The sequence below is a fragment of the Microtus pennsylvanicus genome, chromosome 2 (genome assembly GCF_037038515.1).
Source record: "Microtus pennsylvanicus isolate mMicPen1 chromosome 2, mMicPen1.hap1, whole genome shotgun sequence".
In the NCBI taxonomy this organism is placed as follows: domain Eukaryota; kingdom Metazoa; phylum Chordata; class Mammalia; order Rodentia; family Cricetidae; genus Microtus; species Microtus pennsylvanicus.
Genome location: NC_134580.1, coordinates 107011245 through 107136345, shown reverse-complemented (window position 1 = coordinate 107136345; position 125101 = coordinate 107011245). Strand labels below are relative to the sequence as shown.

The 125101-nt window shown below is 42.0% G+C and overlaps 3 protein-coding genes and 1 pseudogene across 3 annotated transcripts; 2 read left to right on the top strand and 2 right to left on the bottom strand.

The window, feature by feature from the left end:
- Window positions 1-7231: 7231 nt before the first annotated feature.
- LOC142845056 (uncharacterized) lies at window positions 7232-34214 on the top strand. Its single transcript, XM_075963819.1, has 7 exons — window positions 7232-7437; window positions 16479-16662; window positions 17718-20924; window positions 25905-26066; window positions 28196-28368; window positions 29592-29709; window positions 32816-34214. Exons 1-7 carry the CDS (start codon window positions 7232-7234, stop codon window positions 33002-33004), a joined length of 4239 nt encoding a protein of 1412 aa, XP_075819934.1. The 3' UTR covers window positions 33005-34214.
- A 7457-nt stretch (window positions 34215-41671) lies between these two features.
- Zc3h6 (zinc finger CCCH-type containing 6) lies at window positions 41672-99482 on the bottom strand. Its single transcript, XM_075962118.1, has 12 exons — window positions 99321-99482; window positions 80685-80865; window positions 78663-78785; window positions 68562-68826; window positions 66463-66599; window positions 56981-57097; window positions 56291-56402; window positions 52081-52190; window positions 50242-50495; window positions 48081-48583; window positions 44667-44906; window positions 41672-44202 (listed from the first exon to the last, which is right to left on the bottom strand). The coding sequence occupies exons 1-12, from the start codon at window positions 99350-99352 to the stop codon at window positions 42749-42751; spliced, it is 3528 nt and encodes a 1175-aa protein (XP_075818233.1). The 5' UTR covers window positions 99353-99482; the 3' UTR covers window positions 41672-42748.
- Window positions 99483-104187: 4705 nt separating this feature from the next.
- Window positions 104188-124747, top strand: Zc3h8 (zinc finger CCCH-type containing 8). The gene is made up of 9 exons (XM_075962117.1): window positions 104188-104370; window positions 110436-110526; window positions 115055-115289; window positions 116987-117120; window positions 118828-118950; window positions 119321-119432; window positions 120462-120571; window positions 121465-121506; window positions 124048-124747. Exons 1-8 carry the CDS (start codon window positions 104294-104296, stop codon window positions 121495-121497), a joined length of 915 nt encoding a protein of 304 aa, XP_075818232.1. The 5' UTR covers window positions 104188-104293; the 3' UTR covers window positions 121498-121506; window positions 124048-124747.
- LOC142843955 (small ribosomal subunit protein uS8-like) lies at window positions 123080-123515 on the bottom strand (annotated as a pseudogene).
- Window positions 124748-125101: the final 354 nt, after the last annotated feature.

The following is a 125101-nucleotide window of genomic DNA, read 5'->3' as shown; positions in this document are numbered from 1 at the left end:
CACAAATGGAAAACTATCACAGTTAGATGGTGCACTTACATAATTGGCAGAAAATAACAGTTTTGTTAGAAAGTGGAATCTGTAGAGCGAAACTATCTTGTTGATGAAAATGAACACATTCACTCCCTGTTCGAGGTGAGCCATCTCCAGACCCATAGTTCAAGTCTGCAAACTTTATAATACACACACACAGCTTACATACTTACTGGCATAGGTAAATGTCTCTGTTGCTTCTTCCCTGAGCATAGGCTGTGGCGTATTTGTAATGTGTGAATTAGCTCCTTTTCTGTTGCTGTAGTAAAACAGCTTGGCCAAGGCAACTTATAGAAGGAAGAGCTTATCTTGGCTTCCAGTTTCCAAGGGATAAGAGTCCATCATGGTGGGAGGCATTGCAGCAATGAGCAGGCAAGGTGGAAGAAAGGGCCTGAGAGAGAGAGGTCGCATCTCCCTCTGCAAACAGGAAGCAGAGAGCAAACAGGAAGAGACCATAAGCACTAAAGCCCACCCCCATACTTCCTCCAGCAAGACTTCATCCCCTGAAGCCTCCACAGACTTCCTAAACAGCGTCACCCACTGAGGACCAAGTGTTCAAATGTGTGCATCTCATTCAAACCACTACAAATGTGGAGGGCAGAGGTCAGCATCAGGTGTTTTCAGACACTTGCCCCCTAATTTCCTCTTTTTGCGTCAGGGTCTTTCATTGAACCTGGAGCTCACTGATTCAGCTGCCAGTGAACACCAAGAATTCATCTAACTCCATCTTCCCAGTGCTGAGGATCTATTTTTATTTTTTAGATTTACTTTACATGTATGAGTGTATTGCGTGCATGTGTGTATGTGCACTACATGCATGCAGTGCCTGTGGAGGCCAGAAGAGGGCGTCGGATCCTCTAGAGCTGAAGTTACAAAGGTTGGGAGCCATCATTTGGGTGTTGGGGATTGAACTTAGATTATCTACAAGACCAACAAGTGCTCTTAACTACTGAGCTGTCTGTCCAGCTCCGATACCTGGCTTTTATGAGTGTTGGGGATTTTAACTCGAGTCCCTATGCTGTGAAAGCAAGCACCTTTACTAACTGGAGTTACAGTTGGCTGTGAGCTACCACGTGGGAGCTGGACTGAACTTACTTAGGTCTTCTACAAGAGCAACAGGCATTCTTAACTGCTGAGCCACCTCCCTACCTCCCCACCTCCCCCACCCCACCCCTCATCTCTCAAGACAAGATGGAGGCCAAGTATGGTAGAGCATGCTTGTAATTCTAGCACTGTGCCTAAGGATAGCCTGGAACCCATAGTGAGACAGACAGAGAAAGAGACAGAGAGAGATTTAAAAATCATGAAATTGCTTTGTGAGATGATTACAGGACACGCACATTTCAGTGTATTCTCTCTCCAATTTAAGCGTCTGCTTCTTTTTAGTTCTCAAGAAACAGCAGTCTGAAGCCTGTTCACCAACCAAACTTAAATGAAAACCCACCTATGAAGGACTAGAAATAAGAAGCCTTATAAAACTGGTCAGCAATTCACTCTCTGGCTTTCAAGAATCAGGAGCATGATTTCTTTTCGATTCCACACAATGCAACTGTTTAGAGCTGTTGTTGAGCCCTATTGTGACTGGACTGGTACAGATAGCTGTCTATTCAGGCTCTCATGCAGTTCTTATCTCTGAAACAGAGCATTGGCCCTGCCACAGTGTCATGCATAAGTTATGTTGCTGCTTCTTGATACTCACTATGACGTCAGGGGTGGAGTCAGTTAACGGAGGCTGGGAGAACCTGTAGTTTGGAGCTGTGTGCAAACCTAGGTGGGCTCCTGTGGCTGATTAAACTATCCATTTCTCAAGGGAGTGTGAAACTGTGTCTCATTTGTGTGGAGAGTCTTCCCACTAAGGTAAGGGAAAGTTCATATTTTCTAGCCCCTTGTTGTTGATGACTGTGTTCACGATGGCCTGACAAAGATGCGTTCTAGGAACTTTTCAGTTTAGATGCAATCATGACCCCGCGTTTCTTGGCAAATCCTTTGTTTTCTGGGCTAGTTTGTTTTACAGTACATTTTGGTGTACTAAAGTGTTTCACTAATAGAGTTCATGGTGAAAATGTAATGTGTTTACCCACCACTTTAAAAATGAGAACACCACAGTTTCTAAAGTGAAAAAATTGAAAGCATAGTTCTAGATACAACAACCTCTCCTTGGGTCATTGAGAAGGTATATCAAGATCCTGCATGTCCTGTCTCCATGTCTGTGAGTGGTCCATATTGTCCCCTGTAGCTGTCCCAAAAGCAAGGTTCCCAGAGGAACAGGACACACAGACATGCCTGTCAATCCACCCTAACAAAACCAAAATGGTTTAAAACAAGCAAAGGTATGTAAAAGGCTTTGCCTGAATCTTAAGAGTTTAAGCATTGTCCTCAGCTATTGGTCTCAGTCTTTAGACCCTTTGGCTACACTTTCAAACTGGCTTCGAGCACCTGTAGACACATAGCATTGCATTCGTGAGGATTGGGACCAGGAGCAAGCTGAATCGTCTGTCCTCCCTGAACCATCCTGTGTGGCCTATAGGCCCTCAACAGCTGTAGTTGGAAGACGTGCGATCATCTAAAGATTACCTTTCAGGAAAGGCCGGGGAGGGGGGAGGAAGGAAGTGGGAGAGTTGGTGAGGAAGGAGCCAGGCAGGATGTGGCACAGCCACACACACAGAAAGGTGTTGTTGTTCTTTTGCCGAACTACAGTTCCCAGCATTCTCCTGGATACGGACATTTCCCAGAAGCCTTTGTATTCCTCGTTAAAAAGTGAGGGTCCTACGACCCTCTCTCTCTCTCTTCTCCCCCTCTCTTCCCTTTTCCGTCTTCCTAGTGTATCGACACACCTTCACCTGCCTGTTGCCCCTCCCCCATTAAAGTGCACCCACATGGGACCGCTGCGTGTCTGTGTCTTTTCCTCGCGTAACCGCCTTTGCCTTCTACCTTGCAGCCAGGAATTAATTAACAACAGGTGTGCCATGGTCTGGACTGGATGATACAGCCATGCAGCACAAACTGCACTGTAGATGCCTCTCTCCCGGAGGCAAAGGGACTATCCATTTGTATTCTTTCTCCTGAAGTCACTGGCTATTCCCCAAAGAAAGTCACTCATTCATCAGATCCATTCTCTGGAAAGCGGGGATATGTGACTTCAGCAGTCGGTGTCATACAGCTAGGTCAAGAGCAACAGAAGGGGTCAGCGTAGTATCATGACAGCTTAGACTACGCTTCCGGAACCAGTCTACACTGGATGTGTGCTTTCTGTGGGACCCAGAGACACTGCGGCTTTTAAACTCATTGTTCTTTCCATTCTCCCATTGCTCACGTCCTCTCCAGCTTTACATCATATGCATGTTTACACTCATGTCTAAACCTGGACTCCAGCTATAAAAACAGGCAGCATTTGTTTGACAAAAAACTGTTGTGTAGTGTCTGGAGACAGAGAGTGGGGGGAGAGAGAGAGAGGAGGGGTGGGAGAGAGGAGAGAGAGAGAGAGAAAGAGAGAGGAGACAGAGAGGAGGGGTGGGAGAGAGGAGAGAGAGAGAGACAGAGAGACACACAGAGAGAGAGAGAGAGAGAGAGAGAGAGAGGAGAGAGAGAGAGAGAGAGAGAGAGGAGACAGAGAGAGAGAGAGAGAGAGAGAGAGAGAGAGAGAGAGAAAGGACAGAGAGAGAGGACAGAGAGAGAGAGAGAGAGAGAGAGAGAGAGAGAGAGAGAGAGAGAGAGAGAGAGGACAGAGAGAGAGAGAGGACAGAGAGAGGACAGAGAGAGAGAGAGAGAGAGAGAGAGAGAGAGAGAGAGAGAGAGAGAGAGAAAACGCTGGTGTGCATATGTGCATATGCTGTGGTGCATTGAAGAACAACTTTTTGGACATTTGTTCTCCCTCCTTGTACTGGGGCAAGGTCATTCTTGTTACTTCTGCTTCCCTGCCTGTTCCTGGCCTCCTGGTGATGCTCCTATCTCTGACTCTCATCCCCCTGGAGGGATGGGATTACAGATGCTCCAGTCTGCCAAATTTTCTGTGGGTACCAGAGCTGGAACACAGTGGTCAGGCTTGTGCAGCAAGAGTTTTTACCCACAGAACCATCTTGCTGGCTTTCCCATGCATATTTTTTGACACTTTTGTCAAAAGTTAGTGGCTGCAGCTCTGAGAGCTTTCGAAGTCTTTTATTCTGTGGCATTGGCCCTATGTGTCTGTTTTTGTGCTAGGGCCGTGCTGTTTTCATTACCATGGTTTTGGGGTACAGGCTGAGATCGGGTCTTATGATAACTCCAGCATTGCTCTTTCTGCTTAGAATTGTTTTTGCTATTTGGGGTCTTTGGTGTGTCCACGTTATCTTTCTGACTCCCTTTTTCTAGTTCTGTGAAGAATGTCATTAGGATTTTGATGGATATTGTATTGGTAGGATAGACATAACGCCACATTAATTCTTCCAGTCCACGAACATGGTGGTTTTTCTATCTTCTGGTGCTTCAATTTCTTTCACCCCAGCCCCTCTCTCTGGGTATGTACATGTTTTTTTCGGGTATGCAGATGTGCAGGTGGTAGCCAAAGGATAGCTAATGTAAACTACCTTCCTCAGTCATCCACCATCTTATTTTATTTTATTTTATTTTTAAGATTTCCGTATTTTCATTTTAGGTGTAAGAGTGTTTACCCTGCATGTGTGTAAGTGCACAGCATCGTGCGTGCTATCCGCAAAGGCTAGAAGAGGCCCTGGAACTGGAGTTCAAATGGTTGGAAGAACAGCCAGCATGCTAACCATTGGTCCACGTAGCAGCATTTCCTGTTGGCCTGCCACCAGAGTTAGCAACTTTTCCTCACCCCTACTGGGCCACACCTAGCCTAGCTCTGGAGTTAGCACCCAGCCCTAATCCATCCTTTGTGTTACAGATACCTTTTGTCACCCAACGTGAATCTTGTCTGAGAGTTTTCCAAGGATACAATGCTTATGTAAAACTTGGTTAGGGGGCAGCATCAGCACCTCCTGAATCAGGTATTTGCCCTTGGCATTGTATTTTTGGAAGCTTCTTTCAGGTTGTTTTGAGCTTATGGAAATCAACTGGCTAAAGTGTAAATACAGGAAAAAATAAAAATGCCCCGGGGGAAGGAAAAAATGCTTCAGTCCATGAAGGCCGGGGACCCCTGTGGCCACCAAAGGCTAAGTTGATTCTCCAGTGTCTCTGAGTCTTCATTTCACGGACCCACGTGAACCCACAGCCACATGGCAACACCTTCAACAAATCCATCTCTCCAGACTCTCTATCTTTTTCAGTCCAAACTGGATGACACAGGTTTCTTTTCATTGTTATTTTATTTTACCAGTACGGGTGTTTTGCCTGCATGTATGTCTATGTACCACATTCCTGCAGCGCACACAGAGGTTAGAACATGGATCATGACAGGTGTGAGGCTCCATATGTGTGCTGGGAACCAAACCCTGATCCTCTGGAAGAGCAGCCAGTGCTCCTAACCATCGCAGTATCTCTCCAGCCCCTGATACGGGTTTCTTTTTTTCTTTTTTTTTTTTTTTTGGTTTTTCAAGACACGGTTTCTCTGCGGCTTTGGAGCCTGTCCTGGAACTATCTCTTGTAGACCAGGCTGGTCTCGAACTCACAGAGATCCTCCTGCCTCTGCCTCCCTAGTGCTGGGATTAAAGGCGTGCACCACCACCACCCGGCACGATACGGGTTTCTTAATAGCCACCCTCTAAAATAGTAAATCAGAAGTGGGGGGAGGTGAATGTACACGGGATGTTTTCAGGAGGTGCAGTTGAAGCTTGTGGCCTTATCTACCAGTAGAAGGCAGAAGGAGACAGCTATCTGGGAATGGCACGAGCTTCTTAAATCTCAAAGCCCACCCACCCCCAATGACACATCTCCTCCAACAAGGCCACACCCTGTAATTCTTCCCAAACAGCTCCACCAAGTCTTCAAACATATGAACCTGTGGGTGTCATTCAAATCACCCCAGCAACATTCTTTTGTTTTCTTCACCTATATATTATCCTGAGATTATTTTAAGTTTTTTTTTTATCTCTGTGTGTGTGCTTGTGTACACGTGTCCACTTGTGCATACATGTGTGTGCACATATGTATGTGCCTGCTGCTAGGAGAAGAGTGTGTCAGGTCCCCTTGATCTAGAGTTAGAAATGATTGTGAGCTGCTTGCTGTGGTTTCTGGGAGCTGAATTTAGGCCCTCTGTAAGAGCAAGAAGTGCTTTGAACCATTGAGACATCGGCAACCCGCGTTGTCTTCTTTTAATCTTCCTTTGGGGGAATATTTTGAATGAGAGAATAAGATTGAACAAGTTATAGAATCTCTGTAGCAAGCTTTTTCTTTTGGACCACCGGCCAGCTCCCAGATCATGACACGGAGATTTTACTATTAGTTATGAATGCTCAGCCGTATCTTAGCTCTTATTTTAGCCTGGTTCTCTTAATCTGCATTTTGCCTCGGGGCTTTTTTACCTTTCTTTCTTTCTTTATGTCCTACTCCGTCTGCTGGGGGGATGGGATGCCTGACTGGTCCCAGGAATTTCCCTTGTTCTCTCCTCTCTTCTCTCCTATTTCTTAGAGGCTAAATTTCTCCTCCTATTTACTCTGCTGTCTGCCCTCCATTCCTGCCTATACCTCTCCTGCCTAGGTACTGACTGTTTTGTTTTTTATCAGACCATTCAGGTACCTTAGGCAGACAAGGTGAAACAAATGCAACACATCTTTTCATAATTAAACCAATGCAGCATAAACGAATGTAACATGCCTTTACATCACTCACAAATGCAGCATAAACGAATGTAACACATCTCTGTCCAATTCAAATAATATTCCACAAAAAAGCCCAGCACTGGATTGCCATTAACCATTTCTATTTTGTGGTTTGTGAATCTACTTTTCACTCTGTTGTCTTCTTCAGACTTATGTGTCCCCACCCCCTTCATATGTTTCTGCTGGACCACAACCTATTGTGTATGTGTAAGGGCTTTAGCATAAATCCTAAATATCCCTTTACTATTTTATAAATATTTCCCTTTATATATATGTGTGTGTGTGTGTGTGTGTGTGTGTGTGTGTGTGTGTGTTTGAGAGAGAGAGAGAGAGAGAGAGAGAGAGAGAGAGAGAGAGAGAGAACACTGAATAAAGAGAAATACTTCCAATGTCAACAAACATGAGCTGGTGGTGTCCTCATTTCTGTTCACAGACTCGGAAAGATGAACTCTTTCCTCTGGGATGACTTTGGGCCCAGGATACAGAACAGGGCCATGGAGCAGATCATCACACCCATGGCCATCCGGCTTTGTCAGCTGCTCATCTCAGTGGAGAGGAAAGAGGTACAGAGAGAAGCACTTGCCTCCTTGCAGAAGGTGGCAGAGGAATTGGCCAATGCAAGCGAGGCATTTGTGCATGCTGCCAGCAGGTAATATCTCCAGGGGACCTAAGGCCCTTGCCCTGACGGCCTGGCAGACAATGAAGCATATAAATAGAACCTGGTTCTAGTCTTCAATGCTTTGGGGGCTGGTGGATGTAGCTCAGTACCTAGCATACAAGAAGCTCTGCTTAAGGTGGATGTGGTGGCGTGCACCTGTAATCCCAGAACTCAGGAGGTGGAATGTGGAGGGCCAGAAGTTTAAAGTTTTCCTTGGCTACTGTCTTAGTCACTATTCTATAGCTGTGAAGAGATACCATGACCAAGATAACCCTTTTCTTAATTAATCTTTTTAAATTAACTTTTCTCATTTTACACACCAATCCCAATTTCCAATCCCTCCCTTCCTCCCGCTCTCTCACCTTCCCTGAACCCCACCCCTATCCACTCCTCAGAAGGGGTAAGTCCTCCCATGGGGAGTCAGCAAAGTCTGACACATCACTTTAAGGCAGGACCAAAGCTCTACCCCCTATATATAGGCTGAGTAAGGTATTGCTCCAAACAGAATGTGTTGACAGAGATTTCTGTTCTGTCAGGTCCTGCAGCCATTCAGTCCCAAAGAAACACACAGAGGTCTGCATTAATCATAAACTGGTTGGCCTAGTAGCTCAGGCTTCTTATTAACTCTTACATCCTACATTAACCCATAATTCTTGTCTTTGTCAGCCACGTGGCTTGGTACCTTTTATCAGAGAGGCATTCTCATCTTGCTTCCTCTGCTTCTGGGTCACGAATGCAGACTGTGACTTTCCTCTTCCCAGAATTCTCCTGTTCCTGTCACCCCACCTGTACTTCCTGCCTGGTTACTGGCCAATCAGTGTTTTATTAAAGCGATACAACTGACAAATCTTTACAGGGTACAAGATCATTGTCCCACAGCAAGAATGGAATCCAAAATGCCAGTTCAAGCACTAGGGATAAATCCTGGTCCCACTACCAGGGGCCCCACAGACTGCCCAAGCCACACAACCGTTACCCACATTCAGAGGGCATAGTTTGGTCCTAGCAGGTTCCCCCACTGTCAGTTTAGAGTCAGTGAGAGCCCACTAGCTCAAGTCAGCTGTTTCTGTGGGTTTCCCCATCATGGTCTTGACCCCTTTGCTCATATTATTGCTCCTCCCTCTCTTCAACTGGTCTTGGGAAGCTCAGGCCACTGCTTAGCTGTGGATGTCTGCATCTGCTTCCATCAGTTGCTGGATGAAGGTTCTATGATGACAATTAAGGTAGTCATCAATAGGGTCTTAGCTGGGGTCATCCTTGTGGATTCTTGTGAATTTCCTTGGTGTCATGTTTCCATAATGGCTCCCACAATCCATAACCAAGATAACTCTCATAAGAGAAATCATTTAATTGTGGGCATTCTTACAGTTTCAGAGGTTCGTCCATTATCATCATGACAGGGTATACAGCAGCATGCAGGCAGACATGGAGAAACAGCCGAGAGTTCTGCATCCTGATCCAGTTGGAGAGGGAGCCTGGGCTTGGAATGGGTTCTTTGAAACAAGTCCATTAACTCCTAATTCTTCCAAGCCTTTCAAATAGTACCACTCTCTAGTGACAGAGCTTTCAAATGCATGAGACTGTGGGGGCCATTAATGTGTATACAGTGTTCTGCCTGCAGGCCAGAAGAGGGCACCAGATTTCATTACAGATGGTTGTCAGCCACCATGTGGTTGGTGGGACTTGGACTCAGGACCTTTAGAAGGGCAGGCAGTGCTCTTAACAGCTGAGCCATCTCTCCAGCCTGTGAGGGGTCATTCTTATTCAAACCACCATAGCTACATAGTCGGTTTGAATCCAGACTGAGCTACATGAGACCCTGCTTCAAAAATAAAATAAAAAAATAAAATAAAATAAATGCTTTCTGAAAGAAGACGTGTGGAAAATAAATTAGTATAAGAATGGATATAGACTGTTTTAGTTTGCTTCTCTGTTGCTGTAACAAAACACTGGCCAACAGCAACTTGGAGGAGGAAAGGGTCCACTTGGCTTAACATCATCATCGAGGGAGAAACTCAAGGAAGGAACTTGGAGGCAGGAGCTACAGAAAAAGCCGCGGAGTGACACTGCTTGTTGGGATGCTCCTTTGACTGCTCAGCTACATTTCTGGACTAGCCCAGGCCCACCTGCCCACGAGCGGCACCGCCCACAGTAGGCTGGGCCCAACCGTGTCAATTATCAATAAAGAAAATGTCCCCATAGGCCTGTCTACAGGCCAATCTGATGAAGGCAATTCTTCAGCCCAGGTCCCTCTTCCCAGGTGTGCAAAGCTGATGACCAAGATTAGCCCTCATGGAGTTGGGGCAAGGCCTAAAGATCATGTGACTCTAGGAAGGTAAAAAGGGAAACTACAGCGAGAAATAATGCGAGATATTTGTTATAAATTATGTACAGGAGCTGAAGAGATGGCGGAGCACTTAAGAGTGCTTGCTGCTCAATCCTGAACCTAAGTTCAGGTCTCAGAACTCATGCAATAACATTCATACACATACCTAAAATAAATTATGTAGGAATTTAGTAACAGAGCAATTTTATACCAACTTAATACTTCTTTGTAGATTTTGAATTTCTGACAATGCATTTTTTAATCACAAAAGGTACAGTCAGTTTTGAGAGAGGCTAAATATTGTTTGTGTTCATTGCAGGATAAATGCCTTTGCTCCATTGTTTGTTCCTGGCAAGATAAATTATTTATACAGACAATTATCATCAGTGTTCATGACCGTGGGAAACGGTCCAGCCTTCTTTATCCTAGCAGAACTGTAGTAATAAACATTTGGACTTGAGTTTGGCTCCACCATCCCTGAGCAGTTCCCAGAGAAGGCCAAATGGAGGCCAGCAGCACACCCCACTAAGTGTTGTTGGGCTGGCAAGTTCCTGCCTTCCTTTGCTGGGCAGGCTCTCAGGGAGCCAGGACCTGCCTCATCAGCTGCTGTCCGTCAGCCAGCATATGCCAGCGAGAAGAGGCCGGCGCAGGGATGTTTCCTCTTGCTTAGAAACATATCTATGATGAACGTTTAGGAAATATGAATGAGAAAAAGAAAGAAAATAATACTGCCCACAAACCTGCAGCCTAGAGAGGCCACTCGGAGGATTCGAGTATATACTTACCTGATGGAGGAAGGTCATTGGTTAAATTAAAAGAAACTGCTTGGCTCTCCTTGGTTAGGAGATAGGTGGGAGGAGTAAACAGAACAGAACTCTGGGAGGAAGAGGAAGTGAGGTCAGACTCGACAGCTCTCCTCTCCGGAGCAGACACCTCAGCAGAGACGCCATGCTACCTGCTCCAGGGAAGACGCACGCTATGAAGCTCCAACCCAGGATGGACTTAGGCTAGAATCTTCCCGGTAAGACCGGTGCTACACAGATGATTAGAAATGGGCTAAATTAATATGTGAGAATTAGCCTAGAAGAGGCTAGATCGGAATGGGCCAAAGCAGTGTTTAAAAGAATACAGTTTCCGTGTAATTATTTCGGGTAAAGCTAGCCGTGCGGGCGGGGTGCTGGGGACGCAGCCCCGCCATCGCCCCTATTACTACACTTACCCCACATGCTTTCCTTCTCTTTCTAACTTTTCCCTCCCCATCACTCCACTTTCAGGTTTTGTTTTGTTTTTTTTTTTTGGTTTTTCGAGACAGGGTTTCTCTGTGGCTTTGGAACCTGTCCTGGAACTAGCTCTTGTAGACCAGGCTGGTCTCGAACTCACAGAGATCTGCCTGCCTCTGCCTCCCGAGTGCTGGGATTAAAGGCATGCGCCACCATCGCCCGGCCCACTTTCAGTTTTTTAAAACTCATATAAAACTATCTCTGTTAGGGCTGGAGAGATGACTCAGTAGTTAAAGGGGAGTTCTGCTCTTGCAGAGGACTGAGTTTGGTTTCCAGCACCCATGTCACATGGTTCACAATCACCCTTAACTCTAGTTCCAGTGAATCCAATACCTTAGTCTTTCATAGGAACCTGCACCCACTTACACATAAATACACACACACACATATGTATAATTTACATATTATTTAAAGACTTATTATGTATATAATAACGAGTGAAGAAAGTATGATACATATACATATATATACAAGGAAATATGATACACGTAGACAATAAAATTACATTTTATTCACCTATAAAGAAATTGTGACATTTTCATGACAATGGAAGGTACTAGCAATCATCATATGAAAAGAAATAAGACAAACTCAGAAAGATAAACACCATGTTTTCTTCACTTAGATCTAAAATTGTGTATGTGTTTGTGTGTGTGTGTGCTCGTGTGTGGGCATGCGTACACATGCCTGGAAGTTGTGGTACTAGAAAGGGAATCATGAGGGGGAGGAGGAGAAGAAAGAGGCAGTGGAATACATGTGACATGAAAACAGAATGGGGGAGCCTGTGGAGGAGAGAGGAGCACCAGGAAGGGCGGTGAGAGAGGGATGAGGTCATGACGTCAACGTGGGGGGCCTTGATGAAGCCCATTACCTTACACACTAGCTTAAGTTAATTTAAGAGGTTTTAAAAACCTGTGTGGGTGTTCCTATCCACATACATGGTATACATGTATGGACACACGCGTGTTTGTGCAGGTGCAAGGGCATAAAGCAGTCTAGACTGATAAGCCCCACTCATCCCGGGTCTGTGTGAACAGTACTCTGAGGTTGGATAGCACACAGTTTCATATGCATCCTGGTAGCTTCATACATGTTTCACTGTTTAAGGCCTTGCCAGGGGTGTAGTTGGGGTGAATCTGGGAGGAGTAATGAGCCAAACACATCACAGGCATGTATGAAGTTGTCAAAGAACTAATTAAATACTATTTTTTGAAAGAAGTTGCCAACATATGTCACATTGTGTTCAGCAGTACGCGAACCCAGTTCTCCCACACATTCCTCAGCCCCTGAAATAGTCAGAACTTTTTGTTTTTTTTTCGAGACAGGGTTTCTCTGTGCAGCCCTGGCTGTCCTGGAACTCACTCTGTAGACTAGGCTGGCCTTGAATTCACAGAGATCTGCCTGCCTCTATCTTCCTAGTACTGGGGATTAAAGGTGTGTGCCATTATTGTCCAGCTAATAATCACAATTTTTAATTTAGCTATTTTAGCAAATGTTTTTACTGTGATTTTAATTTTAATTCCCATGAAATAATGCCTTAAAATATTTTTATTCAAGCCTGGAGGTGGTGGTACATGCATTTAATCCCAGCACTTGGGAGGCAGAGGCAGGTGAATCTCTGTGAGGTCAAGGTCAGCCTGCTCTACAAAGTGAGTTCCAGGACAGCCAGGGCTCTGTTATGCACATAAACTGTCTCAAAAAGATAAAACAACAACAACAAACCCCCCCCAAAAAATAAAACAAAAAACAACAACAAGAGATTCAGAAGCACACATATAGGAGTGCACACCAATTCAAAGGACACAGAGAGAGCACTTAGCTATTTGTGTGCAAAAGTAAATATGGAACTGTATACGAAGATCAATTCAAAATCCATCAAATGTCTAACTATAGCCCTTAATCTTATAAATGATTCATAAAGAAACAGAGGGATCCGAGTCTTTGAGATCTTGGGTTAAGTACAGATTTCCAGATGTAAAACTGGAAGCTTGACTCATGAAAGGACCAAACAAGCTTCTCTTTGGAGGACTCTATTAAATAGGCAGAGAAGAGTAGCCAGAGACTGGAAATGCTTTTTAATGGAGGTGTGCTGACGGTTGTCTACAGCTCTGAAAGTGCATCAGAACTGACGGGAATCACAGAATCGTAGCTCCTTTCACGTTTAACATCATGGGTGATATAAAATAAATACACTTATACAAATGCACAGTTGCTGCTGCATGCAGTACGGTCCACTTTACAATGTATAATTATAATGTAAAATGTATAATTAGTTGTTTTATAGATGTATCCATAGATACAGACGTGGTTTTATTGTTTGTTACTATTATTTGTCTTTTCGACTACTGGATTGTTATAAACATTTTACGCTTCTTACACCTTTATGATCTCTACACATAATGCTATCACACAATCTTTGTGCTCAGGCAGTGTAAACAGAGATGCTTTTGATTCACCCAGGTACAATTGCCAGCACCCATTTTCTCATCAATAAGAAATAGGGGCTGGTGAGATGGCTCGAGGAAGCACTTTTTGTTAAGCATGACGTCATCGTTAGATTCCTGTTGCTGTGGTAAAAACAGACCTGGGAGGGGAGGGGTTATTTGTCTCGAGGATACAGCACTTCATCAGGGAGAGCCAAAGCAGGAGCAGAGGCAGGAACCGTGGGGGAAGGCTTCTTACGTGCTTGCTCTCCATACCTTGCCCAGCCTGCTTTCTTATACAAACCAGGACCACCCGCCCAGGAGTGGCACTGCCCGCCGTGAGCTGTGCCCTCCCACAACCAATATTAATCAAGACCAGGCCCCACAGGCTTGCGTACAGGCCCATCTGAGGGAGGCACTCTTACAATTCCGGTTCCCTCTTCCTAGTTGGTTTCAGCTTGTGTCAGTTGACATAAATCAGGCAGCACACCCAATGACCTGAGTTCAATCCCGGGGCCCCCGTGGAAGGAGACACAAGAGTCATGGCAGAGACACAGCATCATGTTGCTTTGACTAACAACAAGCCAGTCTTAGTGTTCTATGGCTGTGAAGAGACACCATGACCAAGGCAACTCTTATAAAGGGAAGCATTTAATTGGGGCCTGACTTAGAGTCCATTATTATTATGGCAGGGAGCACGGCAGCACCCAGGGAGCACGGCAGCACACAGGGAGCACGGCAGCACAGGGAGCACGGCAGCACAGGGAGCACGGCAGCACACAGAGAGCACGGCAGCACACAGGGAGCACGGCAGCACCCAGGGAGCACGGCAGCACCCAGGGAGCACGGCAGCACACAGGAAGCACGGCAGCACAGGGAGCACGGCAGCACACACAGGGAGCACGGCAACACCCAGGGAGCACGGCAGCACAGGGAGCACGGCAGCACAGGGAGCACGGCAGCACACAGGGAGCACGGCAGCACACAGGGAGCACGCCAGCACACAGGGAGCACGGCAGCACAGGGAGCACGGGAGCACAGGGAGCACGAGAGCACGGCAGCACACAGGGAGCACGGCAGCACACAGGGAGCATGACAGCACACAGGGAGCACGGCAGCACACAGGGAGCACGGCAGCACACAAGGAGCACGGCAGCACACAGAGAGCACGGCAGCACACAGGGAGCACGGCAGCACACAGGGAGCATGGTACTGGAGAAGCAGCGGAGAGTTTTGCATCCGGATCCTCAGGCAGCTGGCAGAGAAAGAGAAAACACGCTCAGCCTGGCATGGGCTTTAGAAACTTCAAAGCCCGCACTCCCAGTGACACTTTCTCCAACAAGGCCTCACCTACTCCAAGATGGCCACACCTCTTAATCTTTACCATGCCCTGGTGACTAAGCATTTCAATATATGAGCCTATGGCAATCAATCTCATTCAAACCACTGCAAAGCCTAAAAGAAGAAAACCAAAAAGATGGAAGCCTGGTGTGAAACATACACCTCGGGCTCTTGTCAACACGTGGCATTGAATATCAGTGGTCTGGCTCACATTTCTTAGTGGTGGTTTAGTCTTTGCCATATGCCCACGTAGCAATTAGAGCTACACTTCTTTTTATTGTAATAATTAATTAATTGATTGATTTTTTTCCCCCTTGAGACAGCATTTCTCTGTAGCTTTGGAACCTGTCCTGGAACTCATTCTACAGACCAGGCTGGCCTCAGACACCCAGAGATCCACCTGCCTCTGCCTCTGGAGTGCTGGGATCAAAGGCATGTGCCACCACCACCTGGCAAAATTGTTATTTTTCTATTGTGAAATGCTTGTCTCCTGTCTTGCCCAGGGTCAGTTAAACTGAAAACCACGCATTGTGCTTCCTTTTTTAAAGCAATGTCCATTTCACATGGCCACTTGGTAGCTCTGATTTCTGACGCCTAAGTACTTTAGTGTTCGTATTTCTGTGTATCGTATAACTGAATAATAGCAACTTGCAGATAGGTTCATCCCCAAAGGAAAGGGACTGGTGTATGACATAAAGTGTCAAAACTTGCATCCAAGCACTCTGCGGAAGCCACATTTGATCTTTGAGAAAAGTCTGGAATATGTTTTCTCCTTGACGATCACTAACTCTTGGGATGTTTAAAATGAAGAACGACCTCAAGTGTGGATGAGAATGTGTGAGAACTTGAACTCTCTCTTTGATGAGAAGAACACAGTATGTTGCAACTACTTTAGAAAGTATTCTCTAAAAGTTAAACATACAGCCGTTGTTATCTAAGAGAAACGGACTCCTGTGTCCGCACGAAGACCAAGGCATGCATAGCCACAGCAACCTTCTTTCTTTTTAGTTCTGTGTCCCCAGTACTGGGGATTGAACTCAGAACCTGGCACTCGAGGCAAATGCTGCATTACCCAGTTAGATCACCAGCCTTTTTATTGCAAGCTTCAAAACAAGTTTCCAATAAGTTGCCCAGGCTGGCCACAAACTCCCTATGTGGTCTGCGTTCACTGAGAGCTTGTGGTCCTCCTGCCTCTGCCTCCCAAATAGCTGGGCTTATAGATGTGCCCCACCGTGCCAAGCGTGGTAGCTTTATCTTATTTTAATAACTAAGATAGAGTGGCCTCAGGTTTCTTACCTGAAACTCTGGAGGACAGAAGATGATGGATCAGTTGTATACAGGCAGTTGAAAAGAAAAGTCTGAGACTCAGAATTCTCTACCCAGATTGCCTGTCATTAACCTGTTTAACCTTAACGCGTGAAGTTTGTTAAGGCTAAGATTGAGGTAACAACTCTAGTTCATAACTAAGACACCTGAAGAAAGGATGAAGAGAGGTTTTTTTGTTTTGTTTTTTAAACTCAACACGTGTCTTGGCTTGTAAGCACAGGCGTCAAGGTTCAGTTTAATGGCCATCTGGTGCTCTGTGCCTTCTGTGTATCCTCGTTTCCAGGGGACTCTTTGGGCTTAACGTGATAACATTCTAAGTGCAATGTGTCCACTCAGGCTAGCGGGAGACTCTGAGGATGAGAGGTTTAGGGAGGAAATGAAGCCAGTGGCGGAGTCTCTGATCCTCTCCGGGAGGAACATCCTGCTGGTAACCCAGAAGCTCCCGGTGCAGCCGGAGTGTCAGCGCCACTGGGAGGAGCTAGCGGCCACAGCTCAGCAGATCCTGGTGGACACTACCAAGGTGAGGCTCCCTCAGAGCTGGTCGGCAGCATGGTCATCGCTGGAGAGCACGCATACAGTTCTCACAGGAACTCCTGGCCGTCCCTTAATTTGAAACCTGCCCAAGTGCTTGCCAAGATCCTAGACAGAGTTCATTACCGATTTAATCAGGGCTAAAACTGAAGCTGTAACAGGAGCTGGTAAGAACTCCTCAGTTTCCAAACACACTCAGTTTTTCATCCTGACCCACATTCCTTTCTAAATACAACTTAAATTTATTTTGGAGAGTTTATGCATTTTTATTTTATGTCTGCGAGTGTTTGCCTGAATGTCTGTAAACCCATTGAGGAAGAGGCGGGCAGAGGAGGGCCTAGGAAATTCTAGTGTTGGAATTACAGTTGTGCGCCCCCTTGTGGATGCTAGGAATCAAAGCTAGGTCCTCTGGTAGAGCAGCCCGTACACTTAACTGCTGACCCATCTATCTCTCCGGCCCGTTTACAACTTTTACATTGGGATATTGCTCCTGGTTCAAATACAAATCTTCAAAATATTTTGTTGTTGTTCATTGAATAACATCTGTAGTGTGGTTTATTGGAGCGTATTGCAGTGGGGTAGGGGAGGATGAGAGGCAGAACCGGAGGGGTTTGGGCATCTGCTGGTGGTGAATGAAAGAGAGAGAAAGGCTTTTGGCTTGGGTACCAGCCCCAGGGATAGGGAGTGGATGGATGGAGCTGTCTGTGAGAGGCGAGTCAGGCTAGAAAAGCTGCCTCGGGGAAGCCCTCCAGCCCATCGTTCTCATTTGAATAATGATACGTCTTTGGACAGTCCAGGGTAAACCCCACGCCCCCTAACTATGGAGAGAAGGCAGCCAGTTCAGACCTCTGGTTTACAAAGAAATGCGTGCACACGCAAACCTCCAAGACTGGAGGGTGCATTCTCCAGTCCGGTCACCTAGACGGTGTCTGTGTTTGGTTATATTCAGGTTAAGTGGCAATGTAAGGTCTCCTAGGCTTAAGCTACATGGCCCCAAGAATGTTCAGTCATCTTCAAGTCTCTTTCCTGTGACCGCCCCAGCAGGTCTTGCTGCTTGAAGACGCAGCAATGGCGAGGAAGACGGTGCCAGCGGCTGGTTGGTGCTTGACCTGCCTGGAGGCTCTGGAGGCGGCGGAGGACTCCACCTCGCTGCGCGCCTCGCTGTCTGACCTGGTGACTGCGCTGCTGCGACTGGGAGGCCTGACCACGCGCTGGGCCCGGGACGAACGCCTGAGTCGAGTTCGCCACCGGCTAGGGTGCTGCATCCCAGCGCTGCTCGCAGCCGCCCGCGGCCACCTCCGGCACCCGCGCGAGCCGCAGCTGGTGGCTTCACGGCGCCGCATCTTTGCCCTGACCAGGCAGAGCCTCAGGGAGCTCCTGGCTGTACTGCAGCCCGGCATTGCAGGGCCTGGTGCGCGCTCTCAGAATGGCGCCCTGGCGCATCGTCTGCAGAAGCTGTGGCAGGTCCTGGAGGAGCCTGGGCCGAACCACCTGCGTGGTGAGCTGCTGGATGCGCCAATGGTCGCCGTGGTGTGGCACTGCCTGCACCTAGCCGCCTGCTCCACGCCAAGGGAGAGGATGCACCTAGTGTCCCATTGCCGCCAGCTGCTACAGCTCTGCCCTGGGCTGCACGGGTCTCCCCAGAACAGCCAAGGGACAGAATGCGAAGCTGTGCAGGCCGCGACTGAGGCGCTCTTTCGGGGAGTCCGCGCTGGATTACTGCACCAGATTCTGGACACGTTCACAGATACCCAAAGTCCTCTAGAGAGGCTGGTCCAGGCCGCCTTGGCGACTTCCACCATCAGGTACCAGTGCAATAGCGAAGCTTTGGCAGAGACTTTCCGACTTCTCCTTGATGCTTTTCACAACCAAGCCAAGCAAATGATCCGAGTGGCACACTTGGTTTGGGTCTGCTGCCCCCAACAGCAAACTGGCAGAGACGTGGAGGCTGCCGTGGCAGGTCTTTGGGGGCTTGTGGTCAAAGCTATGGAACTGTTTTCACAAAGTCCCCAAACGCAAGGCCTGGACTGGAGCCCTGACATCCTAGAGGCTCTGCTTGAGGCCTGGGCTAGGGAATCGGAACACCTCTTGGCATGCTTTGATGTCGTTCTCGATATTCCTGAATTCCTGAGTTTGTCCATCCAGGAAATGGCTAAACATTTGGACTTGTACACAAGGGCTCTGAGGAGCGGAGCACCCAGAGAATTTTCCAGACCTGTGGCGTTCTTACGCGGAAGAGCCACACACATAGTGCAGGTGATGAACAGGTATGTGGGTCAAGACCCAGATCCCATTTTTCGAAACGGGATGAGAGTCGTGGTTCAGCAGCTGGCGCAGTCTTCCTTGACGCTGGCTGCGGCCACTGAAGGCAGCACAGGTAGGGACAGCGCCCAGGACACGGGTGTCTTTTTAACCATGGCAAAACACCTCATCTATTCAGCTCAACAAGTCCACGAGGGGCTGGATGGGACCAACCACCCAGACATCCTCAGCCCGCTTCGATTCCAAGTCCAAAGGTTTGACCTTGCCAAGGGATGGCCTTATTTGACTCTCTCCAGTCGCCAGCTTCCTACAGCTCCCGCGCTGAAATACCAGCAGGTGCCTGGGTTAGGGGGAAATGACATAAACATCTCTTTCCTACCACTAGAACAACTTTCCTACACGGTGGTCCCTGACAGCTGCAAACAGGGGTGGGGCTCACCATTCCTTGCTGTCAGCAAAGTCATCACTACTGTGGAGAGCCAGGAGCACCGGGTAGTGACCTCACCACGCACCAATATGCCAGAGCCCAAGTCCACTGTGAATACAGCCCCAGAAATCCAGGCTGGGGAAGCACCCCTGGGACCAGAGAGGATGTCAAGACTATACAAATTCTCAAGAGTGGTGCCTTTGATTACTGACCTAGCCGGGGAGGAAGTCCGTAGCACAAACACTAGAAGTGACAGACTTCTGGAAGTGGCTCTTCAGCAATCCGGGAGGACCAGGGAAGCCAGGCAGGCTCTCCTAGCCAGGGCTGGTGACTGGTACCCTCTGTGTCGACAACTCTTTTGCGGTAGCCCAACCACTGAATTACCAGGGAGCACGGAAGTGTTTGTGGAACTTCAGCAGAATTTGGCCTCAATGGTTCAAGTAGCAGCCAAAAGTGGTCCTGTGAATTTGGACGAGAAGAGCCCTGGCCCAGTGGAGCACCCGGGAATGATTTTAGAGCTGCAAAGTAGATTGGAAAAAACAGAGGTCCATGCTAAACAGCTATTGGACCAAGTTCTGTCCTCTGATGGTCGCCAAGCCCCCAAGGCGAAGGATGAGAACGTTGACAATGAGTGCCTTCTATGGGCAGTGGCTGTGCAGGACCTGATGCAGTGTATGAGGAGGCTCAGCAGGAGACAGGGCCTGTTCCTACTGCCCCTGCAGGAAGCAGTGAAGAGCCAGCAAGGGTTGCAAGAAGGGTTAGAGCAGGCAGCGCATGTTTCCCAAAAGTTACAAGAGGCCGCTGAGCTGTCTCGTGTTCTGTGTGGTGATGAACAGGTAAAGGATGAGGTTTCCTTCCTGTGTCGAGAAGTTCATGTACTCACAGGTGCCTTGCTGGAGGTGGCACATGTCTTGGTCTCCTCCCCCAAGCCATGTCCCAGCCTCTCCACACGCTTTGAGTTTCTCTGCTTGGAACTCGGCCTTCGAGTCAAGGCCCTGACCAACCATCTGAGCAGCATTAACGCTGTCTATGAGCATATGTTCCAAGATGCTGTTGGCAAGGGCTCCCAGACAAGGATGCTGTCTATTATCCAAGCTGTGCAGGAAATCATAGCAGAAAGTCAAGAGTCTGGACCCTTCCAGGAAGACCTTCTTGTGTCTCTAGAGAACATTCTCATGCTCACTAAGGAGGTGGCCAAGAGGGTCCCTGAGCTCCAAGAACACCCGGAGGAGCAGGGATTGCATATGCTGGATTGGCTTAAGTGGGAATGGGCAGCCAAGGTCCACCATGCAGTGACACAGCTCCAGGCCTTGGAAGGTGGTCCCACTGAGGCCTGGAGACTCCTAGTCCAATGCCTGAAACCCGGGGAAGAGCCAGCAAATGCCCCAGAAGAGGTTCTGGTCCAGCTCCAGCTGCAATGTAAAGAATGGGCAGTAGAAACCTCTGCAGGGGGCAGTGTGGAGTTTCAGGATGCTGTTTCCAAAGGCATCACAGGAATCTCAATGAGGACCTGTGCTGATGAGCTAGCCACCACGGGAACCACCACAGCAGATGTGAGCATGGTAGGCTACTTGGCATCTTTCATCTACCTACACCTGGACCTGTTTTCTAGTAACCAAAGACCCTCACATATTCCAGAAACTCAATGCCCACAGAACATGTATAATTCGTACAGGGCAGGCAGTATGAGCAGCCTTTAAAAGCCTAGGCTTGGGGTTCAGCTACCCTAGCCCGCAGCTACCTCTGCCATGTCCTTACCAAAATCAGAGAGAAGTCTCAGCACCATTTAGACACCAGCATTCTAGTCCTCTAGAGGGCTGCTGAATGAGTCTCTGCAAAAATATTTCCCTTCCCTTAGCATCTAGTCTGTGTCCTAGGATGAGTGCCTTTCCATCAGCCTTTTGGAGTTTTTCCATGTTACTTTAACAAACTTTCCTATGGCTGCCAGTACTCAGGCTGCTTCATCCACTTTGACCTGTACAGATGTCGCCTCCCTGCTCCGAAGTGACAGGAACACAATTAGAATAATTGTAGTGGGGGGTGAAGGGGTTTATTAGAAAGATACTAGGTCTGTCAAATGCCTCCCCTACATATCTGCTTCTTTCTAGGGCAAGACAGGACACTTAGGCATTAAGGATCTTAAAGATTTATTTCTACTGACCATAACCAGAGTCAGTAGGCAACAGTACAGCTTAGCAGGACTCTAGTAGTTTCTATGCAGATACACTTCATCCAGTGTTTACCGCTCTAGAGGTGGGACCTGAGAGAGGAGAGCTCCTGCCATAGCCAGCCTTATTCAGAGCCTCAGGCAGTTTATACTCTGAGAGTTAAGAAAGGTCACGTGAGGAAAGTTCTCGTGAGTTTGGGCGATACACAATCACAAGGACAAGCCCCATGTGGTACAACCCATTTTTCCACAGAAGCAGATAAACAGCAATAGGCAATTGTCATGGATAATCTACAGTAAACTCATTCCTGTCTGCTACACCCGGGAGGAGCACGAAGCACATTCCAAAAACAACTCTGTGGTTTTGAGGAAGCTGAGGTCTCAAGACTCTTGTTTTCTTGGCGTTCTCTCACAAGCACTCAGAATCCCGCTGCATGACTCCATTCTTAAACTGTGACAATCTAGGATTTGATAGAGAAGTCGCCCCATCTATCCCCACCGTGACCTTATAAATCCAAATAGCCTTCAGACTCCTCTCCCCTTCCCTGGCTCTCTGTAGCCGTCAGCACACACTAAGGATGCCACCCACTTACCAACTTGACTCCGGTTTCTGTCAATGCGTCAGAAGTGTCACCCATAGCTGCAAGGCAGGGCGGCAGGGTAGGGAGATGGTGGGCAGCCAGCTTTCAGTCTCTGGGTCTGGAGTATCACACAATCCTCGGCCAACATTGAAAAGTTTGGAGTCCCATCTAGATTTGGATGCTGAAAGTCTCTGGTAGGTGTTAAAAAGGCCCTTTCCCAAGCTTCCTTACATATTAGTTCAGGTTTCTATTGTGATGGAGGAGGGTCATCTGTCTATGTGTTACTTTCATTGGTTGATAAAGAAACCGTCTTGGCCTTTGATAGGACAGAAAATTAGGTAGGTGGAGCAAACAGAACAGAATGCTGGGAGGAAGAAAGAGTGGGGCAGTCTCCATGACTCTCCTCTCCGAGACAGACGCAGGTTAAGAATCCTTCCCGGTAAGCCACCACCTCGTGGTGCTACACGGATTATTAGAAATGGGTTAAGCAAGATGTGAGAGTTAGCCAATAAGAGGCTGAAACTAATGGGCCAGACAGTGTTTAAAAGAATACAGTTTCCATGTAATTATTTCAGGTATAAAGCTAGGCATGCGGGAGCCGGGCGGGAATGCAACCCACGGCTCCTACTACACTATTGCTGTGATAAAACATCATGGTCAAGTCAGCTTGAAAAAGCAAGTGTTTAATTGACATAACGGTTTCAGAAGCTTAAGGTCGGTGATGGTGAACTGAAGATACGGTGGCAGGAGGCTTGGAGAGCTCATATCTCCATCCGCAAGTAGGAGGCAGAGTGCACCCTGGGAATGCTGGGAGGCTGTTGAAACCGCGAAAGGGACACACCTAGTGATACGCCTCCTCCAAGATGGCCACACCTCCTCACCCTTCCTCAAAAGTCCCACTAACTGGGACCAAATATTCAAACACATGAGCGTATGGGGGCATGCTCATTCACCCTGCCACACCACTTTTAGCTCCAGACCGCCACGTCCATTCTCCGTGGTCTTCAGTTGCTGCTGCTGAATTCCTGGTGAGTGAGTTCTTCATCACTTACTTCTTTTCAGCTACTCCTGCCTTCCCAGCTCCCAGCAGGCTGACAGGTGAGCCTCTCTAGAAAAGGCCTCTGCCCTCCACTCCCAGCACATAGGGACATCCTGATCTAAAGTCAGGCCATTGCTGAAGCAGACGACATCATTCATTTTCAGAAGGATGCTTTATATTGAAAAAGTCATACAGAAACCCCAGCAAAGACATGCGATTTATTAGTACTCACTAGCTGAGGATCCTAGCCCACTCCACAGGGCTACTACAGATCACCGCAGATGAGGTGACTTGTAAAGAAAAGAAACTGAATTGGCTCACAGTTCTGGAGTTTGCACCTGTCTGAGAAGAGACAACCAAGGATATCTTCAATGCTTAGTTATTGGGGTCACTTCCAGTGTAGGACAATTTGTCTTGATTCTGGGGTCAGAAAGAACACAGGAAAGATGCCACTAAAGATCTGATAGAAAAACCACATCTAAAAAAGTCAGGTCCAGCAGACTTTTCAGATGTTGGGGCTGCTGTTTCCTTAGGAGGAAGCCAAAATCAAGTTTTTAAGAAAAAAAAAAATAGTTATTCACTGTGAAGACCTTTGGAATAGGATGGGTTCAAGTTGAAACATCCAAGAATTCCTAAATCTCCTTTTTAGAAGATGAACATCTTTTATTTATTCTTTGACAGTTTTACACATGTGAACAATGTATCTTCCTCATCTCCATCCCCAACCATCACCTCCAATTTGACTCACAGGTCCCCTCTTCTACTCCCACTTAGTCTCCTCCCCACCCTCTTTTGGAATTGTCTCAGACCTATGGTCTCACTGTGTAGTCCTGGGTAGATTAGAACTCTATGTAGCCCAGATTAGCTTTGAACTCACAGAGATCTGCCTGTCTTGGCTCCCTGGTGCTGGGATTAAAGGTGTGCACCACTATGTCTGGGATCCCTATTTTTATTTATGTGTATGAGGGTTTTGTTTATCTGTATTTCTGTGTACCACATGCATGCAGGACCTAGGGCCAGAAGGGGGCATCAGATTCCCTGGAAGGAAATTACAGATGGTTCTGAACTAGCAAATGGGTGCTAAGATTTGAACCTGGGTCCCCTGGAAGAAAAGCCAATGCTCTTAACTGCTGAACCATCTCTCCAGCCCCTTCTCCTAACAAAACAAAAACCAGAGACTGGAGAGTTGGGCCAGTGGTTGAGACACTGGCTGCTCTTCCAGAGAACCTGGGTTCAATTCCCAGCACCCACGTGGCAGCTCACAACAGTCTGCAACTCTAGTTCCAGGAGATCTGACACTGTCATACAGAATATAGAAACAGGCAAAACACCAGTGTTTATTAAATAGATTTTAAAACAGGCAATCAAAAACCAAAACTGTAACCAAACAAACACACAAAACTGGATCCCATCAGTGCTGCCTGCTGAAATGCTAACTGTTCATGTTGGCTTGATTTTGTACAGGTAATCGTAGCTGTGGTGGCTCCATGAGCGCAGTGGCCGCGCTGTGTCCAGAAGACAGCCTTGACAGCTCCCCATCCTCCAGTTCTTATATTCTGCCCTTCCTCAGTGTTCCTAGGCCTCGGTGGGGTGTCAGTTCAGATGTCTCATATAGGGCTGAACACTCACCTGTCACTAATTCTCAGCATGTTGACTAGCTAATGAGTCTGTGATGGCAACTGCAGAGGGCGGCTTCTCTGGCTAAGGCTGAGAAAGCACTAATTCCTTCCTTCCTGGGCTGTCAGCAGCCTAACCCTAAGTTCTCCTCAGGAGGCTACATGCTTGTAAGCCTGAACACTCACAGGAAAGAAATACACTATGCCGCCTAGGTTGAGATTCAAGGATGCCGTGTTTCAGTCTCTGCAAATTCCAGGGAAACGGAGTACAGACTCACAGGGGATCATCATGTCTCTCCTTGCTGCTTCCCTACAGTACATTTGGAAGATTGCCCAGGGCTTTGAGAACTCGGAAAATCTACCTGATTCCCTTGTGCCTTCTTTAAAATGATTTAAAAAGCGATTGAGAGGATGGGGTGAGGGAGAGGGCTCACTTACCGCTCCTAGTGGTGTGAAAGAAAATGGTCCCCACAGGGAGTGGCACTATCAGGAGGTGTGGCTTTGTTGAAGTAGGTGTGGCCTTGGTGGGAGTGTGTCACTATGGAGGCAGGCTTTGAGGTCTCATACATGCTCAAGCCACGCCCAGTATCTCAGACCACATCCTGTTGCTTGCACAAGATGTAGAAATCTCAGCTCCCTCTCCAGCACCATGCCTGCCAGCGTACTGTAATATTCCCAGCCACCGTGCTCCCAACCATGATGACAAAGGACTGACCGAACCCCTGAAACTGTAAGCCATCACCTCAGTTAAACGTTTTCCTTTATAAGAGTTGCCGTGGTCATGGTGTCTCTTCACAGCAATAGAAACTCTAGCTAAGACGCCGCACAGCGTGAGGACTTAAACTTTATTCCCAGGTTAAAAACTTAGGTACACTAATGTGTTACACACTTGTAATCCCAGCACGGGGGGGGGGGGGATGGCAGAAGTGGGCAAATCCCTGGTCCAGTCCAATGGCAGAGTCTGTCTCAAAAAACAATGAAGACATCTCCTGAGGAACACTGGCCTCCACATGTGTACGAACACACACACACACACACACACACACACACACACACACACAGAAGCATCCTCACTACAGTTCAGTGGCCCGAATGTCAGGAACTGTGTTGTTCTAAACCCTCTGACCATCTTCTTTCAGCACCAGCGTGGCAACCCCTCTCTGCCTCCTGCTCAGATGGACCAGACTGTTGAAGAGAATGGCGGTGCAGACAGCGAGAACAGAATCACACAGATCACACACGAGATGGCCAAGGAGGTGCTCCTGATGGCTCAGAGCTTGAGGAAGAGAGGGCGAGTCCTGGTACTTGATCTTCAGCAGGTTATGGTAGTGGGTGATTGGGCGCCACGTGGGAAGTGGTGTCTTGGCATTCCTAGACAGGGCTGGAAGGAAGGGTCACACTGAAGATCCTGTCAGTACCCCGTCTCTGTAAAGTCCACCTCACTTCTCTCCTCCTCTCCTCTTTCTGGCTTGACTACTATGGTTTTCATCAATTATATCAGGAAAGATAATTTTGCCAAATCTTCAATGCAGTAAAATTAGTAAAAATCAAGGAGCCATTCATTCCCCAGAACAATGAGTCAAGAGTGTCATTTATGCCTTTTAAATTTTACTTTTTCTCTCTCTCTCTCTCTTTTTTTTTTTGGTTTTTCGAAACAAGGTTTCTCTGTAGTTTTGGAGCCTGTCCTGGAACTCACTCTGTAGACCAGGCTGGCCTCGAACTCACAGAGATCCACCTGCCTCTGCCTCCTGAGTGCTGGGATTAAAGATGTGCGCTACCACTGCCCAGGTTAAATTTTACTTTTAAGTGTCATTTCATTATTCCCCTATGTGTGCATGACTCACAGAGGGGCAGACGTGCCACGACATGCCTATGGAGGTCAGAGGACAACTTTGTGGCATCAATGCCTTCTGTTTTTGTGGGTTTCAAGCTCAGTGCACAAAGCGTTTGCAGCGAGTGCCCTTTCCCCAGAGCCACTTCAGGAGCCCGTTATTCACATCTTTTAAAGCTGACCTCTGGAACACTGTCTCAGTGCCTATGAGGCCTTTAACTCAGTGTCCCCAGTTCACCTCAGTCTTCCGAGTGCTGGGATTACAGGTCCACGTCTTAGCACACCTTGCTGCTTCCCCCTCCACGCCCCCACCCTGGCCGCCCCCGGATGACAGAGAGGACTGAGTTCCCTTGAATGCTAGCCCATTATGGCTGGCATCCCTGGAGGGGAAGGGCCTTTTCCCACTAGCTTCTAAAGGCTGACTTCCACCGTGAGCCTATTCCCACTCTCTGTAACCCTCTTGATTAAACTGAGGCAATGTTTGCTATCAACATGCCATAATGGGAAAAATAAATAAATAAATAAATAAATAAATAAATAAAAAGAAATGTGCTTACTTTGTGCATAGACCAAAAGGAAGACACAAAATGGCAGGTAAAAAACTTCCAGCGTGGGCCTACCAGGTACATATGGCTTCAAGGGACCTGACTTTCCTATCCTGGGGCAGGACAGAGGGTTCAGGAGAGAAGGGAAGGACACCCCCTGGCTATATTACTACAGGGACAAACCCAGAGCCTCCTTTACACCAAGACTCAGATCTTCCGTTGTTGGGTCCCTCCTCCCAGCTCCCCCAGCCAGTCAACTCTGGCTAAACCAGAGACACCCAAGGGCACCCAAACAGGTGTGGCTTTCCAGGATGTGTTTCCAAATCCAGTGTTCTGATTTAAATAGGATGCAGGTGTCTGCAGGGGTGTGTGGCTAAGAACCTAGGAACTTGCAAGCCCTGCATCCCTTGTGTTTACGGAGAGATGTACAATCCAAGGGCCATTTTAGGAGTGGGGTTTGCTTCTGGTAGGAAGTGGCTATGCAGAATTCACCCGAGTTCCCCAATCTCACATCCTGATCATAATGCCAATTTTTTTTTTAAATAACTGAAGTATTGTGCTCTTGAGTGAAACAAAAATAAGACAGAAAATATCTAATTAGGGCTGGGGTTATTTGGTGGATCTCATTTGGTAGGACACTTACCTAGCATGCACAAGGCCATGATTTAACCCCAAGCACCACATAAGCCAAGCGCAGTGGTACGTGCTGGTTATCCCAGCACCCTCAAGTCAGAAGTCCAAAGCCATCGTCAGCTATATCAGGAGTTCGAGGTCAGCCTGGGATATGTGAGCCTAGGAGTCTGGGTCCTGGTCTTCTGCTGCCCCCACACAGGAAGAAGATTGTTCCTCATTCAGTCAGGTTCTTTCTAACCCAAGAGAAAGCCCTTAAAATTGACTCAGGAGATGGTGGTTTAGGCTCAAACGCACTCATTTCCAGGGGCAGTAGTTGAGCTAAGAAAGCTGAGGGCAAGCGTTGTAATTTGTCCCTGATGTCTCGGGGAAAACCTATGAAGGCAGTGTTTACCTACCTCTCACATTTCCTTCTCTGATACAGACCAAAGATCAGCTCATTGCCTCAGCCAGAAAAATCTCAGCTTCCGGAAGAAACATCGCCAGACTCATTCACATCATTGCTAAGAACTGCATAGATCAGAGATGTTCCGGCGAGCTTCTGTGTATGGTGGAGCAGATTCAAACCATGAGCAGCCAGCTCAGCATCATCTCCAGGTAGGAAGCAGCTTGCGAGAGAATGGCTAAGTTTTGTGAGGCCCAGTGGGGACGGAGGGTGAATTATTTGTATATGTTTAATGACTTACCCTCCTAGAGTTTACACTGGTCCCTCCCCCATGCCGAACACAGGCCCTGACTCTATGGCTGAGTTCACAACACTTCAGGGGTAGTTAGTCTTTGACACAAGTGACTGACACCCTTTCTTTGTAACCACTGTACATTGAAGTTAAGAGCACTGACTGCTCTTCCAGATGTCCTGAGTTCAATTCCCAGCAACCGCAGGGTGGCTCACAGCCATCTGTAATGAGATTTGGTGCCCTCTTCTGGCCTGCAGGCATACATGCAGACAGAACACTGTATACATAATAAATACATCTTAAAAAAAAACAAAAAAACAAAAAACTTCCCTGTGTCAACCACAGGAAGCGCTAGGGGGAAACAGGCAAAGCATTCACTGGGTTCTCACGGGAAGGAATGGGCAAGGCCAAATGAGCAGGCTAAGCATGTGTAGGACTGATTATTTTGGATTTGGAAGCTGTGTTTGCAGGTAAGTCATTTGCTCTTTCTGGGAACTGGTGAGCCCTGGAAGAGGCAGTTCCTCCAACATCAGCCTGCATACAGCTCTGTGCAGGGTTTATTCTTGTTCATGTTTTGATGACAGCTGGCGTCTGTTCCGTTGCCTCTACTCAGTCATTTCCATGAACGACACACTCTTCTTTGTCATTATAGATGCTATATGACTCACATTTTCTTGGATTAAAGCAAAATTTTCACTTAAAAATGCTAAATTAAGCTCTTAGAGTGGTCTTCCCCGGGACTATGGAGACAACACCTGCATGAGGAGGACTTGAGTTTGATTCCCATCTAAAAACTGTGTGTGGTGGTGTGTAGGTCTAACCCCAGGGCTGAGGAGGTGAAGACAGGGGGTTCTCCAGGGCTTACTGCTATAGCCAAACCTGTTAGCTCCAGGCTCAGCGAGAGACGCTGTCTCAACAACAACAAAAATGGAGGGGGGGGGACGACAATTGAGGAAAACATTTTCATTGTTCTCTGTCATGCGTGTACACACACACACACACACACACACACACATCCTTTGCCTGAATATTCCTACCAAAGTGTCTCAACTTTCTGTATGGGGCTTCTTGACAATACTGGTATTTATTGGCAATCACCTCCTAACCTGGGTTAAAGACTTCTTTCTTTCCCAACACCCCCAGCGTAAAGGCCTCCCTGGCAAGAAGCAAGTCCTCTGAAGAGCTCCTGCTAGACAACGCACAGCGACTCCTCCAGGCAGTCTCCAAGGCTGTGAGGGCTGCAGAAGCAGCCTGTCTTCGGGTGAGTGCCACAGGGACCTAGCAAATGCCAGCAGTCACCAGGACGCCTTCTCTTAGCTATTCCACGCTGTTCCTTCGAAACCAGTGACTTCACTTCCTGTCGGTTTATTTGCATGTTTTCTGCTAGCCTGGCCTTAATTTCAACCCTTCTTTAGCCATGCTCAGCCTGCAGATGAGCCTACCTTAGCGTTCCACATACCTTTGCTATGTGTTCTTCTGTTTTAGGTTTCCCTTTGTTTCTTTAGTTAGTCCAATGAAGTTTTTGTTTTTGAGATAAGAGCATGGATAGCCCGCGCTGGCTTCAAACCCACTGTGTAGCCCAGCCTGACCTTTAAACTCAGGGTCTTTTTACCTCAGCCTCCTGAGTGCTGAGGTTGGCGGTGTTTACTACCAGGCCTAGATCTCTTTTTTTTTCTTTTGTAGGATTTATTATTTACCTGTGCATTTTTGCTCACATTTCAGTTAAAGTTGTGAAGATTTTTTTTTTTTTTTTTGGTTTTTCGAGACAGGGTTTCTCTGTAGCTTTGGAGCCTGTCCTGGAACTAGCTCTGTAGACCAGGCTGGCCTCGAACTCACAGAGATCCACCTGCCTCTGCCTCCCGAGTGCTGGGATTAAAGGCGTGCGCCACCACCGCCCAGCTAGTTGTGAAGATATTAATTGCAGGGATATTCACTTTCTTCTCTGATAACAGGCTCAGATCTGACTCTAGCTGATTTAGGGGCTTTGACTTTTGTTGTTTCTTGACAATGGATGGGGAGTGCTTTGTTTGCATGTCTTATAACTTTCCATTGGAAACTTGACATTACATGTAGATTTTTTTTTTTTTTTGGTTTTTCGAGACAGGGTTTCTCTGTGGTTTTGGAGCCTGTCCTGGAACTAGCTCTTGTAGACCAGGCTGGTCTCGAACTCACAGAGATCCTCCTGCCTCTGCCTCCCAAGTGCTGGGATTAAAGGCGTGCGCCACCACCGCCCGGCATTACATGTAGATTTTAAACGCTAATTTTTACACATATATTCATGTCCTCCAGGCATTGACCTGACTTGGGTTTTATTGTTGCAATCACTGAGGATTTCAGGCTTACCTTGTGTTTGGTTTACTGTCCTTTCCTCAATAACCGAAGACTTCCATTCAATAAAAAAGGACATATCAACAGTGGTTCACGCCTATGTGACAGGAGTTGCTCCCTTCACCAAAGCCTGCATCTCAGAGAGGGGTTCTTAGTCCCCTATCCCAACCCGAGCCTTTCTCAGGAGCATCAGGCAAGGTCTTAGACAGAAAATTCTGAGGACACATGGACCTTGCTTGTGGATGGGCGCTATACTCACACTAATCCAATTTGGACATTAGCAATTTGTTCATTTTATTTTTCAGTTCTGGAGGTCAAAGGCAGTGCCCTGAAGAGACTAGGCAGATGCTCTCCTACTGAGTTGCATTCATAGCCCTTAGAACTTTCCCCCAAGCCTTACATTCAATTACATGGCTGCCCTGTCTCCCCACAGGCTGAGTCTTGTGCAAACCAGTCCTATTCCCATCTCTCCTCAGAGATGTCTGTTTTTCAATACACCTAAGGCTGGAGAACCTCAAACTCAGTTCTCAAATAGATTCAAGAAAGCACAGTTTTGTGTAGTGACTGACTGTCTCATTGGGGGAAAAGCAACGCTTTCCTGGCTTCCTGCATCTTAAGCAACAGCTTTAGATGGATGCTATTGGTATGCCTAAGAGGGCACCTCCCCCAGTGTGATGTAAGACACTGGAGGTGGATGCAGGAGGATCGGAAGTTCAAAATTATCTTTAGGTACACAGCAAACTGGAGGTCAGCCTGAGCAACATGAGACCCCCATCTCAAAGCAAAACAAAACCCAAATCAAAAATAGATTAAGTAAATAAATAAGAGATTGCATAGGGCCTCTGTGTGAGGCCTACCTCTGCCCTCATCACTTCTTCCCAGGCCTGGTCGCTTCTCCTTGAGACCTGAACTTAAATCCTACCTCCTCTGAAGGGATGAAACACCTCAACTGTATGGAGGCCTTTTGACTCCTGATAGAGTTATGCCCCTAGGAACCCACCACAAATTGAAAATATGGTTAAGTCATAAATGCATTTCAGGCCGGACATTGTGACATACACCTATAATCCCAGCAGTTAGGAGGCTGAGGTAAGAAGATTGGAAGTTGGAGTCTAGACTGGGATTCATAGTGATGAAACCTTGTCTCAAAAAGGGAAAAGAAGGGGCAAAAAAAGCTAACAAACAAAAACATAGAAGACACATTAATAGTCTAACCAAATTCTTAAAAATTACTTAGTTCTTATTTTATGTATATAAATGTTTTGCCTGCATGTGTGTCTGAGTATCATATGTATGCAGTGTCCTCAGAGGCGGTTTTAGAGGCGGGGGGTGTCAGATCCTCCTGGAACTGGAGCTACAGATGACTGTGAGCCAGCATGTGGCTGCTGGGAATCAAACCCAGGTCTTCTAGAAGACCAGACAGTGTCCTTAACTGCTGAGCCTGGTCTCCAATCCCTAATAGTAATAGCTTAAGACATAATCATATTTCAAAGCTGTAAATTGGTAATCATAAGTCAGGGATCATCTGTAATGCAGACTAAGTCTTATCCAGTTTCTTGTTTCAGTTCTTTGTGTGCAAGACACAAGCAGAGAAAAATTTTGGATGGGGAGGGAAAAAGATATTTTAATATGTGTGGGTATTCTGGCCTGCATATATGTCTGTGTACACACGTGTGCTTGGTGCCCGAGAAGCCGGAAGAGAACACTGGGTCCCTTGGAAGAGGAGTTAGAGGTGATTGTGAGCTATCATATGGGTGCTGGGAATAAGACCCGGGTGCTCAGGAAGAGCAGCCAGTGTTCTTAACTGCTGAGAGGGAATGTAAGAGAGCTGGCGGTGATCTCAGAACATTTATTTCACTGGGATAAATCTAAAGCCCTTTGCTCTACGTTTCATCTCCTTCCAGGGTGGGTGGTCTCTTGCCCCCTTCACAATGATACTTGATGCTGTATAATGAGAGCTGTGACTCTAGAAGGAACCCCATAAGAGCAAGCTCCACCAGGGTCCCCAGTATTGAGCTTGACTTCTTCCACTCCTGCAGGGCTTGAGATGGCCTTCCTCAGATCCAGAGGAGCTGGAGGTGGCTGCCTTCTGCACACAGTGGAAGAGGAAGCTACTACAACACCGACTTCAAGAAGCCTCCGACAAAGACTGTGATGGGCTGGGCTTACGAAAAACAAGCACGAGGAACCTCCCAGCATTGGTGGCCCTGGTTCAAGACGCATTATAAAAGCTGAGGCATATTCTCCAAGTCAGCCTGTGTTGACCAGTACTGTGGTAACTTAGCACGCCTGTTGGGCGGAATCTGAGACATAGGTAAATGTGGCCAGGGCTTGTGCTTTACAGAGCTTCCCTGACAGCATTCCTGGTTAAGAACATGGGGCACTGATGGAAACTTAACAGGGAATGCTCCGGTCTGTATGTGATACAAACAGCGGGATTTAAAAAGAGCAGCACAGATAGAAAACGAATGTGAACGTACTTGGGAGACTCATGCCTTTTTGTTTCTTGTTTGTCCCATCTATTCTTTCACTCTGTTCTGCTCATTCTGTTTTTTAAACCACTTTATTAATTCACATATCATAGTATTCATACATCTAAATTATATTTTCAGTGGTTTTTAATGCTCACAGATTTATCAACAGTTTAGATAATCCCTTTAGTAGTCTTTTCTTTTGCCCAGCCTAGTAGCTGTTAATTACTTTCTGTATTTATTTTAATTAATGTTTTAAGTTTCATTTTACATTCCATCCCCCACCCACTCCTCCTCAGGGGTAAGGGCTCCCATGGGAAGTCAACAAAGTCTGCCTGGTGCTGGGTGTGGATCTCTGCATCTGGTTCCATCAGTTGCTGGACAAAAGCTCTATGATGACAGTTGGGGTATTCACCAGTCTGATTACAGGGGAAGGCCAGTTCAGGACCCCTCTCCACTATTGCTAGAAGTCTTAGCTGGGGTTGTCCTGTATGTTCCTGGGAGTCTCCCTAGCACCAGGTTTCTCCCTAACCCATATGTCTCTCTATATCAAGATCTCTCTTTCATTGCTCTCCAACTTCATCCCTCTCTCTCCTCAACTTTTTTTTTTTAAAGATTTTCCTAGACTGGACACTTTCTATAAATAGGATAATATAAGTGGTTCTTTGTGACTGGCTTACATTGCTTAGCATAGATTTTGAAAGTCCATTTATATTGGTACTTCATTTCTTCCTGCCATTTCCATTGTATGGGCATACCACACCTTACTTACCTGCTCACCAATGGCTGGACATTTGGGTTCTTTCCAATTTTAACTCTTCTGAGTAAAACTCGCATTGAGATTACTGGAATGGTGTTGTGGATAATACTTCTGCATTACTCTCTTTTTCTGTCAAATATATAATTATGTCACATCTCTCAGTTTCTATACAGTTCATCTGTGCACTGGTCCCCTCCCATTATTACGGCTAGTGATTCATTAATTTTATTAAACTTCTCAAACAACCATATTTTGGTCCTGTAGATTTTCTTGTATTTTTGTTTTTATTTCCTACACTCATAGCTGGTTAAGGCAGAAGAATAAAACTTGTTCCCTCATTGCAAGCGGAGAAGTCCTGTGGGGTGGCTTGATGTGTGGGCAAAGTGAGTGAAGGGCCGAGGCTAGGCAGGAGGAGGAAAGTCCTCAACCATCACACCCACCCGTAGATCCTACATCCCGGAAATGATCACCTGCTGCGATAGTGGCACCGATGTTCTGGGAGTGACCAACTATTTCCTAGTCAGGATTTGAGGGCTGTTCCACGGGATGGAATATGTGCCTGGCATTGCAAACCTGGTCAAAACTTTTATGTCTATGTGGGTCACAGGTCCTATAGTGAGCATACTACTGATGTTTTGCCAACTTGTAGCTAAGTTGCCTTGTGTTTGCACGCATAGACTAGTGCAGTTCTTAGCCGTGGTTAGAGAGGCCTATTTCAGTAATGGGCAATGGTCAAAGCAGGGACTCATAAATAGCTAAAGTATTGGAAATGAGTGTTGGTCCTAAGGGGAACATCCATGTCACCTTCTCTGAGGCCCAAGGAACATCAAACAAGATAGGATAGGACTATGGGAACCAAGCATGGGGAAAATATGGCCGGGCATTGAACACGTGTTCTGAATATGACACAGCAATTACACCAATTCAGCAAGCCAGCTGACCAGTGAACTCCAGGGATTCTCCTGCCTCGTTCTCCTTGGTGCTAGGATTATAGGTGTGTGCCATCGTGCCTTGTTTTTCATATGGGTGCTGTAGACCTGAACTCAAGTTCCCATTGCCTGTACAGCAAGTATTGGGCCAACTCTCTGGTCCCTCCATCATTCTTGAGCAAAGGAATTTGCATCTTGTAGCTGTGGCATGTGATACTCAGTTAAAGCCTGAATGACACTGTTCATACAGAAGAGGCACTAAGACTAGACTATGCTGGCTCTCAATGAAGCAGTTTCTGGTGATTAGATTGATTGCTCAACAATTAAATCTAGTAATCTTGTAAGTTCCCATAAGGCAATGAACACTTGATCAGTGAACAGACTAAGAGAGAAGCCAGAAACCATCTTACTGTCATGTTCCCTGACCATGAAGGGTTGCTGAGCATCTCCTGCTGCAATGAGATTCCATTTTGACCCCAATGAGTTCCTGCAGTTGATTTTCTAGCAACCTGTCAGATTCACATATTCTAAGCATAGTCAACCTACAGCCCGTGTGCTGCGTGCATCCCAGGGTGTTGGAGCACACAAGATTATACAGGAAATGTACAGCTGACAGACCAATAGACTAATCCACAGGAGTGTATACATACATGTCCACATGCAATAACCCGTTTTGCAGAGCTGCAGGAACACTTGTCTTTTGAAAAAGTCGTTGTTGTAATGGTAAAAATAAAATGGCACCATTCCCTGAGGGGCCCGTGAGCCTTGAGGTGTAGTGGGTCCCAGGCAGGTGAGAGACAGAGACAGAAAGGCACGCCATGCAGAGAAAGTGGGTATTTATTTAGTGGGTTATGGAAGGGAAGAGGAAAGAGGAGAGGGAGAGAAGGCAGACAAGGAGAAAGACAGACAGAGAGAGAGAAAGAGAGAAACAGAGGGGGGAGCAGGGAAGAAGAGAGGAGAAGAGAATCAGGAAAGAGATGGAAAAGGAAGGAGTTCAGGCTGGAAGTGGAGGACGGGAGGGAGTGGACAGGGCTTGTCTCTTAAAGGGACAGGACAGACCATTACAGTTGTCATGTCTGTAAAAGCCTCGTGTAGCCATGATTCTCCCTTCAAAATGGGATTCATTCCCAAAACACCTCAGCAGTGTAACTTCTCCTGCACAGGCAATAGAATGAATGACCTTTCCATTCCCCACACCATGAGACCTTAGGGTGATAACATTCACTCTTTGTTCTAACAGTCAAGATTACATAAAGTCAATCCCACAGAATTACCTAACCGACCACATAAAATTTCTATAGAAGACAGGCACTGAGCAGGAAGGCAGCACAGCTGCTCTTACCAGACAGACAGGTCAGGGTGTGAGTGAAGTCCAGATCCAGGGACAGTTAGTAACTTTATCTAATGGTTTGGAATGTCAGCTATTTCCCCTTGAATGCTGACTCTTTCCTGGGTGGTGTCACCTGTTCCAGAGGGCTGCTTTGTCAGGTTCTACCTGCCCTTTTTGTGTGTGTGTGTGATTTTGATATGTATATTATCATTGTCCTTGCCTATGGGATTTTCCAACTATGTCTGTAAGAACTAGAACCTCATTGGAGATTATGCTTCTTCTTCTCACTGTTTCTTCATGCAAAGGAATTAAGAACATGTAGTGGTAACATTGAATTATTCTGCTTACCCTCAGATACAGTTAGCCAGTTTTTGCTGGCCATAGCAAATCTTTCTGGGTCCTGAGATTTAATGGGCTTAACCCCAAAATAAACCTCAATTACCAGGGTAACTATGAATGTCGCTCAAACAAAACCATCAACCTTAACATGCCATTATGTCTTTTTAGATAGCTGCCCAGTGCAAACTCTGTAGGTGACGTCACAACATCAGAACAATGCACACACCTGAATGTAAGAGGGTTCCTAGAATGAAGACAGCTGGGAACAGGGCCTTACGCTGCTAGTCTGTAGTTAGATAAGGCATAATTTCCCTGAAGAAAGGATTTGCTAAAGGACAGTGTTCCCTTTTTAGGAAGCCTTGGGATGATCCCCATTTATAAACTCTTGTATGTGCACAAGGCTCCTTTGCCTTGAAATGCTGAAATTAGAGCAAAACAGCACACTTCTAGATGCACACAGTAGAAATGCTTTTAAATTCAGATAATACAGAAAAAATACTACAGAAACTTGCAACAGTTTCTCTGCTGAGAATGTCAATTAGAAATTTTACTAGTAAATTAAACAAAAAACAAAAAACAGCATAATCTGCTTTTTCCCAAGTGATTTGCTAGCTCTTAGTGTTATAGTTATCAATTCAGCAAAGCACACCCTTGCTGTATTCTCTGAACAGATTAGCAATGGAATTGTCCCAGTAAATTGGTATATATAAACTTTCCAAGGTGAAATAGAAGAATTACCCAAAAATCTGACATACAATTTTGGGAAATAAAATAATCACACTGGAAGCGTCAAACAAAACACTTTATCCTGAGTAGGTATAACCCAGATTTCAGCCCAGACAGATGGTGCGAGTGGATCTGATAGCAAACACATCACCAAGTCTAGACACCTCGGGCACAGGCCACCAAAGGCCCTGCCTTATGCAAGCACTGAAGGAATCCTAACCTTGGATCTATGCTGAGCACCTTTCTGAGTGAGGCGGCTGGGGCATAAGCAATGTAAAAATGTTTTAAATTTTGTCAAGTCAATATGCAAATGACTACTTCTTGACTTCTATTTTTATTTACAAGGCAGCATACTGTTTTTTTTTTTAAAAAAAAAAAACTCTTCTATCTTAACTTCCCTCCTAAGCACCTGGAGGAAAAACTGTAAGATGGAGGCACGTGACACGCTCCCTGAGTGGGTGACCATGCTCTCCTTTGTGTTGACTTTAAAAGCATGCAAAATAAGACAGGGCATCACTGACAACGCAGAGGCACGATGGCAACGGGGATCCTGGGAAAAACTGTTACTGTTTAAAAATTCGGCCTCTATGTGTTTATTTCTTTATAATAAATTATTATGGATAAAACCTCTTTGGCAAGATACTGCCATTGTTATGATTTTTTTTTATTGCAGTAAAGAGACATCATGACCATGGCAACTCTTATAAAAAAACATTTAATTGAGGGGGTTTGCTTACAGTTTCAGAGGTTCAGTCCATCATCGCCATGACGGGGAGCATGGCCGCATGCAGGCAGACACAGTACTGAAGAGAGCTGAGAGTCCACATCGTGCAGGCCACAGGAAATAGACTGGCACATGGGGCAGTATCCTGAGCATAGGAAGCCCCACTTCCTCCAACAAGGCCATTCCCATTCCAGCAAAGCCACACCTCCAAATAGTGTCATTCCACCATGAGATTATGGGGGCCAGTTACATTCAAAGTACACTAACGAAATGCAAGTTTTAATATTCCTTCCAGCCTTAATATCCTCAAAGATACTTAAATCCATAGCGAAGGGCTGGAAAGTGGAGCTCAGTGGCAGCTCTTGCCTGGTAGGCTGAGGCGCTAGGTTCCATCTCTGGCACTGAAAGACAACAAAAGTTGTTTGTATAAAATCAACAGTGAGTCGGATGGATGGGGACTGATCACTTGAAGAGCTGACACTAATAATACATTAGAATATTTCCATTCTTTCTAACACATTTTACATTTAAAACATGAACAACTCATGAATAAACAGTGTGGTCATATGCCCACCTGAGCCAGTATCTCTGCTGTTTCTAAGAACCAGTGGCTTTTATACTGAATAGGTGTCCACCCCACCCTCACGTACTGTTTCAGAGACATACAACGTGGCCCAGAAGCAGAGCAGTTGTTGACATCCATCAACATCCATCATGTATGAATTCGGCAGATCAGATCCTTATGACAAACTACAAATCTATACACCTACCTCTAGGGTAGAAAAGGTCTGTGTTTCTTACACACTGCCATTTGAAGACTTGCTAGCCTGGTGGGCTAGTATTCTTGGAAACAACATCTCAGGTAATTCTCTTATGATTTCAGTGCAAATCTAAAGCTTCATAAAATCGGTAAACCACACAGGTCACGCCTAGTTGTTCTGGAACAACCTGGAGTAACTTAATAACCCTGATAGGAATGTAGGGATTGTGTCTACGATATACAGAAAGCAATTAATTATATTTACAAATATGCTATAAAAACAATTTCCTCCTTACCTCAAACCTAGGAATAGTTGAAATTATTTATATATCACAGATAAGAAACTAGACGTTGGCATAAAGCTCAGAAGTCAATTCAGAACAAGAAAGGGAATTCCTTTGTCCTTAGACGTTGAGACCTTCAAAAGTTCTCTGTCCTTCCAGCCCCGTAGCTATTCAGTTGAAACAAGACTTAACTACTCATCTGTTCTCTCACTCTTGAAATAAATAGGACTAGCAGGAGCATTAAGGTTTGGAAAACTAAGGCAAGTTAAAAAACAAAACCAAACCAAACCAAACCCAAAACCCGTAGCACATATCATCACATAATGTGGCTCTTTTTACTGTAGCCCAGTGCTGGGGTTTCAAATACAGGGTGGGAAACATGGAGGTTCCATACAGAAATGGGGTCAAGTACCTAAGAGTGAAACAAACCATTTTAACATCTGATTTGTTTTCAAAGTTCAGAATAAAGTTCTAACCAAGATACAGGAAAATAGTTGACATATCTAAATTCTTATGATCAGCTGCTATTCCTATTTCATGGCCTGATTCGTACTCTATCCAACCAAAGTAAATGGGTATGAATTCTGAGACCCAGCAGGAAGGTTCAATGCATCACAACGGAAGCGACTACACAGTCTTCCAGAACCAGCCTATTTCTGTTGTCTGGAAATGTGAAGCTTCTAAGAGCAGGGCAGAACTTACTTTCACTGTGATATTATACACCAAATTCCACGAATTCTGAAAATACCAACTCCATCAGCTGCTTCTCTGTTGCTGTGATGAGGCCCCATGACCAAGGTAACATACAGAAGAAGGAGCTTATCCTGCCTTGTGGTTCCAGAAGCATGAGTCCAACCCGCAGGGAGGCATTTAGAGCAGGTAAGCACCGCTGTGGAAGTCAGAACTTGAGAGGTCACATCTTCAAAGCATGAGATGGGCAAATTGGAAGTAGGTGAGTCTCTTTTACTCTCAAAGCCAGCCACAAGAGACAAACTTCCTCCAACAAGACCACATCGCCCAAGCCTCCTCAAATAGCAGCTCCAGCTGGGTCCATGAATTCAAATATCTAAGTCCACGGGGAAAGTTATTTTTAAACCCCAATGCAACCCACTTTAAAGAAGGGCTTACTCACTGGGAGAAGCAGGTATTTGTTACACTTTTTGGGAGATAGTAATAAAGGGGGATTAAGCAAGTCTATGTTGACGGGCTCTGTAATCAAGTATCTCAATCCCAAAGACTAGTGTATATTAAAAGCCCCATTTTAGACAAAAAATACTTTCATATAAACTGTATTGTCAAACCTGCAACTAAGATTAAATTTGCTTGTAAAATAGTCTTTAGGGCACTAGCTGATATAATAGACATCCATGAATGAGTGTGGTGGTTTGAATAGTAATGGCCCCCATAGGCTCATATATTTGAATTCTTAGTCATCAGGGAGTGGGGCCATTTGAGAAGGATTAGGAGGCGTGGTCTTGTTGGTGGAAGGGTGTCACTGGGAGCAGGCTTCGAGGTTCCAAAAGCCCATGCTGAGCCCACTTCCTTCTCTTGGCCTGCAGACAAGGATGTATCTCTTAGCTGTTGTTCCAGCACCTTGAGTGCTGCCATGCCCGCTCCATACTTCCTGCCATGCTGATACTGACAACGGATTAAACCTCTGAAACTGTAAGCAAGTCCCAGGCTAAATGTTTTATTTTGTTAAGAGAAGCCTTGGTCATAGTGTCTCTTTACAACAACAGAACAGTAACTGAGACAATAAAATGAGTAAACAAATATTCCATTATTGGAATTAATAACTTTGAAATCCTACTTTTAAATTATCCATTTAATTTCCTTTTCAGAAATTTAAAAAGGAGAGCTTTTGTTAAGAGTTTCATGTTTAACAAGCCAAATTATCTTCTTTTATATATCTAGAATTATTACTAATTCAACAATAGGGATAAATGCATGAGTGGAACTAAAGATTTGTTGCGATTTTTGATTCACTAAAATTTAGATATTTTACTGATTTTTAAAAAAATTCCAATGAAAGGAAATTGTACTATTTTGGGATACATTTTTTTTGTCAGTTTTAACTACTTTATTGACTTTCCAATTAACGGTAAAGTAAAGTTCATTTGAATAGTAAGTTAGAAAATGGTTTCTATGGTGGCTTTAAACAGTATCTTTAATCCTACCCTGTTATCCAGATCCATTTTAGGCAACAAATAGAAACAAAAACCTTTGCTGTGAACTGTGAAAACTGCTTCGGTGGGTGCTCTCTTTAACTAAGCACTGGAGTTATTACCTCCTCTGTCTCATAAAAACTTCCCCTTTACAAGCGATTTCCTGGAGGCACCCCAGCAAACACTGCCATACACCAGCAGTTCAAGAGACCATGCCAGTGTAACACTGTGAGTTATGAGTCAGATCATAAAACACAGGTATCATTGTCTATACTCATCAACGAATACACAAAAATGAATACAAGTTACTTGTCATAAAATACAATTTCTAATCAATTTAAATTTCTAAGCTATGAGAACATTAAATAATTAGAACACAGGTGACCTCTGCTATAGAACCAGTCATGTAAGATCTAAAAGATTGTTTATTGGTACCCTATACAGTGGAATATATCTGCCATCTCAGTGGAAGTTTTTGCTATGCAAGAAAAAATATAGAAACTAGACATTTAAAACATTATCAGCTTATAATTACTACGGTCTCACTTTGAAAATTGTTAAAAATTGCCAGTCATAATGAACACAATTATTGCAGTTACATCATTTGAAAGAGATAAAAATTATGTAGCTAAAGACCAAACACTGAAATACATACATTATTATCACAATGTGACACAGCAATAAACTCATAACTATTTAATATGAAAAATTAAATTTTAAAAGTTCTGTTACAGAATCTGGGATTTTTTTTACTGTAGCAAAACATCTTATTTATTTCCTTCAGCTTCTATGATACAGTGTACAATAAAATACTTTTAAAAGATACAACATTCAAGTGCTTCATGTACACAAACAGTGTTGCCAATGCTAATGAAGTGCTGCCCTTAAACACGAGCTGAGCTAACTATGGTTTTAAATGTTTTCACCTTGCATTTTATTTAGCAGTTGGCTTTACAAACTAATCAGTTTTGTGCTGGCAGAGAGGATCCTAGTTAAAATACTGATTCTCAAAATTAATGTATATCATATTGCTTGAAACTAAACAACCATATAAAAGTGTTAGTTGTTAACCTAAACATTGATTATGAAAGAAAACTGGCATTTACTTGGGCTGAGTGTTGAGTTCATGATAGTTCACTTACTTACAAGTAAAAAAGTACTTTTACTAGTTAGGTGGTGGTGGTGCACGCCTTTAATCCCAGGACAGGTTCCAAAGCAACACAGAAACCATGTCTCAAAAACCAAAAAGAAAAAAAAAATACTTTTACTAACGCTAACATGATATGTATCTATACTACAGTCTCTTGAAGTTATAAAAATATTATATAAAATACCACAGACTTTAGAGGATATAAGTTCATGTGGTTCTGATACTAGCAGCTGAAAAATGCTTATAATTTAAAAAATAAATAAACTATAGAGGTAAACCAGTTACAAACAGCAGAGAACTGTGAGAGGGTGGCAACAGCTTAATTACACAACAGCTAACAAAATGGTGACGCAGTTGGATCAAATGTCTTAAAAACCTCTCTCAGAGACTTGTCATCGTCTGGGGCTGGGCTTCCCTGTCCTGGCTCTCTGGCCTGCCTTGGGTCACTGTATGGAGGTCTAATTAAGCCTGTTAAGGTCTGAACAGGAAGACTGTGCAGAGCGGGAACCTGGACCTTATCATCACTCCCCAGAGTATCTGCCTGCATGTCTACTGGCCCCTCAACAGGGACTTCCATGTCTGTAGGAGATTTCTGTAGGATCACTTCTCCAGGGGAAGGGTCATTTTTATCACTATTTTTTAAACCACTTGTTTCCTGGTTCTCTGCATTTTCTTCTGAAGAAATGGCTGCTAGCTCTGATGAAGATGATGAAGCCTTCTCCCTGAGATCATACAAACTAATGCCACTAAGAACTGAACTTGAAGTTCCTAGTGGAAGGCCAGCTGAAGAAGACAGTTTGGGGGCATATGGAGGAAGAGCCACAGGACCAGCATTGGTAGGTAATGCTGTTGAAGGCTGGGACAAAGTAGGGTTTGATCTGGCTAAGTTTGGGGCACTCTTTGATACATGTGAGTCCTTTATAGCCACTTGATGTGACTCTGTATTGGGCAGTCTGTGAAGCCTAGGGTCAGAATTCTTTTGCAGCCTAGGGTCTCCTAATTTACCTCCTGAACTATGCAAGTCTGCACACTGTTCTAAGTAGCCCTCTCTCTGTGTTAGATTCATTTTGGCTTTGGCTGCTGATTTTGGATCAAGGGACAGGGCACTTTGATGGTCACTTTTTGTATTCCATAACCTACTGAGCCTCTGGTCAGCTATAAGTGGAGGCAGAGGTAAATTGATTGAAGATACTGGATCAGGTTTAGGTAAAGGTACTGGAAGTAAGTCTTCTGGAGCCCACACGATGTGTTTTGCAAAGTTGGGTTTAGTTAGGATAATGTCCATTTTAATGTGACTGAATTGTCTTAACTGTGACCTTGGATCCTGGAGTACTACTCCAGGTGAAGAATCCAAAGGTATTAAGAAGGGTTTTTCTCTCAGTTCTCGTTCTGTATCTTCATCATCATCATCTCTTCTTTTCGGTTTGCGATTTGTACCAGCATTTGCATGATGTAAATCACACTTTGTTCCACTAGCAGAAGAGCCTCCAGGAGCACTTCCATTCCCTCTTAATTTCCTGGGGTCCCACGCAAGTCTAAGATCCACTGGGACAGACACATGAGGCTTCCTAATGTCTTGCCTTGGGACAGTCCGAAGCCTAGGGTCAACCACCTGACTTCCTTTCCTCTTCTCTTTAGCAAGTCTCGGATCAGTAGGAATGCCAAGCTCTGGGGGAGGGTGCTGCTGACTTCTTAGAGTTCCTGTTTGTTTCTGTAATGTTCTCAGTATTGACCTGACACCACTTCCTTCTTCCTCTTCACTGCTGGAGTACCAGTTAACTGTATCGTCTAAACAAAGACAGAAGCTTGTGGTCAAAAACAAAGCATTCATATGTGACCTTAATTAAGACTAAAAGCAATACTATTTCTGAACTTAGCATAGTCATTAAAAGAGATCTCCCCCAACCTACTTGGCTACATGTACTCTAGCCTCTAAATAATAGTACAGATTTCTCCACTCCTAGTAACAAACAGATTTAGACAGTTTCTATTCAAGTGTATTCTCAATGTTTAGGAAGAGCTGATCCTGCATCAACTGGTTTTAGGGACATGCACAGTAAGGCAAATGGTGACTTTCAAGTAAACTTTTAGGAAGACTATTCTATCTGCCATCTTTTTTATGCTTGTGTATAAATATAACCTTTGCAACTGCTATTTAAAGCCTGTCACTGAAGCCAGGAACAGTTATAAGACGAGGGCTACAAGGTAAACTGGAAGGTGATGGTGCAGAGGAACTCATTTTCACATCTAACCTATTAAACCTTCTTCCTTGCTTGATGTTCTATGAGGCTGGGTGCCAGCTGCTTCTTCTTCTTGGTATCTCTGAGCCAATCGGATGAAAAGAGCTCTCTGCACTGCAGGAGGGAGCCCTGAGGCAGGCAGAGGGCAGTGACCTGTCATACTGCTGCTGGTGTCAGGCCCACTCCCAAGATTAGATGAGTCATGGGCAGTGGGAGGCTGCTGGGGTGCAAATTCTTCAGGCCACATCTCATCTACAGATACAAAAGAAGAGACACTGTGAGCTCAAGCTCCACCAAAGTGTAAGAGACTGAATCTCTCCTAATTACCACATTAAATTCTTAAGTTGTATAATTAAATATTTAAAAATGTCTAAATTCTATTGTTTTAAATTGATGTGGGATGTCCTTCTGTATATGTGCTGCTTTTATTGGTTGATGAATAAAGCTTTTTTGGCCAATGGCTTAGCAGAGTGAAGCCAGGCAGGAAATTTGAACAGAGATATAGAGAGAGAGTAGGTGGAGTCAAGGAGATGCCATGTAGCTGCTGAAGGAAACAGATGCCCAAACCTTTACTGGTAGGCCACAGCCTTGTGGCGATATACAGATTAATAGAAATGGATTAATTCAAGATGTAAGAGCTCTCTAGAAATACGCCTGAGTCATTGGCCAAGCAGTGTTGTCATTAATATTGTTTCTGTGTTACTATTCGGATCTGGGCAGCCAGGAACAAATGAGCAGTCACTGACAACAAATGGCACACTAACATAGACTGATTACATCCACATAGAACCTGAGAGAGCTTGGGAAGAGATTCTAGACACAAAAGAACAGAGATAAACACAATTTCTTGGTAGCAGCATTTTCTTGGGTGGGATCTGTTTGCTGGCTGCAAGCAGAGATACTGTTCCTTTAAGAAGGCTTCCTGGTTCATACTGGCAGCACAAACAGATGTGGCTCTTTCAGGAGGTCCTGCTATGGAACATTTAAATGGGGTTTGTGAGCAGCATGTTACAAACTGCTTAACGGTGACACAGACTCTCTGCGTCCCTGAAGCTGGGGCAGTGAACATGCCTCTGCCATGGTGGACGGGTTGGAGAAAACAGACAGGGCTGTGGAGTTGGTCCTAACCACACCCACTTAACATTAAAAAAAAAGCACTCCTAGTCAGAAAATGATTACAGATATGCAATAAAGACAGATTCAGATGAACAAGCCCTCTGAATGGATCTTGGATAAAAGTACATAGGCTTGGGAGAGAGAAGAAAAAGTATAGATAGTTACAAAAAGAAATAGGTTTAAAAAATAAAACAAAGGCCGGGCGATGGTGGCGCACACCTTTAATCCCAGCACTCGGGAGGCAGAGGCAGGCGGATCTCTGTGAGTTCGAGGCCAGCCTGGTCTACAAGAGCTAGTTCCAGGATAGGCTCCAAAGCCACAGAGAAACCCTGTCTCGAAAAACCAATAAATAAATAAATAAAACAAAGTCTTTAAAGAGACATCAAAAGTAATATAAAAGATTACAGACAGTCATAGATTAAAGGAGTAAAAAAAATAAACCAAATAAAGATGGAATATACACAGAGAGTCTAGATTATGTATATTATTGTGTTTTCTTTGAATTTTTTAACTGTAGAGAGACATTTGATTCTGGGGGCTGCTAAGCTAAATCATCATATATGTTATAAAAGTATCTTAACTTCAAAATTTGAGTCTAAGGATGGAAAAGAGGTTCTGCTTTTTTGAAAAATATTTATTTATTTACTTATTATGTATACAATATTTTCTCTGCGTGTATGCCTACAGGCCAGAAGAGGGCACCAGACCTCATTACAGATGGTTGTGAGCCACCATGTGGTTGCCAGGAATTGAACTCAGGACCTTTGGAAGAGTAGGCAATGCTCTTAACAGCTGAGCCATCTCTCCAGTCCTGAGGTTCTGCTTTTATTTCCATAGAAACCTGTGGATTCCCTCTAGGCTAAGGTGGTTTGATGGAAAAATACCCCCTGGAAAGTTCTCCGTGAACCCTGAAAATACTTCACTCAACAAAAAGCAGGAAACCATTTAGAGAAAACTACATCCAAATTCCCAAAATGATTGTTTATAAATGTTTGTTTTCATTTAAAGGGGAATATAATATAGATATAAGTACTTTACATTTGTATGGACTTTGGTGTATTAATACAAATTTAAGGTCAACTTAATTATATGTATATTTCTACTCTTATTTAAGGTATTATGCCTGTACAGATCATTTAACTGCCAGATATTCTGCAGGACAGAAGAAAGTGACTGACAAACTACCAATAAAGGCAGAAGAGATCTTCGAATATCCCGCTTCACGGAAAAGTCTGCTGGATACTATGGGCCTGTAGGCTGAAGACGGATGCCCCAATGGTACAGAAGAACTATGGGTGACTATCCAGGCAGTAAGATGTCTAAGTCAATTCTAGAATTTTGGAAGTTGCTTGGCTGTACTTCCTGTTTGCTTAAGTAATATTATTTCCTTCTGGGGTCTTTGATGGGGTTGAAGAAAAATAGTTTTAATTATAGTTTTCTTTAGTTATGATAAAAGATAAATTAAATATAAAACTTTAGACTCACAAAAAAATTTTAACTATAATTCTTGCTTGATAACAGTTTTGTATATATGATTTTACTATGTTAAAGTTAAAGCCTTTCTTTTTAATTACTCAGGAAAGGGGAGATAATGTAGCTGTCCTTCTGTATATGTGTTGCTTTTATTGGCTGATGAATAAAGCTGTTTTGGCCAATGGCTTAGCAGAGCGAAGCCAGCTGGGAAATCCAGAGAGAGAGAGTAGGTGGAGTCACGGAGACACCATGCAGCTGCCAAAGGAGATAGCTGCCCAGAACCTTTACCAGTAAGCCACAGTGTCATGGTGATACAAAGATTAACAGAAATGTATTAATTCGAGATGTAAAAGCTAACTAGAAACATTCCTGAGTCATTGGCCAAGCAGCGTTGTCTTTTTTTTTGTTTTTTGAGACAGGGTTTCTCTGTGGCTTTGGAAGCTGTCCTGGAAGTAGCTCTTGTAGACCAGGCTGGCCTTGAACTCACAGAGATCTGCCTGCCTCTGCCTCCCAAGTGCTGGGATTAAAGGCGTGTGCCACCACCGCCCAGCTCCAAGCAGTGTTGTCATTAATATAGTTTCTATATGATTATTTGGGTCTGGGCAGCTGGGATCAAACAAGCAGTCTCTGTCTACATTAAATTCTGTATTCTTAAATATTATCAGAAATTTTATTGCATCAGAAATCAGCTAAAGTTTTGTTCCTATAGTTTTGAAGAAATTGAAAACATTTGAAGGTTTCAATTTCATCAATTTTACTTAACTTAAAAATGCATGTTTTTTTAATGAAAAGCAAGTCTTAACATTTTAAATTGGAAATTAGTTGCCTTCAACTTACCAGCACAGTTACCAGGCAGTTGAAAACTATGTGCAGCATGCTGTGAGTAGTAGTCCTCGTAAACCTCGACTGGGACTTGAGGGGATGCGGAGTCTGTGCTAAGCTGCATCTCTCCAGGCATTTGCTGGTACAGTGAGGCTGGAGAGCAGTGGTTCTCTCTAGGGACTTTCATTGCAGGTCCTGGAAAGCCTGGGGAATGATAAGCTCTACCCGTGGCTGGTAGTATGTCCAACTGAGTAAGCCCTCCAGCTTGACTATGAGAGCTTACAGTTTCAGGTGGACCAGGTGGCAAAGGTGCACTCTCGTGCACTGGTGGGCCAGGAGGTCCCACACATGGGTGATGTCCAGGGGAGCCTGGACGCCTCACAGGACTATCACAACCTTGAGGCACATTAGGGCCCGGATCTGGACTTGACTCAGAATTGTACATGTGCTGTGGACAGGGACTGCCTTCCTGAGACTGTGGTCCTGGTGGTGAGGCACTGCTGTAAAATGCTGGTGGTCTGTAGAAAAACCAAACAAAATAAAAATAAAAAACAAAAACAAAAAGCAGTATTTCTCAGTTCAAAGCAAAGAGACAAACAAAAATGTTATCATCCTAAATAGATAATAGTTAAGGATGATCTTTTATGTTCAATTAGAATCCTGTGTATTTAAGAGATTACTTAAAAACATACATCTCTTGCTTTCATTTAGATATGGTTCTCTTAATTGCTGTTAACTGCCAGCTGTTTGGAAAATACAGAAAACTGCAAATATAAATAAAGTCATTTGAAACCAAGCACTAGAAGACTCTTCTCTTCTGTTTTTCTGGATATACACAAACTTATCTACAATTAAATTAAAATCTTATTATCTATACATATAGCTCTGATCATGATTTCCAATGGAAGCTTATTGTGTTGATGGCATACAAAAGATTTCATTTTTAATGCTGACTTTATCATTTCTAATAGTTTTGTCAGTTTATTTTTTGGTTTTGCTGAAACTGCCCAGTGATGAGTCTCCCACTACAATTCTAATTTAACATATTTATATCTTTCATTTATTTCATTGATTATGATATATAATATTGGAAAAATGGTGGGTATTCCTATTCTTTTAAAATTTGAGGCAAACTCTCACTCTACAGCACATAGCGGCCCTACACATATAACCTCCTACTTCAGTCTCCTGTCCTAGTCTGCTTTCTATCACTGACAAACACTGCGACCAAAGCAACCTGGGGAAGACAGGGTTTACATCATCTTACAGCTCAGTCCATCATGAAGAGAAGCTGGGCAGGAACTCAAGGGAATGAAACAGCCCATGGAGGAACACTGCCTTCTACTGGTTTGCTCCCATTGCTTCTTCAGCCTGCTTTCAACCCAGGTCTACCTGCCCTAGGATGGTGTCACCCCCATGGGCCATATTCTCCCAAACAGTCAAGCAAATGCCCCTCCAGTCTTGCCTACAGGCCAATGTGATGAAGGCATCTTCTCTAAGGTTTCCTGTTCCAGATGACTCCAGCTTGTGTCAAGCTGACTGAAATAGCATACCTCTCAACGCCCAAGTTCTGACATCATGAGCACATCTACCACCATGTCTGGTTTTCTCCTTAACTTTAACTGAAATACTCTTACTGGCTCATGTCAGTTGTGATATTTACTCTAGTTTCTTGTTCCTCATCTGCTGAGGTATCATTGTCTCTCCGGGCATTCAGGATTAAAGAATAATAAATAGCAAGGCCTGGGTATACGTTCACTAAAGGACAGGAATCAGGACTGAAAAGGCCTTGCTAGAAAATGAAAACTGGATGCGGCTTACCCACAGTCTTTCCTAATACCTTAAGGAAATTATTTTCAGACAGAACCAAATAAAGGAGACAGCATATCAGCCATTTGAAAATGTAAGCTCCTAAGTAAGTAGACAGAATGTCAAATCCACCCTGCCAGTGCTACGATACAGCAAAGCTCCTAAAGTTGTGTAAAATCCACAAGAAAATCACTGGGGGCAGGAAAGAAGGGTAAGGGTATAGAGAAAGGGGAAGCAGCAACCCCAAGCCAGGCCAGGTAACTGCTGCTCCGCCTAGGTTTAACCAGGTGAATGACCTGGAATGCTTTTGGTATCTTAATGTTGAATTTTAGGGGAGAATGCTGCCATATTGGTGGTGTTAACTTACTTCTTCCCAATTTTATGTGCTAAATCCACAGTAGGTTTTACGACTATTTCAAAAAGAGATGGAATTTTCTTCATATCATCAGAAAGATCTGTCTCAAAATCATCTTCAGGATCAGAAAAGGGTAAGTGCTCTGATGGGGTTGGCAGAAGCCCGACTCCTGGGGGTGGTTTAGGGAGAGGAGTTATGCCACGCTTTCTAAGTTCTTCCAATTCTCTTTCATCTTCATTTGTAAGTTCTTCATCAGCATTCAACACCTAGACAATTGCAGAGGTTAGTGCCTCAGAACAAGCTTTCCTCCTCACATTGAAAATGAAAGACCTCAGTAAGCTACTTTCATTAAAAGAAAAAAATTAAGATTAACATTAAAGTTTAAATGGATCAGAGATAAGCAATTATTTTCAATACTCAGAATGAGGTTCAAAGCGGTTTAAAGCAGTCAAACATAGAAGGTAATTTAGTCTGGAACCCTTTCTAGTTTTTGCACACACCACAGACACAGACATACAGATACACACACATTCTTGTAACAATGCACTTGGAAGCCTAGCTACTTTACCTGCATGTACTATACATACATACCCCTCTCCAAATAACGTACCTAGCAACCTCAGAATCCTCTAGGATCCCCACCTGCTTGGCTACATATACTCTCATTTCTGAACAACAGTACAGATTTCTCCACTACAAGTAACAATCAAATTTAGACATCTTTTATTCAAGTATACTCTCAATGTTTAATATAAAAAACAGAAGGGCTGGTCCTGCATCAACTGGTTTTATGTGCATGCACAGTAAGGTAAACTATGTATTTAAAGTAGACTTTAGGGGTAACTTATTTACCATCTTATTTAAGCACATTTTGCATAATTGGATATATATGTGATTAAAATCAGATTGTATTATAGGAAGAGACATGAACAATAAAAAATTATTATATGACCTAAACTACTTAGCAAAATAGAGAAGTAGGGATTGAAGCAATGACCTAGTGGCTGAGAACATTGACTGCTCCTCCAAAGAATCCAGGTTAAGTTCCCTGCATCCACAGATCCAGTTCAAAACCGTCTGTAACTCTAGTTCCTGGGGATCTGACACAATTTCCTGGCCTTCAATGACATCAGGCACATCTATTGTACACACACATGCATGTACATAAAACACTCATAAAATAAGAAGATAATAATAATTTTTTAAAAGAGAACTACATGCTACATCCTTCTTCTTCTTGAACCCCACTCATGTGCCCACTGTCAGTCCTGACAAGTGCCCACTCCAATCCAACTTTGCTCCAAAGAAAGTTATCTTGCTACTTTGGCAACTTTGTATGAACCCTTATTTTCTTTTTCTCATTTTAATCAAGCAATTTACTTATTCTTTTCTCATATATTATATCCCAACCGCAGTTTCCCTTCCCTCCTTTCCTCTGGTCCCCTCCCCTGCTCCCCCAGATCCACCTGTCCTCTGTTTCACTTCAGAAAAGAGCAGGCATAGCAGGGATATTAACCAAACATGATGTAATAAGTTACAGTAAGACTAGCACCCTTATTTTCAACATTTAAATAAAGGCCAAGATTCTAGAACTCTTGATCCCTAGTAAGTTTGGAGTATTGTTCAAAGTAAATTACTTCTTTTAGTATCAGAATAGGGATCAGATTAAAATATTCTCAAATTTCTAGACCAATAATTCTATTTTCCAACAAACTATATTACTAGAGCAAAACCTACAGGATGTTCCTCAATTTCTTAGCAACTTTATAAAATACTCTTTATAAGGTCTGATTTAAGTAAAATCTGAGGGAAGATCTAACAAATAATCAACAGTGCGCAAGCACAACTCACTTTGTCCAAAAGTTTCTTTGTCTCTTTAGTCAGATCATCATGGGAAAACTTGCAGTTGTCTCCTTGGTAGCACTTTGCTCCACTATGATAAAACTTGCAAGGAAATTCACGTAAATGAAAGCATTAAGGAACAGACCGAGTACGAGCAAGGATAACTGTGTGTGTGCAGACCTGTGCATGCACATGTGCACATACACGTGCCTGTATACATGGAGGGCAGAGATCAACACTGAGTGTCTATCACTCTCAACCTCAATTTCTAAGACAGTTTGTCACTGAACCTGGAACTCACCATTCAGCTACACTGGCTGACCAGTGACCTCTAGGGATTTGTCTGTCTCCATCTACCACCCAGCACTATGTACACATGCCACTGCACCCAACTTTAACATGGGTGCTAGAGATCTGAACTCAGCTCCCCATGCTTGAATAGCAAGCATTGTCCGGAGCCATCATCCCAGGCCCAAGGTTGAGTCTTTTTCCTTTGAAAAACTGCTATAAAGATGATTCACTTCCAGATATTTGCTGTATAACATTGTACCTACAATTAACACTTACATGTTATACCTTCTTAAAAATTGTTAAGAGAAGGCTGGAGAGATGTCTCAGAGACTAAGAGCACTGGCTGCTTTTCCAGAGGTCCTGAGTTCAAGTCCCAGCAACCACATGGTGGCTCACAACCATCTATGATGAGATCTGGTGCCCTCTTTAGATGTGCAGGCATACATGCAGGCAGAATACAGTATACACAATAAATAAATAAACCTTAAAAAGAATTGTTGAGAATATATCTCATATTAAGTCTTCTTACCATAATAAAAAAATGCTAAATCAATACAACTTTGCTAGTATTTGCTATACTGAAGAACCTGTAATCATGTCTAATAATATATTATAGATCAATATTTTAATAATTTAGAAACATTAAAAATTTTAAATTCTTATTCTACAAATACAAATGTACTTTTTTCCATTTTTATTAGTTCTTTGAAAATTACATTCAGAATGTTTTGATAATATTCACTACTTAACTTCCCTCAGATATACTCCCTTCTCTATCCTCCCAACTTTTTACACCCCAAAACTAAAACCATCAAGTCTAATTTGTGCTATCCATATATTCTTAGGAGTGTGACCTACAGGAGCACAGTCGACCTACCAAAAGCAATACTTAAAAAAAAAAACAAAACTAAACTAACAGCTCCCCAGCTGGGGTGGGACTTCCTGCTTGAATTATTGTTCTTGAGTCTGCACATCTTGTGCTCGATGTCACATCTGTTCTGAGTTCATACATGCAACAGCCCTGCTATGTCTGGAAAACACCGTTCCCCGTAGTCATCCACTGCCTTTGGCTCTTAATATAGTTCTGTGTTATGGAATGACCTTTTCGTATACTGTAAAGATGTGTCTTTGCCAACACACCATTTTTTTTCCCCTAAGGCAAGGTTTCTCTGTAGCTTTGGAGCCTGCCCTGGAACTAGTTCTTGTAGACCAGGCTGGCCTCGAACTCACAGAGATCCACCTGCCTCTGCCTGCCAAGAACTGGAATTAAAGGTATGTGCCACCACTGCCAGGCTGCCAAGGAGCCTTCTTAATGGTTTAATAAAAAGCTAACTGGCATTAGCTAGGCAGGAGGTATAGGTAGGACAGCCAGATACAAGACTGCTGAGAAGCAGTGAGCAGTATGAACACTATGGAGATGAAGGAATATGAAGCATGATTAATAAAAACTCAGAGACAGAAACTGGGGTTCAACCTAAAGTTTAGAAACGCAAAATAGCTGACCATTTGCTCTTACCTTTACCTCAGGCCGAAAATGGCGATCCTGCTTCCAGAAATCTCAAATGAGACTGTGTCTGTGAGCTGTCTCCTCCAGTATTTACATCTCTGTAGGGCTAGGATTAAAGGCGTGCACCACTAGGATTAAAGGCATGCACCGCCTGGTTTCTAGGAACTAAAGGTGTGTTACCACTGTCTGCTCTGTAAGGCTGGCTAGTGGGGCTGTTTTACTCTCTGATCTTCAGGCAAGCTTTATTTATTAAAATATAAATGAAATGCCACTACAATAATAAAGCTAAGAGGCAGAAAGTAAATGAAAAGAAATGGGTTAATTTAAGTTATACGAACTACTTAGAAACAAACATAAGCTAACAGCCGAGTTTTTATAATTAATAGTAAGTGTCATGATTTGGGAGCTGGCAGGAGGAACAAAAAAAAAATTCACCTACAGTTCTGCCCATTCTTAGAAGGGTGGGATGGTGACATACATGTCCCATTTAGGTCTAGCATACCAGTTTTATTCTCTGCCCTGGATGGCTGTGGGTCTGTGTTAACCATCATTTACTGCAAATAGAAACTTTGATGAGGGTTAAGAGATGTACTAAAACAGACGTACTTTTAAAAGAAAACCATTTCTAGTCATTATAGAAAAGGGTGTTGATTTTAATATACATAGGTGTCATTCTTTTCCAATGATTACATATTATAGAGAACAAAAAAATGTAAGAAAACATTTTATCTATAAAGGAAATAAAGGGAATTGAATATGTTATGTTAAAAATAAAAATCCCAACAATTAAAGCCACAGACTAGTTTTACTTGAAGTTTTAAAGACAAATTTCTAAAGAAAATACAAAATTCAGATGTATAGTGGAAATGTACCATTTGGGTGGCAGGCATTTGGGAATACCTATGTGGCATTAAAGCTATCTTGCATCTCAGGCATGGTGGTCTACTCCTTTTATCCCAGTCTTGGGGGCACAGACAGGTGGGTCTTTGTGAATTCAAGGCTGGAATGGTCCACATCCCTCTTGAGTTCTAGGGCAACATAATGTCTCAAAAGAGACAACAACAACAATAAAACCTAAAACAAACAGATGGACAAACTCAAGGGAGAAAAAACACAAGACTAATTTTGGCTAATGCAAAAAACACTAATAAAATTCAAATTCCTTTTTTAAATTAATAAAAATCTTTGTAAAATATACTTATTTTGATTTTTTTAAAAAAACTATGTTAAGACGAATATTTTGTCTGCCTCAATCACTACTATTAAACATTACTGTAAAGGTATACTGAAAATAATTAAAATTATAAAAGTCATGGTGACATACATTTGCAATCCCACAAGGCCAAGAGAATTCAAGGCTGCCTTGGGCAATAAGGTGAATGTAAAGTCAGTCTGGGCTATCTAGTGAAACTCTGTCTCAAAAACAGAAAACAAGGAAACAACCCCCCAGAATAATCAAAAACTATAATGAAATATAATAAAAGTTACTGAAATAAAATACCATTTATTTACAAGTGAAATGAGACCCTAAGAACTGAGTAGAAACTTTTAAAAACAGAATTTGATATTCGGTTTCTAAAAAATGCTATCAAATCTGAAAACAATATACTTGTATTTTCTTGACCAAAACAAATTATATTTTAACAAAGAAATGAGGTGTATTTGTCAGATTATCAAATACACTCTTGGGGAGGTAGGGTTCGAGATAGGATTTCTTTGTGTAGCCCTGGCTGTCCTAGAACCCAATCTATGGGTCAGGTTCGTCTTAAACTCACAGAGATCTGCCTGGCTATGCCTCTGGAGTGCTGGGATTAAAGGCGTGTGCCGCCAAAACTGACTCAAATACACTCTTTTGGAGGACAAACAGCACAATAGATAAAGGTGTGCTACTGTGACCTTCTCATCAAGAAAATTCTAGTGTGTCTCTTTTCTCATAGCCTTGCTAATAACAAACAAATTGTGTGTGTGTGTGTGTGTGTACATCTGATGGCTGTTATCTTGGTGTGGTTTTAATTGTATTCCTCTTACTTCCATTTGATTTTTGACCAGTTCTTTTTCTGTGAATTATCTGTCTTCCCTGCTCCCACTCTTCTCAATTTTAATGTGTTTACTTAGCTTGGAGATTTTTGTTATAAAATTTAAATGCTTGCAGTCATATTTTTAGTCTTTTCCCTTATTGATTCTGGTTTCGAGCCATAATAAGGTTTTCTATTCCCCTGGGTTATAAAGAAATGCTTTTCCTATATTCCTGAGCACTTTAGCATGTTTGAAGTTCAGAGGATGACAATACTGGGTTTATATAATGTGTCACTTTAAATATAAAAACCAAGCTAAGATTTTTAGATTGTATTTATGATTTTTTAAAAACCACAATGATGAAATATCAGTATGTTAGTTGATACACATTTCTATAAAGGATATCATGCATATAAATGCAGTTTTCTCCTTTGGTACAATATCCCTGTAAATAGTATTTGCAGATCTCCTTTTTCTTCTCCAATTCTGCATCATGATCAAATTTACAATGATCTCCCTGTTTAAACAAAAGAAAACAGAAAGGAAGAATTCAGATCTATTCTCGCCATGTATCCACGGTGGGATTCTAGTCATTATCCTTAGTGTTAAATACTGAGCTACAAGGATGTAGATAATCTCTCTCAAGTCCTGCCCAAGCAGTGTATGTGGCCTCAGGACTCTGCCAGTGTCCCACCAGCACCCACCATTTCTAGACGTGGCATAGGAACTTATTTGACCTCTTGGTGTCATGCCTACATCGGAGCTAACAGCAGCAGCTAAGCAGTGCATCCCTAGGAGTAAACGCCGTGCTCCAGCCAGACCATGAATGCTTTCTGTCACACTGCCAGAGAGCCACAATGCTATCTGTCACAAACCAAGTGAAATTTGTTTTCTTCCCTTTCTTTGTTGCTGTCCCAGAATATAATTAAATGAGTTCGTATATACAGTAATTTCACGCAAGGTATATCTTAAATATCTAGCGTTATTGCAGCTATCTGAGCAGTAAAAGAAAATATCCACTCTTCAAAGGACTAAATTCTAAATATTACTTTGAAAGTTAGAATGCTCTATCATACTCTTTACGGTAACACTTACCTTAATACACCTCCCTTCCAAGAAGTATTTACAGATCTGTTTTCCTTTGTGTTCCACTGTGTGCTGGTTAATAAACTCCTGAGTCATAACTTTCCACTTTTTCCCTGGCTTATTGTACTGCAAGAAAAGATTCACTGGAATGTAAGATATGAAATACCAATACATATTAAACATACTTACATGGATCTGGAAAGCAGTATAAATTAACTATTAATAGTAATCAAGATTAGACATTCTGAGTCTACTAGCTTAACTAGAGAGAAATGCTTCTGGTAGTCTTGTTTACTGCTACAACTGGCTGCAAGGGAGCCTTTTTCCTTTTAAGGATAAATTTTAAAAATAAGATTATAAAAGGCTTGAAATTTCATAATAATTCTCAGGTTGGGTAAAGGTACTATAAAATATAGACTCCTATGAATTGCTGACAGAAACATTATCAGCAACTTTAAAACACCCACCCTGATGCCAAGGCTGCAGCTCAGCATTTCAGTACCTGCCTAGCATTGCACAAGGTCCAGGTCAATCCCCAGCACCCCAAAAAATAAGCAAATACATAATTGTTAAATACAGAATTTTAAATTTTCAGAATTAGTCTAAGAATAGGGAAGCCCACACAAAAATTTATTTACTGTAATTATTGCAAAATCACTTGCCACTGGAAACACTGAACATAGACAAAACTAGGATCTCAATCAACTATGCTAAGCTACATTAAGGTGGTAGAATATCATGCAGTCATAATGAAATCATGTAACAGAAAGAACTTTAGAATACAAGAAATGCTTACAATCCTTTATGGAACAAAAACCTGGCCTAATTTCCAGTAAGAAAAGCAAAGGTAATGACTAAAGTGAGTTGTCTTCCCAGTTCAGTGCATGTGTTCAGATGCTAGGATGAGAGGTTTTGTACAGTGTGGTTTCTGTGCACTTCCTTAGAGAAGAAAGAACAGAAGTCACAAGTTACCTTCAAACTTAAGGGAAGAGAAAGAAGTATATTAAGTGAAGAAGCAACTTCTGTAGTTCCCACTTACTATTCAACCTTGGTCCTAAGTATAAGATGGAATAAGGAGGCAGAATATATCACTGAAGCAGGCTAACTGTAATGATACACTGATGGAGGAAGGTCATTGGTTAAATAAAAAGAAGCTGCTTGGCTCTCATTGGTTAGGAGATAGGTGGGAGGAGTAAACAGAACAGAATGCCGGGAGGAAGAGGAAGTGAGGTCAGACTCGACAGCTCTCCTCTCCGGAGCAGACGCAGGAGAGACGCCATGCTACCTGCTCCAGGGAAGACTCATGCTATGAAGCTCCGACCCAGGATGGACTTAGGCTAGAATCTTCCCGGTAAGACCGGTGCTATACAGATGATAAGAAATGGGCTAGTCCAGGTGGGAGAGTTAGCCTAGAAGATGCTAGGTAGAAATGAGCCAAGCAGTGTTTAAATGAATACAGTGTCCGTGTAATTATTTCGGGGCATAAGCTAGCCGGGCAGGCGGATGGGGTGTTGGGGACGCAGCCCTGCCGCACGCCCTTATTACTACAATACACAATCACAAATTTTATATAATAATGCTTTTCAAGTATGAACTATGCCTTGAACATAATATGAACCCAGTAACTATTATTCTTTCTCATTTGATTAGTTTCCCCTTTCCCTTGGGCTTTTGCATGTGCCTACAATTAATTGTTGGGGAATATTATGTTAAGGTGTGTTACTTTTGTTTACACTGCATTTGCTTAACTCTGTGAAACTGTTACTGTGTCTGTCTAAAACACCTGATGGTCTAATAAAGAAATGAATGGCCAATGATGAGGCAGGAACAAGGATAGGTGGGGATGAAAGGCAGAGAGTATAAGTAAAGGAAAAATCTGGGAAGCAAGAAGGAGCAGCAAGAGAACAAGGGGAGGAAGGAATTAGGGGGAGCCGCTCAGCAACACAGCCAGCCACGGAGTAAGAAAGTAAGACATACAGATGTAAGAAAGATAAGAGCCCAGAGATAAAAGGTAGACGGGCTAATATAAGTTAAGAAAAGTTTGGTTAGAAACAAGCCAAGCTAGGGTCAGGTAATTATAATTAAGAATAAGCTTCTGAGTGCCATTTATTTAGGAACTGGGTGGCAGGCCCCTCAAAAATCCAAAAGAGTAAAATATCACACAACATAAAATCATAAGTATCTCTGGGCTGGGGAGATTAGTACAGTCAGTACAGTGAATGAGACAAACATTAGAGCCTATGTTTAAGCCCCAGAACCTACATAAAAAAGTCAGACATGGTGATTTGTGTCTGTAATCCCAGTGTTAGGAAGGTAGACACAGGCAGATTCTCTGACCAGTCAGCCAACCTAATGAGGGACCCTGTCTCGAAGAAGGTGCGCAGCTCTTGAGCAACACAACCACATGTGCACCATTCATGAACACACACTGACACATGTGCACCGTACATGAACACACTGACACATGTGCACCATTCATGAACACACACTGACACATGTGCACCATTCATGAACACACACTGACACATGTGCACCGTACATGAACACACACTGACACATGTGCACCGTGCATGAACACACACTGACACATGTGCACCGTGCATGAACACACTGACACATGTGCACCATGCATGAACATACACTGACACATGTGCACCGTACATGAACACACACTGACACATGTGCACCATTCATGAACACACACTGACGCATGTGCACCATTCATGAACACACACTGACACACGTGCACCATTCATGAACACACACTGACACATGTGCACCGTACATGAACACACACTGACACATGTGCACCATTCATGAACACACACTGACACATGTGCACCGTACATGAACACACACTGACACGTGCTTTTACACAGTTTCTCTCACTACAGTCAATTAACTAACACAGTTGATAATAAATTTTAATCTTGATTTCCCTACTGAGTAATAAAGAAACCAGTTAGCACCTGCATCTAGAGGCGTTTAAAATGTTAGTGTTTGTAGGCATCCTCAAGAGTTAACACTATATGGGCTGGAGAGGTGGCTCAGAGGGTAAGAGCATTGCCTGCTCTTCCAAAGGTCCTGAGTTCAATTCCCAGCAACCACATGGTGGCTCACAACCATCTGTAATGGGGTCTGGTGCCCTCTTCTGGTCTGCAGGCATACACACAGACAGAATATTGTATACATAATAAATAAATAAATATTTTTTAAAAAAGAGTTAACACTATATGCTTGCATTTTACAGAGTTAAGTAGAAACAGACAGGAACCTTTTTGAGAATGAATTATTTTTAGGCCTATTGTATAAGTATCAGGAATGGAGCAAACTTACATAAAAGGTTTACTTTACTTAAAAGCAACACATTCTAGAAATCTTTTATGACTAGGAAAATGAACAGATACAGTAATAGCAAAAACTATGATATGAAATCTCTTATCCATGGAACAGGAGATGCTGACTAAACACTAGTAGGTGAGGAAAGGAGAGCCGAGAACAATGGATTAACAAAGTAAAAAAGGCCTCTTTATGCCTAACCTGCTCACAGCTTTTCATACATGAAATGTTGACTGATATCCCCTAAATCAGGGTGGTATTACTGCATCTTACAAATTAATCTGGTCATGAACTTTAAAAGATTTTCATATCTGTTTATTTTCATGTATGACTGTTTTGCCTGTATATATGTCTATCTATCATGTGAGTGTCTGGTGCTTGATGTCAAATCAGGGTGGCAGATCCCCTGGAACTGGATTTATGAATGGCTGTGAGCCACTATGTGGGTGCTAAGAACAAAACCAAGATCATCTATAAATACAAGTGCTCTTAACTGCTGAGCCATCTCTTCAGCACAAACTTTTAATTTTTTAAACCTTATTATAAAAAAAACTTGCAAATAAAATCACACACTGAAATTAACCAGATCCAAAGTTTTTACAGTTCAATAACCTTCCAGTGGTTCTCAACCTGTGGGTCATGATCCCTTTGGCAAACCTCTATCTGATGGAGGAAGGTCATTGGCTAATAAAGGAACTGCCTCGGCCCATTTTATTGGTTAGGACGTAGGTGGGAGGAGTAAACAGAACAGAACGCTGGGAGGAAGAGGAAGTGAGCTCAGACTCCACAGCTCTCTTCTCGGGAGCAGACACCTCCCAGCTCCCAGGCAGACGCACGCGATGAAGCTCCGACCCAGGATGGACATGGGCTAGAATCTTCCCGGTAAGACCGGTGCTCACTAAGACCGGTGCTCACAGATTATTAGGGATGGGTTGAACGGGATATCAGAATTAGCCAGTAAGGGCTAGAGCTAAAAGGCCATGCAGTGATTAAAAGAATACAGTGTCCATGTAATTATTTCGGGGCATAAGCTAGCCGAGCAGGCGGCTGGGGTGTTGGGGACGCAGCCCCGCCGCCCTTATTAATACAAATGGCGCCCACGTGGACAACTGCTTCCACATAAAGCCTGAGACAGCTTGGGAAGTAATTCTAGAACAAAATGAAAGCATTGTGCCTGGTTTCTTGGTAGCAGCAATTTCTCGGTTCTGCTCTGCTTGCTAGAGGCAAGCAAGCGCCTCATCTAAGAGAGGCTTCCTGACTCAGCTTTAGCTGCAAAACCCTGCAGCTCATTAAGAGGTCCTGCCATGAAACACTTAAATGGTGTTGATGAAAAGCTGAACACATGCTTTTCGGTTTTCAGCCGTAGCAGAAAAAAAGCTGCGCCGTTTAAAATGCCACCTTTCTGGGCTGTCCTGCCAGGGCAAACTCTGACTCTTTTATGCAGGCGGTTCATGCGGTTTGCAAGCATAGGCTGCTGAAGCTCGCTTGCTGGCAGGGACCTTGAAATGCCATGAGGCTGGAAAGCTAAGGAATGGGCTACATCTAGCCGGCAAAGCCACACCTTTAGTCCTACTGAGATTGCTTGGTAAATTAAAGACTCATGTGGTCAGAAAAAGAGATATACAGTAAAGAGAGATTCAAAGACAGAGAAAATTTCTGAATGGTTTAAAGTGTGTTAAAAATATATGCAGACTAAAATTTAAAATTCTTAAAGTAAACCTCTGTGACTTCAGGGTGTGGTAGCACACACCTTTAATCCCAGTGCCTAAAAGGCAGAGACAAACAGATCTCTGTGAGTTCAAGGTGTAGTAGCAAACACCTTTAATCCCAATGCCTGGGAGGCAGAGACAGGCGGATCTCTGAGAGTTCAAAGACAGCCTGGTCTACAGAGCTATTCCAGGTCAAAGATATACGCTCAAAAAGCAAAAAGTTAACCTAGGAATGTCACATCTTAGATTCTTAAGCGCCTAGAGATTTAAAGGCGCAAATCAAAAGTGCTCCTGGATAGTAAAAAATTGCAGATTCACAATAGGACAGATTCAGACCACTAAATGAGTCACACTGTTGGATGAATGCACGTAGGCTTGGGAGAGAGAAGAAAAAGAATATAGAGAATAAAGTTAATGGTTTAAAAAAAAAAAGGTAAAGTCTTTAAAGAGACAGAGTACAGATAGTTAAGAGATTAAAAGAAATAAAGAAAAATAAGCCACGTAAAAATGGAAAATTCACAGAGAGTCTGGATTATGTACATTGTGTTTTCTTTAAAATTTTTGACTGTGAAGGAGCTAAGTACAGAGAAACATTTCATTATATGGGCTGCCAAGTGGAACCAGTACGGATATCATGAGGGTATGATTTCAGAATTTGGATCTAAGGATATGATACTTTGGAAAAGAGATTCTTCTTTTGTTTTCACAGAGGATCAGACCTTGTGGATTGCATTTATCCCGATATGGTATGATAGACCACGCCCTCCTGAAGGGTTGGTGTGAACACCTTCAGAAAATTGCTTCGCTCAACTGCCAACTGAGATGAAACTAGCACACAGGTTATACCATGAAAGACCTAATTAACGACGCCCCCATTCAGCAGGAAGCAGTTTGGAGAGAAATAACTGCGCCCATATTCCCAAAAAATGTTTATAAATGTTCTTTTACATTTAAAGGGGGATATGATATAGGTATGAATAATTTGCATTAGTATAGATTTTGCTTTATTGATAGAGATTTAAGGTCAATTTTGTCATATGTATATGCATATTTCTGCTATTGATTAAGATATTGTGATTGTGTAGTTCATTAAAAAATGTAATGTATAATTAAGAAATATAGATTAGTGGATAATCATCAGTAATAGTCAAGCTTGTAGTCATGTTAGTTAGATTTTCTAGATATATAGAGATACATTTCAGTTAGATAGACATTCTTCATATCTTTCAAAGACTGCAGAATATGGCCTTTAATGTTTTAATAACTTAGGACTTTTCATGACAATGAGACACTCTGCTCCTGGCAGCACCAATCTACTTCAAGAGGAAGATGGGCATCGAAGAGGCTCATTACGGAGTTTGATAGCCATTTGGGCAAGAAACTGCTCTTGCCTGAACTATTGCATAAACTGGACACAGAGAACCCGCAGAGAGAGGACTACTGAACTTGCCTAAGGTGAGATGATCTTTTGGGGTTCCTGATTCATGAAAGAGTCTGTGAGACATTCTGCAGGACACAACAGATAGTGACTGAACTGACTTTGAATTTTCCTGCTTTATGGAAATGTCTGCTGGATACCATGGGCCTGAAGGCTGAAGATGGATGCCCCAACGGTACAGAGGAACTTTGGGTGACTGTCCAGGCAGCGAGATGTCTCTGTCATTTCTCGAGTTTTAAAAGCTGCTTTTTTCTTGTTTGCTTAGGTAGTATTGTATCTTTCTGGAGTCTTTGATGGAGTTAAGAATAGTTAGTTATAGTTATATTTTCCTTAGTTATGATAAAGATTATTGTAACTTTTACTTGATAACTGTTTTGTTATACGTAATTTTGCTATGTTAAAGTTAAAGCCTTTTTTTGTTTAAACCGAAAAAGGGGAAATGATGGAGGAAGGTCATTGCCTAATAAAGGAACTGCCTCGGCCCATTTTATTGGTTAGGACGTAGGTGGGAGGAGTAAACAGAACAGAACGCTGGGAGGAAGAGGAAGTGAGCTCAGACTCCACAGCTCTCCTCTCGGGAGCAGACGCCTCAGAGAGATTCCATGCTCCCAGCTCCCAGGCAGACGCACGCGATGAAGCTCCGACCCAGGATGGACATGGGCTAGAATCTTCCCGGTAAGACCGGTGCTCACTAAGACCGGTGCTCACAGATTATTAGGGATGGGTTGATCGGGATATCAGAATTAGCCAGTAAGGGCTAGAGCTAAAAGGCCATGCAGTGATTAAAAGAATACAGTGTCCATGTAATTATTTCGGGGCATAAGCTAGCCGAGCAGGCGGCGGGGGTGTTGGGGACGCAGCCCCACCGCCCTTATTACTACATCTATCTCCAAAAGAAATACTGACATTACAATTTATAAGAGTAGTAAAATTACATTGGAAATAATTTTATGGTTGGGAATCACACAACATAAGAAAGTGTGTTGAAGAGTCACAGCATCAGGAAGGTTGAGAACCACTGCTCTAAAGAGTTAGTGTAGTCATTTGAAAGAGAAGCTGTGGAGCTTCACATTGGGTTTTTTTTTTAAGATTTATTTATTTATTATGTATACAACATTCTGTCTCGATGTATGCCCGCATGCCAGAGGAGGACGCCAGATGGTTGTGAGCCACCATGTGGTTGCTGGGAATAGAACTCAGGACCTCTGAAAGAGCAGCCAGTGCTCTTAACCTCTGAGCCATCTCTCCAGCCCCCCACATTGGGTTTTATACTTTCACTTCCAAATATATTATGCACGCATCCACCATGTAAACTGAAAAGTCCATGACAGAGTTAGAACTAAAGAAACATGGGAATATGCCCTTTGATAGCTCGCGTTCATTACTGGCATTCAGTCCCCCTCTAAGATTTTGTGGGCTAGTTTCACATCACATATTCTATGTTCATCTATTTTCCTGAAAATTTTGTGATTACATATTTTTAGAATTGAAAATTATCAATTTTATATCCAAATTTTCATTACCCATTTGTCAGTTGATGGGCAACTAGGTTGATTCCAATTCTTTACCATTGAATAAAACAGCAATAAATACATGGGTACAAATATCATTATGGCAGTTTTTATTTTTAGACCAAACTTGTGAATATACCCTTAAATAGTATTCTAAGTAGTAAACAGTAAGAAACCTCTGCCCATTGTCTAAATATCCATCAAAAAGCAAACATTTTTATTTCTTTTTAAAGATGTATTATTATTTTCTGTGTATGAATATCTTGCCTACAGTATTTATGTTCATCATGTGTGTGCCTGGTGCCTGAAGAGGCCAGAAGAGTATGTCAGAGCCCCTAGAACTGGAGTTATAGGTGGTTATGAGCTGCCATGTAGGTGCTGTGAATTGAATCTGTGTTCTCTGCAATAGTAGTAAGTGCTCTTAACCACCAAGGCTTCTCTCTAGCCCCAAAGCAAGCATTTTCAAACTATAGCCATGTCGTTTACTCAAGGTTTCTGGGTTTTTTTGTCTGTTTGATTTTTGTTTTTTGAGACAGGGTTTCTCTGTGTAACAGCCCTAGCTGCCCTGGAACTAGTTCTTGTAAACCAGACTGGCCTTAAACTCACAGAGATCCACCTGCCTCTGTCTCCTGAGTGCTGGGATTAAAGGCATGAGCCGCAGCTGCCCAGCCAAGGTTGCTGTTTTTAAAAGTCTATTCTGGTGCCTATGAGAGAGTCTGCTGGTTGAGGCCGCTACACCAAATCCCAGGACCTATGAGACCCACATGGTGGAGAGAAGCAGCAGGTTGTCTTCTGACCTCCGTCTGTGCTGTCCCTACATATTCATGCATGAGCACAAAATACATAAAATGTAATGAGCACATTAGAGCACTCTTGCTTCCATCTAACTGAATCAAAGCTAGAACTGTGATAGAATACAGAAATGGATAACTCCAAGTCAGAGCTGCTGAAATATACATGCACAAAAATTCAACTCAATCTAACATGTATTTGCTGAATAACTGTTACATAAAAAGTACTTAAGTTCATCTTTCTGATCATTTATATACCCTTTTTTCCCTTTTCAATGCTCTCAGCTCTGATAATTAGACAAACTTACTAGCACCTTCCTTCCTGTCCCACTGAGCTATATTCCCCTGTTATAGCTATTTGCATTGGGGAGAATGACCCCTAAGAAAGGAAAGCACAGTGAAGGCAGAATAGGGGTATGCTTTTGCTTGGAAACATATCAATTTTATTTTGAGGCTTTTCACATACACTCATTTTATTCCTAGGTCTCTTAAATGTGTATCTATATATTAATACCATGCCTAATATGTATTAATTTATAGTAAATTCTTTTGGAAGAATTTTATTCATATTCTTTGGATCTCAGCTGAAAATTTTTCATTGATTCAGATAGTAGCATTACAGTTACAATGCATTCTTTGCAACCAAGCGATTTAAAAAAATGAAAAAAAGGTCTTCTCCGCCTTACATATAAGTTCTCAGTACCTCTTGAAAGTCATCCATTCCTGAAAAGACATTAGGGCCTTTGGTCAATCTTGCCCCACGGTGTTCTTTTCTTTTGATTTTCTTCGGCAAAATATGTCCATGACTAGTATTAAAACTTTTAATTCGATATTCAGTACCTGAAAAAGTTAAAACATATTTCAAATATTACAGAAAAGTAGTGTAACTAACATCAATTAGCTTACAAGTACCAATCTGTCTTTAATAGTCTACAGTGAATCATCCTTTTCCCCCTAAGAGCCAGTGAGAAAGTTAACCCAGCTCTATCTTTTGAGTGTTGCTTCCTGCTCAGAAGATGGCGGTGTTAGCTGCACAGGATGCAAGGCTTAAGAGTATCCATGTCTAGGCCGGGCGGTGGTGGCGCACGCCTTTAATCCCAGCACTTGGGAGGCAGAGGCAGGCGGATCTCTGTGAGTTCGAGACCAGCCTGGTCTACAAGAGCTAGTCCCAGGACAGGCTCCAAAACCACATAGAAACCCTGCCTCGAAAAACCAAAAAAAAAAAGAGTATCCATGTCTAGAAAAGCTACTCTGTCTCTTCCCTCCCCATCTTGGAATAAGATGATTAACAAGTGAACTAACCATCATATCCATATTTTAAGATACATACACACATATATATATATATATATATCAGTAGTTTATCTGTAGCAAGTCAGATTTCTACTGATAATTTTGTTTCTATATATACACACATATCTTCATTCATTGTTTTTGAAAATGACGGGATTTTAAAGTATATCCCTAGCATTAAAGAGGCTGATCCTAGCACTCGAGAGGCTGAGGTAAGAGGAACACACGCTTGAGACTACACTGGGCTACACAATAAGATGTTGTACCCAACAAAAGTATCTAAAAGGGTGCTCCAGGGATACAGCTTACTGGTAGACTGCTTGCCTGGCATACATGAGACTCTAGGTTCACTCTCCAGCACTGCAAAAAATAAAATATTTGAAAAGATGTCCAATTTGAAAAATTGTATATTGGTACTTGGGAGGCATAGGCAAGAGCACTACCATGAGTTCCAGGACAGGAAGGGTTACCCAGTGAGACTCTGTCTGAAAACAAACAATACAAACAGGATACCAAATTACAATACAATGTAACTTTAATATTTTATCAAAGTTATACAGAACTAATAAGCTTTTTAATGACATATTAAGCAACCAATAAATATGTGAAAACTTTCACTTTGTTACAGGAAATCAAGAGGGCTACCGAAATGGCTCAGCAGTTAAAACTGTGCACTGCTCTTTCAGAAGACCTGAATTCAGTTCCCAGAACCCACATTAAGCAACTCACAACCATCTTTAACTTCAGCTCCAGAGGATCTGATCCCTCTTCTGGCCTTTGTGGGTACCTGAACTCCTGTGCACATGTGCGCGTGCGCGCGCGCACACACACACACACACACACACACACACTTAAAAATAACAAATTTAAAAATAAAAAAATTAAATAGCAAATAGAGAACACACTTGTATTTATCTCAAAACTATAAGGATTTGTGCTGACAGGAATTTAGAGAATGTGCACTTTTACGTGCTGAAAAGTACAGTTATAAAAATACTGGCCTATCAACTTTTCAGATGTCAACTTGACATATGGATTCAAACGTCTGTGTATGGCTATGTTTTTAAATTGTGGAAATTTGTTTTTCATAATTGATTATTTTAGTTTGTTTTTATTTTGAGGCAGGGTCTGACCTTGTAGTCCAGGCTGGCCTAGAATCCCCAGTGACCTTTCCATCTCAGTTTCTCAAGTGCTGGGATTATAAACATAAGCAATCACATCTGGTTCATAATTCATTCTTTTTGTTTTGTTTTGTTTTTAGACTGGGTCTCTATGTAGTTCTGGTTGATCAGAGCTCACTATGTAGACGAAGCTGACACTGAATTCACATATATTCTCCTGCCTCTGCCTCCATGGTGCTGGGATTAAAGACATGCACAACCACACCCTTTTTAAAAGCTACCTCCCTTTTTAAAAACATTAGATTTATTCTTGAAAAGGAACTAAGAAATTTGTTATTATAAACCTATACAGTTCTCATATTCTAAGACAGGCTAACTTTAAACTCACCTGGCGGGCTTCCTTTAGTTCTCTGTTTTTTCCCTGATTCTTTAGAAAATGATGAACCCGAAGATTCCTGAGATTGTCTATAGTACTTCAGCTGACTGGAAAAGTCTTCTTCTCCCTCGTGGTTGTAATTACCAAAGTTGTCATCACTGTAGTTACCAAAGTTGTCATCACTATAGAAACTAGACTCAGCATATTCTTTACTGTTGAATTTTTTGTTATGTTGACTCTTCTTTGATGTCATGTAACTTCCTGATATATGTCCATGCTAGGTAAAAATGGACAATCATTATCAGAAATGTTAAACTAATAATAGTAACTGATAGCAAGAGTATCATTTCCCCCAGAAATTGGGAGAACAAAGGATAGAAGCCAGTTATTAGTTCTGACTACATTAGTATTTCCTTATGAATATATTTAACACTAAATTCAGTACACTAAATGCCACCTCTTTATTGTACTTTCTGTACAAAAACATTGTACTTTTTATTCTTTAGATTTTATTTTCCATGTCTGTGTCTCAATAGTTATAGGCATGCAGCTATTTTCAAATCCATGCCCTCATATATAAGACCATTTTCCAAAGAAAAAGGTCTAAGCTCCTCGAGGCATGGAGTGGCCAGGCCCCACCTCTGAGGATCTCCAACTTTCAGGATCAACCTACAGAACCAGCCCCTCCAGATACAGGCAGCCAAACTCTGCTCTTTTTACACCAAGTAAAAAGCCTGAGCTCAATTCTTGGGTTTGAAATTCCATCTATCCCTAAGCTCAAAAAACCACCAATCCCTGAGCTTACCCCAAGATCAAGACGTGAAATCACACCAATCCCTATGCTGGAAATCACCATTCTGAGAAGCTCCACTCCCAAGAACTCCACTCTCTATATAAAGCCTACCTCCAGCTCAGTTCTTTGCTGCTTTTCATCCAAGCAGAAACAACCAGTCTCATGTGTCTTTCCCAACAAATCTCTTGAGTGAGGTATGTTGTGTGGTTTGACTTTGTGGTATTCCTTTGCTCCAGACTGCCAGTGTTTTTATTGTAATGTTATATACATTTAAAAATATTAGAATTACATTTCTAGTTGAAATATTAAGATATCATACAGATTGAAACAGAGCTGTAAGACTTGATTTGGGGAAACCCTTCACCTTACAGCTGCAACACTATGAAAGTCCTTTCTAAAATTAAAGAAAATAGGAGGCAGAGACAGGCGGATCTCTGTGAGTTCGAGGCCAGCCTGGTCTACCAAGGGAGTTCCAGGACAGGCTCCAAAGCTACAGAGAAACCCTGTCTCGAAAAACAAAAAAAAAAAAAATTAAATTAAATAAAATTAAAGAAAATAGTAAAGCAGCTTAGGGATAATACAAAAATATGCATATATAAAAAAATTAAAGATTAAATAGAATAGGAGTGGACTTCAGGTGACTGGAGACAGAATGAGAGGATCAGAGGGGAGATAAGGTTAAGGAAGGAATTTCAGGAAGAGACAGCTGGAACTGAGGGACATTTGAGGGATGATATGGAACCCTAGTCCACTGGAAACTTTCTAAAATATATGAAGATTATCCTAATGAGGTATCCTAAAAATAAGGGAGACAGAGTCCCTGCTGGCCATCTCTTGTCACCAAACAATGCTTCCAGTATTGGGACTGGATTGCATTCAATTGAGTTGTTGGTCAAAGGGGTCCAATGGAAATCCTCAAACCCAGGCTGTTGCTAAGACGATGGGTTCTCTCTGCCACCTAACAGCAGGGCCCCACTGCCAAAGACAACACAAATACAACTCATTGAACATGAATGAGAAGTCAAGCTGGTGCCAACATGGAGCCTTCATCTCTATGTTCTAGTGTCTTTGGTGCAGGAAGGTACTCTCCAAGTTACCAAAAGAGAAACCTAGCCACAAAACCTTTGACCTATGGTCTGTCCTGCCTGCAGGATTTACTAGGACAACAGTGGCAGCAAACAGTCTACCAATGTCTGATTTGACTTAAGGCCCACATCCAACAATGCTTGGGAGACTAAGAACCAGAGACTAGATAGGCCAGAGACCTAAGGTAAAACCAAACACTACTAGCTTAAAAACAAAGCCAAACAAAACAAAAAACTATCCAATACAATGACTTCTAATGATACTCTGTTATACTCGTGGATCAGTGCTTTATTCAGTCGTCATCAGAAAAACTTCCTTCTGCAGTGGACAGGAACAGATATAGAGACGCACAGCCAGACATTACACGGAGAGTCTTTGGAACTCACAACAGACTGTAACTCTAGTTCTAGGGGATCTTGCACCCTCACACAGACATACGTGCAGATAAAATACCAATGCACATAAAAAATAAATAAATCCAGATGGGCAGCAGTGGTGCAGGCTTTAATCCCAGCACTCGGGAGGCAGAGACAGGCAGATCTGTGAGTCTGAGGCCAGCCTGGTCTACACAGTGAGTTCCAGGACAGGCTCCAAAGCTACAGAGAAATACTATCACAAAAAAACCAATCAGTCAATCAATCAATAAATCTTAAAAAAAAAATCCAGAGGGGATGGAGGACACCAGGAGGACAAGGCCCTCTGAATCAACTGAGCAAGGCTCATATAAACTGAAGCAGCACGCACAGGTCTATACTAGATCTTCTGCTTATATATTAGTTTTCAGCTCAGTGTTTTTATAGGATGCCTGAGTGTGTCCTATAAAATAAGTGGGTCTCTGATTCTTGTGCCTCCTTTTGCGGCTCTTTTCCTTCTGTTGGATTACCTTGTACAGACTCAATGTGATGGTTTTGTTTTATATATTATTTTGTCATGTTTGTTGTTCTTTCCTAGAAGTCTGATATTTTCTGAAATAACTAGAATTTCTAGAAAGGGAGTGGATCTGGATGGGAGGAGAGGTAAGAAGGAACTAAGAGGAATAGAGGGAGGGGAAATGGTAATCAAGCTATGAGAAAAGAATCTATTTTCTTTTTTGTTTTCTTCTTTAATTATTGTTTTTATTGAGCTATACATTTTTCCCATTCCTCTTCCTCATTTTGTTTTATTTAGACAGGGTTTCTCTGTGTAACAGCTCTGGCTGTTCTGAAACTTCTCTGTAGACCAAGCTGGCCTTGAGCTCTGCCTCTGCTTCCCAAGTACTTAGGATTAAAAGCTGTGCCACCATTCCCAGTCTGAGAATCTATTTTCAATAAAAGGAAAAAATTCAAAAATATGTAAAAACTTTTGTAAAAAAAAGTCAGACATATACAATCTTAGAGTAAGGGGATTAAAAAGGTTTTTCAAGAAAATAGAAATAGGAAATATGCAGTTACCACTGTTTTAATATCTGACCAAATAGATGTCACACAAAAATAAGAAGATAGAGAGAAGGCCATTTCTTACTGATTAAGGGAAACCCATCAAAAGGGTATCACGATTCTAAAGGTATACACACCAAGCACAGGTGAACCTCATTTCATAAAACAAATGCTACTAGATGTAGGGATGTAAGATTTACCTCAACACAATAATCGTGAGTGACTTTAATCCTCTACTCTCATCAGTAGACAGGTCATTGTGACAAGAAAAAGAAACATTTGAGTTTACATCATAAATCAAATGGACCTAAGACAACTACAGTACACCTCATCCAAACATAGCAAAATGATGGATTTTTTCCAAAATAAATTATGTAAAAGAACATAAACCAAGTCTTGTTTTTTAATTTATTTATTTTACATTCTAACCACATCTTCCCCTGCCTCCTTTCCCTCCATTCTCTCTCCATTCCTCCATTCTGCTCCTCCCAATCTACCCCTCCTTCATAATCACTCAGAAAGGGACAGGTCTCCCATTGGCTTCAGCAAAGCATGGGAATCAAGCTACCACAAAACCAAGTCCCCTGCCCCCCGTATTCAGGCTGTACAAGACAATTCAGCATGAGGAATAGGTTCCTAATAGCCAGTCAAAACACCGGGGACAGCTATGCTCCCATTGCCGGGAGTCCCACATGCAGACCAATCTACACAATTGCCACACATATGCAGAAGGCCTAAGTAGGTCCCATGCAGGTTTCCTGATTGTTGGTTCAGACTCTGTAAGTCCCCATGAGCCAGACCAGCGAATAAACCAAATCTTAACAAACACAGGAAAATTGAAATAATTCCTGTACTCTATTTGAGCATAATGGAATAAAACTAGAAATCAACAAGAGAAACTATATGCAAATTCATGAATATTGAAAACCACACTTCTGAATGATGAATGAGTTATCCAGTGCCTCAGAACAGAAATTTTAAAATTACTAAAACTGAACTAAATTATAACATAACACATTAAAATGTATGTGTCCTAGTTTTGTTTCCTGTTACTATGATAAAAGCACCCTGACACAAACAATTCAGGGTTTGTTTCGGCTCACAGTTTCAGGTCATAGGCTATCATAGCAGGGAAGTCACAGGAGCTCCAGGGTGTTGGTCATATCACCTCCATAGTGAGGACCGGAGAGCAAAAGAATGAATGAATGAGTGGATCAATGAATGAATACATACATGCTTCTAGCGTTCGGCTTGTTCTCTCCTTTCCATTTCACTCATCATGTCCATGAAATGATGCTGCCCTCATTTAGGGTGGGTCTTCCCAACCTCAATTCAACCTACTAAGAAAATCCCCTAAAAGCTAACCTAATCCAGATAATCACTAAAACTCTCTGATTGTGTCAAATTGACAATTTAAACCATTGTATGGTGGGTGTGGAGGCATATATTTTTAATCCCCTGCAGAGTCAGAGGCAGGCAGGTCTAAGATTATTAAAATTAGGAACAAGACAAAAATGTTCAGTCTCAGCCGGGCGGTGGTGGCACACACCTTTAATCCCAGCACTCGGGAGGCAGAGGCAGGCGGATCTCTGTGAGTTCGAGACCAGCCTGGTCTACAGAGCTAGTTCTAGGACAGGCTCCAAAGCCACAGAGAAACCCTGTCTTGAAAAATCAAAAAAAAAAATGTTCAGTCTCCACTCCTATTCAATATAATGCATGAAGTCTTAGCTAGAGCAATAAGACAAAGAAGAAAATAAAAGATACATAGGACAAAGAAGTAAAAGCATCTTTATTCACAGGTGATAGGATTCTATACATTAGAGACCCTGAAAACTCCATCCACAAACTCTCAGATCTGATAAACAGTTTCAGAAAAGTAGCATAGCAAGTTATGAAATTAACACAAAAATCAGTAGCCGCCCTTTATACCAATATCAAACATGTTGAAGATGAAACCAGAAAAACAATCCCTTTCATAATTATTTTCTTAGAAGCCAATACTTAGAATAAATCTAGCTAAGGAAGTAAGAAGTACCCTGTTGTGGGATATTTGCACACTGTGTGAAGATGTATTGCTGTGACTGGTGCAATAAAAAGCTGACCAGCCAATAGTTAGGAAGGAGCACATAGGACAGACGTCTGAGCCGAGAAAAGTCTAGGAAGAACAAAGGCAGGATTGCCAGCCAGATGCAGAGGAAGCTGAGATGAGGTAATAAGCCTCATGGAAGAACATAGATTAAAAATATGGGTTAATTTAAGTAACAATAACTAGTTAATAATAAACCTAAGTTAAGACCGAGCTTTCACAATTAATAATAAGTCTCTGTGCCATTTGTGAGCTGGCAGTCCGAAAAGAAAAATCCAACTACAGTACTCAATAATGAAAACTTAAATGCTGGATAAAGAAACTGAAGAAGACACTAGAAGATGGGAATAATTCCCATCATGGATTAGAAGAATGAAAAGGCTATCTTATCAAAAACAATCTACAAATTCAAGGCAATCAACATCAAAATAATAATACCTACTTCACAGAAGCTGAAAAAATCTTAAAATTCATAAAGAAATATGGGACTCTGAATAATGAAAGCAATGCTAAGCTATAACAATAACGATGATGTTGATGATGAAGATGGCACAGACTACTTACCCAATGGAGTCTGAATCACTGTATCACAGAGATACTCACACATCCGTGTCTACTGCAGCACTGCACATTAGCTACGTTATGGAACAAGCCTAGGTAGCCATTAGCAGAGAAATAGACCGTGTTTTTCAGGCATTTGTAGGAAAATGTATGTAACTGGAGATTATCATATTAAGATAATCAAGCCAATTTCAGAAAGACAAATACTGTGTTTTCTTTGTGTCTTAGACTTTATATAGACACATAAAATCATGTGTACACATGCCATGGAAGTAGAAATGAAACCTGTTTTCGGTGGACTAAACACGGAGGGTGAGGAAGGCAAAGGTGGGAGTATGGCGGGAAGTATCTTAAGTATACATTATACACTTGTGTGAAAATGTTCTTATAAATGATGTATACAATAAAATGTAAAATTTTTGCAAAAAATCATATCTGACGTCTTTCACAAAGAGAGAAGATTTCTCTAATAGTGAAGTAACACTGAGTGAAAAAATTGCTTATTAAAAAGCTGCTTACAAGAGACATTAATTTCATTGCATCCTTACTAAAGCACGAAAAACGGTATATAATTTAGTACTAGAAGTTTAATTAATGATAATATTCATTTAAATCTTTCATTCAAGTACTTTATAATTAGTTCTAAAATATCTTGTCAGCTTTTTAATAAAACAAGAAAAGTTCCACAGAATTATTACTTGAAGACTAAGAAAAAGCAAAGACCATACCTTGCTATTAGCTTACTGCACTTTAAATGTGGTGTGGTATGAATTCTTTTTATTTACTTATTTATTTTATGTTTTTTGTTTTGTTTTTGTTTTGAGACAGAGTTTCTCTGTGTAACCACCCTGTCTGCCTTAAAAGTGTCTCTATAGTCCAGACTGGCTCAAACTCACAGAGTTCTGCCTACCTCTATCCTTCCCTGGTGCTGGGTGCCATGTCACCACCACCCAGTTATGTGGTATTAATTCTAATATTTGCACAGTTAGATAAAATTATTAACTATGGTTTAAAATTTTTAAAATAAGATGACTTAAAACATTTTAGTCATTTAGCAACACCAACTATAAAGAAGGCAACAGGGCCTGGAGTACTAGCTCATCTGGTAAAGTGCTTGCTTTGCAAGCAGAGAACAGAGTTCATTCCCCCAGAACTCATTTAAAATGCTGGGCAGGGTAATACCAGTGCTGGAGAGGCAGAGACAAGTAGATTCTCAAGACTCATGGGCTAGCTAGTCTAACCCATTTGACAACAGGCTATATGAAAGACGTTTTCTCAAGAATCAAGGAGAGTAGGGCTAAAGAGATGCTCAGTGGTTAAGACTGCATACTGCCCTTCCTGAGGCCTTGAGTTTGATTCCTAGAACTCAGGTTAAGCAGCTCACACTACCAGGAACTCCAGTCCCGGAGTTCTAACACTTCTAGCCTCCAAGGGCCGCTGCACAAGTACACATACTATTCCCCCTCCACCTACACATTATTAAAACAAATCTTCAAAGAAACAGAAACAAACAAAAAGCAAGGTGATAGTGACTGAGAATGACAGTCAAGGTTGTCTTTTGGCTTTCACATGTATACATACAAGTGCAAATGCATCTGCAATACTTAGACATTTGTACACACACACACAAAAGAATATGGACTGGAGACATGGCTCGGCGGATAATATCACTGGCTACTTTTCCAGAGGACCAGTGTTCTACCTCAACCAACCAGAGCAATTTAAAATAATCTGTAACTCCAATCCCAGGGTATCCACTGCCCTCTTCTGGCCTATGGGGGCACTGCATGCACACAAAATAATAAAATTGAAATTTTTAAAAAAAAGGACAAGAGAGATAATCAAACAAACTAATCTGGTTTCTAAATTTATAGGAGATTAATACTATCAGATTAAGAAATACTTACATATGGACTTTGTTCATGCAGTACAAATACTTAATAAAGAAGTATAATGTTGTGGCCTTTTTTTTCTAGTGCTGGGGATGGAACCCAGAACATGCTAGATAACTGTGCTACCACTCTTCCATTTTTCAAACATTCCAAATGATTGTTGCATTTAAAGGAGCCAATGTCACATAATTCACAATTCGTTATGACCTCCCTTTGAAAGCAGGCTGAGTGTGATGTGCCTAGGTGCACTATAGACTGAAGTGTATCCCTCCAAAAGCTCCTGTGTAGAAGCTCTAGCACAGCAGCTCAGAATGGGGCTTAATCTGGGGAGTGGCCTTAAAAATAACCTCTAATATCATTTGTCTGCTGTTTTTTTCAAGACAGCATTTCTCTGTGTAGCCCTGGCTGTCCTGGAACTCTGTAGACCAGGGTGGCCTTGAATTCAGAGATCCACCTGCCCTGTCTCCCAAGTCCTGGGATTTAGGCATGCACCACTACTGCCCTGCTTGACTGGTGTTCTTATAACGAGGAATAATCTGTGCGTTCAGAGACACCAGGAGCTGCTGTACACAGCAAGCAGCATGGCCATGTGAGGGCAAAGCTGTGAGAAGGTGCCCATCTATAAACCAGAGAGGAAGGAGCCTAAACAGACACTTCCATATAGCTGCCATTGGAAACCAACCCTGCTAGGACCTTAAATGGGGACTTTTAGCCTTCAGACTCAGAAAAAGTGTCTAATATGTGATCCAGACAAACACCAGTGCCAGTAACTTGATATAAAATGCATTAAAATGCATTCTTTATCTCAAAGACAGGAGTTTGTAGCATGTATCTGACAAACATACGTTAGTATGACAAAAAGACTTTCAAAAAAATGTGCAACTTAAACTTGTATTTTACACCTTTAAAAGGAATTTTTTTTTTTTGGTTTATTGAGACAGGGTTTCACTGTAGTTTTAGAGCCTGTCCTGGAATTAGCTCTTAGCTCTTGTAGACCAGGCTGGCTTTGAACTCACAGAGATCCGCCTGCCTCTGCCTCCCGAGTGCTGGGATAAAAGGCGTGGGCCACCATGCCCGGCCTCAAAAGGAAATTTTAAAAAACCAATGAATACCACTTGAACACCCATTTTCTACTCCCCACAGCCAAGGAAAACAGAGAAGAACAGGCACTGGCAAGGATACAGAGAAGATGGCTCAGGCTTCCCGAATGGGAATGTGAAACAGTACAGTCTGTGAGAGCAGCTTAGAGCTTCCTCAGAAAGTTAAGAGAACGACCAATCATTTCACTATTAGGCATATACTCCAAGAAAACAAATGAAAGGTTTTGAAGACAATTTTATACCCATTTTCATAAACTATTCACAACAGTCAAAAAGTACAAACAATCCAAGGGTCCCTCAACCGATGAGCAGATAAGCAAAATTGTAGCTTATACAACAATGGAGTGTTGTTTAGTCTTAAAAAGAATAAAATTTTAATATATGTTCAACATGAATGAATCCTGAAAACATGCTAAGACAAGCCAAATTCAAAAGAACAAAAGTGAAGTGGTATAGTATTTGTGTTTTAATAAATAAAGCTTGCCTGAAGATCAGAGGGCAAAGCAGCCATGCTAGTCAGCCATACAGGCCAGGGAATGGTGGCACACACTTTAATCCTAGGATTTGAGAGACAAAGGCAGACAGATCTCTGTGAGTTCAAGGCCACCCTGGGCTAGACAAGATTGAATCTGTCTAAAAGAGAAACAGAGTTCACACAAAGATGATTCAAGCACTTGGGATCCCACACCTTTAATCCCTGCAATAGAGAGGTAGAGACATGAGCCATATGGCTAGGCAAAGAGAGAGGAATATAAAGGGGAAGAGACGGGAAAAGAACTCAGTAGAGTGTAAAATGTGGAGTCTGAGGTTTAGCAGTCTGAGCATTGGTAGAGGTAAAAGGTCTCTCTAATGATTGGTTGCTTTGCTTTTCTGATCTTCAGATTGAACCCCAATATCTGTCTCTGGATTTTTATTATTCATGGTACACAAAAGTATATGATACGAGGGCCCTAGAAAAGTCAAATTCATAGATGAAAGTGAGGGCAGCAGTTGGAGGAGTGAGGAGCAGGGCTCCTCCAAGGACAGTATTTCTGTTTCAAATGCGCACAAGGCCTGGAGATGGACGTGGTGATAGGCAAATACTTCAGATATATTTAATATCATTAAATCATACTCTGAAAGGAAGTTACTTGGTATATTTTATGTTGTACATGTTTTTATCATAATAAAAAGACAATACCTGAGAAAATGGAATGTCATAATCCCTATAGAAGCTAGCTCTTTTCTTATAGGAACTTTCCATATGTTCAACATCTGAATCCAGGCTGTAGTTAGAACTCTCATCGCCAGATGGAGAGTTGTGCTGAAAGGAAACAAAGAAATGTGTTCATTCACAAGAAGGAAACTAGTGCATAATCACATAAGCTTGTTTCTGCCAGTAGTGCCGACCAGTAGTGTACACTATGGCCTTAGACTCTTGGGTGACTCTGAGAAATTCTTGCTCAGGTTGGAGAGATGACTCAGCCATTAAATACCAGGCTCAAAATCAAAAAGAGAAAGTTTTGCTCTAAAGGCCACCACAACTTCTAGGCTGAAGAACTTTTCTCCTTTTGCTCAGGGACTTTATGGACATATGTTTCTAATCAACCCCATGCCAAGAGCTTAAAACAGAAATCACTTGGCATTTATACATTTACTCTTCTCTGCCTCAGCTTCCCAGAGCTGGTATTACAAGTGCATGCCACCATGTTCAGTTTAATCTAATATTAAAGGAAATAAAATTGGCTCCTCATCAAAAGGTTTCAGAACATGAGTAGACTATGCATTCATTTGATCTTGCCTAAAGTTGCTGTGGAGTTACTTATTGGCACGAAAATCCTAAACTATTGCAAATTTCCTACATGAAATGAATCCAGTCAACAAAATTGAACAAAAGTAAAATGAAAACCCCAAGTGGTTAATAATAGTTGGCAAAATACGAGAAAAAGTTTGTTTACATTGTAATGTAATTTCAAATTAAAAAAACCAACAAGTATTTTTGTTTTTGTTTTTTGAGACAAGGTCTCACTATATAATCCTGGCTAGTTCGACACTCTCTGTGTAGACCAGACTATCCTCAAACTCACAGACATCCACCTGCCTCTACCTCAGTAGTACAAGCTTTTTTTGTCTGGCAAAAATAATTACCTCCTCAACTTAAGTTCTTTAAGCAGTTCTTAGTATTCTTTACAACAAAAACACTGGGTCTGCATTTTTTAATCTGTAAATTTCCATCATAAGTATGGCACAAACTAAGTAAAATTCTATTTAATTGAACTGAACTCGAAGGTTTTTATAGAGGCAGGGTCTGTTTTCCTTTGCTTAGTATTCCTTTGCTTCTAAATGTTTGGAGATTGGTTTTCTGTTTTCAGTCTTGATTTTATCTATTTGACAGATGAACAACCTTTTTACAATTATGCTACCAAGTATTTCAAATACATAGCCATTGTTGGTTAGGGTTTGAAATAAACATTGTCCATTAGGAGATAAGTTTGCTCAATCAGTCATTACTTGATTGATTGCTGTGTGATATTTTGATCACATTCTGACACTCCTGAGACTGCCAATAAGAATTTGCTTTTAATCAGGGGACAGATCTAGTTTTTAGCTGACCAAAATTAACCAAAGAGGTTTTGGAGGCCTGAGGACAGACAGAAAGATAGAAAGCAGTAGGACAGGGGCTTAGAGAAGGTCTCGGCCAGTTTTGGATAAAGGAATGAGAGAAGAAGGGGGAGTCTCTGGTCGCTTCTCCACCACTTCTCTGATATTCAGGTTCTTACCCTGATATCTCTGACTCCTGAATTTTATTAATAAAGAATAGCCAGATAAGCGCTTAAATTGATCTCTCTGGATTAGGTGAATTATATTAGCCTGTTTATTACTACTGTGTTCTACTTCCTCTTAGTCATTACCAGCTCCTGCTATGACAGTAGTTATTTTGAAGAATATACAACTTAATTGTATATATTCATTTTGAATTGTGACTTTTATCATTATAAAAGGCCTTTCTTTGGGAGGTTGGTTTTAAGACACAGTGTCTATATATAGTCTACGCCAAACACAGTAGTCTTGCACTGGGAGGAAAGAAGAAGAATCAGGAGTTTAGGGTCATCTTCAGCTACAAAATGAATTCTACAGTTTGGTTACATGAGATGTGGTCTCACACAAGCAAGCAAGCAAACAAGAACAAAAAGGAATGGAAAGTTATGTTAACTTAACTTACCTTATGTTTCTCATGCTTTCTTTTTTTGGATTTCTTCTTTTCTCTTTCTTTCTTGTGTTTTTTTCTTGATTTTCTGTAGGCTTTCTCATTTTTCTGTTTTTCATTCTCTTTTGCCTCCTGATCTTGCGTTTCTTCAAACCCTGCGTCATCTATTTCACCATCTTCTAATTCACCATCTTCTCTGTAGAAAATAATGAAAATTTTACACTTTCAATGTTAATTCTAAAACAAATTAAAAAATATTCTGAAAAGAAAAATATTCCAAGAACTTAAATTTAATTCATACAAATAAAAACTGGAAATTTTTCTCAATAAGGAGCCAGCCAGTAAGTAAACATTTTACTTTTTAAATAGTATCTTTGGTCACAAATTCTTTCCTTAAAAAAACTAAACTGTAACAATCACTCTTAGCCACCAAAGTTTGTGAATCTCTACTTTATTTTTTAAATAATTTATTTAACTTTTATTTCATGTGCGTTGGTGTGAAGGTGTCAGAGCCCTTGGGACTGGACATAAGGATGCTGGAATTTGAACCCGGATTCTCTGAAAGAGGACCCAGTGCTCTTAACCTCTGAGCCACTCTCCAGCCCCGAATCTCTACCTTAGATTAAGATCACTGGTTCTCCCAAAATGAATGAATGAATACAACGTAATTCCAAACTATTACAATTAACAGTGACTACACTACTTTCAATGAAAACAAACGAATTAAGGAAATACTCTAATTACAAGAGAGACTTTTAATTTGTGGCCTGTAGGTAGCTTTAATTAGCTTTAAAATAAAGGCAACCTATGGTATTTTTGCCATCAGAGTAAATTTCAGTAAACAGTTATGTACAGATTTAATTGAAAGATAAAATCCAAGCCACTAAAGATTTACAAATTCCTCAGCTTTCATTTATAAAATACATAAAATTATACACCTAATTTTACTTTCGCATGACTAGTGTCTTTGCTATTATCAAAGCCAAATCCTAGAAACTAACTTTTAATGCTCTCATTTTCAATTATAGAAGCTAAAGTTTTAATTCTGTTTTAAAATTCAAACCAAATGATAAACACCAAATTATGATGTGAGCATCTTAAAGGTAAGTTGGAATTACTAGAAATGTTTCATGTTTAAAATATAAACTGTTCATGTCATCCTCCTGTTAAAAATCTTCAATAATAATGCAGTAACTCAAAGTTGCCTCAAGTTTCTTCTAGAAACTTGAAGAGAGGAAGTGGTCTCAAGAGGACTGGGAACTGGTAGTTAAGGAACTGGTTTGTGTAAGTAAAGACTCATTATATTCTTCTTTACATATTAAATGTCTTCTCAATAAACAGTCTTCAATGGCTCCGTTCTGGCCCGAGGCTGATATCAGTTGATATTTATTATTCAAAGGTCCTTAATAATTGAGTCCCCACTTGGCCAGCTAATTTCAGTATCTGAAGTCTCCAGGACTTAAAATATCATCTAAAATTTCTCATTGACCTACTCACCTCAGTAACAACTCCCTAGTATTTCAATATATTTAGAAAACAAATTGAATGTCATTTCCTCCAAGATGCCTCCTCTTAGTAACTCTAGTTTAGAGGAGATAGTCCAGGTACTGCCCTGCTGGTCCTGTTAGAGCACTCAAACACTGTGTTCTAATCACCTGTTCCCTGCATGGTGAAGGAAAGGTTTGACTGTCTTTCCTCTAGCATCTAGCACAGTATCTACTATTGCTCGATCACTGATCATGTCACATCCATACAGAACAAGTACAGGATACTATCCTAAATGGTCATTTTCCCCCAGTTCTACTGAAATGGTGTAGTGTTTGAACGAGAATGCCCACCCGCTAGGCTCATATATTGGAATGCTTGTTCAACAGTTGGTAGAATTGTTTCAGAAAGATTAAGAGGTGTGGCCCTGTTGGAGAAAGTATACCACTGGGGACTTTGAGCTTTAAAGGCCCATGCCATTTCCAGTGAGCGTCTCTGTCTCTTCCTCCCTTTTGACTCCTCCCTCCCTCACTTCCCTCCTTCTCTCCCTCTCTCATTCTGCCACATATGCCACCATAACAGCCATGGACTGAACCATCTGAATCTGTAAGCAAGCCCCAATTAAATGATTTCTTTCATAAGTTACCTTGGTCATGGTGTCTACTCACAGCAATAGAAAAGTAACTAAGATAATGGTGTATTTTCACTTACATGGACTTAACATGTTCTGTGAGCAAGGTTTGCATTCTGCTATCTTGATGATGGTGATGATAACAATGATGATGTATTTACTATTGTTGCTGTTGCTATGTGTGCATGATGCAGAGGGGGAACACTATGCGGAGCATGCATGTAGAGATCATAGGACCACTCTGCAGAGTCAATTCTGTCCTTCCACGTTTGAGTGGGCCCCAGCATCACGTTTATGTTATAAGCTTCACATTAACCACCTCACTGGCCTTGGCCCCATCTGTTCAAATTAATTTTTTTTTGCATTTGAAAACAACTAGAGAATTCTTTGGCCCAATAAAATTAGTGAATATATTAACTATAAAGCAAGTATTAAAATGTTTTTAATAGCCGGGCCGTGGTGGTGCACGCCTTTAATCCCAGCACTCAGGAGGCAGAGGCAGGCAGATCTCTGTGAGTTCGAGGCCAGCCTGGTCTAGAAGAGCTAGTTCCAGGATAGGAACCAAAAAGCTACAGAGAAACCCCGTCTCGAAAATAAAAAAAAAAATGTTTTTAATAACTTTAGTTATAAAAAATAAAAACTGTAAACACACATATCTCTATCAACTATGTGAACAGTTATATAATATAAATTGATTTATGTAATACAATAAAGAGAAACTTGCTGATAGAAAACAACAATATGGCTGAATCTTACAGACATAATGATTAATCAAAAAAGTGTGGCATAACACTACTATATCATTCCACTTCAAGAACAGACAAAATCTGTAGTGACAGAAGCCAGACTAGTTCTTCTGAAGGAGTAGAAATAACAGAGGGCACTACTTCAGGGTACTGAAATAGAATACTGACTGTTCACATGAACTATATGTGCACATGTGTATGTGTGTAGGTACTACCCCTCGGCAAAGAAACTTCTCTTTACAGCTGACGGAGGCCATCATAGAAACCTACACCTGGACATAATGCAGAGATCATAGGAGCCCTGCCCCAACAGACAATCTACAGATTCTGAATTTATGACTCAGGGAATATGCTGGAAGAGCAGATGGAAAGGGGATGGAAAGACTGTTGAGAGCCAGAAATCTGTATGTGAAAAAGACTCTTCTAGAAATGACTTCATAAACATTTGTGTGTGTGTCTATGTTTATATACATACATGTTGTGGGCTAATCTTTTTTACACTGTAAAGATCTGTCTCTGCCTAAGGTACCTTCTGATTGGTTTAAAAATGGCCAACAGCTAGACAGGAGAGAATAGGTAGAGAGGAGCTCTGGGAAGAGAAGAGGCAGGAGATGCCAGGAAGACATGGAGCACAATGGATGTACAGAGTGGGAGGGCGGTAAAAGCTATGTAGATTAATAGCAATGGGTTAATTTAAGTTATAAGGACTAATAGGACAAGTCTAATCTACACCAAGCTTTATAATTAATAATAAGTCTCCACGTCATTATTTGTGAGGTGGCAGTCCAAAGGAAAGTCCAACTACATGTTTACATAAGAATAATAATCAAAGGAAGAGAGGCCAACAATTTAAAAGTGGGAGGCATGAAAGGGGGTTGAAGGAGGGTACCTGTGAGGAGCTGGAGAGAGGAAATAGAAGGGGGAAATGATGGAATTCCATCTTAACTAAGTGCATCAAAACCAAAACTCTTTTTCTTTAGATTAAATGTCTAGGATCTGGGAATATATCTGTAATAAGGAACTTTCCCAGATATGCAAAGTTCTGTGTTCATTCCCAACACCATGAAGGTGAGAGGTTTAAATATCTAAATTATAAACAGGTGGATAAAATCCTAATAAACAATTGTACAAATTAATGACTCAGATGTCCCTATGGTTCTCATTCTGAAGGTAACTATTCAGGAGCTGAATATAGTGATGCATGCCAATAATCCTGACACTTGGGCAGTTAAGATAAATCAATCATATATTTAAGGCTAGTCTGGGTTATATATCTGTATCTTATTGCAAAAAAAAAAAAAGTTCTGGCCAGACAGTGGTGCCCTCTAATCCCAGCATTTAGGAAGCAGAGGTAGGTAAATCTCTTTGAGTTCAAGGATAGCCTGGTCTACAGAACTAGTACCAGGACAGCCAAGACCACACAAAGAAACCCTGTCTCAAAAAACCAGGTATGTCTCAACCTTCAATGATTCTACCTTCATCCATTCTGACATATTTTGTTATTAGGATAAAGTAGCCTGAATCATTCAGTCTTAACTCAACAGACAGTTTCTGTCTTTACAATGACTGTTTAGAGGCTCGTTCGTTATAAGTAAGATGAAAAATTAAGTCTTCTGAAAGAAACTAAATCCTCAATAAAAGACTAGCTAAGCACTCCTAACAGACATTACCAAGATCGCTAATGAATACACATATTCGCTGACATAAATATCACACAACAGACATTCTTTAGATGTACTAAGGGACTGCCAGGGCATCTTCACCGTGCACATGCAGAGACAGAGGCTGGATCCTCCCCCAGTGTGAATCTTCTCAAGACTTGGCACTTCTACTTTACCATATTTCCCTTTCATGCTTTGTATTATTCATGCTGTCATTTCTCCCTACCCTGAATGACAAGGTAGGACACTGCTCTGCGCTGGTCTTTGACCTTCCATGTTTTCACAGACCACATAAGAAAGGTTGAACTGTGGTTCTGCCTGAATCTCAACAGCATTCCCTGTGATTCACTAAAATATGGAGACAGGCAGTGCTGGGAGATGAAGTCAGAGAGCTGCTTCTCACCCACCTCCCAGTTTTGAGAGAGGTTCCTATGAAGCAGTTTTTTAATTCACCTTCCAAGGTCCAATGAGGTCTAATTTATTACCTTCTCTGCTCCTTAAAATGTAGCTTCAGGTTAAAGAAAATTGCTTAGCACTGTGGTTAAACAGTTCTTCAGCTACAAAATGCCTGCCCTTCCCCCAGTGCTGTTTATCATCAGGCTCCTTCTGTTTCAGAGCTATGGGTGGGGGGTAAGGGACATGAGCAGATGATACTAAGCTGGTCTCCTTGTAATAAACTGATCCTACCGACAGAATCTGGCAGCAGGCTTGGCAGATTTGTTAGGGTTTAAGGGCTTTTCTCAGGCCTACTCTTACCTTTTGTCTCAACCTAGACAAACTCTGGATCAAGCCACAGGTTATCTCCCTGAATTACACATCTAGACCAGTTACTTGCACTCAAGCAAAACCACTGGCTGGTCATCCTGAGGCCGTGCTACCAGGCCTTCCATTATATCATCCTAGATTTGGACCTTAGGGTCTAGGTCCTGGATAGTTCTCCTTTTAAGTTACTTTTTAAAAAACATTTATTTCAGAGAGAACTTCACTCTGTAGCCTTGGTTGCATGGAAGTCACTCTGTAAAACAGGATGGTATTGACCTAACAGAGATCTGTCTGCCTCTGCCTCCCAAATGCTAGGATTAAAGGTGTGTGCTATCATGCCTAACTTTTTTTTTAATTATATGTGTATGTATGGGGGTGTAAATGCATATTCTAAGTGCAGGTGCTGTGAATCCAGAAGAGGATGTCTGACCAAACTTGGGTCCTCTACAAGAGAAGTATGTTCTCTGAACTAATGAGCCAACTCTCCAGCTCTTACTTTCTTAAAAACAAACAACAACAAAAGCAGTAATAAAAAATAACTAAATAAAAAAAATAACTGTGCATGTGTGTGTGCCAGTGCAAGGAGGTTAGAAGGCACTTTTCAGGAGTTGGTCCATCACCTCCTTCCACCACATGGGTTGCAAGTATCAAATGTCTTCTCTTTATAAATTACCATTAGTAAACTCTGATAAACACCCACAACCTTTCTATCCTTGTCCTTTATTCAACATATTCTTAAGCCTTTTCAGCCATTTAGTTTATAGGAACTCCCTTTACCACCTTTCTTGGTTGTGTTTTTCGAGACAGGGATTCTCTGTGTAGCTCTGGATATCCTGAAACTCATTTTGTACCCCAGGCTGGCCTTGAACTTAGGGATCCACCTACCTCTGCCTCCTGACTACTGGTATTAAAGACGTGTGCCACAAACACCTGGTTTTTGTTTTTTAATGTATGAATGCTCTATCTGCACATACACCTACATGCCAGCAGAGGGCATCAAATCCCATTATAGATAGTTGTGAGCCATCATGTAGTTGCTAGAAATTGATCTCAGGACCTTTGGAAGAGCAGACAATGTTCTTAACTACGGAGCCCCCCTTTACCACTATTAAAACTATGTCTATGGGTTTTTTAATTTAATTTTTATTTAAGACTTAATTTTATGTGTATAGGCATGTTTTGCCTGCATGTATGTATGTGCACATGTAGGGTCTGGTGTCCATAGAGAGAAGAAGGTGTTTGATCCTGTAGAACTAGAGTTACAGGCAGTTGTGAGCTGTTATATGGCTGCTGCCATCTCTACAGTCCCCTGTGGCAATTTTTACTTTTTATTCCACTTTATTGTTTATTTTATTCCTCAAGCTAATTTCAGAATAGATTAAAGCCTAAACCAGTCCAAATAAAGATTATTTTATGAGTGAAACTTAGTACAAAAATATGGACTTTATATTTTCATTAATCCTAACATTATTCATAGTCCTATGGCAACCTTAGAAAATTTCACTTAACTCTACATAAAAGTATTTTTATACCACAGATAACTTGGGAATTCCTTTCTTGTGTTACAAATAATAACTTTTACTTGTTCAGTCAGTAGAGTACTTACTCAACACCAAGGTTGCACAATAACTGTTAAATAAAACTATTATGTAGCAATTCAACAATTGTTCTACATCTATGTGTCCTGACCCCTTTTAAGGTTGTATATCAGATATCCTGCATATCAGATATTTAAATTATAATCCCTAATGGCAAAATAACAGTTATGAAGTAGTAACAAAATAATTTTATGATTGGGGGCCACCAATTAGACCATTTTAAATATTTCCTTCTCAACTCAGAAGACCATGTTTTTCTGGGAGTATCTGAAAGGACATTTATCTTTTTGGATGGGATCATGTAACTTGAAAAACATTATAAACGAAAACTATTGACTAAAAATGTAAATAGAAATTGTGTAGCCCTAGAGACACAACAAACAAATCTGAAATAACTGATCGAATACTTACAAAAACAGTGCAGCCCTAGGGCTCTTGCTGCCAGCAAAGGAGAAATGTGCAATGCGGCTAGTATTTTCTGCTGTATAGATTAACAACGCAGGGAAGATTACCAATTAACAGTCAAACCAAAAGAAAAGACAACCTGCTTAATTCTGACACCTTAAGACAGAAAATCTTCCTTTGATCATCCATCTAAATGCTTTTCAGTGTCTCCATGATAGTTGTGGTTATTTTTAATATTTACTTTTATTATCTGTGTGTGTGTGTGTGTGTGTGTGTAATTGTATGAAAGTATGTGTGGGAGGTGCCTGTGGAGATCAGAAGAGAGTGTCAGCCCCCAGATGGGACCCAAACTCTAGTCCTCTGCAAGAGCAGCAAACACTCTTAACTGCTGAGCCCCACTCATGGTGATTATTGTCTTTCAGTTTGGCAATACCTGCTCTCCAGAGTCACATATGTTGCTGCAAGCTGTTACTGCATTTGTGGTACAAAAATTTGGTTTGCAGAAGATATAACTCATTAGTTAAGAGCACTAACTGCTTTTCCAGAGGAATGGGGTTCAATTCCCAGCACTCACATAGCTGCTAACAAGCATCTGTAACTCCGGTTCCAAGGTGATCAGGCACCTTCTTTTGGACTCAAAATACTGCACACACATGGAGATAGGGTGTCACTGGCCTAGAACTCACCAAGGAGGCAAGCTGGCTCCCATATACTGTGTTCTTTTATTGTTATTTTGGCTTTTTTTTGTTTGTTTGTTTAAACCTATGCAACCCTTGCTGGCCGGGAATTTGCTATGCTGCTCAGACTAGCCTCAGATAGTAATCCTCTTACTTCAGCTGAGTGCTGGGTTTACAGTTTTGTGCCACCATACCTATCAGCCTTTAAATTATACTTAAGCTGAAATCTTTAATATCATAAATAGCTACATTCCTCAAATATTTTTGAAATAAGCAGAAACAGAGCAGTATGTTAATAAATCAAAAATTTTAATTACCTTGCTAAGTTCTTTGAGATTTAAGTTTTATATATAAAACATAAAATATCCATAAAATACAAATACATGTATTTGCATTTTTATATTTAACTAGATGCCCAATTAAACTAGGTTTAATTTATTTTCATTCTTCATTTAGACTCGCTGAAAATACAGAAATTCCCAGAAAATATTCATCAAATAATATTATCCATTTTCACATAGCAATTCTCCAGAAATTGTTTGGATGGCTCTAACAACGAGCCCAGGTAAACTACCTGTCATATAGTAACATATCCAATGGCATTAATCTGTAATCCACCATCTGATACTAGATTAACTGTAAATTTGAGGTGATGAGACTATAGGATTTGAAGGTGTGATAGGAATGCTTTTTTGTTTATTTATGGAAATGTTCTACTTTATACTTTGGTCTAAATTTTCAACTAAAATGCACTTTTTTTCTAAGTACAGTTTTCTAAGTCAAGTCCTGGATGCCACAGGATCAGAAACTGCCTGATTATTTTACCATTTTAACTCATCAGAATAGTAAAGTAAGACTATACATATGCATGACATTTAGATTTGCTGTAAATATCTGAATATTCCAAATTAAGAATGCGTTTTAGGTACAAGTTAGAATAAAGAAATCTGTCTTATTTGTTGAAATTTTACCAATTAGATGGAGTATAAATGTATATTAATGAATGTGGAAATGTTACAAGTAATATTTATTAAAGCTATTTTTTTAAAAGAAACTAACCACTAAATAATGACTTTGTCACCTCAAAATTCCATAAGGAAACTTCCAAAGTTTTGTTTAACGCAATAGTTTTGTTCTGTATCTGTGGATATATACACAAGAAACAAGTTCTTCCAATTGTCTGCCCCAAGTGAAAGTGACCCTAGTGCATGAATTAAAGCAGTAACTGTGCTAATCTAGCAATGAGCAGTGCTGAAAAATATCATTACTATACTAAAATGAATGAATGAAATTTATGCTCTGGCAATGCTGAACCATGCATGGGCAGCCCGTATATGGTGGGTCTGTTGAACTTGTCCATATTGGGTTTCATGGTCTAATGTAGTGGGAGCGGTGGGCTGCGTTCCTGGCGCCTGGCCGCACGCACGGATAGCTTTACCCAAAATAATTACACGGAAACTGTATTCTTTTAAACACTGCCTGGCCCATTAGTTCCAGCCTCTTATTGGCTAATTCTCACATCTTGCTTTAACCCATATTTAATAATATGTGTAGCACCACGAGGTGTGGCTTACCAGGAAAGATCTTTTTTTTTTTAATATTTATTTATTTATTTTATTTATTATTTATTATGTATACCATATTCTGTCAGAAGAGGGCACCAGACCCCATTACAGATGGTTGTGAGCCACCATGTGGTTGCTGGGAATTGAACTCAGGACCTTAGGAAGAGCAGGCAATGCTCTTAACCTCTGAGCCATCTCTCCAGCCCCTCCAGGAAAGATCTTAACCCGCGTCTGTGTCAGGTGGGAGAATTATGGCGACTGACTGACTCGGCTTCTTTCTCCCAGCATTCTGTTCTGTTTTCTCCGCCTACCTAATTTTCTGTCCTATCAAAGGCCAAGTAGTTTCTTTATTAATTAACCAATGAAAGCAACAGATAGACAAATGACCCACCTCCATCAGTCTAAGTTGATGAGGACGACTAACCAGATCTCTTCCTCAAGAGGGCACCAGATCTCATTACAGATGGTTGTGAGCCACCATGTGGCTGCTGAGAATTGAACTCAGGACCTTTGGAAGAGCAGGCAGTGCTTTTAATCTTTGAGCTACCTTTTACTTTGAAATGAGACCACTAAAATTTGTAACAAAGACTGCAAGTATAACTGTTTCCACTTTTTCACATTTGCTGAAGGTTTGTTTATATGATGATGATGACACTGACTTTGGCTCCTACTCTGACTGGCTATTGTTTTTCACACTCGGCCATTTGACATTCAGAAAAAAATAAAGAGGCATTTGATACAATATATGTACAACCAAACCATGAAGGTGCTTCTTATGACAATGAATTATTCATTTGCATTGATTTGCTTATTCAAAATAAAAATTTTAAATAGAATTATATATTTCAAGGACATAGCAATCAAGTCATAATCTAGAACTCAATCCCCACACAAGTACAAGTGTTCCAAGACATTTGTCAATTGTATGTAGAGATTAAAAACTTAAGCAAAAGGAGAATTAGGGATTTTTGTGAATCAAATTAATTTCCTTAAGAAACTGAAATGTGTATGTAATAGAATTTATATTTCCTATAGCTAAAAATGCAGCTTTAAAATGTAATATAAAGATAATTAGTCCAAGTAACTGGAAGTTTTGATATTTTAAGATTTAGAAGAAGTTATATTTTAAGATTTAGATAAAGATATGATAAAGGATTAATTTATAAATAACTAAAACAGAATTATCTGTAATTCAGTAATTTCCATACATGATACCAGATTAATCATAATTTTAAAGCAATGGAAAAGGTAGTAACACAGAGTGCCACAGATAGGTATGACTTCTCACTCAGCCATCCAGAGTCTGCCCCTAAACTATGAAACAGAGAGAAATAGGAATTATAAACTGTGGTGCATAAAAAGTTTTGTGGACCATTAGAATTTCAAATTTAAGTTGTTTTGTGTCAACTTTGTAAGAAGAAAAAAGCTGTGCTCTAGTTTTATGTTATACTTTTAATGATAATTAACTAAAGACTCTTTAAAAGCTACTTGAGATTGGCTTTAGTCATTTTCTCATTCAAAAATATGTGTATGGTGAATGAAAGTTTAGGGCCCCATCAGTATCTGAAGTACTAATGTTAAGCAAGAAAATTAAAAACAAAGCACACACAAAATCAGTTATGGTAGAAAAAGCCTACTTTGCTAAGAGTAAATAACCTGTTAGAACTGTCTTTGTTAAAGCCATGGAATTACTATAATCTTGGTTGGTTTGTGTTCCCACCAGTCAAGTAATACTTCCCAGAACCCAACCCCCCCCATGTACCTATATGTGTAAGTGTGTGTGTGTGTGTGTTTAGAATAAGAATGTTCTAAGAAAAGAAAAGAAAAGAAAAGAAAAAGAAAGAAGAACCAACCATAAAACCAAAAGATTAAACCACACCAGATTAAGAAAGACCAAGTGGGGGGAAAAAAGAAATAAATTTAACGTACTGGTACACAATGCAAAGAACTGTTCTTACCAGAAAGAGGGGTTGTGAACAATGGAAGAGAAAGTCAGTGTCATATGTCCAGGAGGAAAGATATCCTTTAACAGGTATATGATGGAGATGTGAATGTCACCTCATTGGAGCTTAATGCCACTAAACTATCAGCCATTTCCAACTAACCCCTTGTCCTAATACCACACTCTTGTTCACTGGGCAACTCTTGACATCTAATTTTCTACATAGCATTCTATATGGAGAACACATTCTCTGATGCAAACATCCAGTCTTCATTTCATAGGGATAAACTGAAACTCTTATGTATACACATTCTCTTGACATGGGGATAAAAGTTTACTTAGATAAAAACTGATTTACTTAGTGCCTTTGGGAGCTTTTAAATCTTCATATTTGTTTTCTCACCTTTAAAAGAAAAGACCAATAATAAGCCCTTCTACCTGGATTGCTGGGAGGACCCAGTGATTCATGTGACGCTATTAAGATACTAGCTTTCACAGAGGAAGTGATCAATGTTACTAGTTTTGAGCATGAGTTGGCATGTCTGAATCTAAAGAGCTCTGAGTCAGCTTCTGAACCTGAAAACCTGATAATGCAGGGTCACTCTGAAAGATGACTCTGGAAAAATCACAAAGCAATGTCCTGGCAGCCCCGGTATGACGACTTAATCATGTGAATTCAAAGTCAACCATCCCTGTCAGATGTGTATCTGTTCTGTCCAGGAGGAAACCTTGGTCTAATACTTAGTAAAGGGTTACAAACTCCAGTTGTCAGTCCACACCTGGAGTAAGGAGGCAGAGGTAGGCTGATCTCTATGAGTTTGAGGACAGCCTGGTCCTACATAGTGAGTTCTGGTCAGACAGGACTATATAGTGAAATTTGTCCCAAACAACAACAACAACAACAACAACAAAAACCCAAACAAATAATAAATAAAGCAGAAAACAAACTCCAGTTGTGAGGGAAGATGCTAACCAGATCACCTAGACAAATGAGGCACCTTGGATGGTAAGTATGCAGATGCAGAAGTAATAACGGACTGTACAGGGTATAAAACATTAAATCAAATCTTTTTTTAAAAATTTTTCTTTTTTTTTCTTTTTTGCATTTTTCAAGACAGGGCTTCTCCGTAGCTTTTGGTTCCTGTCCTGGAACTAGCTCTTGTAGACCGCCAGGCTGGCCTCGAACTCAGAGAGATCCACCTGCCTCTGCCTCCCGAGTGCTGGGATTAAAGGCGTGCGCCACCAACGCCCGGCCTTAAATCAAATCTTAAATACATCCAGCCGGGAGATGGTGGCACACGCCTTTAATCCCAGCACTCAGGAGGCAGAGGCAGGTGGATCTCTGTGAGTTCGAGACCAGCCTGGTCTACAGAGCTAGTTCCAGGACAGGCTCCAAAACCACAGAGAAACCCTGTCTCGAAAAACTAAAAAAAAAAAAAAAAAAAAAAAAAATCTTAAATACATCCAAGGAAGCCCATTTTTTTAATTTTGAAACAAGCTGGGCTTAACAACCTGGCATGTGAAAGGCTGTTTGTTGGTTCATTTTCCAATATAGGCAAAAAAAATCCATCTAATCAAAAAACAGTGCAAACTTTCAGACTGAAAGCCGTCAGTTTACAGCACTTTTTAACTCAGTACTTAAATGTTTTAATCTAGAATTATGTATATTGAAGGACAAAAAAAAAAAACTTTCTGTCCTTCAGTGTTTTAATCTTCACATCCCTGAAAGGTTTTCCTCCTCTGGTTTTTAAAACACTGTGTTCTTTTCTCCGTGGCCTATTAGAGCACATGGGATCACTCAGTGGATCTCAATTATTTCAATTAGCATTGCAGACACCAAGATTTAACTAAGAAATAATTCATGAATCTTGCTTTGTCATTACCGATGATCAATTCTTCACTGAACAACTACGAGCCTAGCTCTGGCTCATTCTTTCTCACACTTGATTTTCAACCCCAGCAATCCAAACACAGCTATCATCACCTAGTACCTAGACTACTGCAGATAGTGCTTTTCCTCTCTCCAGTGCCTCCCACACTACTCAAGAGTACACTTCAAGTCCTTACAGTGACTTAGGGCTCAGGCAGCACACAGAATCCTAACTCTACTGCTACTCCAGTCTTCCTTGCTGACTTTTCCCTCCAGCATACTGCTTCCACTTCCTTGTTTTTCCCTTAAAAGTACCAAACTCACCCCTGAGTCATGGCCTTTTTTTATCTTCCATTTCCCCTCTGGAATGTTTTTCCCCCCAAATGGCTTGGGTCTGGGCTGCTCTTCTAGCTCACATTTTGAAAAAGTCTACTCTTAGTAAATGGTTACCTAAAAACTCTACTGAAAAATAGAACGTCCCACAGGACTATGTTTCTTATGTTATTTCTCTCCCAAGAAAATGTGTTTCATTGCTGTATACTCCATGTCTAGACAATAAGTATTAAATATATACTATTAATGTCTACCAAAAACGATCAATAGCTTTCTCACTTTTCTCAGCCTGCTTTTTTTCAGGTGATTACTGTCATACTTAAAAATGTTGCTGTGATAGGGCTGGAGAGATGGCTCAGTAGTTAAGAGCATTGCCTGCTCTTCCAAAGGTCCTGAGTTCAATTCCCAGCAACCACATGGTGGCTCACAACCATCTGTAATGAGGTTTGGTGCCCTCTTCTGGCCTGCAGACACAGACAGAATACTGTATACATAATAAATAAATAATAAAAAAAATGTTGCTGTGATTCCTCATATCCCATCGGGGTTTGGCCCCAAGTTTATTTGAGCCTTTTCCTCACTTTTCAAAATAATTTGATAGTCTACACATTAACACCTTAATCATGTCTGAACCTACTGTTTTACTTCATTTCTCTGTGTTCTATACATATACACCTGTCTGTAATTGGCCAAACTCTGGTGCAGTCTCTTGGTCAAGTTTTCAATCCACTGGGAGACTATAAGTTGTTAGACAATTACCACAATTCTGACAAGCTGGAGTTTTGTTGTTATTGCTTTAGAGGAAGAAAAGCAGAACGGGAGGGAAATAAAAGGTAAAATTCTTCATAAAGAACAAAGAATAACCTCCAACTCAGGAAAATATTCATACCTCCTATTAAGTAAAAAAATAAACGAACGAATGGATAAATGGAATGAATGTTAGGAATCACAAGGTCTTATACTAGGTTCACGTTAAAATCGTCTTCCCTCCAGTGCAGGCCCCGAGTAGCTTTTATCATCAGCATCTCAGAAAACTATGTAATAGTTATTAGGGTTCTACTTATCTCTTTCTATTCTGCAGGGCAAGAGTCTGAGGCACAGCGCATTTAACCTTCAGCAGTTGTTTGTGGGGTTGAGTGTAGCTCAATGGTAGAACTCTTACCTAGCATGCAAGAGGCCACAGGTTTGATACCAAGCATCATACAAAGCTGTTTTAATTGGGCTAATATCCAGCTGAAGGCTGAAGGTAGAAGGGTGAAGTTGTGAATGAAAGAACTGAGTGAAAGGGGGAATATACCTTTCTTTAACTTCCTCAAGTCTTTCCTCTTTAGCTCTAATTTTTGTTTTGAACTAGGCTCCAGACTTATGCACAGGATCACTACCATTCTACATATCTACAAGTTTATAAGTATTATTATATTAACAAATACTTATAAACATATATTTTTTGCCTTAGGCACGAAAATGTTAGAGTAAAGTACACCAACTGGATAGCTTTATTTGTTTCAGGGGTCGTTTGTTGTTTTGAGATGGAGTCTCACTCTATAGCTCAGAGTGGTATTAAATTCATGCCAGTGTTCCTGCTTCAGTGTCCAGAGTGCTGGAATTACAGGTGTGCACAACAACACCTGACTCCCAAAAGGATATTCTCAAAAGGTTATTTTCAAATATATATTTTTTCAAGATATAGCAAACAAATTTACACAAAACACTCACAATATAAAACATGTACAAAAATAATTATAAAGCAGAAAGTTAAACATTTTATGAATTTCACTTGTATTTAGAATTTCATTGTCATAAAAATTATTTTTTTAATTCATATAAAGCAGTTAGAAATGAGATCTATTTTCCTGAATGTCTATTTTAGTTTTCAAAAGTGATAGAAAACTAAAGTTTTCAAAAGTGAGAGTACCTAGTTCTATGGCAAATCTTACATATTCTCCACATAATTCATATAAGCTTGTATTACAGTATAAAATAGCTAGAATATAGAAGCAGAGAATAGTTGAGGAATCCATAGATTATTTTCTCCCAAGTTTCTTTAGAATTAACTAGAAACCTATAAAAATGCAGATAACTGCAAACCTACCTAGAGATTTCTATACAAGTTGTTCTGAGCAATACATAAATCTTCATATCCACCAAAGCAGGTCTGATTGGATAAGACTGAGAGTCATTAACTTAATGGTTTGTTATTCTGTCTTTTTTCTTTTTTCCTCGAAGTTGAAGAACAAACCCAGGGCCCCTGTGCTTGCTAGGCAAGTGTTCTACTACTGAGCTAAATTCCCAACCCCTAACAGTTTGTTATTACATGGGGAGCTTCTAAACTTGAACTTGGGCCAGGTAGCATCAGTGGAAACACTGCAGTAAGCTCTCGAAGGCAGACAGGAAAAGCTGCTTTGGAAAGGTTTAGAATTTTCTGAGAGGATTCGGTTATCCACTTAGAAATTCAGTTAAGTTCACAAAGCTAAATAGTTGCAGGGCCATTTCTATAGCTCCTCCATTCTGTTGGTTTTCTTCCTTCTTTCCTTTAGCCCAGGCTGGCCTCAAATGGCAATCCTCCTTGGCGTCCAGAATGTTAAGAGTTACAAGCACAGCCCACAACATCCTGATAGTGCAGTCTCTTGATGTAGTTCTTTTCACGGAAGTGTTTTTTGTTTGTTTGCTTGCTTGCTTCTAAAAAGGATCTGGTTCATAGCACCTGAGCTAACTGGAAATACTTTTAGGTCCTAATTTAAAACAACGCCCTTAATCTATATCCTTCAAATTAAAATTTCATTTTAATTTCTAAGTCAGTATTTTAAAACTTCAAATTCCACTTTAAAACAAATAGAAGTCAAACAAACAGGGTCCTGCGGTTTACGGCAGGCTGACATGACCAGACCTTCTTCAGGATCACAGTGTTAGGATCACAGGTGTGCACTCTTACACGGGGTCCCAAAGGCTTTTAAAAGTCTGACAGGAGGCCGGGCGTTGGTGGTGCATGCCTTTAATCCCAGCACTAGGGAGGCAGAGGCAGGCGGATCTCTGTGAGTTCGAGACCAGCCTGGTCTACAGAGCTAGTTCCAGGACAGGCTCCAAAGACACAGAGAAATCCTGTCTCGAAAAACAAACAAACAAACAAAAGTCTGACAGGAACCAGGCATGGTAGTGCACACCTTTAATCCAGCTCTCTGGCGGCATAGACAGGCATTTGAGTGATCTATTTGAGTTCTTGGACAACCTGATCTACATATCAAGTTCCAGGCCGGCTAAGGCTAGTGAGACAGTGTCTTAAAAAATAAATAAATAAATCCTCATTCTTTAGTAAGCATTATTATTTTGATTTCTAAATTTGGTGCCCTTTTTTTATTATATAAAATATGTAATTCTACATATTCAAATTACTCTCTCCACTAATGAGAACAAATTTCCTTTCATATCAATGAGTTTTAAGTCCATTAACAAAACCCTATCATTGGCTTATCAATAGACTTTTCAACACTATTAGTTAATTCTAGGAACTTCCTTTTAAACTTTTTAAAAAGGTGATATTGGACTATGGATGTAGCTAAGTGTTAAAGAGTATTTGTCTAGGGACCGGTGAGATTGCTCAGTGGTTAAGAGCACGGACTGTTCTTCCAGAAGACCTGGGTTCAATTCCCAGCACCCACATGACAGCTCACAGCTGTCTGTAACTCCAGTGCGCATTAAATAAGGTTTTAAAAAAAAAGTATTTGCCTATCAGAGTCCATTTGCCATCACCAAAACCAGAGGCATTAATTTAAAAACTTATGAAAAATGTGTTAAATGCAAGTTTTTGCACTTAAAATTTTACAAGTGCATTTTACGATCTAAAAATTGTTGCATTTTTTCTGATTTATGTCTTTCTGGGAAATATTTATTACATTATTCAAGTTGTTAAGACTCTTCAAAAATCTCTTTGAAGGTCATCATAAATTTTGATAATCCAAATTTCAATGATATTTTTGGTTTTGCTTCTGGATTTAGAAAAGTGTGTGTTATACTTTATCAAACGCTGACCATACACTCACAATTCTTAAGTCTAATGGGTTACACTGGAACCCAATTTATACTTCTATTTCTATATACAAAAAAAGCAATGTGAGGATGTAGAGTTTCGAGTTTATATTCTAAGTAGGAATCAGATGCATAAGATTTTGCGCCCAGAACAAAAGTCCTCTTCTGCCCCCTTTAAATGTGATTTGGCTATGAATGTAAATTTGAAATCTAACTAAAAGTTAGGTATGCTAGAGTATCCTCTGTAAATGCCACCAAATCATTAAAAGACACCAAGAACGTGCCTCTTGGAGCAGAGCAAAATTTATAAAAGTAGAAAGTCAGAATTCAGCTACAAGATCAAAATGGTACTTAACACCTAGGAAGTAGGTTAAGCTAAAATCTGTAGTCTCTGCCATTCACATTCCTGGGGGGTGGGGGTGTGCGATTGCAGCACATGGCCTGGGGGTGGGGGGATGGAAAGGGAAGAGGCTTTCTCTCTCTCTTTTTCCTCCTAAAAACTAAACATGTTTATTTTCAGAGGTGGACTCGGGTAGGAGGCAAACATCCAAAAGGCCTACTCCTGAGCCTTGGGGGCCGGTCCCCACGGAGCTGCCGACGCCGGTTTCCTGGCCCGGCGGGCAGACGCCACCAGCAGCCCGCGCGGCGGCGGCGGTGGCGGCGCCGACGACGGAGCCGGGCCGGGCCGGGGGCGGGGGGCTCGCACGTGCCCGGCGGGGGCGGGGCGGCGAGCGGCGACCCCGGCTCCGGGGAGGCGGGCGCGGCCGGGTCGGCCTCCCCCGCGCGCGCGGCCGGCAGCCAGCTGCGGGTGGACGAAGGTGCGCGTCACGGAACCGCTGGAGCCACACAGAGACGTCTAAGTCATGCAGGAGGCGCCCGGCCCCGGCCCGCTCCCGCCGCCCCGACCCCTCCTCTCTCATCCGACAGAAAGACAGACAAGAAGGGTTGCCGACCTGTCGTGCCCTGCATGTTCAGAGTCTGTCATGTTTGGTCAAGAACGGGGCGGGGCTGGAGGGCAGGTCTGGAGGCCGGCGGCGGCGGGGCGCGGGGAGGACCCCTGCGCCGCCTGCGGGCACCTGCTCCCGGCCGCCGCCGACGGGTGACGAAGTGGTAAAAACTCACGGTTACTAGTGAGCGACACAGACACAGACTTTCCAGTCTATTAACAACCACGCCAGAGAGATGGGGCTCTAACTGCAAAGACTGGGGCAACGGCCCCGCGCTGCCGGCGCTGCCGCTCTAGTCTGTATTCGCCGCCGGAGGCTGAGGCGTGGGAGCCGGCGGGTGGCGCGCAGCGACGCGGGGATTTGGACAGTGGCCGTAACGGTGATTTCTCCTCACCAACATGGCGGCACCCGAGACGGGCAGGCTCAGAAAATGGCGCCGGCCGCAACACCTTGCCCGGGACTAACGGGCGAGTGAGATTCCTCCGCCAGCCGCAGCCCTCTGTCTGCCTGCCGGGGCTGAGCGCATTGGCCATTGGTGGAAACTGCCCGTCAATCACTTCGAGGGGCGGGCTTTTAAGATTCTCGCTGCGACGGCGGAGGCAGCAATCTCAGAGCGGGGCAGGGAGGCTAGGGCTGCGGGCGGGTGGCGCCTAGAGTCACTTTGGGAGGGGGCAGGCTACCCCGCGGCGCTTGCTGTGTCCTTCAGGTCCTCTGTGCCCCGTTTCTCGGTGTTCCTGCGAGACTCGCCATCCAAGGGCTTCAGGATGCCGGACGCGTCACACAATCCCCTCCCCACCCCCCGCACCTCTCAAACCGTTAGCTGCGGGAGATTAAAAGGAACTGTCAGTGATCTTTGTGGGAAGAAAACTCTTGTTGCTAAAATAACTTAGAATCATTCTTAGGCCCTCAAAGTTGTTGCTGTTATCCATCTCCGTAATGTTTAGTGCGCATTTGTAAGGAAGATTAGTTAGCATGCAGCTCTTCCTGATGTTAATTTCCCTTAGTCATTACTTGACAGAATTATAATAGCTGTTGAGGTCATTCAAACGTGATCTTATGTCTTGATATTAACGTTTTATTCGTGGAATGCATGCGAGTATTTCATGAAAAAAGAACAAGACGGTGCATTTTTTCATATATCCGTGACCTTGAGAAACAATCCTGAAAATGATGGTGTGTGCAAGATAATTGCTTTTTATTAAAATGAGCTTAAATGGGCTCCGCCCTTTGTCATGTTCCCTTTACTCTGAGCTGGCCTTGGCTGGTGGGTAGCCCCTTGGAGCACAAGTGTTGTTGCTTGTAGTAGTGGTCATTTCTGTTTAGCCATAGAACACAAGATCGTTTATCCCCTACCCAATCTAAGAAACTGTCCCTCTTTCTAGACACATTTTTACTTGACGACCTGTGTGTTTGGGATGCCTGAGTGGGTATAAATCACCGCACCAGCGGAAGGCTTTCCTTTTTACCTCGTGGTTCCTGGGCCTGATGAACCCTACATGGACAAATGATAGCCTCAACGTGAAGCTGTGGAAAACTCTCCTACCTTTTAATAGATACCTTCCTGCTTTGGGACTCATCAAGAGCCAGTGCCTAGGGATGATTCTCCTCCAACCCCTCTCCCTCCCTCCATATTTGTTAAGGAGAAATTTTTGCTTGCTACAGCTGATATGTTGGTATTTGTTTAATGTCTAGAACTGTTTGATATGTTTCGGGCTTTTCAAAAAAAATTCCCCCCCTCCTCACTTTCTCAATCTTTCTCTTCTCAGCTTCGTCTTCTCTGCCTGTAATTTTTGCCGTCAGGGGCAAATACTACTGACATCTAGTGGTAGCAACAGCTTACTCTCCTTCAATGCGCAACTATCCTCCAAAGCAAAGAATTGTCCAACCCCAAAGGACAGTTGCTTGCGCTGAGGCTGAAAGACTGCTATAAAATCTGCAGCTTGGAGAAGGAAAGTAAACTGTCTCCGGGGGCATCACGAGGTGCCATGCAGAGCACGCCCCCCCCCCATTTGTACCCTAAATTCCCAGAACGGTGAGAAACGCAACAGCCGTGGGTGATTTCATACACCCTCATGAAGGTGGACCTAGCAAACTCTGGGACAAAGTCTTCCAGAGGTCGTTGCGCCGTCTCATCATGCCAAATACTTCTTTTTCTCTCATTTTGTAAAATGTTTTAAAACTTGCCCTTCCGACCATTTTGAAGCACATAATGCAGAGCTATTGGTTACACGCAGACTACTGGGCACCAATCACTATAACCCCTGTCCAGACTTTTTTATCACCTCAAACAGAAACTGTAATACCCTTCAGCCTCTGGTATCCTCATTTTACTATGAAGTAGAACATTCTATAAATTCTCCATAAATTATAATATTCTAGATATTTGTCTCGAGTTTAATTTCATTTACTATTCTGACTTATTTGGATGTGTATGAAGGTTTGAGACATGGTCTCCTGTAGCTCAGGCTCAAATCAGGCCTCAAACTTTTCTAGGTAGTCAAGTGACCTTCAATGCTTTTTTTTTATTTTATGTGTGTGGATTTTTGCTTGAATGTATGTGTATGCACTGCATGCACACCCGGTACCCTTAGATATCAGAAAAGGGCATCAGATCCCTTGGAACACAGAGTTCAGAAACTTGTACGCTACCTTGTGGGTGCTGGGAATTGAATCTAGGTCCTTTGGGCTTAGGCCTAGGTCTATCTGCTGGTCAGTGTTCTTAACCACTGAGCCATATGGGATCAACCTACTGCAAACATATGTAACCTCTTATAATATTTATTTGAGAACACTAATAACTTCCATTTGCATTTCAATTTTTATGCCCTCCCATTTGATTTCTTATGCGTCTAATTATCTTTTGCTCTATTATGGGCATTTAATTTTTTTAAAGATTTTTGAGGCAACTCACCAAAACCAGGACATTTCTTTCTTTTTTTTCTTTTTTTTTGGTTTTTCGAGACAGGGTTTCTCTGTGGCTTTGGAGCCTGTCCTGGAACTAGCTCTGTAGACTAGGCTGGTCTCGAACTCACAGAGATCCGCCTGCCTCTGCCTCCCGAGTGCTGGGATTAAAGGCATGTGCCACCACCGCCCGGCCTGACATTTCATTTTTTTAAAATCACATATCTTTTTTCTTTTTCGGCAAGTGTGTGGTGGTCAGATGACAACTTTTTGGGAGTTGGTTCTCTCTTTCAATCTTGTGGGTTCCAGAGAAGAAACTCAGGCCATCGTGTAGGCTTGGCAGCAAGTGCTTTCACCCACTGAGCCCCTTACCAGACCAAATTCTGAAATATATATGTGCGTGTGTGTATGAAAAGGTCTATATGAAATAATGATTGTATGAGCTAATATTTTCCTCTAAAGAAGGGATATTATTAGTTTTACTTTTTACCTCCTTAATTTTCTCTCGTAATTTTTAGTAACCAAACGCAAAAAATGGCGACTGTCCATATAACTGGGGAGGTAGACTTGTCCTCTGGAAGGTCTGGCCTAATTTTCTTCATTTGTCTGTGGAGTGGACCACAATTCATGCTAGGAATCAAAGAGTCCCTTCAATTACACCAGAGTCAGGTTTTCTTTTCTTGGTTTTTGTTTTGTTTTTGTTTTTGAAGACAGGGTTTCTCTGTAGGTTTGGAGCCTTCCTGGAACTCACTCTGTTTACCAGGCTGGCAGCAAAACTCACAGAGATCCGCCTGTCTCTGCCTTCCGAGTGCTGGGATCGTGGTGGGCCACCGTGGTCTGTCCAGAATCAGGTTTTCTGTCCTGACCCAGAACAGAGTTCGAGTTTTGCTTTCTTCTATTTACTTCCATTAAACAGTTTCCTGGTTACCAGACATGATCTATTTTTCTGCCTTTACAGTTCTCCTTGGGACATACATTTAACTCCAGTTTCATCCCTTTCTCTGGAAATTATCTCAAGACTGAGCTCACCCCTTTCAAGCTTTCCCAACCAGCTGTTTCCCACTCCCTCTTCCGAATAATCTTAACACTCATTACTTTTTAATGAACTTGCCTGCTTCAAATATATTTATGTGTTTACTGTTGTAAAGAGATTGTATAAGTTCCTTTTCGTGCATTTAGTTTTGTTTATACACCTGTCAAATGTGCATTTGAAAAGTACTTACAAATAACAGTATGATTGCAGCCAGTGGGTTTTCACCACCTGAAAGAAAATAAAGAGCTGGAGAGACAGCTCAGCAGTTGGGAGAACATCTTGCTCTTGCAGAGAACCTGCATTGGGGTCTCAGAGCTCCCGTCAGGTGGGTCACAGTGACTCCATAATCACTGGTCTTCGCAGGCACCTGCTCTCATGTACACACACTCGTACACATAAAAATAATACATCTTGTAAAAAAGAATCCTAAAGATTATTATTATTGTTAGTATTATTATTATTTTGGTTTTTCGAGACAGGGTTTACTCTTGTGTAACAGCCCTGGCTGTCCTCGCTGTCCTGGCATTAGCTCTTATAGACCAGGCCGGCCTCGAACTCACAGAGATCCGCCTGCCTCTGCCTCCCGAGTGCCGGGATTAAAAGCGTGCACCACCATCGCCCAGCAAGATTGGTTTTTTTTTTTTGGTTTTTCGAGACAGGGTTTCTCTGTGGTTTTGGAGCCTGTCCTGGAACTAGCTCTTGTAGATCAGGCTGGTCTCGAACTCACAGAGACCCGCCTGAAGATTGTTATTTTTTTAAATGCCACTAGACTGCTGCACAAAGAGGTATGCTCATTGGCCAGGCTAGCATAGAGAACTGCGCGTGCGCCAGTGCAGGCACTGAAAGCGCCCTAGTGAGGATCACGCAGGCGTAGTACGGGTGGTCGCTGGTGCCACGGGATCGAGAGAAGGCGCGCCCAAGTGGCGCGTGCGCGTGCGCGGGGCGGAGCCTGCGGGCCAGAGCGAGGCTCTAGGTTCCTGTGTCCCAGCTCTGGTGGTTGCTCAGTAACTGTTCGGCGTGGAGAGGGACGGTTCCCTTCTGAGTTATGGATTTTGAAAATCTTTTCTCAAAACCCCCCAATCCGGCCCTTGGCAAAAAAACGGCCGCCGACTCTGAAGAAAGGTGATCCACACGTTTCGTCGTTTGCAGGGGCAGCGCCGGGGTTCCGCCCCTCAGCCTGGGCTAGCGCGTGAGCTGAGGCCGGAGCGGAGAGGTCGCGGGGGAAGTGGGGTGGCTGGCAGCGTGGGGACCTGGGGCGAGGGCAGTGGCCGGGCGGCGGGAGGAGGCTCCGATCTCTGCTGGTCTGCCCCCAGGGCCGGGCTGTACCCCGTGCACGTGCTCTTAACCTGTTTCCTGTCACTCCCTCAGCTCAGAGGTGGCTTTGCCCCGACTCCTGGTACTTGAGAGTTTGAATGGTACTGAAGCACTGCCCTGCCAGTGACCCTGAGCCAGAAATCCCAGAATAAAGCAGCAAGCACCATTTTGGCTTAGTATTTCTGTTAAATTGGAAAAGCATGTGGTTAGTCTCGTATCTAGTGCAGAGTGCAGAATTTCTGTACAGGTACCTGTTCACTTTTAGTCTTTTGAATTGAAAGTGCCCCCACGCCCCATCTCGCCAAAAACCCTTGTCTTCTATGTTCCCATCTTGCCTCAGTGGAAACCTTGACACACATCCTTCACGAGATTTTTCGCCATCCTACTAATTACAGATACGTTTCCAGTGCTGGGCCAGACCCGGTGGCACAACTTTAATCCCAGCTCTTGAGAAGCCGAAGCTGGAAGATTTAGCGAGTCTGAGAACAGTCTGGGCTACATAGTGAAATCCTGTTTTAAGGGGGAAAAGAATATATGTGTTCACAGCTCTGTCTCAAAATACGTTAGTGGAAACCATGACCCTAATTGGGCTAGTATCCAGGGTTTCATGTGTGCATCATGTGAAATTTAGCCCCCACATCAGCCTTAAGGAGAAAGTGATGTTCTTATTTTACAGATGAGAATATTGAGGCATAGGGAGCTTATGTCACCTGCCAAGACGACACTGGGGGTGGTAGTCCTAGGATTAAGGTGCTCGGGTAGTGTGATTTCAGTAATACGATTTCATCACCCAGCTTCTAAAGCAGAATTACTCATGTAAATTAGGTCCTATAGATAGATACTGGGAAGAAATGGACCCGGATTACTTGCAGATAGTAACATTCAAGGACAGAATTTTTTTTCATTTTCTTATTGATATTTATTGAGCTCTACATTTTTCTCTGTTCCCCTCCCTGCCTTTCCCCTCGCCCTTTCAATCCTCCCCCAAGGTCCACATGCTCCCAATTTACTCAGGAGATCTTGCCTTTTTCTACTTTCCATGTAGATTAGATCCATGTAAGTCTCTGTTAGTGTCCTCAGTGTTGTCTAAATTTTCTGGGATTGTGGATTGTAGGATGGCTTTCTTTGCTTTATGTTTAAAAACCACCTATGAGCCGGGCGGTGGTGGCGCACGCCTTTAATCCCAGCACTTGGGAGGCAGAGGCAGGTGGATCTCTGTGAGTTCGAGGCCAGCCTGGTCTACAACAGCTAGTTCCAGGACAGGAACCAAAAAAGCTACGGAGAAACCCTGTCTCGAAAAATTAAAAAAAAAAAAGAAATAAAAATAAAACCCACCTATGAGTGAGTACATGTGATAATTGTCTTTCTGTGTCTGGGTTACCTCACTCAAAATAATGTTTCTAGCTCCATCCATTTTCCTGCAAAATTCAAGCTGTCATTATTTTTTTTTCTGCTGTGTAGTACTCCATTGTGTAAGTGTACCACATTTTCCTTATCCATTCTTTGGTCGAGGGGCATTTAGGTTGTTTCCAGTATCTGGCTATGACAAACAATGTTGCTATGAACATAGTTGAGCACATGTCCTTGTAGCACGATTGAGCATCCTTTGAGTATATACCCAAAAGTAGTATTACTGGGTCTTGAGGAAGGTTGTTTCCTAATTTTCTGAGAAATGGCCATGCTGACATCCAAAGGGGGTTGTACCAGCTTGCATTCCCACCAGCAATGCAGAATTGTCCCTTTTCTCCACAACCTCTCCAGCATAAGTTGTCATCAATGTTTTTTGATCTTGGCCATTCTTACAGGTGTAAGATGGAATCTCAGAGTTGTTTTGATTTGCATTTCTCTGATGACTAAGGATGTTGAACATTTCCTTAAGTGTCTTTCAGCCAGTTTAGATTCCTCTGTTGAGAGTTCTCTGTTGAGGTCTTTACTCCAAATTTTTTCATTGTATTATGTGTTCTTTTGGTGTCCAATTTCTTGAGTTCTTTGTATATTTTGGAGATCAGACCTCTGTCTGATGTGGGGTTAGTGAAGATCTTTTCCCATTCTGTAGGCTGTCATTTTGTCTTGTTGACCGTGTCCTTTGCTTTACAGAAGCTTTTCAGTTTCAGGAGGTCCCATTTATTAATTGTTTCTCTTAGTGTCTGTGCTGCTGGGGTTATATTTAGGAAGTGGTTCCTTGTGCCAATGTGTTCAAGTGTACTTCCCACTTTCTCTTCTATAAGGTTCAGTGTGGCTGACCTTATGTTGAGGTCTTTGATCCGTTTGGACTTGAGTTTTTGCATGGTGATAGATGTGGGTCTTTTTTCATTCTTCTACATGTTGATATCCAGTTATGCCAGCACCACTTGTTAAATATGCTTTCTTTTTTCCATTTGATATTTTTTGCTTCCTTGTCAAAAATCAGGTGTTCAAAGATGTGTGGATTGATATCCGGGTCTTCTGTTCAGTTCCATTGGTCCTCCTGTCCTTATGCCAATACCATGCTGTTTTCAGTACTGTAGCTCTGTAGTAGAGTTTGAAGTCAGGGAGTGTGATGCCTCCAGAAGTTCTTTTATTGTACAGGATTGTTTTGGCTATCCTGGGTCTTTTGCTTTTTCACATGAAGCTGAGTACCATTCTTTCGAGGTCTTTGAAGAATTTTGCTGGGATTTTGCTGGGCATTGCATTGAATCTGTAAGGACAGAAACAAATTGATAGCTTTTACATGTATGAGAATTGAACTAGACTAGAAAAAATAGTCAATAGTTTGAAATTACTTTAGACAAAATACCCGTTTCCTAAAGTTTGGCCGAAATATGTAAGAGGCACTTGGACTTGCAGAAGGCAGTTGGAGAGCGGCATGGAAGTAAGGTACCTAGCTATTCATAGGCCTCCTTTTACTTTGGCTTTGGGTCCTTTTCAAGATTTTAGATTTCTGTATTTTTCAGTTTATCTTGATTTTTGCCTGTAGATTTTTTTGAATGCATTGAAACATGTTTTTTTGTTTATTTTAGTTTATTTTATGTGTATGAATGTTTTGCCTGCATGTATGTTTCTGCACCACATGTGTGCCTTGCCCTTGGAGGCCTGAAGAGACCATTGGAACAGGTGGTATTGATGTTTGTTAACCACCGTGTTGGTCCTTGGAAGAGCAGCCAGTGCACTTAACTACTGAGCCATTTCTAGCCTGCTGTGTGTGTGTGTGTGTGTGTGTGTGTGTGTGTGTGTGTGTGTGTGTGTGTGTGAAGTGAATTAGTCTTCAGGTTTCTGATTCTTTTGCTCATGATGGGAATACTCATTCATTTAAAACAATTTTAATTGCACTCCTGCTACATAAGACACATCATTTTAGGGCATGGTGACAGGGCAATAAATGAATAAAATGCAGAAAAATACTAATGCTCATGAATTGTGTATTATCGAGGTGGATGGCAGATATATGGTACCTTAGATGATAAGGAAAGCCTTGGGGTAAATGAAGACTGGGTGAGGAGTTAGGTATTTGGGATAATGAGGATAATGTGGATAGTATAAAGAAGCCAGTTAAGGAAAAGCCTTAATGAAAGTTGGCTGCTTGGTTCTTAAGGGCAGGAGGTTGGAGGCTAGGCTATTGGAATCAGCTATATACAGATGGTATTAGATCCAGGAGGATGAAACTGTAGGAAAGAAAGGTGAGGAATGACTTTGGTAAGAGTTGCAAAGATGAGGAGCCAACCGAGAAGAAAAAGTAGCAACTGGGCATGGTGTCACACCTTTAATCCCAGTACTGGGGAGGCAGAAGCAGATGGATTGGGGCCAGCCTGGTCTACGTAGTGAGATTGGTAATTTGAATATAATTTGCCCTCGTAAGATCATAGGGAGTGGCACTATTAGGAGGTATGGCTTTATTGAAGTAGGTAGGACCTTTTTGGAGGAAGTATGTCACTGTGGGGGTAGGCTTTGAGGGCTCCTTTACTCCCTTGCTCCTTATGTCACCTCGTGACATAGTTCACTTCTGTTGCCTGCGGATCAGGATGTAGAACTCTCAGCTCATCCTCAGCACCGTGTGTGCCTACATGCCGCCATGTCCTGCCATGATGATAATGAACAGAACTTCTGAAGTGTAAGCTGCACCAGTTGAATGTTTTCCTTTATAAGAGTTGTCATGGTCATGATGTCTCTTCACAGCAAAAGACGCCCTATCTTTAAAAAAAAAAAAAAGTAAGCCGGGCGGTGGTGGCGCAAACCTTTAATCCCAGCACTCGGGAGGCAGAGGCAGGCAGATCTTTGGGAGTTTGAGGCCAGCCTGGTCTACAAGAGCTAGTTCCGGGACAGGCACCAAAGCTACAGAGAAACCCTGTCTCGAAAAACCAAAAAAAAAAAAAAAAAAGTAGCAGCAATGGGGGGAATAAACAGGGACAACTCAGTACTACTAGAGTTGGCTTTCGTGCTTCTGGGTGGGTCAACAACTAGGACTAAGAATCGTGGCTCCTAAAGGAGCAGTGAAGTGGAGGTTGAGAGGCTGTGGTTTAAGGCAGTTCTCCAGGCTCTGATATTATCCATCCCTTCGTCTCGGGTTCACCTTCAGTTCTGTTAGAGCAGTGCTTCTCAGCCTTCCTGATGCTCCACCCTTCCTCATGTTGTGGTGACTCCGAACCAGAAAATTGCCTTCGTTGATGCTTCATAACTGTAATTTTGCTGCTGGTATGCATCATAATGTAAATATCTGATATGCAGGATGTCTTATATGCGTACCCTTATCTTATATGTGAAAAGGTTGTTACACACACCCACCTTGGTTGAGAACTGCTGTGCTAGAGTATGCTCAGTAATTACTCACACAGTGTCTATGCATGGCAAGTTGCTCACGCTTGAGTCAGAAGAGTTGTTCATCTTCGCATTTGGGTGTTAGTCTCCTGACCTCCTGAGGCATCCTGCATTGTACCTGACACACCTCTCTCTTTGACATTCCTCTTTGCTAGTTCTTCCATATCTTTTCTGTTTAGAAAACCCCAAATCTAACTTGAGTGTTCCTTATATATGTGCCTGTCAGCAGATAAAAAGCTCTCAGGATGCTTGTCATTTTCATTGTTATACCTTGTAGTCTGAGCCCACAGCCTGAATGTGATGAATAATTAACATGCAATGAATGACAGGAATGATGGGTGAATAGTGATTTGTATATATGCTAATTCTTTTTTTCCCCTTTTTTGTTTTTTTGAGACAGGGTGTCTCTGTGTAACTGCCCTAGCTGTCCAGGAACTCTCTGTAGACAAGGCTGGCCTCAGACTCACCTAGATTTGCCTGCGTCTGCCTCCTGAGTGCTGGGATTAAAAGCGTGCGCTGCCACCGGCTGGCGTATATGCTAATTCTTTTTTTTTTTCTTTTGGTTTTTCGAGACAGGGTTTCTCTGTAGCTTTGGAGCCTGTCCTGGAACTCCCTTTGTAGACCAGGCTGGACTCAACTCACAGAGATCCGACTGCCTCTGCCTCCCTAGTGCTGGGATTAAAGGCGTGTGCCACCACCGCCTGGCCCGTATATGCTAATTCTTAAGCACTAAGATATATAATATAAACTTTCAGTTCTATAGGTTGATCATACACATATTACCATTTACCAGTTGTCATCATCATCATTGTGGTTATTTTGAGACAGTGTCACTGTATAGCCCTGTCTGGCCTAGAACTTGCTGTCTAGACCTCAAACTCACAGAGATCCACCCACCTCTACCTCCTGAGTGCTGGGATTAAAGGACTGCACCACCCATACCTGAGCTTATACTGCTATTTTTATTAATGTTATAGAGTATTTGGAGTAGACTTTGAATTTGGAACTTACCTTAAGACCCAAGCCATGAGTTTTAATGCTGTGTGATAAACTCTTTTGTGTTATTTGCTGTTTTGCTGCAGAACTGATGAAGTAGATGGTGCTGAAGTTGAAACACAGACAGAGAAAGTAAAATGGAAAGCAAAGCGAAACAGTGAACAGATTCCCAAGAAAGTAAGGTTCACCTGACTTGTTGGACAGACAGCTCTGGATGGATGTGAGAGCCTGAAGGATCCTGTTTGTCTCATTGTATTTAGCATTTGGGGCCTTGTTAACTTAGGTCAAGGAAACTCAGAATCATCTTTCAGTAACTTTCTTGCCTTTTAGCATGAACTCTTATCATGATCGGATGGGGAATGTGTCCATGTTATAACAAGATTGATTTCCTCATTTCTGAAATGAACTGTAAACTGTTTTTTGAAAAGCTTCTTTCCTATCAAATTAGATGTAAAAATCTACAGGTCTGTACTTAACCAGCCTTACTAATTACTGACTTAAAATCCAGATTTGTATGTAGCAGGATTCAAACATGGCAGCATGAACAACACAAATGTGTTATCCTGTTGAGGGGCTAGAATTGAACCTGGGAGCAAAGGTGGTAGCAGGGTTGTTCTTTCTGGGGTGTGTAAGGAGAGGTCTGTTCCAGACCCCTCTGGTGCATTTTGGTTTTCCATGACTGTAAGAAGCCTCCTGACCTCCTACAATGGCCTGATTTCCAAATAGGCCCCATTGTGCAAAATTGAAGATCAAGACTTACACATAAGAATTTAGAGTTGGGGGGCTGGAGAGATGGCTCAGAGGTTAAAGAGCATTGCCTGCTCTTCCAAAGGTCCTGAGTTCAATTCCCAGCAACCACATGGTGGCTCACAACCATCTGTAATGGGGTCTGGTGCCCTCTTCTGGCCTGCGGGCATATACATAGATAGAATATTGTATACATAATAAGTAAATATTAAAAAAAAAAGAATTTAGAGTTGGGGGAGACTCAAGTTCAGTCCATCACAAAGCCAATATCTGCTCCTCTCCTGTTGGAGTTTTTTATGGGGGAGGCAGTAAATGTTCACACATTACAAAAAAATATTTTCATATTGACAATGTAAGGCACAAATGGGCTTTATAAAAATATGCAGGAGAGATGCTACAACTAGCACAGCACCTTCATCTCCTGGGGAAGGCTCTGAGCCCCTCCCTCAGAAATACTGACTTCCATGTGTAGCTGCCATGGATAAAGACCGAGGCCGATGTCCAGAATCTGCAGTTTTACTATCCCACAGGGCAGTGATACAGGCCTCACTCCATGCCCACAGTTCATAGTCTGTGTACTCCCTCTCTAAGAGAGTAGACAGGCGATAGCACACTGTCTTTATTTCTAAATAAGTTATAGGAAAAGGTGAACACCCAGGTTATCCCCAAGCAGAGTTTGTTCAGCCCAGGCTTTTCAGTCACTAACACAAATATATGTAGGGTTATGGCTAACTTAGTAGGGGTACCCAGGTAAGCACTGCAGGTCTAGAAAAAGTATTGTTGCCTCCCTCCTCCGTGTTAGCTCCTGAAATGACCAGTTCTAACTTGTGCACAGATCGCTTCCGTGTTTTTCCCAGTTTTACTGCTTATGTAGTCATCCCTGAGCTAACAGTTTAAATTCATAAATCGAGTGTGTGCTTGTTCACTGTTCTCGCAGCACAGCCGTCCACAGGACAGGCTGTTAGAGGTGGCGCTGGTCTTGCTTTCCTTAGTAGGGTGCTGGCATTCTTGTACCTGTTCCGTGCACCTGCACACTGCACTGTCCTGGGAGAGATGCTGCTGGAGCCTCACGGATGAGCAGTGTTGCCCTTGTATCGATACTTGCCTGTGTTAGAAAGTGGTTGTTCCAGTTTTTATTCCAACACTACAAATGACAGAGGCTGGCCCCGCCTGAGAATGCCATGACATCCCAGTCTCGTTCTGTTTGCAGCTGCATTTCCAGTTTCCTGTGTCCTCGAGCTTGGTCTCTGTCCCCCGTACCTTCACTGTTTGTTGTTGTTTTCTTGACTTAGAGTTCTATGCAGTTTTTGGTCATCCTTGTGCCTTATGTGTTGCAGATACCTGCTCATTTTAGTTTTCTTTCTCTTCAGTGATATTTTTGTAAATGTCACACCTTTGAGATAGTTGATTTTAAGAGTATGTTCTTGTATGCCCAGTCCTTTGTGCACCGATAAGCTTATTTTCTTGCGTTATCTTCTAAAGCTTTGTTTCGCCTTTCACATTGAAATTTATAATCACCTTGGGGTGCAGGCAACCCATTTCTTTATTTTGTTATTATTATACCTAATTGTTTCAGGGCCATTTTGTTATCAGTAAGGGGCTGTCTTGTCCCCGTGGTTTTACATTGCCACTTTTGTTAAAGTCAGGTATTCACGTTCAGTCTTCTCAGCTGTCTGTTCTTGTCCTCTGAACTACCTGTTCCTTCCCCACTACTCAAAGAGTTAATTAGTACAGTTTTAAAATGATTTGGTGCTATATAAGCAAGTCTTGGCACCTTTGTGGTTTTTTTCTTCTTTGAAGTGTCTTGGCTATCTTTTTGTGCTGTTGTTTGTTTTTATTTTTCTTTTTTTAAAAATTTATTTATTAAAGATTTCTGTCTCTTCCCCGCCACCGCCTCCCATTTCCCTCCCCCTCCCCCAATCAAGTCCCCCTCCCTTGTCAGCCCAAAGAGCAACCAGGGTTCCCTGCCCTGTGGGAAGTCCAAGGACCATCCACCTCCATCCAGGTCTAGTAAGTTGAGCATCCAAACTGCCTAGGCTCCCACAAAGCCAGTATGTGCAGTAGGATCAGAAACCCATTGCCATTGTTCTTGAGTTCTCAGTAGTCCTCATTGTCCGCTATGTTCAGAGAGTCCGGTTTTATCCCAGGCTTTTTCAGACCCAGGCCAGCTGGCCTTGGTGAGTTCCCGATAGAACATCCCCATTGTCTCAGTGTGTGGGTGCACCCCTTGCAGTCCTGAGTTCCTTGCTCGTGCTCTCTACCTTCTGCTCCTGATTTGGACCTTGAGATTTATGTCCGGTGCTCCAATGTGGGTCTCTGTCTCCTTTCATCGCCTGATGAAGGTTGTTGTTTGTTTTTCAAGATGTGGTTTCTCTGTGTAGTCTTTAGCTGTCCTTGAATTCACTCTGTAGACCAGCCTGGCCTCAAATTCTGCCATCTAATCTACCTGCCTCTACCTCTCCAGTGGTAGGACTGAAGGTGTGCACCACACCACACCTGGCGTGGCTATTCTTAGCATAGGCCTACCTATATAAATTTAAAATCAGTTTGTTGGGTACCACAGAAAGTCTTGGGTAGGGTTTTCATTGGTAATATGTGAAATTTATGGATTATTTAGAGGGAAATTTGAATCCTTAGAATACTATACAGTCTTTGTCTTGAATTTTTCTAAGCATATTGTGTGTGGAACTGTCTGTCTGTGTGTGTGTCTGTGTCTGTGTGTGTGTGTACATGTATGTGACTACATGTAGAGGCGAGAGGTTACTATTGGGTGCATTTCTCAATTGTTTTCTACTTTATTTTTGAGATGGATCTCTCTCTGAGCCTTGAGTTCATCGATGCAGTTGGGTTGGCTGTCCAGTGAACTCCAGAGATCTGTCTGTCTCCATTCACCTGGTGCTCACTGTATCCTAAGGTTACACATGAGGCCACCAGACCAGCTTTTACGTGGGTGCTAGGGATCTGAACTTGAGTTCTCACATCTGATAGCAGGAACTTTACTGTCTGTGCCATCTCCCTGGTCTTCCTTGTGGTGTTTGTTTGTTTGGTGTGTGTGTGTATGTGTATGTGTGCGTGCACATGCGTGCTAGTCCTTCAAGACTGGAAGTATCAGATTCCTCTAGAGCTGGAGTTAACAGGTGTAAGCCGCTGGACATGGTGAGGGAACGAATCTTGGGTCCTCGGGAAGAGTGCTGTATGCTCCTAACCACTGAGCCATTTCTACAGCCCATTTTTAATTCTGCAAAATTTTCAGGTGTTTAAAAAAAAGAGTGTAGAGGGGTTGGAGAGATGGCTCAGAGGTTAAGAGCACTGGCTGTTCTTCCAGAGGTCCTGAGTTCAATTCCCAGCACCCACGTGGTGGTTCACAGCCATCTGTAATAAGATCTGGTGCCCTCTTCTGACATGCAGACATACATGCAGGCAGAACACTGTCTATATAATTAAGTAAATAAATAATAGTCATTCAAAAAATGACTACATTTATTAAAAAAAGTGTAGAAAACGCTATATAAAACGCAACACATAAGGCACAAGGATGACTCATGTATCCCTCATACAAATGCAGTAATAGTCAATTAATTGCTAGTCTTATGATATATATGTATATAAAGCTTGCTTTGAATCTTAAGCCAAAAATTTCAATTTTTATTGTGTGATATTTTGATTACATTATGATGCTCCCAAGAAAGTTTGTTTTGAATCAGAGGGCAGAGCTAGATACTGGCTGACCAAAATTTACCATAGAGGTTTTAGAGAACTGCAGACAGATAGACATAGGAAGTAGTAGGGTGGGGCTTAGAGAGGATCTTAACCCTTTTGGATGGAGGAATGAAAGAGACAAGAAGTCACTGGTCACTTCACTGCTGCTTCTCTGGTCATTCAGGTTCTTATCCCAATGCCTGACTCCCGAGTTTTTATTGATAAAGAATAGATAAATGCATCATCTTTTCATCTTTAGTTTAAGCACCTGGGAAACTCTACAGCATCATCAAAGGGTTTGCCATGTAAAAAATCAAGAAGTAAGGACTATGACCCATACAGTGACGGTGAGACCTGCACTCCGGAACCAGAAGATAATTTTGACAAAGAGCTTCAACAGTACATCCAAGCCAAGGAAATGGCAAATGCTGCTCAGCTCTCACTACTGCCTGGAGAATCTGTGAAAAAAGAGGGAGCGGCAGGCACCCAGCAGAGTAAGCACTTTGTCCTGGTTGTTTGTATTTGAACAAGCGTTTTCTCACCTGTACTTTATCGTACAAGACAAGGTGACTTTGGTTGCTTTTTGTGCTCGACGCCAGGTGTTGACGTGAGACGGAACCGGAGACTTGGTTGCTTGGTAGCTCTCAGTTTGTAGGAGACACTGGGCTGCTAGTGGGTTATCAAAGGCTGTGTCTCTCTCAGAAGTCTGAATCCCTGGCTTCTGCATGTATGACCCTTGTTTAAAGAATTGACTGACTGGGTGATTGTGTATGTCTGTGTCCATTTTTTTAAATGCTGGGGACTGATCACCCAGGACTCATGTGTATTAAGGAGACATTCTGCTACGGAACTATATCCAGCATAAAAATGCATTTCTTTCATTTTTATTTTTTAAATTGATATGTATTATTTTAAATTACAAAAATGTGATTTGGCCACAGATATGAGTGCACATGACAGTTTGTAAATGTTTTGTTTTGTTTTGTTTGTTTGTCTGTTTGTTTGTTTCGAGACAATGTTTTTCTGTGTAGCCCTGGCTGCCTTGGAACTTGCTTTATAAGATCAGACTGCCCTTGAACTCTGAGACTCTTGTACCTCTGCCTCCTAAGCGTTGGGATTAAAGGTGTGCACCACAACTGCCCAGCATAAATGAAATTCTTAATGCTTTCCATTTACTGTGCTTTCCTTCAAGTGTTTCTTCTATTCAAGATACAGCTATCAGTAAATTTAGTGTATATGGTTTTCTTTTTTGGTGCACACACACATGTGTGTGTATGTGTGTGTCTATGTGTGTGCGCGTGTGAAATATTTTGAGATGGGATCTCATGTAGTCCAGGTAGTCTAAACCTTGCTATGTAGCTGAAGATAGCCTTGAACTCCTGATCCTCTGACCCCATTGTCTTCAGTGCTAGGCTTGCAGTTGTTCTCGTTTGTTGTAGATTGCTATGATAAAACACCGTGATAGCACCCTGAGGAGGAAAGGGTTTATTTATTTCATGTTATACCTCAGGTAACAAACAGTTTATTACTGAAAGAAGACACGGCAGGGACCTAGAGGAAGGAAGGCTGTTTACCGGCTTGTTCAGCCCGTTTTCTTATACCACCCAGGCCCACCTGTCCAGGGTGGCACCACCCACAGAGAGCTGGGCCCTCACATCAGTTAATCAACAACAACATGCCCTACATACCTGTTTGTAGGCCATCTGACGGAGTCGGCAGTTGAGGTGCCTCTTCCCAGATAATTCTAGTTTGTGTCAAGTAGACAGAAAACTAGCCAGCATGCAAGTATGGAACACCATCCTCTTCTTTAAAAACATATTTTCAAGAGAAAATCTGTAATATATGTGATAATTCTAAGCCTCTAGTTCTTTTCTACAGATGCTGTGGCAATTCTAATTGGATCAGTCAATTGTTGACACCTTCAAAATGTTCTGGCCTGTGGTGTGCAAGATTGACTTAATTCATCATCTTGTTTTTCCCTCCCTCCCATCCCTTCTTTTCAATAACAGTGCATTTGAAGTTAGGGTGTTAGAAGCCTTTGTTTGCTTCTGGTTAGCGAGTCCCATCACTGTCTGGTCACCTTTCCCTCACTGAGGTGCAGTTTCCCTGAATTATAAGGCCAATTTCTAAGGGTTAAGCTGACATCATACCTTTATGCTATTTTTAAAAAAAATGAACTTCTTGTTTTTAGCTGCCAAACAAAAAAATAAGAAATCTAAAGCTGGTCACAAGAAAGTTAAACAGAAGAAAATGAAGCGCAAGTGGCCCGGAACTGGAAACAAAGAGTCAAGTGTCTCGCTGAAGAACTGTGGCTCCCAAGAAAAGGTATAAGAGTTGTGCTTTTAGGAGGATGCCTATGTGCTTCCGGGTTCTTGCCTTTCACTTCAGTTTCAGGAAGTGCTCGGAGATGTGGGGAGGCAGGAGCACCCCACGAGTCAGGGTATACGGAAACCTCTACCTGCTGTTGACTCTGTGGTCTTCCTTCCTAATTACTGCTTCCTTCCCTCTTGGCACTGGCTGCCAGCACCATCTTCAGCCTCAGGGGTCTCTGAGTGTTAGACCATTGCTAACTGTAGAAAACTGGGAGGCAGAAGGAAATAGCTTTGGAGACAGTTGAAAGGCCGCCCAGTCCTGTGTAGCTGATACACTGCAGTCCCGTAGCCTTTGGGTTGATCCTTCTGGAAATTAAAAACAGCTATTTCTGAACATCGGTCTTACCAAAGCTGCCAGTCCTACCTGGTGCTTTGACGTTGCTTTGTAAATGTTCTTCCTTGATTTGCATCTGTACTCAGCATAGGATAGTAAATCACCTCTGAAGACTTTTAAACCGAATGACAAGCTTTTTATTCAGCTTAGTCACGGGGTCAAGAGTTTGGGGAGGTTAAAATATTAGAAATATCAAAGTATTAGCTAAGCATGGTTGTGGGTGCCCTGTGTTGTCCCAGCTGCTTAGGAGTGGTAGGAGGAGTTGGGGACTATCCTGGGTAACAAACAGTGAGATCCCATGTCAAAACAAGGGAGGGGAATACCAAATGTCAAAGATTGAAATCAACTTATATAAAAACTGTCTCTCTTTCCATATTTTGTGAACGAGAAATGTGAAGTCAGAGTTCAGGTCACTGTCTGTTCCACACAGGCCAAGCCAGGGCTGAACTTTGTTTCTTCCCTGTCTCCGTGTTGTAACATTGACTCAGATGATTCTTCCCCCACAACTGCAGCCCTTCTACACCAAGAACAAGTTCTAAACATATGTTAGACTCTCATAGCATAATTATCTAAAACCAAAGATTTGAACTGAGATACACTTATAATTTTTATGGTCTTAATAAATCAATAACTTGATATTCTTGCAAAGCTGGTCATTTAGGAAATGGGTTAGTTCTTAACTGCACACACCATATTCCTAAATCTGTATTTACGACTTAGGCATACAGAAGCGATAAGCTCTGTCACAAGGTAAGACATTAAAAATAGGTTTTGTTTCTAAAGAGCTAAAATAGGTTTTAGGGTTTTCATTTCTTTTTTAAATATTAATCTGCAAAACAGTAGTTGGAACTAGAGATTTTTCACTGCTTTCTGTTAATGAAGTCCCAGCTTTGTTATCTGTGATCCTAAAGCCTGTTGTAGACTTCTTTTTATTACAAACAATATACTTTCTTATTTTTTTCATTCATTTTTATAAAATAAGGACAAAGTACATAAAATCCTCAAATTTTACAAACACTAGTATTCAGTGGTTGAATGCTGTTGAAAATGATGAGCACTCATTTTATAAACTGATTTACTAAAGTCCATCTTTGAAAGCTCTTTTAGTAGAGACCCTTTTTTGAGCCAGGGTCTTGCTGTATAGGTCAGGCTGGCCTTGAACTTGTAGCCCTGCTTCAGCCTTGGAATGCTGAGAAGATACATTATGTCAACATGCTCAACTAGAAGAGACACAGTCTAACATATTAAAAGTAGATTAAAACAATTTTGTAAAATAGAATGAAATATTTAATTTTTTTTTCTGTTTATTTATTTATTGTATTAAAGGCTGGTGAGCCTGAAGAGAAGCAGCCGCGTGTCAGGATGAGTCAAGGCTTCATCAATCAGCACACAGTGGAACGTAAAGGGAAGCAAGTGTGCAAATACTTTCTTGAAAGGAAATGCATTAAGGTATGAGAATGTGTAAGCAAAATACACTACAGCGTGCTTATGGCAGAAATCTACAAGAACTGGTGTCTCTGAGTCTTTTCAAAACATACCTTAAAGTTTTAAAAACCATTCTCTCTTGGAAACAATTTAATTAGAAAATTAGTGATGTGCCACTTTTATGCTTTAAAAGGTAATTTATTAAATACGCTTTATATTCAAAATGTTCAAGAATTTTTATAAAGTTCAGCAAGCTAAGTGAAGTAACAAGCTAAGTTATCGCTAACACGAGCTTGTTTGGACTCTTTCTGGACTCGCTCATTTGAAGTTAAGTGGGAGCTGAGCTGCAAAGGTCTGACTGTGAGACATGACCTGTGCTTATTCTTACACCCAGGGAGACCAGTGTAAGTTTGATCATGATGCGGAGATAGAGAAGAAGAAGGAGATGTGTAAGTATTACGTACAAGGGTATTGCACCAAAGGCGAGAACTGCCTGTATTTGCATAATATCCTTTATCACAAGAGTCCCTTCACTCTTTGTATAGTATGAACTTTTAAAGATGTAGACTTTGTAATAAACCACAGCTTTGACTATAGCAAAGTGCTCTACCTAAGCCCAAGTAGATATCAAAGTGATTGTATTGTATACATATTTGCATAAGAAAGAAAGGGACCCTTCAGAAAGTCTCCTAATGTAGGGCCATTCTGCTCAGCCTGGGCGGTGGAAGGCTCATGAGACCTAGTCAGGCCCAGGAAGACGTCAGTTTCTGTCGTGGTTGTGTCGAATTCAGTCTATTCGTATAGAAAAAGAAATATTTTATGGAGGTTCCCTGAACTTGAAGGGGAGCCTTGGTTCTAATGGCACAGACTTGTCAAAAAACATGAAACTCAAACATTTAAGGTAATAATAGCACCATTGACCACACAAAAGTTGTTTCTTTATAGTCATACACCATTGAAGTCTCAGATTCTTCTGGGTGGTGGTGGCGCACACCTTTAATCTTAACATTCAGGGGGCAGAGGCAGGCAGAGCTCTGAGTTTGAGGCCAGCCTGGTCTACAAAGTGAGTTCTAGGACAGCCAGGGCTGTTACACAGAGAAACCCTGTCTTAAAAAACCAAAGAAAAAGAAAAAAAAGTCTTAGATTTTAACTTGATATTTTCTATTTAATAATGTTAATAAGTCGGTTCTACTTTAACAAACCTAATACATAAAAGATCCAGATTTGTAAAACATACTGTAGTCACTGACTTTAATTTACCCCATCCTCAAAGAACCTTTTAAAATAACCACATCTCTCAAGGTAATTAAGACACATTTCTTTCATCTGTGAATGAAACTGACCTGTGGTACATTATGAGAATATATGAGGGAGAAGTTGTCTTTCTAAAATGAGACTTTTTGTTTTCTCACATTTTGAATAGAAAACTCAGTGATTGTACTGGTAGGAAAGATTTTAGAGGGAAAATCTTTATTAATTAACAATGAAGTCTTTCAGTTGGGTTCAAATTGTTCTTTCCCTTAACACTGTGCTACATGAATATCCTTGCAAGTTTTATCACACAGGAACAAAATGTTACCAGGGCGATCACTGTAATTTTTCTCATGCCCCACTGACTGCAGAAACACAGGAACTGTTGGCTAGAGTAAGTATGGTGGTGATCTTGTTTTTCTTCTTAAAAACAATATGTTTGTACCAAGGATGACATTTGAAAAAAGAGAGAGCTTCATGGGCTAGTATATGATAATCTAAGTTTATTTAGGTTTGGAAATTTTTTTTTATCTTATTGTCTCTGAAAGGAAGATTGATATTCATTGATAGATAGAATTAATTAGAATGTTGTTAGTCAATATTGTTAGCGAGTTACAATTTCTATTATTTACTATGTGTGTACAGACTTGTGGCAGCCAGAAAAAACTCTGGGGAGTTGGTTCTCTTTATCATGTGGGTCCCTAGGATCAAAGTCAGGTTGTTGCACTTGGCGGCAACCCCTTTTACTCACCGCGCTGTCTCTTTACCTCAGTTAGCAACTTTAAATAGCTGTTAAGTCGAGACGGGCACAGGAAATAGAGGTACAGCTTAGTCAGAGAGTCACTGCTGACAAACACGTTAGTTACGTCAATAACTGGTCTTCAGGTATTCCTGGTCTTTGAGAAAAGGTTATTGTGAAGTTATGGTCATTGACATTCTTTTCTATAGATTAGGTCAGGGTAGTGTCTCCAAAATTAAATTTAAATAAATGTGAAAATTTTAAAAATCCTCCTAAAACCGCTTGTGGCAAAAACTCCTGGAGCCTAAGCCAGTATGAGGAAGTCAGGGGTGCTCATTGGTAGGCACTCTATATCAAGAATAGGGATGGTGTCTGTGGAGCTAGAAATCATATCAGATATTTATGTGAAATTAGTTTCTTATTTCTTTTTGTAATACCACATGTTGTTAGGTTGAATGCTATTAGAACAATTGGAGAAGAATGAGATAGGACAGTATACATAGTATGTATTAATGAATTTTTTTAAAATCATGTTTTTTTTCTGTTAGGTTTTGAATTCTGAAAAGAAGTCATGTAAATAGACTGAGAAGGTAAAAGCGACCTGCTAATGGTCTTTCTTATTTAATCATCTCTTGAAGTTGGGGTAGCAGCCTTAATAGAGGCTTTTCTGTCTTTTCAAATGGAAGCATTTTTCCCTTCCTTCCTCAATAAAAATATGTATATACCTGCTCCTCTGTCTGTATTTGTCTGCTGTGTGTGTGTGTTTAATTCTCCTCTTGAGTTTTGTCTGTCTGTCTGATATTTGAGATAGGGACTCTCTATGTAGCCCTGGCTATATTCACGTGCCTCTACCTTCCGAGTGCCAGGATAAAGATGAGCTACCACACCTGGCATTTTATTCTATGACTTGGTTATGATTGGATATCATTGTTGGAGATTTAGATGATTTTCAGTTTTCTGAGGGCACATTGTTCCAGTAACTCTTTATAAATATCTCTTGCTATAAATTGCAACAGTTACTCGGGTCTATGCCAAGGAGTAGAATTTAATGGATTGGTTTAAGGTAACACAGTTTTTCTAATGTGTTATGTAACAGTTTACATTCCTGTAAGCCATAGAATTATTTCTTTTCCACATTTGTTAATACTTTGTGTTTTAATTTTTTTCTATCTTAGTGGATATAAAGATGGTGCCCTGTGGCTGATCTGCACGGCATGCGGCGTCTTCGGTTTACTGGCCCAGGGTTTCTGTTTGTCCTTTGGCTTTGCTTTTATATGACCTTCACCTTCTTCTGTGAAGAGTGTCAGGTTTCCCATTCTGTAGGCTTTCTTGTCGCCTTTTGTTTTGGTTTTGCCTTTTCAAGACAGGGTTTCTCTGTGTAACAGCCTTGGCTGTCCTGGAACTAACTCTGTGGACCATGCTGGCCTCGAACTCACAGAGATCTGCCTACCTCTGCCTCCCAAGTGCTGGGATTAAAGATGTGCACCACTACTGCCCGGCTTTTTTTGAGGTAGGGTCTTGCCCATGTGTTATTTTTTTCCCGAAGTTTTGGTTATTCAGGATCTTTTAGATTTGGATTCTATATATGAATTTTTAAAAAATTTCTTTTGCCAGGTGGTGGTGACTCACGCCTTTAATCCTAGCACTTGGGAGGCAGAAGCAGGTGGATCTCTGTGAGTTCAAGGCTAGCCAACTCTACAGAGCAAGTTCCAGGACAGCTGGGGTTACAAAGAGAAACCTGTCTCAAAAAAAAAAAGAAAAAAGAAAAGAAAAAAGAAACTTCTTTCTTCATTTTTCTTTTTCCCTTTTTTCAAATATTTAATTGTAATTTCGTTGTGTTGAATGTGAGGATTGCTTTGGATATAGTTTCAACTTAACAGTATTGTCTTCATATTTGTGGACTTTGATTTTATTGAGCTATACACTTTTCTCTGCTCCCTTGTTGTTTTTAATGTGTATGTGTGTTTTGCTTGAATGTGTGTCTGTACCACACTCATGCCTGGTGCCCGCAGAGGTCAGAAGATGATGCTGGGGCCTCTGAAACTGGAGTTACGTGTGGCTGTGAGCTGCTATGTGGGTGGTGGGACTCAAACCTGAGTCCTCTGTCAAGAACAAGTATTCTTCACCACTGAGCCAACCCTCCCCTCCAGCCTTCATTGTGAATTTTTTTTCACAGTCCATAAAGGCTTTTTATTTATGTTTTACATCTCTAGAAAAAGAATCCCAGGATTTTCCCTCCTGTGTGTTTTCGTCTTGCCTCTTCATGGTCCATGATGCCAGCTGAGGTGGTCAGTACAATGAAGCCAAACTGACGGGATGGGAGCAGGTTGTCCTGCCATTTTTCTAGGTCTTTGAGTTGCACATCAAATCTAGGGCTTATCACTCCACACTTGTTCAACCTGCCTGTGAGATTTACAACGATCTTCCCAGCTCTTGGTCATCAATGATTTCAAATTCACCAATGTAACCGTGCTCATCATCATGGTTAGGAACCGAACAATGACTTTGAAGCAGGGCCTGATGAGGACCTTGCGTTTGCCTCTCTCTCAGCATTGTTGATACTCTTGAGAGCACCAGCCAGGACGTTCAAGTGCACCATGGTAGTGGGAAGATGGCGGAAAAAGCCATTGTGAAATTTTTTATGTAATCATAAATGAGTTCTTACATTTCCATTCAACTCTATTGTTGTTAATAGGGTTTTTGTTGTTGTTTTTGTTTTTGACAGAGTCTTTCTATGTAGTCCTGGATGTCCTAGAGTTTTCTGTGTCTCTAGAACTCACAGATTCACCTACCTCTGCTTCCTAAGTGCTGGGATTAGAGGCCAATATAGTTGGGTTTATTTATTTATTTTTTTATTATCTTTTTGGCTTGGTTTGGGTTTTTGTTTTGTTTTTTAATGTGATTTTGTATTTTTCTTTTTCTGTTTTTCTGGATTTTGGTTCGGTTCTAGCCTTAGATTTTACATTTAAACTCAGGGTATTCCTCCCGTTTTCCCCAAGAAGAATATCTAACGCATTTTGGATTTTATGTTTTCTTTTGCTGCATGGATGTTTTTTTAGAGAGGTGAGTGAGTGTAGGGGGTGATTAAGTTGGTAATTTTCTCAAGCTGATGTGTTTATTCTCTTTTGCAGCTTCTATAGAGGACAAATCTATTCCTGTTCAGGACTTTTGAAGACTGGCCATTTGGAATAGTTCGAAGGTCCCTCAGTTAACGCATCTTCCTGTGTGGTTGTGATCGTGTGCAGCTTCCAGATCTAGTGCTCAAGTGAAGGGTGGCTCTGCACTGGGAAGACGGGAGAGGAGCACGTGCATGCTGGCTGCGGTGGATGCTGTGCTGAGCTAGGTCCCGGTCGAGACTGCCGAGAACAAGCTAGGCAGAGGATGGGAGAAGTGAGGATGGGAAGTATAGGGAGGATGACGGTGGAGAATGCAGGGGACAGTAGGTGATAAAATAAGTTACATCTCTACGTGTCATTAAATACTTTGCACAATGTTTTTTGTTGTTGTTTTTGTTTTTTTGTTTGTTTTTTTTTTGGTTTTTCGAGACAGGGTTTCTCTGTGTTTTTGGAGCCTGTCCTGGAACTAGTTCTTGTAGACCAGGCTGGTCTCCAACTCACAGAGATCCGCCTGCCTCTGCCTCCTAAGTGCTGGGATTAAAGGCATGTGCCACCACCGCCCGGCTCTGCACAATGTTTTTTTAACAATAATTCAGAGTTCCATTTTATGGTTTAGCATAGACTGTGTTTCTGTTATCTTTTTAAAAACAATTTTCTGATGGATATTTGTTTCTAATTATTTCTGTTATAAATAAAGTGGGATAATATAATACTTCTTGCTAAGGTGTTTTCATACTTGCTGCTTTTAATCTTTGTGTTGTTAAAAATGTAAGAATATTTACCTTGGGCCAGTGAGTGCTCAGCGGGTAAAGGTGCTTGCTGTGCAAGTTTGCCCCCCACATTCCATGGTAGAAAGAGGGAACCAGCTTCAGAAAGTTGTCCTTTGACCTCCATGTGTGTGTGTGTGTGTGCAAACAACACACAAATAGTGTTTCTTTTTTTAAAAAAATATTTATTTATTTATTTATTTATTATGTATACAATATTCTGTCTGTGTGAATGCCTGAAGGCCAGAAGAGGGCACCAGACCCCATTACAGATGGTTGTGAGCCACCATGTGGTTGCTGGG

Bases quoted from the DNA above. Each gene is read 5' to 3' on its own strand.
- LOC142845056 (XM_075963819.1), top strand. From the start codon at position 7,232: ATGAACTCTTTCCTCTGGGATGACTTTGGGCCCAGGATACAGAACAGG. The intron at 7,438-16,478 runs GTAATATCTCCA...GTGTCCACTCAG, and splicing joins TTTGTGCATGCTGCCAGCAG to GCTAGCGGGAGACTCTGAGG. The intron at 26,067-28,195 runs GTACTTGATCTT...TCTCTGATACAG, and splicing joins GGAAGAGAGGGCGAGTCCTG to ACCAAAGATCAGCTCATTGC.
- Zc3h6 (XM_075962118.1), bottom strand. From the start codon at position 99,352: ATGACAGACTCTGAACATGCAGGGCACGACAG. The intron at 68,827-78,662 runs GTATTGTCTTTT...ATTTTTACCTAG, and splicing joins ATGACATTCCATTTTCTCAG to CATGGACATATATCAGGAAG. The intron at 56,403-56,980 runs GTAAGTGTTACC...TTGTTTAAACAG, and splicing joins TGGAAGGGAGGTGTATTAAG to GGAGATCATTGTAAATTTGA.
- Zc3h8 (XM_075962117.1), top strand. From the start codon at position 104,294: ATGGATTTTGAAAATCTTTTCTCAAAACCCCCCAATCCGGCCCTTGGC. The intron at 110,527-115,054 runs GTAAGGTTCACC...TTTCATCTTTAG, and splicing joins GTGAACAGATTCCCAAGAAA to TTTAAGCACCTGGGAAACTC. The intron at 117,121-118,827 runs GTATAAGAGTTG...ATTGTATTAAAG, and splicing joins ACTGTGGCTCCCAAGAAAAG to GCTGGTGAGCCTGAAGAGAA.